Below are 144,179 nucleotides of genomic sequence, written 5' to 3' on the forward strand. Positions count from 1 at the left end.
AAACTTATGCCCAGAGGTGCAGTGTGCTTTCTGAGGCCTGGTTTGAGCCGAATGAGCTCACCTGAGACCTCCAAGTGCCCTTATTTTAAATCCGATACGCCGGGGTTAGCAGTCAAAGATCTTGCCCATCTAGACTACCGGTGGAATTTTCCATTACTCTCCAAATGCATTGCGCTATTTAAGGAGAGATCCCCTCTGGGTCTCCTTTTCCTTTCTCCCCCCTGTCTGTGCCGGTGGCTAATATGACATTGCCTCAACCACTAAATCATGCCGGGACTTGTCTCCTGGCACCAGAGGGGTATACGTGTGTGTGTGGAAGATAAGACCCTCCTCGAGAAAGAGGAGACGTTTTCCTCTGTGAGCCAGGCATCCCACACAGGCCAAAGTCTCCGCAGGAAAATACCTTTTCTCTTCCTCCATTTTCACAATTCCGACACTGGAGGGGCTTCTGTCTGACTGGGGCTTGCCAGGGACTCCGGGGAAGGCTTCCCCTCTTCCACTTCTCCAAACACAACCCCCTCCGGACAACCGCTTTTGGGGTGGCGTGTCTGAATCACGGCGAAGCTGTTTGCGGTATCTATTGCAAGGCTGAGCGCAGGCAGGTGCAAGCTAATCCGTGCGGTTTCCTCTCCTTGGGCACGTGGTTTTAATTCTGAGGTAAAGGGGAACAGCTCTGAGTCAGCTTTGGGCCTCTGCCCTCTTCCTCCTCCCAACACTTTTCTCTCTCTCTCTCTCCACAACAGCCAATGATCGTTTCATTTCTCTGGGCCTGCCATTTCTATGAGAGGCAATGTGACGCAGTGGTTAGAGTGTCAGACTAGGAACAGGTTAAGTGGGTTATGATACACTGGGCAAAGGACTTGGGACATAATAATATTAAGATGGCAGGCTGGGAAAGGTTATGGGAATCAGATTTGAAATTTACGGCATGTTGTACATTGAAAGAAAACTATATGAAAATGATGTACCAGCGGTATTTGACTCCTCCTAAGTTAGTCACCTCATGAGAAGAGAAGACTCCCTGGAAAAGACCCTGATGTTGGGAAAGATGGAGGGCACAAGGAGAAGGGGACGACAGAGGACGAGATGGTTCGACAGTGTTCTCGAAGCTACGAACATGAGTTTGACCAAACTGCGGGAGGCAGTGGAAGACAGGAGTGCCTGGCGTGCTCTGGTCCATGGGGTCACGAAGAGTCGGACACGACTAAACGACTAAACAACAACAACAACCCAGAGGTTGGCCTGGTCCCAGCAAACAAAGGGACTTAGGGGTTTTCCAGATTGGCTTACTTAGGAATGAAGTCATGGTCTCCATTTGGCGAATGCCAACTTTCCTAAACAACTAAACAACAACATTCAAACGGCCTCTGCTGCACATTACCAACAAGTTAGCAAAAATGTATAGGACAAGTTCAAATATCTGCTGGAAATGTAAAGAAAAGGTACCTTTTATCATATGTGGTAATTCTATGATTCTGTGATTCTAGGGTAAGGGACGCGAATCCCCGTGACGGGGTGAGCTCCTGTTGCTCGGTCCCAGCTCCTGCCAACCTAGCAGTTGGAAAGCACATCAAAGTGCAAGTACGATAGAGAGAAATACAGCGGGAAGATAAACGGCGTTTCTGTGTGCTGCTCTGGTTTGTCAGAAGCGGCTTAGTCATGCTGGCCACATGACCTGGAAGCTGTGTGCAAGATGAGCACTGCAACCCCAGAGTCGGTCACGACTGGACCTAATGGTCAGGGGTCCCTTTACCTTTACGGTTCTAGGGTGGGTGGGGGAATTAAATAAGGATGCACACCGCCAGTGGCATGCGGTCAGTGGGGTAGAGGGACCAGTCCCCTAAATGTTCCTGCCTGTCAGGTTTCGGGGAATCAGATCCCTCTCACAGTGGCAGCCCAGAATCAGAGAAACTGTCAGGGGCGGTCTGGATTGGAAGGTGGGGAATGCGATCACTGGGAGATCAGTTCCTAACAGAAGAAGAGGGGGAATTCCCCCCCCCCTTCCAGCTTTTCCAGAAGCAGAGAAACAGGCAGAGACAGAAGTTGTACAGTTAGGGAGGAGCTACCCAGCTATGAGATAGTAGCTAAGCAACCAGAAGGGAAGGAGCAGCTGGGCGATACATTAATCGAGAATTGGGGGGGGGGACCCCCTCCCTCCCCCGAACTCGGAGGTCTGAGCGTGTCAGAGAACAAAGGAAACACGGGGGGGGGCTTCCCTTTCGCGCGCTTCTTGCTGCGGAAGTGGGGAGGAGTCAGAGTAAGCAACTGATATCCTTGCGGAGGGTTGCCTGTATGTGCCTGTAACAGAATGTTGTAATAAAAGGACTATAAATCTACCAAATGCTCGTTCTTATTGGTGAGCCACCAGAAGGGAGAGGGGAACTCCCGTACTTGACAGAAATGATAAAAGTTCTTACCAAGCAATTTATTCAATAATTCACAGAGAGCGCCAAAGGAATGCAGCCTTCCCTAATAATGGTGTTGCTCCAAGTAAAGTCTCACCCCCCTACATTTTCCCCTATTAGACGTCACTCCTGCGTTGGTTAATCTTAGCTTTCTGCCTCTGGGCTCTCTGTTCTGATACCCTCAATGCCTGCCTGGTCCTGGGAGAAGGGGGGGGGGGTCAGGAATGCTCTCCAAGGACACTGAGTCTGTCGGCTGTCTCTCCCCTGGTGCTTCTTCTTCTTCCTGCTGTTCGTCCTCCAATATTCCCCAGCTTTCCCCTCTGCAGCCTCTGAACTATGCCCTTCTGCAAGCCACTGTTCTAAATCTATACTGTCCTCCTGTTATCAGGAAGGTTCAGGAGAGGGGAGGGCGCCTAGGGAGGGAGGCACAATGCTCACATGCATGACGTCGTGGAGATAGAAATGCAGCAAGCAAGCAAACAAACATGTAACATTTCCCCAAACTCTCCATCTCACTGGACTGTGCTCCTCAAGGCTGAGCATTGGTCCTGGTTTTCTTGCCCAACATTTACACAAAGGTCAGACTACAACTGCATGCACACCATCCCATAAAGCTCATCCTCAAAGAATCTTGGGAACTGTAGTTTACCACCCCACACAGAACTACAATTCCCAGAACCCTTGACAAACTGCAGTGCTGAGGTTTCTTTGGACAGGGGGAGATGGGATTTAAATTAAGCCATGCTGAGCATTTGTTCTGATTTTTTTGCTGGGTGGTGATACATCTTCTTGTTCATTCATTCATTCATTCATTCATTCATTCATTCATTCCTCCCACACTTCTCACCATGTTTCCCCATCACTTTCCCCATCACTGCAAAAAGTCTTATCTGTTTTGAAAAACTGGAGGGCTGACATTCTTCTTTAGCTAATTTGTATGGTTTAAGACCATTGTCTTTATTAAGAAGACAATGTTGGATGGACAATAGAGAGAAACTAGCCTACTGTATATAGAAACTAGTCTACTGTGTACAAAGGTTAAAAATAACCTTTGTTGCTCTGCCTACTTTTGCCTCTGGCCTCGCCCACCACTTCCATGTGGCCCTTGAAAAGTCACCTAAAAGGGAATGTGGCCCTCAGACTGAAAAAGATTTCCTACCCCTGTTTCAAGAAACAAACGAATAAATGAATTTCAAATGGAGCAAAGCGGAAAGCTCCCCCCCCCCAAGCAATTCTGCAATGCTGCCAGATTTGTGCAGAAACCATAACCCAGAAGCACTCTTTTCTTTTTCACCAGGTCCCCTATTCCTGCATTTAAAAGGGGGCCTAAGACCTCTCTGACATTAGGTACATTTTGATCTCTATTATTCACACGTGGAAAATAGCAGCTGCAAGGAAACAAATGTGTGGGATGCTCTGAAAGCCGCAGCTATGGATAGAGACCCTGGGCTCTAAGGCTGCTCCTTCTCCAGATGTTCACGGAACTGTTTGTTGCTTTGCCATCTCTTACAAATGCCAGGAAAAAAAGAGGGGAAGAGAGGGAGGGAGGATGTAAAGCAGCACTCGGAAAACAATGCAGGTTTATAACATTGGATTTGGATGCAGACGGAATCCAGGAAATTGGCGAGAGAATCCCTTTCCTGGCCTGGGACAGGCGTCATTTTAGGGAGCAAAATTAATTCGTTTTCCTCCCAATAAGAGAAATGAGCCAGGCAGAAGGAGGATGTTGCTGCAAAGTAACTGCATTTCTAGTATTCTAAAGACGGAACGGTGAATCTGTCAATTTCGATTTCCCTCTGCTTCTCATTTAACTAATCTTAAATTCAGTTTGCTGCACATCCCCATCCGTTTGTTACATTTTAAAGTCCTTGTGCAAAGCCATCAGCATTTCCATGCAATTCCCCCCTGTTATGTACTGAGCTGAATCCTAGAACAATAGGATCCAGAATCAGCAGCATGATTGGTCCGCAGGAGCCACCCAATCCAGCTCCAGGTGGAAGTGAATCCGCAACCTGATTGGCCTGCAGGAGCAGCCAATCAGGCGGCTGGCAGAAGTGAATCTGCAACCTGATTGGCCTGTAGGAGCAGCCAATCAGGCTGCAGGCAGAAGTCAATCCACAACCTGATTGGCCCACAGGTGTAGCCCTGAAGTAGCCAATCACGCAATGCCTTTGTGTAAATAATGTATATAAGCAGATGGTTTTGGGAACAGAGCCATTCTTCTCTTCTTCTCCTTGATGACTATGAGCTGAATAAAGAGCATGAAATTCACTCTCGACTCCAAGTATATTTCACCCCCCCCTAATAGACACATTTTTTGCATGCAAATATGCCCAATTTTTGTATGCTACATTCCTTAAGAGTTGCAATTTTTATGCACACCTTGAGGGCTGGAGAACAGCACCGCAAAATCCTGAAGATCCATTTCCAGGTTTAGACAGCCAAGGCATGACACATGTTCCAAGTGACTAGAACAGCTGGCTGCCCATTTGCCCCCATTGTCATCTACAAATGCCAGACTGTATGAAAGCCCACTGCGTATTTTGGTTGGCTCGCAGTTGTTAAAACCCCTGGTGCTGAAACGTGGGCTGGAATTCTTATTTTTTTTTCAGTGAAAACTGAAGGAGCACCATGTGTTCCGCATTGGTTGTCTGGACATTTTTAAAGCATAGGTCACCGTCAACCCGCATGACTCAAGCAAGTGAGCAAAGCCAACTGCCACAAGAGAATGAAGGGGCAGGAGGAAACGGCAGGAAAGTTGTGTTTAATGGAACATAGGAAGGTGCCTTATTGTCACGAATTGGCTGGATGTAGAAGAATGGTGGGAGGAGCCAGCTGGGGAACCCCTAAGGGAAGAAGGCTCAGACCCCAGGGAGTGGTGGTGGGACAGCGATGGGTGGTCACAGGGAGAAGACTGGAAAGAGGAGGAGTCGGAAGCTGAAGAGGTAACAGGGTTTAGTGAGCGGGGAGAATCTGTGGCAGACAGATGTCCAGCATCAGAGGCAGAAGCTGAAGCAGGAGGGGGGGGGCTAAGAGGCAGAGAAGTCTGGCTGGTGAAGAGTCAACAAGCTCCCCTCTTCTCTCGTCTCCCAGAACCAGGAAAGGCATGAAAAGGGCGGAGGGGAAGTTAGCTTCACATGGGCACACTCTCAGATTGCTTGGGAAGGGCTTAGGAGACGAGGAGACTTAGGCAGCTCTGGGAAGGTGGGGAAAGGAGATTCCAACTAAACATATGGAAAAACTTTCTGAAAGTAAGAGCTGTTCGACAGGGGAACGGTCTCCCTCGGGAGGCTGTGGACTCTCCTCCCTTGGAGGTATTCAAGCAGAGGTTGGATGGCCATCTGTGGTGGATGCTTTAGCTGAGATTCCTGCATTGCAGGGGGTTGGTCCAGATGACCCTTGGGGTCCCTTCCAGCTCAACAATTCTATGATTCTACGACCTTCAGTCTCCACAACCTTCAGACTTGCTGGAGATGAGCGGCTGTGGTCATTGGGCCTGGCACTCCTGAGCAGATTCTGTTTCTTCCAGTAAAGAGTTAACTTGATGTAATCCGTGTGCTTTATTGCTGGCTCGCTCACTACACTTATACAGGATCAGAGCACTGGTCCATCCACCTCAGTCCTGTCAACACTAGCGGGATTTCAAGCTGGTGATTGTTCCCAGACCTAGCTGGAGATGCGGAGATCTTCAACATGCGAGGCTGAAGCTCTATGACTGAGCTACGGCCTCTCTCTTCCTAAATTGTGTGTGTATAGTTCCTTTGTGGCCCGAAAGGTATATCAAGCGCCAAGCCAGAAGGTGTCCAGCTGCTAAGTGTGCTGACGGCTGCTTCAGTTTTGGTGTTATCAAGCATCGCGCACGCAAGACCCCTCTGTGAGCCAAGTGGAAGATCCCCCCCCCCCTGTGCACATGCAAAAGCCTTTTCGGTGGTCCTTGGGCAGCTGAAGGAGGCCTTCCCCAGCCGTCCCAAATACAGCATCAGCTTCCCCCCTAAGCTGCACAGCCCCATCTTTCCTGTTGAATTCCAGATGGATGACATTTTCCTGGCTGTTGGAATCTGCTCCTGGCAACAGCTGCTGCTGCAGCAGCAGTAGCAAACACTTCTTCCTCTGAATCACAGTAAATCAGAGTTTGAGGTTTCATCGACTGAAACCTACAACCGAAAAGACTCTCTGGGCAGGAGCTGCTTTCCAGTTTTTAAGGGGGGAAAAGTTGGCATTCGCCAAACGGAGACCATGACTTCATCCCTAAGTAAGCCAATCTGGAAAGCCCCTTTGTTTGCTGGGACCAGGCCAACCTCTGGGTTGTTGTTGTTGTTGTTTAGTCGTGTAGTCATGTCCAACTCTTCATGACCCCATGGACCAGAGCACGCCAGGCACTCCTGTCTTCCACTGCCTCCTGCAGTTTGGTCAAACTCATGTTCGTAGCTTCAAGAACACTGTCCAGCCATCTCGTCCTCTGTCGTCCCCTTCTCCTTGTGCCCTCCATCTTTCCCAACATCGGGGTCTTTTCCAGGGAGTCTTCTCTTCTCATGAGGTGGCCAAAGAATGGATAGGTTTGATCTTCTTGCAGTCCATGGGACTCTCAAGAGTCTCCTCCAGCACCATAATTCAAAAGCACCAATTCCATAGCTGCCAAGTACCCCATTTTCCCCGGGAAACCCCTGTTTTTACTTACCTTTTCCCGGTGGTCCCCCATATCACTTCGTCTCCCGTTTTTCTCCGTTATTTTCTCCTGCTGGCGGCCATTTTTTTCTTTCTGATTTGCCCTTCTATGGGCACCAAAAATGGCCGCCGCCAGCTTCAAAATTCGCATCTATGCATGTCCGGAAGTGCCTGCGGTGGCCATTTTTGGTGCCCATAGATGGGTGGAGCGACACCGGAAGTTGCGTCGACGCACTTCCTGACATGCATACAAGCTACTTTCGAAGCCGGCGGCGGCCATTTTTGGTGCCCATAGAAGGGCAAAGCGACACCGGAAGTTACATCAACGCAACTTCCGGTGTCACACGGCTGCCAGTCCCGGATTCTGCAGTCCGGGACTTGGAAGGTAAGCATCAATTCTTCAGCGATCAGCCTTCTTTATGGTCCAGGGACCATCCATGGTTGCTCTGCTGTCGCATGACATCATAGAGCCCTTGCCTTCTACATAAACCAAGGTTGAAGGGCAAAAGAAGGTTCTCCTGGATCAGGCCCATCTAATCCAGCATCCTGTTCCCACAGAGGCCGAACAGTTGGAGGAAACCAGGAAGCAGGATTCAAGCGCAAGAGCACCCTTCTTCCAGCGAGCGGTGTTCAGAAGCATTGCTCCCTCCAACTTGCATACACCCAGGGGCGGAGGAAGGGGTGTGTGGTGGGGACGGACCGCCGGGGTGTCTTTGCTGAGGGGGGTGACATTTGGCATGCCACCCGCCCGCGACTCCCAAGCCTACCCCGAGCCACTGGGGGAAGGGGGAAGCTGCACCACTTTGCCGGCAGCATCCCCCCTTCCCCCTTCGCTTTGACAGCTGGGGGAGGCTTGGGAGTCGCGGCCATGTGGTGCGCAAATGTCTGCCGTTGGTGGTGCGCTCTGCTCCTGTGGGTGGCTCGCTCTGCCCCCGGCGGCAGGGCGCCTGTGCCATTCCATGCACCTGAGCGGCTATCCCGCACCTGGGAGAGCACCCTCTGCGCCCCCCCCCCCGGAACACGCCAGCCCTGGGCAGTGCAGGCATAAGCTCCGCCACTGCATACGCCTCCTGATTTTCCAGGGACAGTCCTGGAATTACAAAAGCCACCCCGGCTTCTGATTTGAACCTGGATTGTCCCTATTTCCCCTGCCAGCTTCTCCAGCTCTGAGTTTGGGGAGGAGGATGAGCCGGTGTTTGTCCTGAGCGGCGGTGGCAGCAGTGGCGGCTGCAAGAGAGCATCCCATGGCCTCTTCATGGCCCCTGCTGCTGGCCTCCTTCCATCAGTCTTTGAGAATTGTGAGCTTCGTTAGCCTTGTTAAGCCTTCACACATGAACCTTTGAAAGAGTCTGCACCCGGAGGAAACCATTCCTGTGAAACGGGCAAGAAGCTGGCCACCCGTTGGATGAGATAAGAATGTATGGGAAGAGATAAGAACGCATGATACATCATAGCACTTTATTGTCGGACTTTATTGCACCTTATACTGGACTTTTAAGACTTCGAGTATGAGACTTTGCACACATTTTTGATTCTCCTTGCATATGTGAAGGTTGTTTATACATTTAAATATTTGCACCTCACGGTGGTTTACCTTTTCATTGTTTCACCAACATCACTGTGGTTGTCTCTTTGTTGCTGCGGCCTCCTTCCTTGAGCAGCTCGCAGCAGCCGCAGGAGAGTGGGCAAGGAGGAGAGGAAGCTGCCACTGCCGCTGCCTAGGCCCAGTCCCGCGTGACGTGCCAGGTCTGAAGGGTAGGCAGAGGGCAGGGGCAGCCCTGGGAATGAAGAAAGGGGGAGTCTTGATTTAAAAGAAAAAAATGCTATGCTTGTCTGCATACATACATGACATAAAGGTAAAAGGTAAAGGACCCCTGGACGGTTAAGTCCAGTCAAAGACGACTATGGGGTTGTGGCGCTCATCTCGCTTTCAGGCCGAGGTAGCTGCCGTTTGTCCACAGACAGCTTTATGGATCATGTGGCCAGCAGGACTAAACCGCTTCTGGTGCAACAGAACACTGTGACAGAAACCAGAGTGCACGGAAACACCATTTACCTTCCTGCCTCAGCAGTACCTATTATCTACTTGTATTGGCGTGCTTTCAAAGTGCTAGGTTGGCAGGAGCTGGGACAGAGCAACAGGAGCTTGAACCACTGGCCTTCCGATCGGCAAGCCCAGGAGGCTCAGTGGCCTAGACCATAGCGCCACCCGCGTCCACATACATACATAACATGGGGGGGGGATTTCTGCCCCTATAATCCCTATCAGAAACGCTCCGGGCTTTCTCATTTTAAACATCTTGTGTTTTTCGTTTTGTCCATCTACCAAAGAATAAAATAAAATAGGGTCAGTTGGGGAGGGGGAGTGAGAAATGTCCCTATTTTCATCTGAGGAATGTTGGAGGGTTTGCAGCTGCAGGGGCAGAAGCTTAACCATTGCGGCTAGTAGCCATCGGTGGCTGTCTCCTCCATGAATTGATCTAGCCTTCTTTTCAAACCATGTGGGTTTCACCTGTGGACACATAAGGCCATTTGATCCCTGTTCATCTTGTGAGCACATTCGGGTCATCATTTCAGGGCCCCGTGGTTTCCATCCCATGGCAGTTTTATTGCTGTAGGCTTTAAAAAAAAAATTGTTCCATTGAAGGCCACCCTCTCTTTTTGACACAGATCCGGCCCGTCCTGAGTTATTTTCAGAGCAACCTTAGCGATAGCAAGCTGGCGTAAATTAGGCTGGCATAGGGACCCAGGTGGCGCTGTGGCCTAAACCACTGAGCCTAGGGCTTGCTGATCAGAAGGTCGGCGGTTCAAATCCCTGTGACGGGGTGAGCTCCCGTTGCTTGGTCCCAGCTCCTGCCAACCTAGCAGTTCGAAAGCACATCAAAATGCAAGTAGATAAATAGGAACCGCTATAGCGGGAAGGTAAACGGCGTTTCCATGTGCTGCTCTGGTTTGCCAGAAGCGGCTTTGTCATGCTGGCCACATGACCTGGAAGCTATACGCCGGCTCCCTCGGCCAATAATGCGAGATGAGCGCGCAACCCCAGAGTCGGTCACAACTGGACCTAATGGTCAGGGGTCCCTTTACCTTTAGGTTACCCAAAACTCGGTACAGGAGCCTCTAGGAGGGATGAGCTGGCAGGTGAGTGTGGAACCGAGTTGTGAGGTTTGGGTCACAAGAACCCAGCTGAATAGAATTTGGCATAGCTATGAGTCTCTCGTTGCCCCTCTACTCCCCCAGAACACCCATTTTTTGGAGCCTTAACCCAGCATAAATTACACTGACAGCGGTGCCAACATGAATTAAAATATTGGGGAGGCCAGGTGAGCCCCTCGGCCCCTAGGAATTGGCTCCTATGCTGTCTGATATCCCAGCGTTATCTCTGGCTGAGCGGCTTTCACTGGTGTAGCCCTGGCTCAGCTGAGAAAGCCCAAGATCTACCGCATCCAAAACCTATCCCGTGGGTACTGGGTTCGAATTACACTGCTGGGCAATCAAAAAATTAGTAAAGCTGCAACAGTGAAAGGTTAGGCTTTTCCAGAGGTTTGGAAAAGGGACTCTTCCTTTCCTTTTAAAAAATAAACCCCAAGCTGCAGCCTGCGACCCCAGAGACCTTCCTTGCCTCCCAGACCTGCTGCTACTGAGTTCATTTGGTCTCTTTTCATAACTGTGTCCACCCGCTGCCCCAGCTCAGCAGGCAGCTTGGCCTGTTTATTCAGCTGCTATCAGTGTGGCGGAGCTCTGGGATCATCAATCATGTAGGTTTTGCTCTCAAGGGAAAAAGGGGGAGGAAAGGGTGGGCAGGGAAGGTTTAAACACAGCCCTGGTTTACACATCAGCCCAGCATCTAAGGAAACCACACACACACACCCAGCAAATTCAGGCTGCACAATTAAAGGCGATTTGGAGCTCTTGCACAACAAACCTGCTCCCCCTCCACCAAATTGGACTTTTTGCAGTAAGGAAAGTGATTGGGGGGGGGGGGGTGGACACGCTGGGAAAGTGAGGGATAACACTTGCTTGACCTAACGTTAGCCTCCCCCTGCCAACCAAATAAGAATGAACGCTCAATAAATAGCTGTCGTCATTTAACCTCCCTGCAAATCAAAAGTGCAAGCAAATGAGGAGGAACGCTCAATAAGCAGGTGGTTTGGAAACAACCGGGAATTCATTTGTCAATATCTTCTCTGGTTTCTATACTTAATTTGGTTGGTCCTCTTTTTGTACTTCTGAGGGTGTTTCTTTTTCCCCCGCTGCTGTTTTGAATTGCTTTACATTTTGTTAATTACTGTATAGGGATTATCTGATTAAATGGGTTCTGCTGTATTGTGTTTATCTTTGAATCTTGCTGGTGGTCTTGGATGGTTTGTGCTAGAAAGGGAGGGGGGAAATACTGGAAATAAATCAATATAAATCCTCACAGCCAAGGGCGCTGGCTCCTGGGGGGCCATTGCACTTTGGGCCCCCTCAATCTTTTTTTCTTTGTTTAATTTTCACCCCCAATGTTCAGTGGGCCCTGTGCACGACGTCAGACATTGTGCGTCATTTTGCACACGTCAGGACACCATAGCAATCCTTAATCCTCTGGAGAGGGAGGTCTGAAATTACCTCTGTTTTACAACTGGAGAACTGAGGCTGAGGCAGCAACTTATGAGGGACCACACAGTGTGATTGCAGAGCAGATGTGGGCCATAAACCCAGACTCTGGGTTGTCATGACCTTCCAAATCTAATACATCTGCATTTTTTAACAGTATCCAATCCCGAAGCCAGCATAGGCAGGACGCTTCATAATATAACTTCACATCTGGCAGGGAGACGCCACCTCTTTCTTTGGAATCTATCAGTAACTTATATTTCATTCTTGGCTTTCCCCCCTGCCAGATACATTTAGATATTGGGTTTTTTGTTTTTGTTTTGCCATTCTTTAAAGTGCCCTGCCTCACTGATCACCGTTACTGATTGAAACAAAAATAGCATTCTTGGTAGTGCATTCATTTTTATAGTCGATATGCTTTCCCAAAATGATAAATTCATTCTTCCCCACACCTCTAGGTTTTTCCTTTATTTCTTTCTTTATATTTTTTTGCAGTTAACCATACCCCTAGGTATTTGAGCACCACCTATCTCAGTCCTCTCCTGGGTTGGATGATCTGTTGGCAGGAATTTTGGGGTCTGAACAGCCCTTGAAGCACAGTAAGCCTGAAACTTATAGAGGCTACGTTCCGGATATGACACCTAAAGCCAAAATCGCGAGTTCAACAGCGGGTGGGATTGCCAGTCTTCCCAACCCTCCAACCCCCCGCCCGGACCTCTGCCCCTGTCTGTTTTGGTGTTTTTTTTCTTTAAAAAAAATTGCCCAAAAAAGCTGAATGTGCATAAGTTAAATGTGCTCTAATTTCTTACCTATCTGCCCCTGTCTGCTTCCTGTTACTTCCGATGCTGCCACCTAATGGTGACATAAACAATTACACCCTAATGTAATAGAACGCTTGGTGTGACATTTGTCTAAAAATGTTTAGACTCTAAAGCCTGGAGGGCTTAGGGCCAAACTAAACGAAATGTTAGGAGAACCATGATCAGATATGCATTTTTGAAAAGAAGAAGAAGTTAAAAGCAGCCACAAGAGGGAGGCTTAGTTTGGGACTGCGAGTCTGCGACACCAGAGACGGGAGAAATGTTTTAATTCTTTTTTATGTCTTGCTTTCCTGACCTAAATTTTAACTCCTGCTGCTATTTTGCCAAGTGGGAAACGCTTTCAATCTACGCTGTGGGTACCTGTATGTTTTCCTTGGTAGATGCTTGTGATATTTAATGTTTTATTGATTTTTGTTAAAAAGTGCAGACATGTGGTTGGTTTTTTTTGCTGTTTTGTGGTTTCTGTTTTAACTATTTATTTGTGCTTCTATACTCATGTTTTTATCTTGTGAATCGCCTTTAGATCTTTTGATCTTTATTAATCTAATAAAGAAATAGAGAAAACAGACCCTCCAAGTGCCCCCATTTTCCAGGGACAGTCCCAGATTTACAAAACCATCCTGGTTTCTGATTTGACCCCAGACATCCCTATTTTCATCGGAGAAATGTTGGGGAGTATGAGAAAACAAGGATGAAATAAAATGCAAACCCTGGGAGCAAGAAAGTATACAGTGGTGCCTCGCTTAATGAATGCCCTGCTTAACAAAATTTCCGCTTAACGAAAGGCTTTTTCGAGCGGAGGTTGCCTCAAGAGACTAATTCGTTTTATGAAAAATTCATCTAGCGAATCGCGGTTTCCCATAGGAATGCATTGAAATTCAATTAATGTGTTCCTATGGGCAAAAAAAATTCAATGCATTCCTATGGGATTCGCTAGACAAATTTTTCGTTATAAGAAAAGACCCGTGGGATGAATTAAATTCGTCTAGCGAGGCACCACTGTACAGGGATAATAAAGTATTGCTCGGCAGGGCAAATAGCAGCTCTGAGAGCTGGGGAGCCAGGGGCGGGTTTGATCAGAGAAGAGGTGTAGAGACAACAGATTAAAACCCCGCTAACCGCTGCTTTGTGCCTTGATCCAGCTTGCTCTACCCATTCTCTGCCCTGCCCCAGGCATGGTTGGAGAGTATGAGATATAGCCCCTGTGCCAAAACAAAAGTCTAGCCCACATAGGCCTCCTGGGTTTCATGATGGAAGAACGGTGGGTTAGCAACAAACTACACAACAAAATATGTTGAGCCTGGATAGCTCAGTTGGTTAGAGCACGGCGTTGATAACACCAAGGTTGCAGGTTTGATCCCTGTAGGGGACGGCTGTACATTCCTGCATTGCAGGGGCTTGGACTAGATAATAACATAGCTGCCAAGTCTCCCGTTTTCCCCGGGAAATCCCCGTTTTTCCAGCTGTTCCTAACTGAAAAAACGGATTTTTTTGTTTTCCCCCGGTTTATTCTGGTGCGGCGGCCATTTTGGAACTGGGCCTAGCATGATCAGAAGTGACTTTTGATGCTGCTCTGCCGAGTTCCAAAATGGCTGCAGTGCGACTTCTGGTGCGGCGGCCATTTTAGAACTGGGCAAAACAGCATCAAAAGTCACTTCTGAGCATGCTCCGCCCAGTTCCAAAATGGCGGCAGCGCTACTTCCGGTCTGCTATTTCCGGCCTGGTCCCTTATTTCTCTGACAGTAACTTGGCAGGTATGGATAATAATAGTAATAGTAATAATAGTAATTTATTTATACTCCGCCCATCTGGCTAGGCTTCCCCAGCCACTCTGGGCGGCTCCCAGCAGAATATTAAAAATACGATAAAACAGCCATCCCCAAACTTCGGCCCTCCAGATGTTTTGGACTACAATTCCCATAATCCCTGACCACCGGTCCTCTTAGCTAGGGATCATGGGAGTCGTAGGCCAAAACATCTGGAGGGCCGCAGTTTAGGGATGCTTGCGATAAAACATCAAACATTACAAACTTCCCTTCAGATGTCTTCTGAAAGTCAGATAGTTCTTTGTTTCCTTGACAACTGATGGGAGGGTGTTCCACAGGGCAGGCGCCACTACCGAGAAGGCCCTGCAACCTCGCTTCTCGCAGAGTCCCTCCCAACTCTGTGATTCTGTACAAATAAACAAAAGCAGGCGATCTGGTCCCAGCACTTCCACTATCCCGCCCTGTTTGGGCTTTGGATCCCGGAAATGTGGGTATTGGATCTCGCCCATGCCGTTTAGCAGCTTGATCAGGGCCGCAGCGTCAAACATCAGCCGTTTTCCTAGGCATGCCCTGCCTATTTCTTTCTTCTCTAGATCAGGGGTTAGCAAACTTTTTCAGCAGGGGGCCGGTCTACTGTCCCTCAGACCTTGTGGGGGGCCGGACTATATTTTTTAAAAAAATATGAACGAATTCCTATGCCCCACAAATAACCCAGAGATGCATTTTAAATAAAAGGACACATTCTACTCATGTAAAAATATGCTGATTCCCGGACCGTCTGCGGGCCGGATTTAGAAGGCGATTGGGCTGCATCCGGCCCCCGGGCCTTAGTTTGGAGACCCCTGCTCTAGATGCTGTTGGGTTCCCAGACATCATTCCCAGGCAGACACATGGCCAACCAGCCAGGGATGATGGGAGTTGTAGTCCCAGTGACATCTGGGCTGTGCTACAGGTTTCCCATCGCTGCTATATAACTGTGTGTGAAAGAGAGATGGAAGGAAAGAGGTCCTGGGGTCCTTATTTGTTGGCAAGCACAGCAAACAAATGTGGGGGTGAATATGACTAGCGGGCCAGCTGGGATCACCCAACGGCCATATCCGTGCTGTGCGTCCACCTCCAGTCTGAATTCTGCCCCCTTCTCCAAAAACCGAAAAGGAAAAAGGTGCATTGAGAAATGAGCGCCAGGGCTCTGGAGAAAACGGGTGGAACTTAGACATTTGGACAGCACACTCTTGTGGACGACCCTCGGAAATGCAACATTTTTGGGTCTTTCCCACAGACCAAGCCACATAGCACCTGCTTTTCCGATGCCCTCTCCAGGATGGGTGGCCCAGAACACTTGCTTTAGATTTCCTTCCTCCACTGAATGCAGTCTATTCTTTCCCTTTCATAAAATTTTGTTTTGACAAAGCAACAATTTCAACACCTCTTGCGGTAGTTTGACTCCTTTCCATTTTAACAGTATGAATGCCATCTAATGAGATGCCCTCGCCCCTGGATGCTCTAAGCCAGGCATAGGCAAACTTGGCCCTCCAGATGTTTTGAGACTACAACTCCCATCACTCCTGGCCATTGGTCCTGATACCTAGGGATGATGGGAGTTGTAGTCCCAAAACATCTGGAGGGCCGAGTTTGCCTATGTCTGCTCTAAGCATCTTCCTCTCTGTAGCCGTGCCAGCGGCTCCCAGATCTGGATTGCTCAGTTGGTTAGAGCATGGTGCTGATAATGACAAGGTTGGAGGTTCGATCTGGGACAGCTGCATTGTCCTAGATCAGGGGTCAGCAAGGCTTACCGGCCATGGGCTGGATCACTCCCACGGAGATTGTTTACCAGGCAGGCAGGCAGGCAGGCAGGCAGGCAGGCAGGCAGGCAGGCAGGCAGGCAGGAGGAATACCAATTCCATCCCATCACAGGACTAACCACAAACATGCAGTTGGACTCTCTTCAAACGCACTAGGACTGGGCATTTCTGCAGTTGCAAATCTCAAATTTCAAGCCAATTTTTTTTTATTTTTTAGGATCGTAGTGCACATCCTATGTCTGAATTACAGGTATACAGGTATCACCGTCCTAAACAGGAGCAGAGGGAGCTTCCAAGTTGTCACTCATTTCCAGTGGGATTCGACCACATAACAGTGGTACCTATGTTCCCAAATGCCGAAAACCTGGAAGTGTTCTGGTTTTCAAATGTTTTGCGGAAGCTGAACATCTGGTGTGGTTATCGGCTATTGCACCAATCAGAAGCTGTGCCTTGGTTTTCACACATTTCAGAAGTCAAACGAACTTCCGGAACGGATTAAGTTTGGCGCTCTTGTTTTTGCTATTTATTTTGCGTTTTTGTTTCTGAGGCTTTTTCGATCAATTGGTTTTTGTAACTGTGTGGACCATAAAGAAGACTGATCCCCGAAGAATTGATGCATGTGAATTATGGTGCTGGAAGAGACTCTTGAGAGTCCCATGGACTGCAAGAAGATCAAACCTATCCATTCTGAAGGAAATCAGCCCTGAGTGCTCACTGGAAGGACAGATCGTGAAGCTGAGGCTCCAATACTTTGGCCACCTCATGAGAAGAGAAGACTCCCTGGAAAAGACCCTGATGTTGGGAAAGATGGAGGGCACAAGGAGAAGGGGACGACAGAGGGCGAGATGGTTGGACAGTGTTCTCGAAGCTACCAACATGAGTTTGACCAAACTGCGGGAGGCAGTGGAAGACAGGAGTGCCTGGCGTGCTATGGTCCATGAGGTCACGAAGAGTGGGACACGACTAAACGACTAAACAACAAAAACTGTGTGGAACCCAGTTTGGCTACTGATTGATTGATTGTGTGACTGTGGAAATGGATAAAAGCCCCCCCCCCCAATCCAAACAATGACTATCATCAGTGCAGGTAAGAAAAATTAAAATAATTTTAATTTTTATCATCTACAATACTATCTTATTTATTTTATAGTACAGTACATTGATTATTGCTTTCATTTTATGGCTCAATGGTCTGGTTAGATAGTAAAATTCATGTTAAATTGCTGTTTTAGTCAGTAGCGTAGGAAGATAGGGGCGGTGGGGGCGCACCGCCCCGGGCAACACGATCCCAGGGGCGCCATCGCAGCTGCCCGCCCCGCCCCCAAAACACGTGCCCCACCCCGCCCCCAGAACGTGCGCCACATCCCTGGGGGCAGCGCGCCTGCTGTCCGCCCCCGGTGGTGGAGCAGGAAGCTCTGCCACTGGTTTTAGGGGTGGCGCTGTGGCTTAAATCACACAGTCTAGAGCTTACTGATCAGAAGGTCGGCGGTTCGAATCCCTGTGACGGGGTGAGCTCCCGTTGCTCGGTCCCAGCTCCTGCCCACCTAGCAGTTCGAAAGCACGTCAAAGTGCAAGTAGATAAATAGGGACCGTTCCGGCGGGAAGGTAAACGGCGTTTCCGTGCGCTACTCTGGTTCGCCAGAAGCAGCTTTGTCATGCTGGCCACATGACCCAGAAGCTGTCTGCGGACAAACGCCGGCTCCCTCGGCCTATAGAGTGAGATGAGCACCGCAACCCCAGAGTCGGACACGACTGGACCTGATGGTCAGGGGCCCCTTTTAATCTGGAACGGATTAATCCATTTTGCATTACTTTCTATGGCCAAGGGGCGCCTTGGTTGTAGAACACTTTGGTTTTGGAACGGACTTCCGGAATGGATTAAGTTTGAGAACCAAGGTACCACTGTACTGCCAAATTCAGGATGCGTGATTATAGTCGCTCAGGAGGCCTTGTGCAACACAAACCCAATTCCCCCCAAAGTTCTGACTTTTTGCAATCAGGGAAATCAGTGGGGAAACACACCAGACACTGTGAGACAACAGTTGGCTTGGATGCAACATCCCCACACCTCCCTGCCTACAAACCAGAATGAATGCTCACCCAATAGCCAGCATCGTCTAACCTCCCTGCAATCAAATCAGAACAAACACAATCGATGAAGAGAAGAACAGGGACTTTCCTACACCCAATGAACCTGTATCGGCAGCCTCTGGGGCTCTGAGAGTTAAAAGCCTGCATACACCGTTTGGTGGCTCCTTTCCAAAAGAGGTTGCTGTTAAACCAAAGGTCCGCTCATTGCTCACTCTCGTTAATAGATTTCTCCCATTGATTTCTCCCTTTATTGACTATCACTTCCTTTTTCTGCAGGGGAGCTATTAGCTGGGTCGCTGATCCATCGCAACTTAAAAGGCCGCCCATTGATTGGGTTTTATTGGCGGCTATGTGTGTGTGGTGTGGTGTGTGGTGCAGGAGTGTTGCTAAAGACCCAAACACCCTTGGCAAAGACTTTTGCTGCCTCCCCACCTGCACCCATGGCTGGCTTGTGGGACTCTCCTCACCCTGGGCAGGCTGCAGGGCTGAAGTTAGGTTTGATGAGGCCCTAAGCTACTGAAGGTAATGGGGCCCTTTATATGTCCAGCTGCCCTTTGTCAACAACACATTGTCACTGTTTTTTGTGTTGAATATATGCTATATGGTAATTTATGGACCTAATAGGCAACCAGTCCATGCAGAATGTAGGCACCCTATATACAGAAATGAGCAAACCAGTCATATTTTAGGGAGCAGGCTAGCAGGCGGGGCCCATGACTTATACCATAGGAGCCTACACAACACAAAACACTGTTGCTGTATGTTGGGTTTTTTTATATTATTATTATTATTATTATTATTATTATTATTATTTGTTCTTTATCTTATATTTTGGAAATGTATAACCAGTCCTTTTTTGCTTAATTTTTTTTTGGGGGGGATGCCCAAGAGATTGGGCCCCTAAGCTGTAGCTTATTTAGCTTATACGTAAATTCGGCACTAGGGACGCGGGTGGCGCTGTGGTCTAAACCACAGAGTCTAGGGAAGGCATCCCCAAACTGCGGCCCTCCAGATGTTTTGGCCTACAACTCCCATGATCCCTAGCTAACAGGACCAGTGGTCGGGGAAGATGGGAATTGTAGCCCAAAACATCTGGAGGGCCGAAGTTTGGGGGTGCCTGGTCTAGGGCTTGCCAATCAGAAGGTCAGCGGATCGAATCCCCCTGCTCCTGCCAACCTAGCAGTTCGAAAGCACATCAGCGAGTGCAAGTAGATAAATAGGTACCACTCCAATGGGAAGGTAAACGGCGTTTCCGTGCGCTGCTCTGGATCGCCAGAAGCGGCTTAGTCATGCTGGCCACATGACCCGGAAGCTGTACGTCGGTTCCCTCGGCCAATAAAGCAAGATGAGCGCCGCAACCCCAGAGTTGGTCACGTCTGGACCTAACGGTCAGGGGTCCCTTTACCTTTAAATTCAACACTGGCAAGCTGAGATGTTTTTAGCAGTCCAGGAAGCAATAACACATCCATCCTTTTCTCTCTCTCTCCACACACATGCCCATTTACACCTGCTTTACCCAGTGTTAGAAACTCTCATATAAATAGATGATAGATAGACACACACACACACACACACACACACACACACACTGCTTTAAAAAATGTTTAGGGGTACTCTCATTTTCCTACTCATTTTGAAATACTGCCCCTCAATGAGGCCGAGCTTAGATTCACAAAATGTTTAGGGGCATGTGTACCTCTGCATCCCCGCCCCACCCTGCCACGAAAAAAGCACTGTGTGTGTGTGTGTGTGTGTGTGTGTGTGCGCGCGCGCGCATGCAGTGATTTTTTTCTGGGGGGGATGCAGGAGGACGCATACCCCTAAACATTTTGTGAATCTTTGTACTTTTGTCCATTTACTGTATTTATTTTTCCCAATTTGAATTATAAAATGGTGATTTTCTTGAATAAAAATGAGAACACCCCTAAACATGGGTTGTTGTTTTTTAGAACAAAGCACTATGTGTGTGTGTGTGTGTATGAAATCATTTTTTTTTATTTTACAAATATGAATTTATAACATTCCAAATGCATATCCATATATAGAGATTACTCTGAATCTCGAGACTTCCCCCATCCCCTTCACAGGTCCTATTGTCATTTACAACTGTGTATTATTCCATATTCTATATTTTATATCAATCCACATTGTCCATAGTATTTGTATCCTGCTGTTTCCATCTGTTTGTAGTGGTCTCCTAGGTAAGTTATAATTTCCCCCCATTTTTATATTTATTTTATAAATAAATTTTTATTAAAGAAAATTCCTTTTTTGAATAAAACAAATTGCAAATACATATAACCAATTACATCCCCCCTTTTATTCCCTCCCCTCCCTCCCTCTCCCACCCTCCAGAGACTTCCCTCAGCTCCCCTCTCTGGTTTGTTTGTACATATTATCCTCTGCATGTTATAAAATAAATAAATAAATAATTTATTATTTATACCCCGCCCATCTGGCTGCGTCTCCCCAGCAACTCTGGGCGGCTTCCAACAGAAAAATAAAACACAATAATCTATTAAACATTAAAAGCCTCCCTGAACAGGGATGCCTTCAGATGTCTTCTAAAAGTCTGGTAGTTGTTTTCCTCTTAGACATCTGTTGGGAGGGTGTTCCACAGGGCAGGCGCCACCACCGAGAAGGCCCTCTGCCTAGTTCCCTGCAACTTGGCTTCTCGCAATGAGGGAACCGCCAGAAGGCCCTCGGTGCTGGACCTCAGTGTCCGGGCAGAATGATGGAGGTGGAGACGCTCCTTCAGGTATACTGGACCGAGGCCATTTAGGGCTTTAAAGGTCAGCACCAACACTTTGAATTGTGCTCGGAAACGTACTGGGAGCCAATGTAGATCTTTCAAGACCAGTGTTATGTGGTCTCATTGCATTATCTGTCATCATGTTCTACTAATAAATTTGTGAATGTTTATTCAAAACCTGCCAATGAGTCCAAGTCCTTTTGTTGCTTTTGTAAATAATTTGTAAAAAGTTCCCATTCTTCCTTAAAATCACGGTTCTCCTTCTCATGTAGTTTATATGCTAACTTTGCCAGTTCTGCATAGTTCATCAATCTTTCTTGCCATTGTTCTTTTTTTGGGATTTCCTCATTCTTCCATCCTTGTGCTAACAAAACTCTTGCCACTGTTGTAGCATACATTAAAAATTATTTGTTTTCTTTGGCAGATCTTGTCCCAAAATCCCTAACAAAAATGCTTCTGTTTTTTTTAACCAATTTCATTTTAAACATTTTTTTCAATTCATTATATATTATCTCCCAATTTTTTAAAACTTCTTTACATTCCCACCACATATGATAAAGTGTACCTTCTTTTTATTTACATTTCCAACATGCATTTGATCTGGTTTTATACATTTTAACCATTTTTACTGGTGTAATATACCATCTATACATCATTTTCAGGTAATTTTCCTTCAAGAGAGTACAGTCTGTAAACTTCAAATTTACTTTCCACAATTTCCCCCAATCCTCAAGTTGTATATTATGTCCTATATCTTGCACCCATTTAATCATAACCGATTTGACCTCCTCATCTTTAGTTTCCCATTCTAGCAGAATACTATATGCTTTTTTCAATAACTTCACATCTTCTTCTATAACCTCCTTTTGAAATCTAGAAATTGTGTAACTGAACCCTTTTTTGTTATCTTCCTTATAAATCTCATTTAATTGTCTATAATGCAACCAACTCTGGACATGTTCTTTAATTTCATCGTAGTCTTTTAATTTCCATTTTCCTTCTTGGTCTCTCAGTAGGTCTCTATTTGTTGGCCAAATTCCCTTTTTACCTAGAGGTTTGAGTAATGAAACTTCAATTGGTGATAGCCACTATGGACTTTTGTTCTATTAAATCTTTATACCTCTCCCACACTCTTATTAACGATCTCCTAATTATATGAATGTAAAATCCTTTATGTGCTTTCCCTTTCCCATACCATAAGTATGCATGCCATCCAAATCTGTTATCATGACCTTCCAAATCTAGTGCTTCTTCCTTACCAATTTTATCCAGTCCCTAATCCAGAGCAAACATGCAGCCTCATAATACAATTTAAGATATGGGAGAGAGAAACCTCCTCTTTCTTTTATATCTGTAAGTATCTTATGTTTAATCCTTTCCACCCCCACCCCCCCAGATAAACTTAGAAATATCCTTTTGCCATCGTCTGAGGCAGTCATCCTTAACCATTACTGGGACTGTCTAGAAAAGGAAGAGCATTTTTGGCAACACATTCATTTTTTACAGCAGGAATTCTTCCTAGTAGGGAAAGGTTCATTCTGCTCTAAATACTTTATACCCTGGCACCTAAAGGTGCATAATGAAGATGTCAGGCGAACTTCCCTGGGGATAACATTCCACAGATGGGGAGCCACTGCAGAGAAGGCCCTGTTCTCGTGTTGCCACCCTCCAGACCTCTCAAGGAGGCACACAAAGGAGGGCCCCAGAAGATGATCTCAGGGTCTGGGTAGGTTCATATGGAAAGAGGCGGTTCTTGAGGCATTGCGGTCCTGAGCCGTTTAAGCTTAGTTTCATGCAGGAGCTTCCCTTTGAAACACCCTTTTCAATTATGTCCGCCGTTAAGATCAGCCATCCTGGCAGATTGAAGTGTTCTACTGATTTATGAATCCCTGCTAGATTTGCATCTGTTAATTTGTTTGCATAGGGTCTAGTCGCTTTGTCCTACGTGGAATGCTATGGCTAGCAGATACTTCGGAAGGCATTGACTCAACAGTCTTTATTGTCAACAGGCTTCCAGATCCCAGGCTAAATCTGTTCGGCTGTAGAAGGCAGTGTTTCACCTGTCATTGACTATATATCTTGAAAGATATGGGTCTCCTTTGTCACCTCCTGCTCCCTCCCCTTTGCCCCACATCCAACAGCCAGGCAGAAATCCCAGAGGGGTGGGTTTTTTGTTTTTTGTTTGTAAAGTCACTGCTCTTAGTTCAATTTCCTCCTGTCTAATTAGGCTGCGAGGATCCCAGCAGTGCTTCCTTTGAGCCAAGGCTAATTTCCAGAGCGGACTTAATTCCAATAGAAGGGATCAGATCACAAGCTGCATTTTGATGCTATCTGGACCTCCCCTCGCCCAGTGGGCCAAATGGAGCGGGTCAGTGTAGGGGCTGTTTAAAAACAGCATTAATTTATTATGAACAGAGGGGCCCATCCCTTTTCAACCACCTGAGGCGAAATGGGAATGTGCTGCTCCCTGAGCCTCTCTCATCGCTGGGCCGCCCCACCCCTTCCACTGTGGTCGGGAATCCAGTGGTCAGGGATGATGGGAGTTGTAGTCAAGCGAAGATGGGGACCCATGCTGGCAGTAGCTCTCCATGTTTTCCTGTCCTTATCTGGAGAAGGTAAGGATTGAACCTGGGAACTTACACATGTAAGGCAGATGCTATTACAGTGAGCCACAACCCTAACATGGTTGAACTTGCTGCTATGAAAATAGTAATATTAATAGTAGTAGAAGTAATAATAATAATAATAATTTATTATTATTTATCCCCCGCCCATCTGGCTGCGTTTCCCCAGCCACTCTGGGCGGCTCCCAACAGAATATTAAAAACATGATAAAACATCAAACATTAAAAACTTCTCTAAGCAGGGCTGCCTTCAGGTGTCTTCTAAAAGTCAGGTAGTTGTTTATTTCCTTGACATCTGATGGGAGGGCATTCCACAGGGTGGGTGCCACCACTGAGAAGGCCCTCTGCCAGCTTCCCTGTAACTTTGCTTCTGGCAGTGAGGGTACCCCGCAAAAGAAGAGAAGAAGAGTTTGGATTTGATATCCCGCTTTATCACTACCCGAAGGAGTCTCAAAGCGGCTAACATTCTCCTTTCCCTTCCTCCCCCACAACAAACACTCTGTGAGGTGAGTGAGGCTGGGAGACTTCAGAGAAGTGTGATTAGCCCAAGGTCACCCAGCAGCTGCATGTGGAATAGTTGAGAGGCGAACCCGGTTCACCAGATTAAGAGTCTACTGCTCTTAACCACTACACCACACTGTCTCTCCTCAGTGTCCTGGCTGGACAATGGGGGTGGAGACGCTCCTTCAGGTATACTGGGCCAAGGTTGCTTAGGGCTTTAAAGGTCAGCACCAGCACTTTGAATTGTGCTCAGAAACGCACTGGGAGCCAATGTGGGTCTTTCAGAACCGGTGTTATATGGCCCCGGTGGCCACTCCCAGTCACCAGACTAGCAGCCACATTCTGGATTAATTGAAGTTTTCAGGTCACCTTCAAAGGCAGCCCCACATAGAGCGCATTGCAGTAGTCCACGAGGGAGATAACCAGAGCATGCACCACTCTGGCTAGACAGATAAACAGCTGCCCTGGACACAGAATTGACCTGCGCCTCCATGGACAGCTGTGAGTCCAAAATGACTCCCAAGCTGCGCACCTGGTCCTTCAGGGGCACAGTTACCCCATTCAGGATCAGGAATATGATATGGGAAGTGGCTGGCTGAGCCAGACTCACCTCACTCGCCACTAATGCCCCACCACCACCAAACCCTCCTGCACCAGGTGGTAGGTAGCATGTTCTTTTCTCTCTCCACCTTGCCATTCAAGGGGTGAGATCATGCCCTGGGACCTCTGCAGTCTCAGCCACCCCTTGTTCAGTCCCTTTTCTACCCCACCTAGCAGTTCGAAAGCACGTCAAAGTGCAAGTAGATAAATAGGTACCACTACGACGGGAAGGTAAACGGCGTTTCCGTGCACTGCTCTGGTTCGCCAGAAGTGGCTTAGTCATGCTGGCCACATGACCTGGAAGCTGTACGCCGGCTCCCTCGGCCAGTAAAGCGAGATGAGCGCGCAACCCCAGAGTCGGTCACGACTGGACCTAATGGTCAGGGGTCCCTTTACCTTACCTCAGTGCACTCCTCATGGGTTACATGCTGGTGAAGCAGACTCCTGTAGCTTGCAGGACTGCACCCTCCTCCACTCACCAGCTGGTGAGCAAAGGGTTCGAGCCTGCTGACTTTTGCTCTACGCATGTCTTTGCCTGCTGAGACCAGGCACATGCAGCCAAGGAAGAGCGTGGAGCTGCTTAAAAGCCCTTTTGCAAAGAACCCTGTACTGCTCTTTGCAGAGGCTGCCTGCTTACCACTCCTTATCCCAGATATCTGTCGGTCCCAGGTAGTTCCTTGCGCCGCAGCCCAAACCAGGGTGATCCACGGCTGACTCAACCAGACTCAGTCAAAGCCTGGATCCACTCTGATCCACCCAATTCAGCCTGGGATTGGGGCTTCAGCCAATCCAGTGCACAGGCCAATTAGTTCCCTGACAAATTTGGTTCAAAATCAGCGCTTGATTCAAAGCCTCATCTTAAGAGGTGTTGAAATGCGCGCAGTTTGGAACAGTTTAGCCCTCCATCTTGATACGAAATGGCCCCCAGTGGTTTACAAGGTGTGACCGGAAAGTTTGGTGAATGGTCACAGAAATCGGACAGCGAGAAATGTTCAAACATACAATCGGCATCGGAAACCCATGAAATGCTCACAGCTGTTTACAGAGATGAAGCTGTTACTCGAAAGACAGTGTAAGCGTTTCCGTGAAGGGCGGCAAACCATCGAAGATGACCCTTGGCCTGGCAGACCATCAACGAGCAGAACGGTGGCAAATGTCAACAGAATTCATGAGTTATTGATGCGGGATTGATGTTTGTCCGTCCGAATGATAGCGGAAGAATTGCATATTCCATGTGAAATCGTTACTGAGGTTACTGAGTTGTCCCACCCTCCATATTCTCCCGACCTGGCCCCACCGGATCTCTTTCTTTTCCCAAAACTGAAATCTGCACTGAAAGGGCACAGATTTCCCAACATTTCACACATCCAAGCTGCTGTGACGAGGGAACTGAAAGCAGTACGAAAAGAGGACCTATCCAGAAGTTTCCCACAGTTCTACGAACGTTGTCAATGGTGCATTGTATCAGAGGGGGTCTACCTTGAAGGCCTGTAAGTCATGTATGTTCCAATATTTCTTGCTGTCCTGTTTCTGTGGCCATTCACTGAACTTTCCGGTCACACTTTGTACAAACATAGACCCGAACTTGCTCCTCACAGTGCCATTTGGAACAGTTTGGTCTGTCACTTTGATAATTGCCTCTTGTGACGACTCCTCAGACTACAGTTCCCGGGACTCTGTGGGAAGCCATGACTCTTGAAAGTGGTGTAACACTATCTTAAACGTATGAGACCAGAGCTACAATTCCCAGGAACCCTTAATGAACTACAATTCCCGGGACTGTTTGGGCGAAATCATGTTCTTTAAATGTAGGGTGTGTACGCAGTCTCTCTCTGTGTGACAAAATGGTTCTTTTTACTCTTCTGTGTGTACATTACTGTACTTTATTAACACCCCCCCTCCCCTTCAGCCACGGTGATTTCCCCCCCCTTCCTCGCCTTAGCACTTCCTGAGCCGCGGCCATTTACTGCTCCGCTGCCCCTGCCCCCAGTCCAATCTTACAAGATGGCAATCAATTAACGGCGCACTCCATCACAATAAAACCATTGCCCACCCTGAGATAACTCTTTTTAATTGTTTTCTTACATTATAACATTTTGAGAGAAACTTCGGCGGCTGTAAGTTATGGCATTTAATCTCTCAAAGTGCTAAGAATTTAATGGCTTCCTTCCTGCATGCAAAGTGCCCCCAACACGACTCCCACCCGGAAAATTTTATATATATAAAAGGGGGGACTTGGGAGGAATAGTAAGAGGTGGCACCCTGCAGTCAAAGGGGCAGGGGAGTGGGGAAGAAGGGCGCTGGGCTCGGAAGCGCCAAGGGGGCACGTCACCCACTTGTGGGGACCCCAAACTCTGGATTCCCATGACGGCAAAGGTGCTGAGCTCTCGGCATTATTGCAGGGGTGGGGGTGGGAATATATTGCCTTGCAATATGTTATCGGCAGTGCCTGATGCTCGATGGTTGGTAGAGCAGAAAGCAAGGAGGCTCTAAGTTGGCAGAACCAAGGACAGGCTGTGGTCTAAACCACTGAGCCTCTTGGGCTTGCTGATCAGAAGGTCGGCGGTTCTAATCCTCGCAACGGGGTGAGCTCCCGTTGCTCTGTCCCAGCTCCTAAAATTCTATTTCACAAATCAACACGACCTCATAAATTAGGTAAGGAACCAAATGCTATAAAATGATATATGATACTATAAAACTTAAGCCATGCCAATTGAGAATTTTGATGTAATCTATGTATTATTTGATATTTTTGATATTACCAGCTGATGAATGAATACCTTATTTGACTAACTCGTGAGTAGGATTTATTCCAAACATTGAAATTTCTGGCCAGAGTTCTTGGTGTCTTTCTTTTCGCTGTCCCAGCTCCTGGCAACCTAGCAGTTCGAAAGCACGCCAGTGCAAGTAGATAAATAGGTACTGCCATGGTGGGAAGGTAAACGGCGTTTCCGTGTGCCCTGGTTTCCGTTGCGCCAGAAGCGGTGTAGTCCTGCTGGCCACATGACCCGGAAAGCTGTCTGCGGACAAACGCCGACTCCCTCGGCCTGAAAGCAGGATGAGTGCCGCAATCCCATAGTCACCTGTGACTGGACTTAACCGTCCAGGGGTCTTTTACCTTTTGTTTTTAACCTCTCTTGAGTTCTGCAAGCGGCAAAGCTAAGACTAGGGAGGATGAAGCAGAAAGCCAGGGATGCTCCCTTGCTGTATTGCTTGGCAGTGAGAAGGCAGGTGGGGATTGGGGGAAAGCAAGGTTGGTGAGGTGGTGCCCCATTTACCCTCATGGTAAATTACCCTTGATTATTAACAGTTCTTCAAAACCAGCCCAAGCCATGCGTGAAAAGATGGGGTGTACATTACACATACCCTCCAACATTTCTCTGCAGAAAATAGGGACGTCCTATTCAACAACAACAACAACAACTGTAATTTTACTATTTATACCCCATCCATTTGACTGGCTTCCAGCATATATAAAAAACATAATAAAACATTACAGTAAACATTTTTTAAAAATTCCCCTCTACAGGGCTGCCTTCAGATGTCTTCTAAAAGTTGTCTAGTTACTTATCTCCTTGGCTCGGCCGGGGGGGGGGGCGTATCGCATAACTCCATACCCTCCAACATTACTCCGATGAAAATAGGAACATCCTAAGCGAAAGCGGGAAATTCTGGGATCAAATCAGAAACCGGGGTGGCTTCTGTAAATCCGTAACTGTCCCTGGAAAACAGTGACACTTGGAGGGTCTGATTACATGGCATGGTGATGTTCAGGCAACTATATTTACGTTTACACAACCGGATTGCTGAAATGCACTCTATGTTGGGTGTCTGTCGCGCTTCGTGCGGAAGCTGCAGTTAGTGCAGAATGCTGTGGCACGATTGCAGACAGGAATGAGGCCTTCTCAGCATAGAACACTTGTGTGCAGAGATCTGCACCTGTTTCCGATTTACCACCGAACCAAGCTCAAGGTTATCATTAGTACCTTGGAGCCACTTCTACGGGTGCCAAATTCCTATTCCACCTTTGCAAGAACTCAGCCATTTCTTGTGGCAGCACCTGCACTTTGGAACTCCCTGCCAATTGATATCGAGCAGGCGCCTTCGCTGCACTTTTCCCGGTGCCTGCTAAAAACTTTACTGTTTAAACAAGCTTACCCAGATGCTTAGAAAGTTGAGGCAATTTTAAAGTTTTTGGGTTTTTAAAAAACTTTTGTGCGCTTTAAAGCACAGCAGTAATTTCCCCCCTCGATGTTCCTGCTTTAGCTTTTCGTAAACGGCTTGGAGGTTTTCTTACAATCAAGCGGTACATACAATTTTATGGAATAAAATAAAACAAATAAATCCAGGGTGGGGGACTTTAGGCCTAGGTCAGGCCTCCCTGCCTGACCCTTGGGACTCTTGTCCAAGCCCCACCCACTTCCTAGGCCCCACCCCTAAAGGCCCTTTTCTACACCCTTCTTGCCTGTTTTTTTGCTCAAATTGGAATGCGCTCTTGATCTGTGACACTATTTCTTGCTTGCCTGGAGGGAGAGATGAGCGCATTGGTGTTTGCAGAACATCTGACTGAACATCAGTTACTGTACAAAGGGAAATCTCATCTCTTTTGTTCCACCTGGCCTCACCCATCACCAGAATGCGGCCCCTGGAAATTTGCCAACAGGGGCACGCCGCCCTGGTTTGCATGGGGTCACATAGGAGACCAGACGTATCCCCACACCCCAAGCTTCAACTCCTAGAATAATAATGCCCTCTCTGAGTGTGGATCCTTGCGGAACCATAACAGGACTGCCCACCACACGAGAAGGAAATGTTTGCAGGACTCAGGGAACTCACACACAGCCTAGGTTGCAGAGATGCAAAAAGGGGCAGGAAATATCCTCTAAGGTTGTGCTCCCCCCCAAAAAAACCCAGAGAAGTGAGCATGCTGATCAGCCCCAAAATGCTGCCTGGGAACGGAATGGAGTATTTTCGAAAAGGGCATGATTGGGACCCGGAGAGGGAGAACGGCAAAATTTTGTTGCAGGTCTCACTTTTGCACATCCCCCCCCTTCATTTCTCCTGCAAGACCTGCCCATTTTAGAGTCCTTCAACAGCAGGACCTGCCCTCAGGCGGTGCACACATTCCTCGCCAATTGCAGTTGCCATAAGGAATGTGACTGTGCAGAAGCCTTTGGCACTAAACACAACCTCTCTCCCTGCATGCATGCCTGCACCATTCTGCAAGCCCCTTTTCACTTTCAGTCACGCATTGCCTTTCTTTTGAAGCTCTGTTCTCCCCTGGCGTGCAGCCATGGCTTTGCCATGGGGCCGTCAGCAATATTTTTAAAAATTGAAGTGTTAAACAGCAACACCCACCCCAACCCCCCCTCCTATATGCCATTTATTTGTACACTGCTTTTCTGTGCTTTACCATGTCTCAAACAGTTTGTAATACAGTGGTAGCTTGGTTCTCAAATTTAATCCATTCTGGGGGGTGGGTGGTGCTGTGGTCTAAACCACTGAGCCTCTTGGGCTTCCTGGTCGGAAGGTCGGCGGTTCGAATCCCTGCGACAGGGTGAGCTCCCGTTGCTCTGTCCCAGCTCCTGCCAACCTAGCAGTTTGAGGGAGCTGGGTATGTTTAGCCTGGAGAACAATGTTAAGGGGTGATATGATAGCCATGTTCAAATATATAAAATGATGTCATATAGAGGAGGGAGAAAGGTTGTTTTCTGCTGCTCCAGAGAAGCGGACACGGAGCAATGGATTCAAACTACAAGAAAGAAGATTCCACCTAAACATTAGGAAGAACTTCCTGACAGTAAGAGCTGTTCGGCAGTGGAATTTGCTACCAAGGAGTGTGGTGGAGTCTCCTTCTTTGGAGGTCTTTAAGCAGAAGCTTGACAGCCATATGTCAAGAATGCTTTGATGGTGTTTCCTGCTCGGCACGGGGTTGGACTGGATGGCCCTTGTGGTCTCTTCCAACTCTACGATTCTATGACCCCCGAAACGGTTCGAAAACCAAGGCGCAGCTTCCGATTGGCTGCAGGAGCTTCCTGCACTCAATCCAAAGCCACGTAAGCCACAACCGACATTCAGCTTCCGAATGACGTTCGCAAACCGGAACACTCACTTCTGGGTTTGCGGCGTTCAGGAGCCGATTTGTTCAGGAGCCAAGCTATTTAACTACCAAGGTACCACTGTAATAAGGGATGCAGGTGGCGATGTGGTCTAAACCAGTGCTCCCCAACCTTTTTATCACCGCGGACCAGTCTACGTTTGATAATTTTACTGTGGCCCGCTGAGGGGGGGCGGCGTTTATTGTTTATATTTTATTTAGATTGTTTTGATTTAATAATTTTAATTTAATTGTATTTAATGATCCTTAGGCAGCCCGGTACCAATTGATCCACGGACTGCTACCGGTCCGTGGCCCGGGGGTTGAAGACCACTGGTCTAAACCACAGAGCCTAGGGCTTGCCAATCAGGTTGGCGGTTCGAATCCCTGCGATGAGGTGAGCTCCCGTTGCTTGGTCCCAGCTCCTGCCAACCTAGCAGTTTGAAAACACGTCAAAGTGCAAGTAGATAATTAGGTACCGCTACAGCGGGAAGGTAAACAGCGTTTCCGTGCGCTGCTCTGGTTCGCCAGAAGCGGCTTTGTCATGCTGGCCACATGACCTGGAAGCTGTACGCCTGCTCCCTCGGCCAGTAAAGCAAGATGAGCGCCACAACCTGAGCTGGTCACGACTGGACCTAATGGTCAGGGGTCCCTTTACCTTTTACCACTGTAATGCCATATGTTGCTGTTGGTATCTGTCTGTCTTGAGAGACAAACGAGTGCACATCCAGGGATGAAGTTAGACTGGTGCAGAATCAGTGCTTCCTGTCAGTGTCGGATTTACGTATAAGCTAAACAAGCTATAGCTTAGGGCCCCACTCTCTTGGGCCCCCCAAAAACATCCAAAGGAAAAAAACCTGGATGTACATTTCCAAAATATAAGATAAAAAACAAATAAAATAAAACCTACATACAGCAACAGTGTTTTTGTGTTGTGTAGGCTCCTAATTGTTATGTGCAAATGGCTTTAGATACCTATTTCGTCCATAAATTACCATATATATATTGTATATTCAACACACGAAACAGCGAAAATTTGTTGTTGAAAAAGGCTAGGGGACATATAAAGGGCCCCATTACCTACAGCAGCTTAGGGCAGGGGTCAGCAAACTTTTTCAGCAGGGGGCTGGTCCACTGTCCCTCAGGCTTAAAAACCCAACATTGTTAACTATGATTATTTATTAATAATAATCAATTCAGCCTTTATATGGATTCCCCCTTTAAACTGCACCTCCCCTACTAGAAACTCCCCTCCCTACAAACCTGAAATCCCAAAATAAAATCCCTCCAACTCACTTTTTTTAAAAAGAAGCTTGTTTAGACAAAAATTTTCCCAAATACCTAAGCATAACCTATGATGTGGATTAGTTTTCTTTTATCTACTTTATTCCTGCCACCGTCACCACGCCTCGCCTGTTGACGGGAGTAAAGGGGGAGGTAAACCAATCTCAACGCCTTTACAAACGCAGCAACAGAACCAGTTTGAGGCCTAGAGGAAAGGCGGGAGCAGCCGGGTCTACGGCAGCAGCCCAACCAACGTGCCTACAACGTTTCCCTCCTTCCACAGCCTTTTATGAATGAACTTTGGGCGCTCTTGTGCTTCTTTTTTTATGAATGGGAGTTCCAGCCGTGAATGAATCTTAGAGCAGCTCGCGCGGATTGGCTCGGGGCGCTCAAGCCACGCCCCTCCCCGGCTGGATGAGGGCGACGCGGAGCCTTGATTGGCCGAGCGTGTCCCCCGCCCGAGGCGGGGGGATTCCGCCCCTCCCGCTCCTCCATTCACAAAGTCAATGAAACAAAGAGAAACAGAAAAGAGTCTGTTTCTGTGAAAGAGGAAACGACTCCCAGGCTGGAGGCGGGAGCAACCTTACTCGGCTCCGTCCCACGCGAAGTAGCGTAGCTCTGTTATCGAGGATCAGCTGCCCTGCGGTGGGGGCCGACTGCAAAGACCTGGACTGACCCCCCCCACTCTTTTTCCAATCTCAGGTGAGGGCAGTTCTTTTTTTTCTTAAAAAAACGTTGAGGGGTACTCTCATTTTGACTACAGAAAAATCACCATTTTATAGTTCAGATCGGGAAAAATAAATACAGATACAGTAAATGGACAAAAGTGCAAAGATTCACCAAACGTTTAGGGGTATGCTTCCCCCTGCGTCCCCCCAGAAAAGAGGCACTGTGTGAGGGGGCGGGGAAGATAACTTTTTAAGGCAAATGGGGTGGCGATTTCGCCTCACGTCGCAGAACTTTTCGTAAATTATACCGGGGAGGGGATAGGACGTGGGAACCATCTCTGGGGCCTAGTCCGGGAGAGAGCTGATTTTTGGATAGGGAGTCAGGATGTAGGAAAGACCCGGGGGGAGGGGGAGAGGGAGGCGGGTAGCCAAAGGAATGGGAGACAAATGGAAAAGAGGACTAGGGGCGGGAGACTTTCCTCACGCGACCCTGAGGCGTGTCTACTCGGAAGTAGGTCTCGCTGGGTCCCGTGGGGCTTACTCCCAGGTAAGTGGGCACACGCGTGCAGTCTTAGGCTAAGGAAAGCGAAGAGCAAACAAGGAAGCCGGTTTTGAGGAAAGGTGGGTTTTGAAGTGAGAGGTGTGTGTGTGTTGAAGTCAACATGGGGAGGAGGGCGCAGAGCAATCCCGCCCCCCCCGGGGGTGGGAATAAACGCGAGTAAAGTAAAGTAAGCAAAGAGAAGAGGCTGAGAAAAGGGGGGGGCAATAGGAGGCAAAATCCAGGAGGGGAGCTCCGTGGGAAGAGGGGGTGAAGGTTGGAGGGGTGAAGGGTTACGAGGTCCATATGAGGTTGGGATTGAAAGGGGATCTGGGGCACTAGGGAAGAGATTAGGAAATGCACTTACTCCTCTCTCTTGAGCACCCTCTTCCTCTGAAGGGGGTCTTTCCCCTTCAATTTGTGGAGTATGGGGAGAGGACTTCCCCCCGCTTGGGTATTTCTGCTTGTAGCAGCAAAGAGAGGGTCAGTGAAAGGGGCTGTAATTCCCCCCCCCCCGGCCCTTTGCCGTCACCACATACGGAGCAACCACACAATATCACCTGACTTGTATGCAATTCTGCGACCCTTGTGTTTTGCTCAGCGTGTCCCGACTGCTGTGGGGCACGATTTTGGTACCTGTTTGTTTGTCCTATATGCAATTCTCCTTGCAGGGTCTGCTGCTGGCCCTCCATGTTGGCGAGGCATTCGCACCCATGACTGATGGGAGGATGAAAGGATATTTGGACCAGCAGGTGCCTTACACTTCTGCACAGGTGAGCGATGAAGGAGAATCTAACCGCCCGACCTCTTTCCTGGTCGGCCTTGCCTTTTAGCTTTGCAGCCTGTAGATCAGACTAGAGTTGAGGCGAGCATTGTCTTATGTCACATGTGTTATTTTTCTTCTTCTTCAAATGCAGAAACCGTCCGGAAATGGCATCCTGGAAGGCAGAGCTATGATGGCTGCGCGGAAGAAATCCATGGATCCAGGGATACCCCATGTCCCAGACCCCGAAGGTGTGTATGTGGGAGATCCTGGAGGGAGATGAATGTGGGTTATCTATGGGGACCACTTGAATATACCACCTGCGTGAAGCCTGTTGGCACTGGAATAAAAAGATCCTGATGCAACACCGTGACCTGAAATACGATATTTTGGTACAGCTTTTGCTCCCATTTTACAGACTGAGGAACTGAGGCTGAGCAGGAATCCCTTCTCGTGTGACCCCCCTTGCTTGTCACGGGTTTCCGTGAGTTTTAATGCTCAATGTTTGGCTTCTCTCTTTTTTTGACACTTCTGAAGCAGGCCTGGTTATCTTCAGTTCATGTATCTTAGGCTTCCCAATGCTGTCATTGCACAGCCTCTGGAATTGTCTGCAGCCTTGCCTGATGCAGTTGCTACATTCCTCCAGCTAACAGATTTAGGCAGGAGAAGGGGACTTGTAACCTCAGTAACATCTGGAGAGCTACAACTCCTCCAAGTGCCTTCCCCATAAGAGGTCCGGAGGGTGGCAACAAAATAATGGGAATTTTCTGCTCCCTGTTTGTAGAATATCCCCCCCCCCCGGGAGGTTTGGCTGGTGCCTTCGTTATATACCTTTAGGTGCCAGGCAAAAATGTTGCTCTTTAACCAGGCCAGGCATCCCCAAACTCCGCCTTCCTGCTGTTTTGGGACTACAATTCCCATCATCCCTGACCACTGGTCCTGTTAGCTAGGGATGATGGGAGTTGTAGTCCCCAAACAGCTGGAGGGCCGAGTTTGGGGATGCCTGAACCAGGCCTTTGGCTGATGGACATCCGATGGCCTTTTAAATGTGTTGTGGGAGAGGGGATTATCGGTTTGTTTTCGTTTCTGTTTTCCTAATGTATCCTGCGCTTCTTAAATCGTAATTTTATGTTGTGAACTGCCCCTGAGAGCTACAGATGAAGAGTGGTGTACAGATCTAATTGTTGTTTTTGTTTTAACTGTGCTGCATCACCAGTTGGACCTTGAGATCAGAAACCTGGGCTGCTTGGAGAAGCAGGGCGCAAGCTTACCTGTAGCTAAGCTCTGCTGAGTTCCCCTGTGTTCTAGGCTCCTGTCACTTGTGTGCCTGGGAGCCTTGCTGCAAGATGGGTGATAGATAGCTCAGTCAGTAGAGCAGGAGACTTTGAATACCAGGGTTGTGGGTTCGAGCCCCACGTTGGGCAAAAGATTCCTTGGATCGGGGGGTTGGTCTAGCTGACCCTCCTGATCCTTTCCAACTCTATGATACTATGGTGCAAGGTATAAAACCACAAAATACCTAATAAAAATAAAAACAGCAACCCAACAGCCCCCCCCCCCAGCCACATTTTAAAAGGGCATAGGATGTAAATCGGATTAACCAAAGGCCTGGTTAAAAAGGAACGTTTTTGCCTGGCGCCTAAAGGTGTATAATGAAGGCGCCAGGCAAACTTCCTTGGGGAGAGCATTCCACAGACAGGGAGCCACTGCAGAGAAGGCCCTGTTCTCGTGTTGCCATCCTCCGGACCCCTCGAAGAGGAGGCACACGTAAAGAGGGCCACAGAAGATGATCTTAGGGTCCGGGAAAGAGGCAGTCCTTGAGGCATTGCGGTCCTGAGCTGTTTAAGGCTTTATAGGTGAAAACCAGGACTTTGAATTGGGCCCGGAAACTAAATGGTAGCCAGTGCAGTCGGACCAGGATCGGTGTGTAATATGCTCAAACTATCTTGCTCCGGTGAGCAACTTGGCCGCTGAATTCTGCACCAGCTGAAGTTTCCGAACCGCCCTACGCATAACGCATTGCTGTCTTTCTGCTGCCGAAGCTCCATGGCTATCATACCCCGTCCTGTTCTCTTGCAGATCTCTTCCACGACCTGAACCAGTTTCAGGAAACCTGGCTGACTGAAGGTAAGGCTGAGCTGTTGGATTCCTTTCACTGGCCAACCCCTTCCTTCCCCTTCCCCTTCATCTTCTTTGGCCACCTCCCCCCCCCCCCCTTCTGCTTCTAGAGACTTTTGCATATGTAGCTCAGGCTTGGGTAAACTTGGGAGTATGAATCACACCATTGTGTTCTTATTTGCTTATGAAAGGAACTTGGCATGCCCCCCCCCCCAAAAAAACTTCCTTTTCCAGAATGGGCCAGCCTGGGACGCAAGTTTGTTTGCTTTAAACTTGCAGGGAGTTTCATCTCCTTCGCAGATCTGAAGATCTGCCACCTGCTTTTAAACTTTTGAATGAGGCACACTGTGAAAAAAAGAAATTAAAGGCTTCGAGTTTCCTTTTCCCCTTGGCTTGTTAGGTTATAATATCTCACTCCACTGTTTCTCTGCTTCTCGACTGACGTCGGCCTGGGAAGGGGGAACCTGGTGATTCCCCGAGAGCCCAATTAATGCCGATAGTAGTTAATTGCAGCTTTGAAGTGAGTTTTTGGCTTCTGTTCTTGGAGACGGTGGATCTAGGGACCTGGCATTTTGAGAAAGGTTTAAACGGGTTAGAAATTGTATTGTTTACTTCACTTGCCATTGTTCTCGGGCAGTGAATCGCCCAGGAACGTAGCTAAGATTAAGTCATAAAGGCATCCCATCGGCACTGATGACCAATTTTTCAAAAGAAAGAAGAAAGTGTGTGTTGTAAGGGGGAATTCCACCAAGATGACTCACAGATGTGTTCATATTGCTGCAGGAGATTTATCAACTGAGTGCCACAATGTAGCTTGGTGCTTATTTCTCATATGGCCAATAATTGGAAGGAAAATAATTTATCAGTGGAATTGAGCATCTTGAAACACGGCTTCTGTTTATAAATACCTAAAAAGCAAGCTACTGGATCTCATGGTTTTAGAGAGAATCTTCTCCAAAACTTTTCCCCTTCCTGCATTCAAATGATTTAGGAAACTATTTTCAACAGGTTCCAAATTATTTGAGAGTCTGGATCCTAGAAACGGAATAGGTTTTGCAAAGTTGGCCCAGTACATGCAGGAACAATCTGCACGGTATATTCTGCTTCTGGAATTTCCCTTTCCACCCTCAATATTGCCTAAAGAATGTGACAGTCCTATTGGTAGTACTGTATGGTGCTTGGTGTATGTAATTGTGACTGTGTGTGGTCAGCTATATTGCAATAAACATAAGGACTAGAAGCTTGGGCGTTGCGTTTCCGCTTCTGCTTTTTTATTTTTCTTAAAATGCTTAGTATGTCAGAAATTCCTTTCCTGTACTAGAATTCTATGCTCTAAGATCTGCTGATTGTGTTGGCAGTGGTCTGAGGATATTTGAGAAGAAATGTAGTACCCTTGCTTTATATTTGTGAAGGGGAGATCTTCCAGCTTCGGGGAGGAGGGAAGCTTAGAGTCGAAATAAGTTTCATATGGTGCGTCTTCATCGAACATATATCTGACAAACAATGGGAGAGAGGGAATGGATTCTGGGTGCTTTCACTTCAACGTGTATTCCAAAAGTAGTGCCAAAGTTTCCCCATTCCTGGCCTAGAGTATTCTCACCCAGAGGATCACTTCCCTCCCTCCTGTTCAGTACTGCCGAAGTTCGCCAGACTCTTAATGTGGTTTCCTCTGCACAAGCCTATCCAAGGCTATTTTGGTTCCAGATTGACTAGACAGAAGCACATGGTTGTCCCATAACATTCTAGCAACAGAAGCAGAGCTTTTCGGCACCCAAAATGGCAGGCTGTGCCTTTGCTTGGTATCGTAAGGTCCATGTGTGTACATTTCACAAATATGTGAGATGAGCCCCATGCACTTGGAACTGAAACTTCCAGGGATTTAAAAGAGGAAACTCAAACTTTCAAAGGGTTGCAACTCTTTGCAGCTCAGTCACATCGAACTGACAAAAGAAAAGAAAAAAAGCATTTGCCGGAACAAAATAGTGAAGCAAAAAGATACGTTGATTCATTAGATTTGGGGAATTTGTGCCTTTCTCTGGGGAATAGGGACAATAGGAAAATACAGATTCTGGGTGGTAGGTGGCGGGTTAAGCATGACACCCTCAGAGAAGGGCTGCCCTCCCCATCTGGAAGTGGCAAGACGTGCAGACTGAGTAACCTTTAACCTGATCTTCCCCGATATGCTGTGCAAAGCGGGAATAACAGCCCTCTGCTAATTGTGCACCCTCTGCTAATTGTGGAGGGTAGCTCTTTGGAAACAGCTTGCGCAATGCATTTGCCATCGATATCAGAATCTGCAGGGGACTTAAAGAATCGTAGAGTTGGAAGGGACGCTGGCGTTGTTTAGTCCGACCAGTGTTCAGAATTATCCATGTGCATTTTGCACCTGCCTATTGTGCCACTTGCGATCAAGTGAAGATGCCTGGGCCACCAAGATGTCCCCTGACACCTCCACCATCTGGAGGTGCAATACTGTAGAATTCTATCCGTGATATTTTACCTGCGCTATCAGGATGAATTTCAGGAACCAAAATGCTTTTCGCGTGCAGCCGGAGCAGTGAACAATGTTATAGTGAATTGTTGCAGCTTGTCTTCACTTACCCCACCCTGCTGCTGTGTTCTGAGTTGTGAAAAACAGTCTTAATGTTATGAATGGTCCATGTCACCATTAAGAAAAAGAGGTTGGAATCGACCAATATATAGAGGGCCAGATTTAAGTTTGATGAGGCCCTAAGCTACTGAAGGTAATGGGGCCCTTTATATGTTCAGCTGTCCTTTGTCAACAGCAAATTGTCACTGTTTTTTGTGTTGAATATATGCCATATGGAAATGATCGATCCAGTGAAATCCTAGGGAGCAGGCTAGCAGGCAGGGCCCGTGCATAGCTGCCAAGTTATCCCTTTTTTAAAGGGATTTTCCATTATGCTGAATAGGCTTCCTCGCGAGAAAAGGGAAAACTTGGCAGCTATGGGCCCGTGGCTTCATCATAGGAGCCTACTCAACACAAAACACTGTTGCTGTATGTAGGTTTTTTAAATTAAAAAAATCTTATATTTTGGAAATGTACATCCAGTTTTTTCCCCTTTAATTTTTTTGCCCCCCCCCCCAAGAGAATGGGGCCCTAAGCTATAGCTTGTTTAGCTTATACGTAAATCCGGCACTGAATATATATTTTTTTGTGGACTGTCCCTAGATAAAAGTGACTTTTCTTCTTTAATTTCTTAGAGCTCTTAACCTAGTTCAAGGTTGTCATCTGAACTAGCCAGATATTGAACTGATAATCCATCCCAGTCAGTCCACCATTTGAAAAATAAGACTTAATAACAACAACAACAACAATAATAATACATTTATTATTTGTACCCCGGCCATCTGTCTGGGTTTCCCCAGCCACTCTGGGCGGCTTCCAACAAAAATTTAAAATACATTAAAATGTCACACGTTAAAAACTTCCCTGTGTTTTTAATGTGTGACATTCCCTGAGTTTAGAGCCGTCTTGCCCCAAAATGGCAGCTAGACATTCTGTTTTGGCGACTGCAACCTTGGTTTACAGAGCCATTTGGTCCCTAGCTTGTATATCTGAGTTTCGAACACGTGAGTCCAACCCGCTACGATGCAGGAATCTCAACACATCGTCCCTCATCCAAGTTGAACCCATACCAGACCTTGCTAAGCTTTGCAAATGTGCTAGCAGTTTTATTGCTGCACCGCTAGCCGAGCTCCTTTGCCGCTCCCCAGTGAGACTAAGATCCTGCCCAGCAATGTTGTGCCAGAGGACAGGCACTGAGCCAATGGCATGGGGAGGGCTGTGGGGCCAAGGCTTTGATCCCCAACGCAATGGTTAAACTCTGCGATCTCAGATTTCTTGGCGTACATTGGAACTTCGGAGACAGGTGATGACCGCACCTCTTTTTGACAGGCTTTGTTCTGGGATGGTGTCAAAATGAGAGGATGCTGGGAGCTGGTTTGGGGAATGCGGCCGATCGAATGTTAGCTGGCGTTCAGCTAGTCTTGAATGTGCCTTTTCCCCCTCCCGTCTCGGCACACATGCTGAGCTCAGCTGGGGTTTGTGTGGCCCAGCCTTCCCTTCCCTCCGGGGTGGGCGGGGGAACGTGTGGGAATTTTATCTGGGATCACAATGGCTTATAATCATAAAGGGCGTCATCGCACAGCAGATGTTGTGATTTTCATTTGAGCGATGTGAGCGTGTTAACAGACTCTGAGAGATCCCTGCATGCCAGCCTTGTAAATAACATGGAAACCACAGTCAACGGGACTCCTAAAGTGTACAGGAGCAATAGCATTGAAACAAATAACAGTGCTGCATTTCACAACTGTAGTGCATAAAACACTTGTGAAATAGAGATAATATGTCCAATTTAATTTAATTTTTTTTAAATAGCATTTTTTAAAAAATAGCCTGCATTTCCATGCTAGCAGCAATAACAGCCAGCACGGTAGTAATATCAGAATAATGGAAACACAAACAAACCGTGAAAATACTAAATGTATATGCAACCAGAAGACTTCTTCCCCATTTCACTGGTGTATTTTCCTCAGGGGACAGACTCTGTCCCCTGAGGAAACTACACCAGTGAAATGGGGAAGAAGCTAGCCACCCGTCGGAAAACAGATGAGGACGCATGATACATCGTAGCACTTTACAATTGGACTTTTGGCACTTTATATGGGACTTTTGATATTTTGAACATTGCACTTTCTGAATCTTACTTGCCTTTTCAGATACATTGTACATGTGAAGTCTTCTGGTTGCATATACATTTAGTATTTTCACAGTTTGTTTGTGTATCCATTATTCTGCATTTCCATGCTGGCTGTGGAAGAGGAGAAGCCCTTTCCAACACAGCCAACAGGTTAGTTTAAAAAAAAGAAAAGCCTTCTGCCAAGTGTACTGGCTGTGAGGTGTGTGACAAGGCGATCTGTTACGAGTGGCAAGGCTACATCCAAACCAGCCGTATTGATTTGTGACAGATATTTATTGGCTCCTATATCTGTAATCCCGACATTTGTTTCAGGAGCTGCGGGTGGGACAGCATACGGCACAGCACAGAGTTAACATACGGAACTCACTGCCACAAGGTGTGCAGACGGCCACCGGCTTTCAGAGAGACAAATTTACAGAAATATGCCAGTCTGCCCCTCGGCTGTATTTTGATGCTGGTTGTGGAGAAGGAAAGTTCGGCAGTGGAACGGTCTCCCTTGGGAGGTGTGTGTGGGGGGGACTCTCCTTCCTTGGAGGTTGTTAAGCAGAGGTCGGGTGGCCTTCTGTCATGGATGGTTTAACTGAGATTCCTGCATTGCAGGGGGTTGGACTAGATGACCCTCGGGGTCCCTCCCAACTCTATGATTTTCTGCTTGCCTTTGATTACCAGGCAAGTTTTTAAATAAAGCTGCTGCTGGAGAATGAGGTCTGTTGCCTCATAGTGGGTGGCGGGCAAGATGGAAATACATGACTATAATAACCTCTTTGTTGGATCAGAGCAAAGACTTGTCTAGTCCTGTGGCCGGTCATAAGCCTCTGGAAGCTTTTTTTGCAAGGCAGGATGAGAGAGAAAAATTCCTCATTGCTTGCCTCTAGTATTTGGTGTTCTACCTTGGATCATGAAGGTTCTATGTAGGTACTGTATTGGAGGCAACAACCCTTGATTTAGGCTCCATGGATATCTCTTTATTTTATTTTAATTTTATTTATTTATGATTTTTAGTTATATACCAGGTTGCAATTTAGCTGATTGCGTGGCCCCCAGTTCAAAGGGAGCCTCAGATTGAGACCCTGGTTCTTTTTTTGTCATTTCACAACTTGTTTTTTGTATGTGCCTTGGACCAAAATGCGTTGGCTGGTTTGAAAGCAGCTGCTTGCTTAAAAAACAAAAACCCTCTCCCTGCTTCTTAGGCAATGTAGTTTCTGCTTCTTGAGCATCCTGGTAATTTTTAGCCTATTGCAGATGTGAAGAGAAATGTGGATTCCCTCTCCCCCCTGCCCATCTTTCCCCGATTCATTATTTTGTATTTTGGAGGCTGCTGGTATCCAAAACACATCTGATGGAGTCCTTTGCAGGGAAGGAACCACAGCTTGGCGGTGGACTGTTTTCTTTGTGTGCAGAAGGTCCTTTTCGAGCATCTCTAGTTGAGAAAGGGATTCGGTAGCAGGAGAAGGAAGACGACTTCTGGATGGAGAACCATTAGCAGCCTTGAAGTGCTTGATGCTGGGCTAAGTAGAAAAAAAATCAGCCTGGCTCTGTATAAGGCAGCAGCTACCTGTGCTATTAAGGTAGATGCTCCAGCTACCTTGGATGAGCTTTCCGGGCTTCTTGGTTGCTTGCCAGTCAACCCCAACGTCTGCTAGAGAGGAATAAATTTGCCGTCTCTAGGAGGAAATGTTGAGCACTCCTACTGTCTGGCCTCGTTCAAATGCTTTGGCCGGGGCGAATTGAATCATGGCATGGTAGATGTCTTTCCAGCCTTGGCTTGCGGATACGCAGAGATGGTGAGTCCTTTTTTTCACAAAACCGATCAATTATCTGTTTTTATTTAAAAGGGGGGGCACTTTGATTTGAAGTTGGGACCCTAAGGCTGCAATCCTAGGGATGCTTGCTTGGTTAGTACACTTGGATCTAATGGTGTGTTGCTTCTAGGTAAGCAAGCTTGGTATTCCAACGAAACGCTGGTTTTTAAGGAGATCCATGCAGAATACGTATGGTTGGGATGTGATTCATCTCCATAGCTCTGCATTTGGAAGGATTCCTGTGGTAAATCAGGAATAACTTTTTGACAATAAGAGCTGTTTGACAGTGAAACGGTCTTCCTTGGGGATACAGGGCCGTCTATACCCAGGGGTGCAAGGGGTGTGGGGCACCTGGGCGCCGAATTCTGGGGGGGGGCGCCAGGCACCCACCGCTGAAACCGCCTAAGCTCTTAACTATCTACCTGTTATGAAATAATAAATAATTTTGATCAAGCTAGAAAAGCTCCCCCTTCTTAAGCATGTCGTTCCAGGAGTCATTCTCGAGATTCGTTAATTCACAATGGTTGGTGATGACAAGAATGGTTAGAAAGCAGACCTTTGAGCTGAATAGGGCTCCTTCCCAGAACGCATATCGCTTCTTTGCAACATTCAGGATCAGGAATGACATGCCAGGAGAAGAGGATGAAGGCATATGTGAATATTGTATTTTTTTGTGGCGGGGTGGGGTCTTCCTTCAACTCAACTGCACTGGGTGAGGCTGATTTCGCACCTGGGCCTCCTGTTTCTTTATTTTGTTTATTTAATTTTTTTTTTAAATAATCTGCATTTCATCCAAAGGACTTACTAGTTTTCTGTGCATTAGCCTGATTCGATTTTTCCGCCCCCATGGAATGGATACAGGACTATCTCTCCCCGTTTCTCTCCCCCCCCCCAAATCTTTCCTTTGAGTTTATTAGGCTGAGGGTGTGGCCCAAAAGTCAGCTAGTGAGCTTCCCTCTGTACGATGATTTGAACCTCCCAAAACCAAATCCAGTATTCTAACTCCTCTGCTACGGGAGGCTGTCAATTCCTACTTTAGATCCTTTCAGGCTTCCATCTCTCTCTCTCTCTCTCTCTCTCTCTCTCTCTCTCTCTCTCTCTCTCTCTCTCTCTCTCTCTCTGTGTGTGTGTGTGTGTGTCTGTGTTTACTAGAACCTTGAGATCCACCAATCAGAGCTTGATGCAAAATACTTAGCACTTAGAATCAAGCTATTCTGATCCCAAGATTCTGCTCAGACCGCCAGAATGGAACAGAGCTCACAATCCTTCAAATCTACTCCTAGTATCATTCCTTGCTTCCTTCACTTCAGCAGTATAATGCGGCATGGGTGGGAATTATTTTCTTGGCGTTGTTAAACATTTGGGAGTCAGAAATCGTTGCTTATCTACTTCAAATTAGCCAGAGATCTACAGCTAGATCAGGATCTGTCTTCTGCCTCTCCCTACTGTAAGGTATATTCAAAGCTGTGATCTCGTTTTGTTTATGTGTTTTACGTTCACACGTGCTTTTTCCTGGAATGGCAGTATATGCCTTGTATCTATTTATTTTTAAATCATACTTGATTGGCATGACACACCCAGTAGATGTCCATATCACCTTCCATTCAAATAATACTAATACTAATGAAATGGTGTCCATCGGTAAACGCGATGAGCGGGTGCTGCAGTTGCCCAAATGTAGCATTGAAAGTAAAAAAAGATAAAAGCTCTGATAATGGAAGAGGAGGGGCTGAATAAAGGAGCTTGTGGGAGCGGTTTTGCAATTGATTCCGCTTCCCAGGGAAGTCCGGGAATGGTAGTTGCGTGAGGAATGGAGGTCTACAGTATTCCTTGGGGAACCATGACCGTGTAAAGTGGTATGATGCCACTTTAAATGTATAGGGTACAGAAACCAGTTAGAAGGTTGCCATCACATTTTGCTGTATAACTTTCCTTCTACTGGGGCTACTGTAAACCGAACCTGTAATCCTCAGATGTAGGGTGGTATACATCAGCGTTTCTCAACCGCTGTTCCGCGGCACACTAGTGTGCCGCGAGACGCTGGCTGGTGTGCCGCGACGAGAAGGGCGATTTGCATTGTCACGTGCCTGGCGGCCGCCAATAGGCAGCACTAACCCGCCAGAAAGGAAGCCGGCCGGGTCACGACGCGGGGCGAGCGCAGCTCTCAACAGCCACCACCACGGGAGGGTGGTTTTAGACAAACTTAAAAAAGCTGGCTGGATGAGCTCAACCTGAAACTTGCTGAGCAAAGGATTGTTCTGGCAGAGAAATCAGCGGCTTGTGAAGCCTTATTACAGGAGATTGCAACCAACACAGCAATTGGCAAGTGTTTCTTACAGTCATAATTATATAGTCAATATAGGGCGGCACAGAGTTAAATTTTTTAACTTTTTAAATGGTGGTGTGCCCCGTGATTTTTTTCATGGAACAAGTGTGCCTTGGCCCAAAAAAGGTTGAGAAACACTGGTATACATAAATTGAATAACTTAAAATAATAATACCTACTACCAGACCCTCCAATTGTCCCTGCTTTCCAGGAACAGTCCTGGATTTACAGAAGCCGTCCCGGTTTCTGAGTTGATCACAGAATCACCACTTTTCCTTAGGACATCCCAATTTTCATCAGAGAAATGTTGGAGGGTATGGAGTTATGCGACCCCTGAGCCAAGTAACTATATAACCTTAAGAAGACATCTGAAGGCAGCCCTATATAGGGAAGGGGTTGTTTTAATGTTTATTTTTTTAAAAAAAATATGGTCCTTTTCCCTTGTTTTTGGAGAGGCACTGCTAGTGACTGTGGGCAGTAACTGTCTGACTTGGGAGAAGACAGCTTCTTATGTTTGGTATTCCATTTTCTTTTTTCTTTTTTTTTAATCAATGAATTTTTATTGTTTTTCTCAGATTTCTTTACATCAACAGATACAGTTTACGTTTGTACATTACGTAGCTCTATCAGGCTTTGACTTCCCTCCTCCCTTAAGTAGGTACCTCAATTCACTTTACTCGCGCATTTTACAATTTCCCAAAATTAAATGCTAACTCAATACCAAAGATTATACCCGTATTAAATCAACATTGTAGGATCTAATTTATGCCCGCCAGAGTCTTTAAATTCTTATAGCTCTCCTTTGCATAGTCCATAAATTTACTCCACTCTTCTCTGAATTTTGTGTCCTCCTGGTTTCGAATTCTGCATGTCAAATTTGCCAGCTCTAGATATTCCAACATCTTCACTCACTATTCCGCAATTGTAGGTAGTTCCTGCACTTTCCATCTCTGGGCTATTAATATTCTCGCTGCCACTGTAGCATACATGAACAGTCTTTTTAAATTTCATTTCCCATCAGCCCTAACAAGAAGGCCTCGGGTTTTTTGGGGGAACGTATTGGTATTCCATTTTCAGTCCCCCAGGTTTCCCCCCTTTCCTTTCATTAGTTCAAGCCAGGTCGAAGTAGGGTGGAATATCCCTTTAATTCAGTGCCATGTGGAAGGCATTAAAAAGCACCAGCCTCTCAGAGAAGTTCTATTTATACTACGCAAGCGGAAACAAGACATGCATTTGAAAGAAACATGAATGGTCTAGGGAAGGGATTGAGGCGGGGGTGGCTCAGGGAATTGAGACTGATGGATTTAAAGTGCCAGCGAAACTGGGCAGTGGATTGCTTATTCTTATGATTTCAGAGATAATACCTCATTTTATGTGACATGGTAGCATTTTTTTTAAAAAAAATTAAATATTTATTCATTTTACAAGCAAAAACAAACAAACAGAAAAACAAACACAAATATTACTTATAAATTCCTAATTTTCCTTAAACAATGGTATGTGACTCTCCACAATCCCCTCCATCTGAATTTCATATCAGATCATCTTTGGCAGTTCTAAAATTCAATACATCATCCAATTCTATCTACTTTAAACTTAACCTATTCTTCTATATTTACACCGACAGCCTCAAACACTTTCACTAAAGGATATTAAATATTACAATATTTTCCAAGATATAACTTAACACATTCACTCCATAAGACACACAGACATTTCCCCTTACTTTTTAGGAGGGGAAAAAAGTCTGTCTTATGGAGCTAAAAATACGGTGAATTTCTTCCAATATCCTTCCTTCACCTCCGTGGTCGTGGAGTCTCCCAGTCAGTTCGGTGAGTTCCATAAATTCCATCATCTTCATTTGCCAGTCATCTATAGTTGGTGGTATGTCTTGACTCTTCCGATTCTTCGCAAGTAGTAGCCTCGCGGCAGTTGTGGCATACAGAAAGAATGTAGTGTCCTTTTGGGGGATTTCTTCCCCTACTATTCCAAGTAAAAAAGCTTCTGGTTTCTTAATAAAAGTGTCTTTCGACAATTTTTTCAACTTGACATGGTAGCATTTTAGAGCTATCCCTGGTAAAATAATAATATAGTATGACTCGTTCTTGGCCTGCAACCCTAGATCTGCTTTGTCGGCGTCTTTCTGCCTTAAGAGACAACGGAGTGTGCCTCTGGGGGTGAAGTCAAACTGATGATGTCCTGCTCCTTCTGGGATAGTTTGTCCACCTTTGGTCCCCACCCTGCACTCAACTCTCACCTGTGGCTCCATATCTGTTTACCTGGGAGTCTTTTTCTTTGGCGATCGCTCGTAGTAGCCGAGTAAGAATGTCTTCCATGAACACAGTTTAAAAAGTGAGTCTGCAAGTGACTGTGGAAGCCATTTCTGGATCCACAGTGGGGACATAGATTTCCGGGCAGGAATTGATCACGGTGAGAGTTTGCCAAGCGTGCCTTCCTCTTTACACTTTTCTCCCATGAGTCCTGAGTTCGAGTGCCTTCAAAGCCCACGGCTGTTCTTCAATGGGAGCGCTTGCAGGCCAGTGTTTCCCAGTTGTCGGTGTTTATACTACATTTATAAAAGATTTGCCCAGAGAGAGTCTTTAAACCTCTTTCGTTGACCAGCAGCATTGCGCTTTCCATTTTTAAGTTCGGAATAGAGTAGTTGCTTTGGAAGACGATCATCGGGCATCCGCACAACATGACCAGTCGAACGAAGTTGATGTTGAAGAATCATTGCTTCGACACTGGTGATCATTGCTTCTTCCAGAACACTGGCATTATTAGTTCGCCTGTCTTCCCAAGTGATATGTAAAAATTTTCGGAGACACCATTGATGGAATCTTTTGATGAGTTGGAGATGGCGTTTATAAGTGGTCCACATTTCACAAGCATACAGTAAGGTTGGTAGTACAATAGCTTTGTAAACAAACATTTTGCTTTCCCTGCAAATGTCCTGGTCCTCAAACACTCTGCACTTCAGTTGGGAGAAAGCTGCACTCGCAGAGCTCAGGTTTACCTGGCAGTAAACCTCGTTGAACACAATATATAAGGACTGTGCTGTTTAATTCCCTAACCTAGACTATTGCTTGAGAAACCTAATGGAAGTGAGAGTGATCACAGAACAGATAAAGGCAGGAGATCCCTTTTCACAGAAGCCACTTACCGGTAGCTTTTAACATTGGATATGTGTGCATTTAGCTGCCTTTCTGCAGTGAATAGGCTGCCCAACCCTGGTGGGATATAATCTGTGTTCCTACCTGGGCACTGTAACATTTCTTACTCTCATATGGCAACCCTTTCCTGGCTTCCTCCCCATTCCTATATCCAGGAGAAACCTTGTCCTTGCATTTAAAAGTCTCCCTTCGCCATCTCTTAGCCCAGGGGTCAGTAAACTTTTTCAGCAGGGGGCCGGTCCACTGTCCCTCAGACCTTGTGGGGTGCCGGACTATATTTTGAAAAAAAAAATGAACGAATTCCTGTGCCCCACAAATAACCCAGAGATGCATTTTAAATAAAAGGACACATTCTACTCATGTAAAAACATGCTGATTCCTGGACTGTCCGCGGGCTAGATTTAGAAGGCGATTGGGCCGCATCTGGCCCCTGGGCCTTAGTTTGGGGACCCCTGTCTTAGCCATTCGGATATTGTTGTTGTTTAGTCGTTTAGTCGTGTACGACTCTTCGTGACCCCATGGACCATAGCACGCCAGGCACTCCTGTCTTGCACTGCCTCCCGCAGTTTGGTCAAACTCATGTTCGTAGCTTCGAGAACACTGTCCAACCATCTCGTCCTCTGTCGTCCCCTTCCCCTAGTGCCCTCCATCTTTCTCAAGGTCTTTTCCAAGGATTCTTCTCTTCTCATGAGGTGGCCAAAGTATTGGAGCCTCAGCTTCACGATCTGTCCTTCCAGTGAGCACTCAGGGCTGATTTCCTTAAGAATGGATAGGTTTGATCTTCTTGCAGTCCATGGGACTCTCAAGAGTCTCCTCCAGCACCATAATTCAAAAGCATCAATTCTTCGGCTATCGGCTATAGGGCAGTATATAAATTCAAGTAATAAATAAATAAAAATCATGCAACAGTGTATCTCCACCCTGTTCTTGTTCTTAGGAGACCCCATTCCCCTCCCCCAATCTGGAAATTGTAGCTCTGCGTGGGGATCTGGGGTCTCTTAACAACCAGGGTTCAAAATTAGCTGGGGGCCGGGCGTGTTTTGCGTCTAGTGCAGGTCCAATTGTGACCACGTGGAGACCTGAGTATATACGCTGCTAACAACCCTCAGCACCCTTAACAAACTACAGTTCCCAGGGTCCTCCTTTTCTCTCTGTGAGTAGGGATTTGAACCCCAGTCTCCCAGCTTTTAGTCCAGCACTCTAACCACTATGCCACACTGGCTCTCACCAGCAGCTCGGTCTGGCTTGCCTTATCTCTTGCTGCTTGTACCTTCCTGTGGTCTGGATCCCTTGGCTGTGCAGAGCTGGTGGCTTTGCCTTCCTGTCTCTTGAGCCGGACGAAGCTAGCCCGGGCTTCTATCATAGCATTGCCTGAAGCGCTAAGAGATCAGCGCTGCCCAGTGAGAAAGGAAGCAGAGCACCTGAGTTTTTGGTCCTCCGGAGGAAGGAAAACAGCCAGCCGTGCTAATGGGCGAACCTACTGGGGGGGAAAGATTACGTAGAAGTGACTGAAGTCCCAAGGGGGAAACCGGCTCTCGTCTCCTGGCAGTGATCCTTTTCCCATCATCTCATGTGCAAGCTAGTTCTCCACATCCCTCCCCACAATCCCCGCTGCCTTATTTCTTCTGGAGCCTGGTTTTAATAGAGTGCCGAGTTCGATGCCAAACGTCGCTCCCCCTTCTCTCTTGCTCTTTTGCAGCTCAAGTTCCAGACAGCGATGAGCAATTTGTGCCTGACTTTCATTCAGAAAACTGTAAGTACTATGGCTGGGGAGATGGCGAGGAGGAGGAGGGGAAGGTAGGGCTTTAGTGGGGAGAAGCCAGAAGGTGATGAAAATGTCTGAAACGCCAGCATGCCTGATCCCTTTCGCACAACCAAATGCGCTGAACTGGGAAGTGGGGAACCTCAGGCCCGCAAGCCAGGTGTGGCCCTCAAAGTCCCTCTGCCTGACTCTATCCCAGTCATGCTTTGCACCCTCCTTGAATGCTTTCGCCTCCAGGCCCTCCCTCCCCGTCTTGAACTCTGACAATGCTTTTGGCATTGTCCAGGGCAGCTGTCTTTCAGCTCCATCTGGTACGCAGGCTGAGACCCTACCTGCCCACAGACCGTCTCGCTAGAGTGGTGCATGCTCTTGTTATCTCTTGCTTGGACTACTGCGATGCGCTCTATGTGGGGCTACCTTTGGAGGTGACTTGGGCAATGGCTTTGATTGGCCAGCTAAACCAGGAGAGGGTAACTGATGGGTCTCAAACCTGAAGGAGCGTTTCCACCCTCATCATTCTGCCCGGACACTGAGGTCCAGCGCCGAGGGCCTTCTGGTGGTTCCCTCACTACGAGAAGCCAAGTTACAGGGAACCAAGGAGAGGGCCTTCTCAATAGTGGCACCCACCCTGTGGAATGCCCTCCCACCAGAGGTCAAAGAGGACAACCATTACCAGACCTTTAGAAGGCATCTCAAGGCAGCCCTGTTTAGGGAAGCTTTTAATGTTTGATGGATTTCTGTATTTTAATATTTTGTTGGAAGCCGCCCAGAGTGGCTGGGGGAACCTGGCCAGATGGGCGGGGTATAAATAATAAATTATTATTATTATTATTATTATTATTATTATTATTATTATTATTATTATCAAACCCTTGATGACTTCCCTGCATGCAAAGATAGGCTCCGGCGGATGGGTCCAACAGTCAAGAAGGCGGTTTCTGCATGAGCTGTATAGGGAAGTGAGGGGCAGATGGGGCTGGTCCACCTGGGAAGGTAGTCCATCCAGCAGAAGGAAAACTCTGATCCTAAACCTCCGCTGCCTTTTGGGATATCTCCGGGAGAAGAAAAGGCTAAGGAGTAAACCCTACACAAATCGAAAGTAGCATCCCTGAGATGTTTGGACCTGTATGTCGCCTTCTGGCAGCCAAACTGGTGCCAAACATCTTGCTCTGCTTTCCTTTGGAGTGAGGCCGAGAGGGTGGGTCTTTCTGTCTGTGCAGCCCAGGGCCTCCATACACACTGCCCAGGCTTGGCCTTCCAAATGCTGGGACTACAACTCCCATGGTGGCTGGCCATTGGCCACACTGGCCTGGGGCTGATGGGAGTTGGAGTCCAGTGGATTCTGGAGAACCACGGGCTCTTTCCTGTCAGAAGGCCTTGACACCTCGATTTCCTTTTCCCAGTAGCCCTTCACAGCCCCCCAGCTAAGATCAAGAAGGAGCCTCAGAGCCCATGTTCGGAAGCGGCGGGGTCCTGCCGGCGCAGACAGCCTTACCAGTACCGTAATGGGGAGCAATGCCTTTATGCCAGGTAATAAGTGGCTTACAACCCATCTCCCCTGATCTGACATTAACCAGAGGCACGCCTGTCATTGTGAGATGCGTTTCCAGTGTTCCTTGAAAGCGTTAAGAATTGGTGTGCTGGCAATCTGTTCTTCAAGCGTCCGGTCATCAAGACATGCCCTTTTTTTGGTCACTCCACCCCACCCCACCCCAGAAACAGCCAGCCAGCATTCCATGCCCACTAAACATTGGGTTGCTTTTGAGATTTCCATCCATCCCTCCCCAACTTTTAGGGCTCCTCCAGCCCAATACTTTTTTATACTGCTGCAAACTTCAAGGTTTCCCTGCTTCTGCTGATACTCTCCTTTTGTGCATGGTTTTGCCTACCAGGGTGGATAAAAAAATTTTTTTAAAAAAAATTAAATTGGATTTTTAAAAATTTAAATTGGATTTTTAAAATAAAATGCTTTTGTAGGAAAAATCTAAAGCTAGTTATTCTAGTTATATTATAGTCCAAAGGCTATTCATCAGGAAAAAAGTGTTTGTTTTAAGTTTTTCATGTGTGCTAAAACTCAGTCTAAGTCTTTTTTTAAAATTGTTTAACCACATCAGTTAACAAACATGGACACATATGCTATAATGTTATTGTTTTAGTTAAAAAAATGGTTCAAATTGTTATTAGGGAAGGGATTGTTTTTCTCCTTCCAATAAAGCACAGCAGAAAAGTTGTCCAAATATAAACTGTTAACTTTTTAAACCTCACAATAATTTCATAATTACCTGCCTATGTATTTCTAATAGTATAACCAAACCACTTATTTTTGATATAACTGTAAAAACTACTCTGAAAATTTATTATTCCATCTGGTTGCAAATATTAAGATTATACCAGCAAGAATGAGTCTTTCTTTTAAAAAAATGATTTAAATCAAGTCTTACTAGTGATTTAAATCAATTTGATTTAAATCAAACCCACCCTGTTGGCTACGTAATGATCTGTACCCGGAGAATGAGGTCGCTAAGAAAAACGAGCAAGTGTTTGAGAATCGCACCAGTTACCATGTGTCCGGGTTATGCTGGGTTAAGTGGAAGAGGTCACTGGGAGGAAGTAAGGTGTATATCTGTCTGCAACTGATGCCTGCGTATTTCTCTAGGCAAGAGTCAAACTTTGTGAGCTCCCACGGCCTACCCCAGGCTGCGCCCGGACGGGCATACCTTATGGAGCACAGGTGAGCCATGGCATTGAGTAGGTATCGTTTCGCAATGCATCCCAACCAATCCTGGAGGCTCAAGCTTGACCTCCAGCCACCGAATGGCAGGAGTCCTTGAAAGACTTTAGTGTTTCTGTAGGGATGGATTTAGACACCAGGAGAGGATGTATTGCCTAGTTGTCATCCTTCCTCGCTCACACTAGCGAGATCAGCAGAGTAGCATCCTTTGCGGGTTAAACTTGGAAGCTAAGACAAGGTGGATTTAACCTTCTAGAAACAATAATCCAGGATGCTATAAGGCAGGCTGGATTTTTCTGATATTACCCCTTCCTCTCAAAAAGCCAACTGTCACACACACATTGTTCTGTGAAGAAATAAAAGTAGTATTTACTTACATATTCTAGCGATTACAGCAGCAAATTGAAGGCAGGCTTATAACTACTAAGTTACAAAAGTAACTTCGAAAGCACGTCAAAATGCAAGTAGATAAATAGGAACCGCTACAGCAGGAAGGTAAACGGTGTTTCCATGTGCTGCTCTGGTTCGCCAGAAGTGGCTTTGTCATGCTGGCCACATGACCTGGAAGCTGTACGCCGGCTCCCTCGGCCAATAATGCGAGATGAGCGCGCAACCCCAGAGTCGGTCATGACTGGACCTAATGGTCAGGGGTCCCTTTACCTTTACAAAAGTACAAAATCCAAGTTAAAAAATGGTGAGCTCAGACATGCACATGTGGTCAGCTTGGAAGCCCGATGAAGATGGAGGAGGCAGGAAGGAAGTACAGTGTTAACTCTACTTACGTTCACCTCCGGTTACGTATCCTTCGGGATACGTACGCGGCAAACCCAGAAGTATTTTTCCAGTTTCACCACGCGCATGCGCACGAATGCTCTGCTGCGCTGCACGCACGCACAGAACAGGCACCTCTGGTTGCGGAAACCTTGGGATCCGACCAGAGCTCTGGAACGGATCCTGTCCGCAACCGGAGGTACCACTTTATGTAGTGTCACAGCTTCTTGCCAAGGCAGACAAAGGAAGCGATCTCATGGAGTTCTCTCTAGCATATTTGACAGGAGAGCTCGGTGAGCCTCAGCCCCTTCATACGCCTCTCTAGCAAAACATGAATTGTTGGTTTGACTGCAATAATATTTCCTCCGACATAGACTCGGACTAGGGCTCTGTGGGGGCCTCTGGGGAAGAGGGTGCCACATATGTGGCCCAGTTGCTTTAAACACTACCAGATCCTGAGCTAAGTAGTCAACTGGATCGCTAGTGGGTAGGGCAAGGAGGGGGAAGCTGTGGCCCTCCACCTATTGCTGGTCCACAAATGGCCACCAGTGGGCAGACACTATGGGAGTTCTAGTCCCAACAACATATGGAGAACTACAGGTTCCCCATCATTTGGGCAGGGTCCCTACCATAGCTGCCAAGTTCTCCCTTTTTTTAAAGGGAAATTCCCTTATGCTGAATAGGCTTTCTCGCGAGAAAAGGGAAAACTTGGCAGCTATGGTCCCTACATTTTAAATTTTATTTATTTTTAGTGGCTGGGGTGGGAAAAGAGCTCCCTGAATCTTGACTCTTCTTTTAGAAAGGCTTCATCCCACCTTTTGGTTGTATTTATTTATTTTTATTTATTATATTTCCATACCACCTTTTCTTCCAAGGAGCTCAAAGTGGAGCATGTGGTTCTCCTCCTCTCCAGATGCTGTTAAACCGCAGCTCCCATCAGGCCTAGGAAGCATAGCCAACGGCCAGGGATGGTGGGAATTGTAGTTCTGCAACATCTGGAGGGCCAAAGGGTACCCCACATGTGGCGCAGTGGTACTAAACCACTGAGCCTCTTGGGATTGCCAATCAGAAGGTCTGCGGTTCGAATCCCCGCGGTGAGGTGAGCTCCCGTTGCTCTGTCCCAGCTCCTGCCACCCTAGCAGCTTGAAAGCACACCAGTGCAAGTAGATAAATAGGTACTGCTGCAGCGGGAAGGTAAATAGCGTTTCCATGCGCTCCGGTTTCCATCACGGTGTCCCGTTGCACCAGAAATGGTTTAGTCCTGCTGGCCACAAGGACCCAGAAAGCTGTCTGTGGACAAACGCCGGCTCCCTTGGCCTGAAAGCAAGATGAGCATCGCGACCCCAGAGTCGCCTTTGACTGGACTTAACCGTCCAGGGGTCCTTTACCTTCACCTTACATATGTTAGTCTTAGAGGTTTCGCAACACTGTGTGTGTGTAATGGGTTAACACATTCCTCCCCAGAACGGGTTAGTTTTAGAATCCAAACAAACTTCCAGGAAGCTCCTCTACCCCATCCCAGAATCCAAACCCAGCAAAGAGATAGAGAGACAGACAGACAGAAAGACAGATGTAGAGATCTGCAGTCTGGGGCAGAGCTGAGCATCTTGCTCACTTTTCACTTCCAATGCAAAACATGCCTGCAGGCTATCTGTGAGTGCCCATTTTTCTGGGGTATGGCTAAGCAACAACTAGTCCCAGCCTGCTCCCGACCAGTTAGCCTGTTTGGCACCTTCCCAACCCGGCATTCTGAAGATCAGAAACTCGGGCTGCTTGGAGACGTTGAGCAGGATGGAAGCTTATCTGCAGCTAAGCCCTGCTGAATTCACCTGGCATTCTAGACTCCGGTTGTTTGCATGCCTGGGAGCCTTTGCCGCAAGATGGGCGATAGCTCCGTCAGTAGAGCAGGAGACTCTGAATCTCAGGGTTGTGGGTTTGAGCCCCATATTAGGCAAAAGATTCCTACATTGCAGGGGGTTGGACTGGATGACCCTTGGGGTCCCTTCCAACTCCACAGTTCTGCGATTCTACAAAAGAGTGGTGGCTGTACACTCGCATCGCTTTGTATGGGGGAGCTGGCCAGCTTGTACAGTCGATCCTGGTTTTTGAACAGCTTAGTTCTCAAACATTTTGGCTCTGGAACGCCGCAAACCCGGAAGTGACTGTTCCTGTTTGCTAACTATTTTTTGGAAGCCGAACGTCCGGCGTGGCTTCCGATTGGCTGCAGGAGCTTTCTGATTGCAGCCAATCAGAAGCTTCCTGCAGCCAATCAGAAGCTGTGCTTTGGTTTCCAAACGTTTCAGAAGTCGGATAGAACTTCCAGAATGGATTCCATTTGACTTCCAAGGTACGACTGTAGTGCGTTTCTTAAACGTTAGCTTTCACTGGAGGCGTTTGAGGTGTTTTAAACAGAATGCCTGCAGTTGCACCCAGCTCTGGGCAGGGGGGGTGAGACTAGATGATCACCGGGGTTCCCTTGAAGTCTGTAACCCTGTTACTCTATGCCCACTCTCTTTCTGTCCTCCTTCCAGCTCCTCATATCAGCTGCGTGGCGAGATGGGCCAATCCTTCCCCACCTCTCAAGCCTTGGGATCGGATGCCGCACCGCCTTATCAGCGCCCGCTGTCTGCCCCATGCCTCCCATACCCTGCCCAGGGCTTCAAGCAGGAGTACCATGACCCAATGTATGACCAGGCGAACCCGCTGGGGGCCAGTGGCAGCTCCCGGTACGCGACAGGAGTAGTCATCAAGCAGGAACAGATGGACTATGCTTTTGATGCAGGTAGGCAGTGAGAGAGTCAAGCTGAATTGTGGGGTGTGAGAGAGATGAGGTGTACTAGTATTTTTTCTTCAGCACAGCGTACCAAAGCCCATTAGCCCCGGAGAGTCATCTTGGTGGGGCCCCTCTTCTGAAGGGTGGGAGCACCCAAAACATGGAAGTGGTCCTTTTAAAAAATAAATTTTTTAAAATGCATTTCAGGTTTATACGTTTCACCAATTCTACAATCGTTTTAACATTCAAAACTTGACTTTCTACCCCCCCCTTTCTGCAGTTCCTTGAATTTATTTTTAATATCTTCCGCATATCCAATATGCGGAATAATTGGTTCATTTATTCATCTACTTTAAATATATACTCTTATCAAACTGCAGGTTCTTACAGTAATCCTGCCAGTGTTCTTATCTGTTTACCATTTATCTGTAAATATTCAGTAAAACATTTCCATTCTTTTATATATAAAAAAGTTTGTTATCTTGATTTCTTATTCTTCCAGTAAGTTTCGCCATTTCTGCATATTGCGTGAGTTTTTGTATCCAATCTTCCTTTGCTGGGACGAAGCCAGCGAACTTCCAACGAAACTTGGAAGTGGTCCTGACTTGCTTTGGTGTTGTTGTTTTTTACCAGGAATGGCTAAGCTGCAGCCCTTCTGATGTTGAGAATACAGTTCCCATCCATCCCGGTCCATTGGCCATGTTGGCTGGGGAATGATGGGAGCTGGAGTCAACATCTTGAAAAGCCAAAGTTGATTCCCCTTTTCCTGCGGGAATAGGAAAGCAGATTCCCAGAGGAAAAAGGGGGACTGCGGGCTCTCAGAAAAGAAAGGAGGAGAACGTTTTTAAAAAGAAAATAAAAAAGTTCTCTGCACGTGTTCAGGAACACAGAGCTTTGGGGGTGGGATGGGGGTGGGAAAAGGAGCTTAGTTAATTGTCTGTCAGGCTGCTAACTTTTCTCTACCTCTTTCTTCCCCATTCCCCTGCATTTTCATACTTTGCTATGTTTTCTCCTTGTAACGAGGGAGGCCCCTTCATGGATCAATGCCTTGTCGTGGCGAAGGGGCTTGAATAACTCAGAGAAGCTATGAGCTATGCCATGCAGGGCCACCCAAGATGGACAGGTCATAGTGGAGAGTTTTGACTAAACGTGATCCACCTGGAGAAGGAACTGGCAAGCCACTCCAGTATCCCTGCCAAGAAAACTCCATGGACAAAGACAACAGGCATATAAAAGTTATGACGCTGGAAGATGAGCCCCTCAGGTCGGAAGGCGTCCAACATGCTACTGAGGAAGAGCGGAGGACAAGTACAAGTAGATTCAGAGCTGATGAAGCGGCTGGGCCAAAGCCGAAAGGACGCTCACTTGCGGATATGCCTGGAAGCGAAAGGAAAGTCCGATGCTGTAAAGAAAAATATTGCATAGGAACCTGGAATGTAAGAACCATGAGTGGAGGTAAGCTGGATGTGGTCAAAAATGAGATGACAAGAATAAATATCGACATCCTGGGCATCAGTGAACTAAAATGGAAGGGAATGGGTGAATTCAGTTCGGGTGACTATCATATCTACTACTGTGGGCAAGAATCCTGTAGAAGAAATGGAGTGGCCCTCATAGTCAACAAAAGAGTGGCAAAAGCTGTAATGGGATGCAATCTCAAAAATGACAGAATGATCTCGATACGAATCCAAGGAAGACCTTTTAACATCACAGTAATCCAAGTTTATGCGCCAACTACCGGTGCTGAAGAAAGTGAAATTGACCAATTCTATGAAGACCTACAACACCTTCTAGAAATGACACCAAAGAAGGATGTTCTTCTCATTACAGGGGATTGGAATGCTAAAGTAGGGAATCAAGAGATAAAAGGAACAACTGGCAAGTTTGGCCTTGGAGTTCAAAATGAAGCAGGGCAATGGCTAATAGAGTTCTGTCAAGAGAACAAGCTGGTCATCACAAACACTCTCTTTCAACAACACAAGAGACGACTCTACACATGGATATCACCAAATGGGCAGCATCGAAATCAGATTGATTATATTCTCTGCAGCCAAAGATGGAGAAGCTCTATACAGTCAGCAAAAACAAGACCTGGAGCTGACTGTAACTCAGATCATCAGCTTCTTATAGCAAAATTCCAGCTTAAACTGAAGAAAGTAGGAAAAACCACTGGGCCAGTAAGATACAATCTGAATCAAATCCCTTATGAATACACAGTGGAAGTGAGGAACAGGTTTAAGGATTTAGATTTGGTGGACAGAGTGCCTGAAGAACTATGGATGGAGGCTCGTAACATTATACAGGAGGCAGCAACGAAAACCATCCCAAGGAAAAGGAAATGCAAGAAAGCAAAATGGCTATCCAACGAGGCCTTACAAATAGCGGAGGAGAGGAGGCAAGCAAAATGCAAGGGAGATAGGGAAAGATACAGGAAACTGAATGCAGATTTCCAAAAAACAGCAAGGAGAGACAAGAGGGTCTTCTTAAATGAGCAATGCAAAGAAATAGAGGAAAACAATAGAATGGGGAAAACCAGAGATCTGTTCAAGAAAATTGGAGATATGAAAGGAACATTTCGTACAAAGATTACCATAATCAAGGACAAAAGTGGTAAGGACCTAACAGAAGCAGAAGACATCAAGAAGAGGTGGCAAGAACACACAGAGGAATTATACCAGAAAGATATGGAGGTCTCGTACACCCCAGGTAGTGTGGTTGCTGACCTTGAGCCAGACATCTTGGAGAGTGAAGTCAAATGGGCCTTAGAAAGCACTGCTAATAACAAGGCCAGTGGAAGTGATGATATTCCAGCTGAACTTTTAGAATTTTAAAAGATGATGCTGTTAAGGTGCTACACCCAATATGCCAGCAAGTTTGGAAAACTCAGCAATGGCCAGAGGATTGGAGAAGATCAGTCTACATCCCAATTCCAAAGAAGGGCAGTGCCAAAGAATGCTCCAACTACCGCACAATTGCGCTCATTTCACACGCTAGCAAGGTTATGCTTAAAATTCTACAAGGCAGGCTTAGGCAGTATGTGGACCGAGAACTCCCAGAAGTGCAAGCTGGATTTCGAAGGGGCAGAGGAACCAGAGACCAAATAGCAAACATGCGCTGGATTATGGAGAAAGCTAGAGAGTTCCAGAAAAACGTCTACTTCTGCTTCATTGACTATGCAAAAGCCTTTGACTGTGTCGACCACAGCAAACTATGGCAAGTTCTTAAAGAAATGGGAGTGCCTGATCACCTCATCTGTCTCCTGAGAAATCTCTATGTGGGACAAGAAGCTACAGTTAGAACTGGATAGGGAACAACTGATTGGTTCAAAATTGGGAAAGGAGTACGACAAGGTTGTATATTGTCTCCCTGCTTATTTAACTTATATGCAGAATTCATCATGCGAAAGGCTGGACTAGATGAATCCCAAGCCGGAATTAAGATTGCCGGAAGAAATATCAACAACCTCAGATATGCAGATGACACAACCTTGATGGCAGAAAGCGAAGAGGAATTAAAGAACCTTTTAATGAGGGTGAAAGAGGAGAGCGCAAAATATGGTCTGAAGCTCAACATCAAAAAAACCAAGATCATGGCCACTGGTCCCATCACCTCCTGGCAAGTAGAAGGGGAAGAAATGGAGGCAGTGAGAGATTTTACTTTCTTGGGCTCCTTGATCACTGCAGATGGTGACAGCAGTCACGAAATTAAAAGACGCCTGCTTCTTGGGAGAAAAGCAATGACAAACCTAGACAGCATCTTAAAAAGCAGAGACATCACCTTGCCGACAAAGGTTCGTATAGTTAAAGCTATGGTTTTCCCAGTAGTGATGTATGGAAGTGAGAGCTGAACCATAAAGAAGGCTGATCGCCGAAGAATTGATGCTTTTGAATTATGGTGCTGGAGGAGACTCTTGAGAGTCCCATGGACTGCTAGAAGATCAAACCTATCCATTCTTAAGGAAATCAGCCCTGAGTGCTCCCTGGAAGGACAGATTGTGAAGCTGAGGCTCCAATACTTTGGCCACCTCATGAGAAGAGAAGAATTCTTGGAAAAGACCCTGATTTTGGGAAAGATTGAGGGCACTAGGAGAAGGGGACGACAGAGGACAAGATGGTTGGACAGTGTTCTCGAAGCTACGACCATAGCACGCCAGGCACTCCTGTCTTGCACTGCGGGAGGCAGTGCAAGACAGGAGTGCCTGGCGTGCTATGGTCCGTGGGGTCACGAAGAGTCAGACACGACTAAACGACTAAACAACAACAACAACGAGGGAGGAGGAATGTAAAAGGGGGCTAATGATAAATGCCGTAGCCGATTTTTTGCCCTCCGCATATTTACTGCACTACAACTCCCATCATCCCAGGCTAGGTCTGATGGGAGTTGGAGTCCCAACAACTTTTGGAGGGTGGTGAGCAAAGACGCTATGTCTTACAGAGGTAAATACCGTGTTTCTCATATTATAAGACACATCTTATATTTATTTTTTCCTCAAAAAAACACACTATGGCTTATTTTCAAGGGATGTCTTATTTTTTCCTCCTCCTCCTGCCGTGGCCGGCATTGCTGCTGCGCCTATCACTATGTCTTATTTTCGGGGTATGGCTTATATTCCTTGAATGCTTAAAAATCCTGCTATGGCTTATTTTATGGGTATGTCTTAAAATATGAGAAACAGGGTAGAAGTTTAGCCCTGAATGATCTACTTTATACCTTATAGCAGGCCCTCCAGATGTTTTGGACTACAATTCCCATCTTCCCCAACTACTGGTCCTGTTAGCTAGGGATCATGGGAGTTGTAGGCCAAAACATCTGGAGGGCCGCAGTTTGGGGATGCCTGCCTTATAGCATGAGCTGGGAAGACTGTGTCTGTCTTAAGCTGTAACCGTTGACCGTGTTTTTTTGGGTTTTTTGTTGACACGGTGTATGCGTTCAACTAAAAATTTAAAAATGTTTTGTACAGTAATGTACAATCACACAGCCCGTTTTGTGTGTTTTTCAAAAGCTGCTTTTTCTTAAGCTATTGATTATGTTATGGATATGTACAAGCTTTTCGGGTTCATAGAATTCTTCATCAGCCATTCTATCACTTTGATGAATCTTGAAAGCTTGCAGACTTCCACCCCACACTCAACTGCTTCCCCAAACTCAGTGTTCTTCTCCTTTTGGGGCAAAAATGACAAAATAAGTCTATAAGCTATCCATCTTTCTCTTTCTTTCTTTCTTTCTTTCTTTCTTTCTTTCTTTCTTTCTTTCTTTCTTTCTTTCTTTCTTTCTTTCTTTCTTTCTTCTCTCTCTCTCTCTCTCTCTCTCTCTCTCTCTCTCTCTCTCTCTCTCTCTCTCTCTCTTCTCTTTCTTTCTTTCTCTCTCTCTCTCTCTCTCTCTCTCTCTCTCTCTCTCTCTCTTTCTTTCTTTCTTTCTTTCTTTCTTTCTTTCTTTCTTTCTTCTCTTTCTTTCTTTCTTTCTTAAAAGAAAGCTACAGGTCACTTTCAAGCAGGCTGCACCTCTCCCCCCCCCCCCTCATTTCTCTGACTGAGAGGCAATCTTTTCTTGCTTTATTCATTTCCTTTTACTTCTCAGCCTGGGATGTTTCTGTGCTCAGTTTCATAGCTTGCAAGCTAATGAGCCTATGAGATGCGATCAAAAGGTGGCTGCTGTTCCTTAGGCAGGCCTACCCTCCTCTCGCACATCTCACTGTGGAGGGATAGCTTATTACACACTGCAAGATCTCTGAATAAGTTCTTCCAGGGCCAGCTCCAGCTCCAAACCTCCTACAAACCTTTCCCCTGCCCTGGATAAATGACATCCTCTCCAGTGAGATTGGTCCTCTCATTCAGTTTTTTCAATAGCCTTCTAAGACCAGGGTGGGGATCAAACTGGGCATTGGCTTTTATGTGTCTATTGAACCTGTAATCATACTTTTCTTTTTTTTAAAATATAATCTTTATTAAGTTTTCTGTTTTACAATTTAAAAATACTCATTTTACATCCTTACAATATAAATGACTTCCCTTCTTCTCTTCCCGTAGCTCATTTTGCATACCATACATCCCTGCATATTTCACATAAACTAAACAATTCAGTATGTTTTTATCACATCCATCAAAACTTATTTACACCGTTGAATTCATCTTAATGCTACCAGCGTTTTTAAATGAACACAATTTTCACCCATATATTCAGGAAACATTTTCCAAACTTCTTTAAACGTATGTTCTTCTTGTTCTCTTATTCTAGATGTTAAATCTGCAAGTTGTGTGTATTCCATCAGTTTTAAAGTTGCCATTCTTCTTTGGTTGGGACCTCGCTCGTTTTCCATTTTTGGGCTAACAAAACACAGGCCGCAGTGGTAGCATACATAAATAGTCTTTTTTTGACACCTGGGAATCTCCCTCTGAATTATCCCCAACAAAAAAGGACTCTGGGTTGTGGGTTATTTTTTTTTTAAAAGGTATTTTAAAACATTTTTTCCAATTCACTGTACATCATTTCCCAATACTCTTTTACCCTTTTACAAGTCCACCACATATGATGAAATGTACCCTCAACCTCGGTTACATCTCCAGCACTTATCTGATTCAGACTTATACATTTTAGCAAGTCTACTCGGAGTTAGATACCACCTGTAAATCATTTTCAGGTAGTTTATGTATCTATTCAATGGCTCCGCTTAATCAAACAGTGGTACCTTGGTTCTCAAATGCCTTGGCACTCAAAACAACTTGGAACCCAACACTGCAAACCCAGAAGTGTTCTGTTTTGCAAACTTTTTCTGGACGCCGAACGTGCTCCGTTTTGGGTGTTACGCTTCCAATTTGAGTGCCAAGCTGAGGTCTATCTGTTTTGGCTATTTATTTTGCATTTCTATTTCTGTCGCTTTTTTTGTTTTGTTTTCGTGTGGAACCCAGTTCAGCCACTGATTGATCGATTGTGTGACTGCAGTACATTGTATATTGCTTTCATTTTATGGATCCATGGTCTTGTTATATAGTAAAATTCACGTCAAATTGCTGTTTTAGGGGTTGCTTTTAAAAGCCTGGAACGGATTGATCCATTTTGCATTACTTTCTATGGGAAAGTGCACCTTGGTTTTCGAACGCTTTGGTTTTGGAACAGACGTCCGGAACGGCTTAAGTTTGGGAACCAAGGTGCCGCTGTATTTTTCTGTGTACAAAAAGAGACTGGCAACCCTTTCATCTGGCCGGAGACTTTTATCTGGCATGCGACGTTGTCGAGATTTCCTTTCCATCCACCCCCTTGCTTAAATCGCACCTTCCCTTTTCAGCTTATCGAACCCCGACGGCACGCCGTTATTCCTCTCTGGGGTGGCTTGACATTTTGTGACCTTCAAATACTAGAAGGGAGGGAGAGAAGCGGTGCTGCTGTGCTTCTTCCCAAGGCCTGGCGTTGCATTGCGTTGCATAACCTCGAGCTGCCTCCCCCTCTCCCCCCCCCGCGTCCTGGCAGGGAGCCCTCCTGTTGCTGAATGGAGCAGAAAGGAATTTCATTCACAAAATGGAGGCACAGGAACTGGGCTCTGGGCTGGCGGGGTGTCGGATTACAGCAAGGCTGCTCTCCTTATGGGCAGCTGACATCAGCGCACAGGCTGGTAACCGGAGCCAATTCTTGCTCTTGGCTGGAAGCCCAGAGGGAAGAAAGTCTGGGCATGCAACTTCCGAGCCCGGGGCGTCGAAATGCCTGGGTGGAACAGGGGTTTCTTTGGCTGCCAGAGAAGCAAAAAAACAAAAAAAACCCCAGCCCCCTCTTTCCGGCAGCCCTTAATTTTCTCCATGGGCAGCCTTTAAAGGCTTTTCCTGGGCTTGCCCCTTCCTCTCGGATGAACCTTGCAAAACCTCAGGCTGCTTTTGGGAGAGTGCGGGAGAGAAGCCACTCTTACCAATGTTATAAGAAAAAGCTGCTCCTTCCCCCCCTCCTTTTAAAAGGTTTTTAAAAAATCTTTATTTAAATTCATTAAACTACAACACCTTAAAATATACAGCATTTGTATAGGTCTTGATAGACAGCTGATTCCAATATCATTAAAAAAAAGTTAACTTCCCAATCACAACACATCGCTTATCTTACAAATTCATTTTTAACTTGCGTTACTTTCATTTACATTTGTATCTCTAATTTACAATTCTCAATTTTTCCTTTCTAATTTCTATTCTCCTCATGACAGCCTAATTTAAGCAGATCATCAACTCAGTTTTTATATCGATTTTTAAAAAATACTCTTCCACAAACCCCCATTCCAATTTATATTTTTGTTTAGAAGTATTTTTAATTAGAATCATAGAATCATAGAGTTGGAAGAGACCACAAGGGCCATCCAGTCCAACCCCCTGCCAAGCAGGAAACACCATCAAAGCATTCTTGACATATGGCTGTCAAGCCTCTGCTTAAAGACCTCCAAAGAAGGAGACTCCACCACACTCCTTGGTAGCAAATTCCACTGTCGAACAGCTCTTACTGAGAGGAAGTTCTTCCTAATGTTTAGGTGGAATCTTCTTTCTTGAAGTTTGAACCCATTGCTCTGTGTCCGCTTCTCTGGAATTGCTGCCGTCATTCTCTCCAAATTCATAAATTCAATTAATTTTAGTTGCCAATCTTGAATTGTGGGCAATTCCTTCTCCATTTCTGGGCAATCAGCAGCCTAGCTGCTGCACATGCATATAGAAATATATTTTTTTCTATTATCTGGCATTATGTTCGCTGCTCCTTTCCCCTTATGGGGTACCCAAGAGCCCATATATAGAGTCCTTATGTAGGTTCTCTATCGCCAGGAGAAAATAACAGAGGCCAACCAGAGAATGTTGAGAAGCAAATCAGCTAGTAAGCCTGATCTTTATTAAACTGTTGCAACAGGGTGCTCACCCCCCCCCCCCACATAAGACCTTAGAATTCCTATAACACCAACTTTTAAACGTTTAACCCATGCATTTGAAATGCACTGTTGTTCAGAGCCGTGTTTCAGTGTTGGGTTTTGATGCCGGGGGGGAGGGGGGCAGGCTTGTGGGGCAAAAAGAGCTTTTGCTTAACAGGGCATCGTCTTGCATATTATGCAATCGTATCTGAAGCATTTTTAGCCTACTCTTCCCTTGAGAGACGGGCTCCCAGAGAACTTGTAAATATCCGTAATAAGGCAATTGCAACACAAAAGGAAAAGGGATTGAGAATGAGGACGAAACCGCCCCCCGCCGCCCCCACAATCCAAGCACTAATTCTTAGGTGCAGTTCAAATGTGTTTGAATACACCATTGAAATCACACTTACTGATTCACAACACCCCTTCAAATATTTTCACAAGACTTACTATTGGCTACTGGACTTTTTTCTTAAGATATTTTTTTTCAACACATAAAATTACTGCAGCTCGCACGTTTAGTCAATGAAAAAAAATCTGAGTTAAAGAAATATGCTAGCTCGGATAGATCTGAATCCATTTAGATTATTATTACTATTTTGAAAACACATACCAAAGGGTGAGGTTCTCTCTGCTGCTATTTGTTTTATTTATTTATTTAAATTTTTTTTAATCTCCCCTTTTATTTGAAGGGGGGTGGGAATTTCAGGCAGGGCAGCAGAAAGAGCAATAATAAAAGTTGAGCGCAAATCATTAAAGCAATTTAGTGTAATAATCCAAAGACTCAAACCTCTCCACCCGCCATACAGTAAAACCAATTGTAAATATTATTGCAGTGTGTTAATGAAGTGTTAGTGGAGTCTGTCTAGTATGGGGGCGGGCTCCCTGGCTAGCTAACTTTCTCCGGAGAGAGAATTCCACAAATATGAAGCCGCCACTTTTAGGATTTGCACCTCTGGAGGGAGGAAACCAAATCTTGCCTACTCAACCCAGCACTTTGTGCCTGTCTGTCTTTTTTAAAAAATGATTTATTTGGTTTTTCAACTTAAACTTTTACAGAGATATATCAAATAGAAGTCATAAAAACAAGATTCCAAGGAATCTCCTGGACTTCCATCCTCCCCTTTGTGGGTCCTGTTATTAATCATTTCCTCCTGCATCTTTTACGATGATCCAAATTTTTTACATCTCTACAGTGGTACCTCTACTTACGAATAACTCTACTTACGAACGGAGCTCCGTCTGCCATCTTGGATGCGGTTTAGATAGGATTTTTTCTACTTACGAATTTTTAGATAGGGTTGCTTCGACTTACGAATTTTTTCTCCCAATGCATTCTTATGGGATTTGACTTACAATTTTTTTCGACTTATGAATGTGCGTTCGGAACACATTAAATTCGTAAGTAGAGGTACCACTGTATTTGTGTCCAGAATTCTGTCTTAATCTACAAGTGATATTCCAATCCTACCGTGTTTCTCATATTATAAGACACGTCTTATATTTATTTTTTCCTCAAAAAAACACACTATGGCTTATTTTCAAGGGATGTCTTATTTTTTTCCTCCTCCTCCTGCCGCGGCCGGCATTGCTGCTGCGCCTATCACTATGTTTTATTTTCGGGGTATGGCTTATATTCCTTGAATGCTTAAAAATCCTGCTATGGCTTATTTTATGGGTATGTCTTAAAATATGAGAAACAGGGTACTAACGATTTTAACTGTTTACAATGGTCTTTAAGATAAGTTTTTTTAAAATTCCCCATTCCTTATTAAAATTTTGGTCTTCATGATTTTTGATTCTTCCAGTCATTTTAGCCATTTCTTTGTCGTCCAACTTCTTTAGTTAATTTTAGCCATTTCGGCATAATCCGTCAACTTGATCTGCCATTCTTCTCTGGTCGGGATTTTATCTTCTTTGCATCTCTGGGCCAATAACATCCGTGCAGCCATGGTCGCATACATAAATAATATTTTCTGCTCCCTTGGGATTCCCGGCACTTAGAATTCCTAAAAGGAAGGCTTCAGGTTGTTGTTTTTTAGCAAAGGTTATTTTAAACATTTTTTTCAACTCATTATATATCATTTCCCAACATCCTTTTAATACCTTACAATTCTACCACATATGATAGAAGGTGCCTTCTTTTTCTTTACATTTCCAGCATACATTTGAGCATGTTTTATACATTTTTGCCAACATGATGTGAACTTTAAATTCCATTTCTCCTAAGCTGTAAGTTGTATATGATACCCAAAGTCTCTCGCCCAATGTATCATTACAAATACAAATACAATCTTTATTACGGCCCATAGACCCATCAGTTTGTTACAAAGCAATACCCAATAAGGACATCCTGCCTTCAGGGGGCTTCCGGTTCAGCGCCAGCGCCGTCCGGCGGGGTTCGTCTCGCGTTCCGAGGCGACCCGTCTCTGCAAGGGAGGGGGAAGCAGCAGGAGCGCCGCTGCACCCCAAAGAACCCCAGGTCGTGCGTTCTGGGGGCGGAAATCGCCAAGCAGCGCCCCAATCCCGACTCCCCAACTCTCCGGTAAGCTCTAATAAGAGCTCCGGAGCGAGAAGGGTTGTAGTCGCGGGGCCATTTTGGTGTGCCATCGCTACCCTTGCAGGGAGAAGCTCCGTGCCGGAGGCGGGGAGCGCTGGATTTTCCTAAAGAAGAAGTTAAGAAATTGAAAGACCGTGAGTAATAAGGACTTAAAGATTTAAAATTGGACTTGAGATTTGGAATGGGGGTGAGATTTAAAAAACGGAAGCCGATCTCCCCCCTACTGATTTAAAGAGGAAGCAGCTTAAGGAGGAATCCCAGTGCCGGGGACTAAAAACTTTATTCCTGGAATATCTCCGAGGACTGACTAAAGACTCTCCTCCTGAGGCAGGGTTAGGGGGGAGAATTGTTTTAGATATTAAGAATCCCTGCAAATTTATTTAATTGAAGAAGAGACCCCCTCTGTGCCCTGAAACTCGGCACCCTGAACAGAACAGCGAGTGGAATATAATGGGGGGAGCAAAAGGAAGGAATGGACACTCTAAAACTTTTGTTTTGATATTTGAGAATATACTGCATCCAGTTTGGGCTATGTGGAAGAACTGCAACTTGTAACCACTTCCTGTTTCCCAAGTTTTGCTCTGCCCTTGGAAAGCTAGAAAAATGTCAACAGAAGATTACACACCTGGCTTCCAGGAGAAAGTTTTGAGACTCTTGTGGGAAATGAGAATTAATATGTGTAAGACTCAACAACATTTGGAAGGAATGAATCAAGATTTACAGAAAAATGAAACACTTCAAGAAATGATGCATGAGGATAAACAGACGGACGAACTGATACACAACACAGTTGAAGTAAATGAGGATGAAATACAGGACTTGCCAATGAATAAAGACTTAGCTGAGAGTGGAATTAATCATCCTCAGGAGGGGAAAAAGCAAGAATTTTTGAAGAGACAGAAAACCCACAAGAAAAGCATCATGCAAAGAAGAAATGACTTATGGGGGGGGGGGGAGAATAGAGAAGACTGGATTGAAAAACTTGTCAGGAAGGGGGTGGGATGAAGGAGGTATATTTGTTGTTTAATATGATGGATAAAAAAGGACTGAAAACTGGATCATGGACTTTGGTACTTGCTGGACTGGAAGGGGAGGGCCGGGATCAGGGCATAGAGAGGGAAGAATTGAGGATAAAGATAAGATTTGGAATTGGGAATGTAAAAAGGTTTTAAAAATTTATGGGAGTTTTTTGGGGGGGAAATTGAGGCATGGGGGGGAAAGGAAAATTGATAAGTTAGAAATAAGATTTAGAATTCATTTAGAAGTATCAAAAAGTGAATTTGATAAGATGAATGATGGAAGGGACGGTTGGGGGTTCTGGACCTCTTGCCGGCCCTCTGCATGCGGGGAGCTCCTGGTGGCAGGGGGGGCTCCTGGGCGGGGAGGGCGGGGGGGGGAGGGAAGTCCCAATTGGAAAAAGAACCATTGCCTCTCTTTCTTTCCTCTGGGACTCTCGGTGGCAGAGGGAGTGCTGGGGGGGAGGGGAGGGAGGGAATGGGGAAAGTTGTTAGAAAATAAATCTATCAGAAATAAGGATACTATTGAAGTAAGATTGGAGAGTGTGGAAAATAGAAAGGGGAATATGAGAAGAAAACTGCTAAAGAGGAGTTAAAAATGAAAATCAGAAAAGGGGGGAGGTAGGGGAAGCCCATAATAATACAATGATTTTAAAGGAAAGAAAGGAACAACTATTAATTGTTCCTCTTTAATTTTTTTCTTTTTATTTTTCTTCTCTTTTTTATTTTTTATTTATTTTTGCAGTTGCTCTTTTTTCTTTTTCTCTTATTCCTGGGTTTTTGTTTTTGTTTTTTATTCTTTTTTGGGGTGAGCTTTGATAAAGTTAAGATAAATAGTTGGGGGGACACCCGCTCTCTTCTTGTTTCCCTAGGATTCCTCGGTGGCAGGGGGGGTTCTGGGGGGGGATGAGGGGGGGTGGGGACAAGCCCAGCTATGAAGATGCACCACCTTCGACTGCACACTGTCCATGGGGATACCTGGTGGCAGGAGGGATCTCAGGGGGGGTGGGTTGGAAGAAGGAGGAAAATATGTTATTTTATGTTTATGTGTCTAATTTTCTTTTTGTTCAGTTTATATGCAAAATCAATAAAAATTACTTTTTTTAAAAAAAAAAGGACATCCTGCCTTCAGGTTTCAGAAATGTTTTGTTCAGACTTAAGAGTTGGGATCATTGATTCTCACAACCACCGATAGAAATTTCGCCACTGCTAGTGTTCTAACATTTGACCGGTCTTCCAATAGGAACTTGTGTATCATTACTGATTTGACCCGTTTGTCTTTTGTATCTTTGTGTCTGCCTTATAGATGTCCCGAGCTGCCATTCGATGTATATGAATGTGGACCCTTTCCCAGTACATTCCAACCCTGACGGAACACTAGGTGAGGCATTTTCCTTGAAGGCCTTTTCTTGTCCGCAAGCCAATATCTCGTATTAGCTGGGCTGTTAGCCGTTTCTCAGTCTACACACGAGACCAGGCTGACTAGTAAAAGGCAGGTTTGTACACTCAGGAAAGGATCTGCCCTATGTTTTCTGTATTTGGAGTTCAGCTGCAGTACATACGGGCCAGTAAGAAAAGCAAGTGTACTTTCTGAGCATTGCAGAGTTTCCATGTCACACAACCCTGGTTGGGCAAAACCAAGGGAATGCATGTGGCGTTGGAAGCTTTTATAGGGGTGAGCGGTTGTCATGTGATCACTTCCAGCCAATCTGGAGCATTGCGAGGAGCACTGGGACACGTGACCAGTCCCAGCCAATCCGGAGCATAGCTGCCAAGTACCCCGTTTTCTCCGGGAAACCCCCGTTTTTACTTACCTTTTCCCGGTGGTCCCCCGTATCACTTCGTCTCCCGTTTTTCTCCGTTATTTTCTCCTGCCGGCGGCCATTTTTTTCCTTTCTGATTTGCCCTTCTATGGGCACCAAAAATGGCCGCCGCCGGCTTCAAAAGTCGCATTTACGCATGTCCAGAAGTGCATAGACGCGACTTCCGGTGTCGGCCATTTTTGGTGCCCGTAGATGGGCAGAGCGACACTGGAAGTTGCGTCGGCGCAACTTCCAGTGTCACACGGCTGCCGGTCCCGGATTCTGCAGTCCGGGACTTGGAAGGTAAGATCCGGAGCACTGGAAAGAAGGTTCTGGCAGCTAACCCTGGTTGATGAGTCAGTCATTCATCCCCCCAAACGGGAACGTTCAAGACTCCTGCTGCAAGTCAGATCTTTTTCTATGTGGTTGTTCACCAAGCAAAACTAAATTATGTTCATTTAGCCAAGCTATCTTTTCGAATCCATGTTAAAAGTTCTTAGTACCCCTCATTTTTGGAATGTGAAAGTTGAAAAAAAATCAGCACATGCCCTGCTGATGTGTTCTTCTTTTTACAGGGTACAGTTATGAGAAACAGGCGCGGCCATTCGCTGATGACGTCTGCGTCGTCCCTGAGAAGTTTGAAGGTCAGATACGCAATTGCCCTGGGTTATATGAGCTGCACCCCTGGGCCTCCCCCATCTTTTCAAAGGCTGCCTGATTGAGCTAAGGAAACGTTTTGCATGAATTCAGTATTCTCTAAAACAAACAATTTAAAGAAATCTGAACCAGAGTGCCCAACTATGAGCCACAGATCACAATCCCTCCCTGCGTATGAAGAAAAGCCCAAGTCTTTACAGCCTTGGAAATTTGCGGTATTTAAATGTAGGGCCTTTTTTCATGTGCATGGTTCTGGTAAGGAAAAGGAACCGGAGCAATGATCTTCACCGTCTTGCCCAAAGCTGAAATTTGCCTTCCTCTCTGAAAAGTCAGGTGGAGCTAGAATTGGAAAAATTAAATTTGAAATCCAGATCATAATAGAGGTGTGTGTGTGTGTGTGTGTGTGTGTGTGTGTGTGTGTGTGTTGGGGCAGGGGGCTAAGCCATTGTGTCTTACCTCATTGATGAGTAAAAGGGGTGGGCATCTGGGAAAAAAGACTTCGGCAATCCCACCCGCCAAGGAGCCCAATGTGTTTTGAAAATACGTAATTTTGGCTTTAGGAACCACCCCCAGAATGTAACTCCGTCATAAGTTGAGAGTTGCCTATAGACTTTGTGCTAAAATTCTTACTCTCTTCCAGGGCTTAATTTGTAGCAAGTCTTAGCTCGGGAATCGGCCTTTTTGTCAGACTCTTTATCTGCCCTGGAATATATGAAGTAACATGGAAAACCTGCAACAAAATGTTGCTGTGTATCTCCATCTTCTAATGGGAGCACTCCTATTCCGGGTACCAGCTAACCACACTGGTGTCCAAGATGCTCCCTCTGTTCACGATTTTATACTTTTCTTTTCCAATGGACATTCAGGGCACCATGCTACTGAGTCCTCCTAGGGCTGTTTTGGAGGTCTTTTGCAAATATTTATATATACCTCTGCAAAACCTGGGCTTCCACCAAGCATACTGACGCCTGCCTCTTTGTTTGCTACTGGTCTTATTTTGGCTACTTAGCCCTTGGCACTCATCACCCGAGTTTGATTATAGAGGGAGCGATGAACTTTGAGCCAATGTTCGAAATTCACCAGGCGCCTTTTGCACCTGGCTATCGGCCACTTGCAACCAAGCGAAGATTCCCGGGTGCCAGGATAGCACCTGATGTCTCCACCATCTGGAGGTGCCATGCTTGGGGAACCTTGGATCTGGACTGCTTTCATATACAGTGGTACCTCGAATTCCGAAGGTTTCGACTTCTGAAGTCGGCAAACCCAGAAGTATTTTCACCGTGCGTGCGATCTGCGCCTGAGCAGAAGCGGGGCACGCGGCATGCGCAAAGCGCAAAAACGCGCTTCGCGCATGCGCAAAATGGACGCTTCGACATCTGAAGATTTCGACTTACGAAGAGCGCCGCGGAACGGATCGCCTTCGTAAGTCGAGGTACTACTGTACCAGGGCTGGCTCTAGGTAAGGTCCCGGTGGTGCGGGGCGCTGCATGGCAAAGCCGCGCGGAAGCCAGACAGGACGCTGCGAGGGCAGGGGCACCGGAGCGATCTCAGCGCCAGGGCGCCCGACCTGCTCCAGACTGCCCTGTACTGTACTAGCAACACATCCTGTGGAATTCTATCCCTTAAATTTTATCTGTACAATCGGAATGGATTTCAGGAACCAAAAAGGTGCATTGAAAAAGACAACTTTCAAGCCACCTAGCCCCAAAATGTCAATTAGGCATTTCGTTTTGGCGACTGTAACCCTGCTTTAAGGAGCCATTTGGCGCCTGGCTTAGACAGTCGTACCTTGGTTAACGGACGACTTGCGAGTCGAACGTTTTGGCTCCCGAACGCTGCAAACCCAGAAGTGCGTTTGCTGACTTTTTTTGGAACCCAAATGTCTGCCGCAGCTTCCTGCAGCCCATCGGAAGTCGCGCCTTGGTTTCTGAACATTTTTGGAAGTCGAACGGACTTCAGGAACGCCTTCTGTTCAGCTTCCAAGGTACCACTGTGTATCTGAGTTTCTAACACTGCTTTGAATGTGTGTGTGTGTGTGTAGAGAAAGAGAGGGAGAGAGAGAGAGAGATGGATTGGAGAACCTTTGCCCCCCCCCAGTTGTAATTAATTGAATCACATGCGCCCCAGCAGGCATGGCCAATGGGAGTTGTAGTTCGGCAGTGCCTGGTGAGCTAAGGGTGCCCCACACCTAATGCCCAGAGCATGCCTTTCCCCTACTACTGAGAGGGAAATGAAAAATTGGAGTTCTAGGCAGAGCTTCATGTTGGCACCTCCTTTCCTATTGGTTAAAAGAAACAGAGTTAACATTCGGGGTGCTTCTTGTTTTCATTATGTTGGCTGTGCTTGGCAGGGGACATCAAGCAAGAAGGGGGTGGGTACCGTGAGGGCCCCCCTTATCAACGGCGGGGTTCTCTGCAGCTTTGGCAGTTCCTGGTAGCTTTGCTGGACGACCCAAGCAACTCCCATTTCATTGCCTGGACGGGCCGAGGGATGGAATTCAAACTCATTGAACCAGAGGAGGTGGGTCTTGTTTAAGGTTGAATTAATTTTTATACAGTCATACCTCAGTTTAAATACGCCTCGGTTTGAGTATTTTCAGTTTAAGTACTACACGGACCTGTCTGGAACGGATTACTCCACTTTCTATTAGTTTCAATGGGAAAGTTCGCTTCAGGTTAAGTACAGACTTCCGGAACCAATTGTGTTTGTAAACCGAGGTACTACTGTACTTCCCACCAAGTTTTGATTCCTGTGCAATTTAAAGCGTGTTGTTTTCTCCTTCCCCAAGTCAACTCCCATAAATGTGCCAGTGGCCATTGCTGGACAGGGAAGAGCACTCTGCGTGCACTCAGAGGCCACCTTCTCATCTGGCCAGCTAGCTAGTTTGTACCCCCAAATAAAAGCAGGCTTCAATGTTCGAACGTGGTGGGTTGTTGTTATTATTTTTTAGGTTCCTTGACAAGGTCTGTTTCGCATTAGAGTGGTACCCTGGTTCTCGAACTTAATCCGTTCCGGGAGTCTGTTCGACTCCTGAACCTGTTTGAGAACCAAGGCATGGCTTCCGATTGGCTGCAGGAGCTGCGTCGGATGTTCAGCTTCCGAAAAAAGTTTGCAAACCGGAACACTTACTTCCGGGTTTGCGGTGTTCAGGAACTGATTTGTTCGGAAGCCAAGCCGTTCGAGTACCAAGGTACCACTGTATTGTTATTTATTGAATTTATATACCTACTCTATATCCATAGGTTTCAGGGATAAAACAAGATAAAATCAGAATATAAAACCACAATGTAAATAATAATGATAATGATAATTTATTTATACCCCGCCCATCTGGCTGGGTTTCCCCAGCCACTCTGGGCAGCTCCAACAGAATATTAAAAACATGATAAAACATCAAACATTTAAAACTTCCCCAAACAGGGCTGCCCTCAGATGTTTTCTAAAAGTCAGGTAGTTGTTTATTTCCTTGACATCTGATGGGAGGGCGTTCCACAGGGCGGGCGCCACTACCGAGAAGGCCCTCTGCCTGGTTCCCTGTAACCTCGCTTCTCGCAGTGAGGGAATCGCCAGAAGGCCCTCGGAGCTGGACCTCAGAGTCCGGGATGAACGATGGGGGTGGAGACGCTCCTTCAGGTGTACTGAATAATCAAAATAAAAACACCCCCAGTACATTTTTAAGTACATTTTTAAACACCCCCAGTACATTTTAACAGTACATTTTTAAGGGCATAGAATTAAACCCAGCATTGTTTTTCTCTCTGCTCCCCACCTTCGATGGGCACGGCTGCAGGTGGCGCGGCTTTGGGGCATCCAGAAGAATCGCCCAGCCATGAACTACGACAAGCTAAGCCGCTCTCTTCGCTACTATTACGAAAAGGGCATTATGCAAAAGGTTGGTTTTGCGTCTGGAGTGGAGGGCGGTTGTCCGGAGTTGAAGCTGTGTTGCGCTTGGGTGCAGTTTTGTCCCCACCCCCGAATTCCGCAAAGTCAAACTTGTGACTAAGGATAGAGAGCATGAATGCCAGAGTCGCTTCAGAGACTGGTTATGAGAAGGCTGGCGGATTGGGGGCTGAATGAGGGCAGACTGAGGTTGGTGGGGCAGTGCCTCTCTCCCCCCCCCCAATAAATTAGCCTCCACTGCCTGTGCAGTTTGAGCTTAGGAAGGGACATGTGCGTTAATAGAAATTATTTTTTAAAAAAACAGCTACGAAAAAGGGGGGAAAGAGGAAGAAGTAGGAAGAAGAGAGGAATCGGAGAGAGGAAAAGGGACAGAAGCGAAAAAGAAAGGGGGAAAGAAGCAAGAAAGATGCTGCTCAGAATGTTGGGTTGCATAGTTACTTATCTCCTTGACATCTGGTGGGAGGGTGTTCCACAGGGCGGGCGCCACTACCGAGAAGGCCCTCTGCCTGGTTCCTTGCAACCTCACTTCTCGCATTGAGGGAACCACCAGAAGGCCCTCGGAGCTGGACCTCAGTGTCCGGGCTGAATGATGAGGGTGGAGATGCTCCTTCAGGTATACTGGGCCAAGGCTGTTTAGGGCTTAAAGGTCAGCACGAACACGTTGAATTGTGCTCGGAAATGTACTGGGAGTCAGTATAGATCCTTTATGGCTGGTGTTGTATGGTCCCGGTGGCCACTCTCAGTCAACATCCATATTTGGGATTAGTTTTAGTTTCCGAGTCACCTTCAAAAGCATCCCCACGTAGAGCGCATTGCAGTAGTCCAAGCAGGAGATAACCAGATCATGCACCACTCTGGCGAGACAGGGCACAAGCAGGTAGGGTCTCAGCCTGCGTACCAGATGGAGCTGGTAGACAGCTGCCCTGGCACAAAGAATGCACCCCACGTCTGTTCTGGGGTCATCCATGTGGGGTTATTTGCAAGAACCGCTTGCTGCAGTACTATCTTCCCCCTCCATTCTCCCCCCTGCCTTACAGGTGGCTGGTGAGCGTTATGTGTACAAGTTCGTGTGCGAACCAGAAGCCCTCTTCTCCCTGGCTTTCCCCGACAATCAGCGCCCGTCCCTGAAGGCCGAGTTCGAGTGGCACGTCAGCGAGGAGGACACCGTGCCTCTGTCCCACCTGGACGAGGGCGTAGCCTATATGCAAGATCTCGGGGGGCAGCCGCCGTATGGGAAAGGCTACACCTACTAACTGCCAGAAGAAGAGACGGGTCAGATAATGGCCGAGTTGTACATATACGAAGACGCTTGTCGGTAATCACCAATGTAGAGTATTGCCTCTGCTTTCCTGACGCTGAACCGGACTGTACAGTGGGCTGCCTTTTTGAGGAGAGGGCAGTACGGTTGCCCAGTACCCAGATCTGGATTCAAATCCTGCCTTAGCCGTGGACTCGCTGGGTGAACTTTGGGCGAGCTGCTTTCATTCCAGCCTCCGTTCCCGAGGACTTGCGTCCTACCTCGCAGGGATGTTGTGAGGGCGGGGTCAAATAAAGATTGTAAAGTGCTTTGTACCATTTTTTGAAAATGCTATCTTGATTGATTAACAGTAGTAAGTGTACTCAGTAGTAAGTGAAATGAGAAGCAACCAAGCTAGAGGCTTTGAATACGCAGACTCCAAATTCGAAGCAGCTTCTCGCTGGCTGTGTGTGGTTCGCAGACTCTTTGAAGCCGTGGCGACCAGGAGAAAAATTGTGTGGCCAGGTTTTCTCCCTGTCCTCCCTTGCAAATAAACATTAGGCACGTAAACGCTGCAATTTTATTAAGGGTCTTACCTTATTCCAGAAGGGGTCCTTGCTCTCACAGTTTCATGCCACAATAACTACATTACTCAGGAGTAAGCCCTACTAAATTCCATGGGGATTTCTCCCTAATCAGTAAGCAGATAATTGCAGCTTGAAGTGGCTGGTTTTAAAGGTTACACACAGGGCTGTTAAGAAGGGACCCCATAAATTTCTGGGCCTATGGGGAAAATATTATTCATCTCCCCCAGCTTATTCATGTCTACATCTTTTTATTTCCAGTGGAGGGATATTAAGTGAGCTTAGGACTTGGGAGGCCACGGCTGAAGTCAGCCATGGAACTCAATTGTGCATCCTTGGGCCACTTACGGTCTCCCAGCCTAAGCCTACCACACAGGGTTGTTGTGAGGAAAATATGAGGGGGAGGAGATCCAGAAATGCCGCCTTCAGCTCCTTGGAGGAATGGATAACATTATAGTACAGTACAGTTTATATTCAGAAACATTATAATAAATAAATATTATAATGAATAATAAAAGCCTTTCTCCAGCATGTCTGCCCCCAATTTTAAATGTGGGGAGAGGGGGTGGTTTTCAGATAATGAAAAAAGCTTGACCTAAAGCCACAGGGGGAGAAAAAGAATCTCGGATGCATCCAGGCCTAGAAACACTGGACTTATAAATAGGTTCTTGGCAAATTCAATGTGTGGGTGTCTGCTGGGGCAGGCTTGCTTGGGTTGGGTGTACAAGCAGGGCACAATCATAGAATCTTAAGAGTTGGAAGGGACCCCAAAGATCCTCTAGTCCAACCCTCTGCAATGCAGGAATCTCTGCTAAAGCATCCCTGACAGATGGCCAAGCAACCTCTGCTTAAAAACCTCCACGGAAGGAGAATCCGTGCACCGATATTGCACATGGGTTTTACACACAAAAGCTCTCCTCTGCAGCATCCTGCTTTTTTTTGTTACGGAAGTTTGCAAAATGTCCAATAGTTGTCTTCTCCTTACAAGGAGACCCTGGTGCCTTTTTAAGTAAAGCAACAGAAAGGACAGTACTAGCACCCTAAGGACTTAACAAATTACGGTGTAAGCGCAGTTTGCTTTACCAGATGCCCTGTTCTAGGTAATCCATGAAAAGGTAAAGGTAAAGGGGCCCCTGACCATCAGGTCCAGTCGTGTCCGACTCTGGGGTTGCGGCGCTCATCTCGCTCTATAGGCTGAGGGAGCCGGCGTTTGTCCGCAGACAGCTTCCGGGTCATGTGGCCAGCAAGACAAAGCTGCTTCTGGCGAACCAGAGCAGCACACGGAAACGCCGTTTACCTTCCCACCAGAGCGGTCCCTATTTATTTACTTGCACTTTGATGTGCTTTTGAACTGCTAGGTGGCATAGCTGCCAAGTTATCCCTTTTTTTAAGGGAAATTCCCTTATGCTGAATAGGCTTCCTCGTGAGAAAAGGGAAAACTTGGCAGCTAGGTGGGCAGGAGCTGGCACCGAGCAACAGAAACTCACCCCGTTGCAGGGATTCGAACCACCAACCTTCTGATCAGCAAGCCCTAGACTCTGTGGTTTAACCCACAGCGCCACCTGTGTCCCCTTAATCCATGAAAGCTTGTGCAATAATATATTTGCTAGCTTTTAAAGTGCTACTGGACTTAGGGCTGCAGGCAAGACTCCTCCGCTGCTCAACATTTCCCTGCTCACCTTGATGCATCCTAGGGGTCTCCTCCTCCATAGAGGGCAGGGGTGTCCTAAAAAGAAATTGTTGCTGAGGCTTTCATAGAATTGTAGAGTGGGAAAAGACCCTGAGGATAAACCCTTGCTGTTCTCAGCACCATGCTCCAACCAACTGAGGTACACAGCCCCCCGTTTCCTTTTCTTTTAGGGAGAATTTTGGTCGAACAAAACGTAAGTCCCCTTGCACGGAAATCATAGCAAAGGCCCATCTAGTCCAGTGGCCAACGAGATGTCTCCATAAAAGCCCACAGCCCCCTCCTGCTGCTTGTCTTCTTGCTGGAGGAATTCAGTGGTAGACTGCCTCTGAACCTGGAGGCTCTATACAGCTGTTGATAGTGGCCATAGATACCCTCCTCCTCCTCGTCTCCATGAATTTGCACTATCCCCTTTCTGCCCCTCTAAGCGACTCGTCCTCTTCACATCTTCTGTGTGTGAGATCCATAAATTAATTCCATGTCCCCACAGTCTCTCCTTAATCTTCCCCATCAATGATATTGGATGACCCAAAGTTCCCGTATTAGATGAAAGCAGAGAGCAGTTTATGCCTTCCAGTACCTGTGTTTGGGGGATCTCAGGGTATAATCTGAATGTATATGTAGGGTTGCCTAAATGGTTGAGTTTTTTTTGGAGGGGGAACCTCCCCACAAAATAGTGATTTTAAGCTTTTGGAGCTGTTTCTGTTGCTTTTTCCATTCCGTTGCCATACATCCAAGTTTTCCCTGACATTTTGCTGAATCGGCAAAGTACCCCCCTCCCCGGACGTCATTTTTACACCCAAAAAACCAGGACATGTCAGGAATTTTGCTGACGTACGGCAAGCCTGTGTATATGAGGCCACCACTTTGCTGAAGGTAAGCAAGTTTATTGGCCATTCAATCTGAATTGCTCACACTAAACTTACACAGAGTTAGACTATGTCTGGTCTTTATTGAGCATTCCTTTTTATTTGTGGATAAGTTACACAACGATGAGCATTCCTCCTGATCCGGGGTGTTTATTTGTCTTTTGGTTAGTCAGTTGTTCATCCCACACGTTTCAACGCATTTCCCCATCCGTTTTCAAACCACAAAAGTCTGATAATAATAATAATAATAATAATAATAAGTGGCTTTGTTGCTTTAGGGTGACAGAGCCCTTGAAACCATTTGAAATGCACCAACTTAAAATTTCTGGTATGTGCTAAAATTCCACCTGTCCCCCCAAAAACAAGCAAGCAAAACCCACAGAGTTTTTAGACCACCTGGGTCTGGTTAGTGCTTAGATGAATGACCCTGGAAACCACATCTATGGTGCTTTGGGTTCCATGATGGAAGAAAGATCAACATCCTATACCCTTTTAAAATGTGGCTCTTTTTGGGGGGGCGGGCGGGCGGGGCGGTGTATTATTGGTGTATTGTTTTCATTTTTATTTTATGTATTGTGATCTTGATCTTTTTTGTGAAGTGCACTGAGACCTCCGGGTATAGGCAGTATATAAATTCAACAAATAAATAAATAAAACAAACAAAGATGGGATTTAAATGTAAGGGAATGAAAGGGGTGTGTGGGGGGGGGGGATAAATGCACAAATAACTTTACAGCTGTACGACTGGTGCAAATTCAGCTGGTGTGCAATTGACCGGCTGCGTGTGGATGCTTCACCTGATGAATTTCTGCCAGTCCTGGGTTTTAGAATAAACAGGTGGCAACCTGAAACCCTTTTTTTGGGGGGGGGGGGAGGGAAGGCTTTTGTTGCTTCCAGCTGTGACAAGAAGCCTGGCTGGATTTACGTATAAGCTTGTTGTTTACCGTAGTCGTTAAGTTGTGTCCGACTCTTCATGACCCCGTGGACCAGAGCACGCAAGGCACTCCTGTCTTCCACTGCCTCCCGCAGTTTGGTAAGACTCATGTCGGTAGCTTCGAGAAAACTGCCTAACCATCACGTATAAGCTGAACAAGCTATAACTTAGGGCTCCACTCTCCAAAACATAAGGAAAACATAAGGAAAAAAACCAAATTATAAAAACCTACCTACAGCAACAGTGTTTTGTGTTGTGTAGGCTCCTATGATGTAAGTCATGGGCCCCACCTGCTAGCCTGCTCCCTAAAATATCACTGGTTTGCTCATTTCTATATATAGGATGCCTACATTCTGCATGTGCAAATGGCTAGAGCAGGCACCCCCAAACTTCGGCCCTCCAGATGTTTTGGACTACAATTCCCATCATCCCTGACAACTGGTCCTGTTAGCTAGGGATCATGGGAGTTGTAGGCCAAAAATCTGGAGGGATCCCTGGGCTAGAGATACCTATTAGGTCCATAAATTACCATATAGCATATATTCAAGACAAAAAACTGCGACAATTTGTTGTTGACAAAGGACAGCTGGACATATAAAGGGCCCCATCACCTTCAGTAGTTTAGGGCCTCATCAAACCTCAATCCGGCCCTGGCTGCAGCGCTGCTCTGGTGCGAGGAGGAAAAGGCAGGAACCTTCCGTCCCGAGTGTCTGTTCCAGGCCGGGGAGCGTTGGACAACGGGCCTCGGCGGGAGCGAAGCCTCGCCGGACCGCGGCGTCGGGCAAAGAAGCCCGCCCGCGTTGCCCTTACTTCCGCCCTGCAGCAAGATGGCGGCGGGCAGCGGGGGTTCCGGGCACCGTCGGCGGCGCGGGGCGCTGCGGCTGCTGATGCGGGTGGGCTCGGTGCTGCTCACGCGCTTCCCGTTCTGGCACTGCCTCAGCGGCCTCCTCCTCAACGCCGAGCGCGCCGACGCCCGCCGGTGAGCCCGCGTTGCCGGGGAAGCGGTGGGGTGGGGTGGGGGAGCGCGGTGGTGGCGTCGTCGTCGTCGAGGGCGCTTCTGAGCATGTGCAGAGGGCCTTCTGCGCCTTGACTCCCCGGCGGGTTGCGGGGTCGGGGAAGAAATCCAGTATTTGATTTGAGGAGGTCGTGAGCCATGGGATCTTATGGGATCGTGAGCCATGGGATCCCATGGGCTTATGGGATGGGGAAAGGAGAAGGGTGGGGAGCCCTCCAGGGTCTTCACAGAGAGGGGTGCGGTGGGGGAAGAACCATAGAATTGTAAAGTTGGAATTATTATTATTATTATTATTATTATTATTATTATTCTGTGAACCACCCTGAGACCTCCCAGTATAGGGCGGCATACAAATTCAATAAGTATTGTTATTATTATTTTATGAATCATCGTTATTCTGTGAACCGCCCTGAGACCCCCTGGTATAGAGCGCTATATAAATTCAATAAATAATTATGATTATTACGTGAGCCACCCTTATTCTGTGATCCGCCCTGAGACCTCCCGGTATAGGGCGGCATATAAATTCAATAAGTATTATTATTATTACGTGAACCACCCTTATTCTGTGAACCTTCCTGAGACCCCCCGGTATATTGTGGTATATAAATTCAATAAATATTAGCATTTTTGTGAACCACCCTTATTCTGTGAGACCCTGGTATAGGGAGGTATATAAATTCAGTAAATATTATTATTAGTAGTAATATTAGTACCCTGCCCATCTGAGCGGCTTCCAGCATAATGTTACAGAACTGTGTGTGTGTCCTCCTAAACACCAAAATTAACAAATGCCAGAGTTTGGGGCTATTTGTGATAGGAAAGGAGAATATAAGCTGCAAAGGAATTCCTGGGTAGCCTGACCAAGCCAGGGCCGTTAAGAGAGCCATTGTGGGTCGTTACGATAACGTAATAACATAATAAACCATTAAAGATTAAGAAGCTTCTGTATGCAGGGCTAAAGGTTATATGGTTACTCCCAAGGGTCCTCTCATCTAACTAACCCCTTTGCAATGCAGGGATCTCCATTGAAGCATCTATTCTGCCTTGGTCAGACCACACCTGGAATACTTGTGCCCAGTTTTGGGCGATTTAAGAAGGGTATTGACAAGATGATACAGGGTCTGGAAAGCAAGACTTATGAGGAACGGTTGAGGGTGCTGAGTATGTCCTGGCTGGAAAAAAAAGAGTCTGAGAGGAGATTTGATAGCCACCTTCAAATATCTAAAGGGCTGTCACATGGAGAACAGAGCAAGCTTGTTTTCTCCTGCTCTGGAAGCTAGGACCGGATGCTTCGGAGATTGCAGGTTGCCTGGAGATTAGTCATAGTTGCCACAGGTGACCATGCCAGTGGATGTTTAGAAGCCTGCAGGATGGATAACTGAACATAACTTCCCAAGTGTATTGGAAAATGCATGCGTCTCTTGTCACGCCTGCAGTTTGCCACTGAATTAAACCGGCATGCAGGAAAAGAGATGGGAAGAGAGATGGTGGGAAAATTCTGGGAAAAGGGAGTAAAAGAACATGGATGTTTATACGGCTCGCTATATTTGGGGTAGCAATATGGAGCTGCTGCTAGTATACTGACTTATTAAAAAACCACTCTCACACACACACAAACACAAAAAAACCCAAGTCCAGACTTTCAAAATATCATGGCAATGAGTTCCATAGCCCCTCTAACAGTCTGTGCTCTCTGTGGCTTGAAATTGAATTTCCTGTGGTTTCAAAATGTTGCATTTAGCAACGCTAATTAAATCTACATAACTTTGCAGCAGTTCGTACATCACGAAAAAAAAACTTTCCAAAACTGGGTCTGTTTCAGGGTGGAATGATTCCTCCTTGGGGATTTATTTCTTTAAAAAAAAAATACCATAGCCCTATTTTTCTCTTTCCTTTCTCTTTGTGCTGTATTTGTTTCTTCTGGGTGCCTTTGATGACTAATGTTCTACATTTTATTTCCTTGCCCAGAAAACCAGACATCCCTGTTCCATTTCTCTACTTCGACATGGGCATGGCAGTGCTGTGTGCCAGCTTCATGTCCTTTGGGGTGAAACGCAGGTGGTTTGCCTTGGGGGCTGCCCTTCAGTTGGCTATCAGCACATATGCGGCGTACATTGGAGGCTATGCACACTATGGAGACTGGCTGAAGGTGAGAGAGAGTCTTTGGCTCACTGGCTTCTCAAAAGCTGCAGTTGGACTGTACCAGATTGCAGCTGAGTAGAAGAGCGCTTGCTCTGCGTACAAAACGTCCCCAGATTCAGTCCCCAGCCTGGGAACCACCAAGGGAAGAAGGCTCAGAGCCTGGGGTATAGTGGTGGGACAATGAAGAGGGGGAAGACTGGGAGGAGGAGGTGTCAGAAGCTGAAGAGGTAACAGGGCTTAGTGAGTGGGGAGAATCTGTGGCAGAGAGAAGTCCAGAATCAGAGGCAGAAGCTGAAACAGAAGAGTGGGATGAGGGAGGCCAAGAGGCAGAGATGAGTCAGGCTAGTGAAGAGTCACAAGCATCTCCCCATCTTGCTGTGACAAGCTCCCCTCCTTTCTGGTCTCCTAGAACCAGAAGAGGCATGAAGGGGGAGGAGCAAAGGCAGGCATGCAGGCGCAGTCTCCGATTTCTTAGAGCACCGTCTCCAATAGCTTATGATGCAGGGAAGCGAACCCTGTTGTTTGCCCTGAGGGTCAAGTGGTCAGAGGCATACAGCCAAACCTCGGTTGTCGAACGTAATCCGTTTTGGAAGATCATTCGACTTCCGAAACGTTCGACAACTAAGGCCCCTGCTTCTGATTGGTTGCAAGAGCTTCATGCACTCAAGCGGAAGCCGCGTTGGATGTTCGGGTTCCGAAAAACGTTTGAAAACCGGAGCATTTACTTCTGGGTTTTCGGCGTTCGGGAGCCGAAATGTTTGAAAATGGAGCTGTTTGAGAACCAAGGTTTGACTGTACTTTGTCTGTATATGGACCTGCCCTGCATGAGTGTATAACCCTTCATATGCTATTGAAGCTATCCTGCATGAATCCCAGATATTATTTATGCATTTATATCAACTGCCCACTTTTAAAAATCCACAACTCTTAAATGATTGGAGCAAAAGTGATCCCCGCTGCTTGCTTTCTACACTCATGTTGCTCTTTGGTCACCTCCCTTTCCAGCCTCGACACCCCCCCCCAAAAAAAAACACCCCTAAAGCTTTCTTTGCAGTAAAGGACAGTGGTGAGATTGGATGTGTCCAGAGGGCTCTTCTTTGTTTCCTGAAGGACATCAGAGCAATAGGTGAATAGATAGTTTCTCTGTTGACTGGATTTAGCATGCAGGCTGATAGTTGCCTCTTGATGTAAGGCTTGGCACTGAGCTTTCCTCTGAACAGATCTTGAGGTTTGCCTGAGCCTGAGGACCTGCCAGAGGTGAGCAATGTGAGATGCTTTAGTTTGTGCCCATAAGTGCTGAGGGATAAAGAATGGTTGTCTTCTAAAGTGCTTTTAGAGTAAGTACAAAATTAATTTTTTATGCTGGCATTACTCTACAAGTCTACAGGGTATCTGCTCTGAGCCGGTGTGGCTTAGGTGTGGTTGTGAATCTAAGTAAGGTAGCAAATTGGACAATGACACCTTTAATTTTCGCCCTGTTTCTGCTTTCTATCTAGCCCTTCTGGTATCAGACCATTACCCACTTCAGAAGTACAGATCTTGGCTTAATACACCAACATATTCACAAACCTTGTGCCTGCCTGCTTTGTCCTCACACCAGACTTTTCCCTTCAAGATCAACTCAGGACGTCTTCCATTAACCCACATTTCCCGTTAAAACCATTGTTTAAGATCATGGCTCATTCTGAACCCGGCAACCACAGTTTTGTGGTTTGTGGATGTATCAAAAAACTATATGTAATGGAAGACTTCCTGGATTAGTCTCAGCGGTGCTGGGGGCAGCGTAAGGCTGGAATCCTGCATGTTTATTAAGCTGGGATTTGTAGGTCTGAACAAGGCATTTAACTGTAATCTTCCAAAAATGGTCTGTGCTAGACCAGAGTAGAAGAATGCTCTCTCCTTGCAAAAATAGCAGTGTGCCTGCTTGGGAATTTGGGTGCACAGGAGGCAAATGTTTGCAGCTCATATGATACAGTAAACCAGCGTATCTCTGGTTATTGTGGATGATTCAAGGTGTTTGGTTTGCCTTCCATTAACTTGCCTGCCTTGTCTTTTGGCATAGGTGAGGATGTATTCACGAACGATAGCCATCATCGGTGGTCTCTTGGTCTTGGCTAGTGGGGCCGGTGAGATCTACCGGCAGAAACCGCGAAACAGGTCCCTGCAGTCCACGGGGCAGGTTTTCATCGGCATCTACCTCATCTGTGTGGTATGTATGCTGTCAAATCCCAAAACGGTCAAATCCCAAATGTTTGGAACGCCACATGTTGCTGGACTACAACTCCCATCACCCTCACTTTATTTGCTTGTCTCCCTTTCCTCTTCCAGGCCTACTCTCTCCAGCACAGCAAGGAAGACCGCCTGGCCTATCTCAGTGGCGTCCCAGGTGGAGAAATTGCCTTACAGCTCCTCTTTGTCCTCTACGGGGTGCTGGCCCTGTCCTTCCTGTCTGGCTACTACATCACCGCAGCCGCTCAGATCCTGTCGGTCATCCTCCCTCTGGTCATTCTCTTCATCGACGGCAACTTGGGTTACTGGCACGATTCCCGCCGAGTCGAATTCTGGAATCAAATGAAGCTGGTTGGGCAGAACGTTGGGATCTTCGGGGCCGCCATAATTTTGGCCACGGATGGCTGACAGTAGACTCTGTGAGACACTGAAGCGTGGTGCTGTGATCTGGGAGTGGGGTGCATTTTTGCAAAGGATGGAGACATTCCCTCTTTTTATTATTATTTATTTATCATTTTACTGCATCTTTTTTAAAAAAAAAACCCGTTCCTTGCTATTGGCAGCTAAACGAACAAGCGGGTGGTTGTTTTCAAAATCCAGAGCCATTCCTACATTATTACTTTCATTTCAAAGGACACTTTAGCAGTTCCCCCCCCCAACATGTTGTAGTAATTGCGAGAGTCTCTCAAGTGGACACAGGGCTGCATCCGTGAAGCTTTTGGGTTGTCATCTCATTTCAGCGGGGAAGGGGTGAATCTTTGCTTCCATGCTGGTCAATAGGTTAAATATAACTTTGCAAAGGTCACTGTGACCTTGGGTGTGCTGGTTCTTGGATCCCAACCCTAGGGTTTGGATAGCCAAAGATACACAGATCATTCGGCTCATCTTTGCTCTGTATGCAGATGGCGGAGGCTGTTGTAGAACATGCATTTCTTTCTATCAAGCAGATCAGGGCTTTTGAAAGGTTCTCAGAAGTTTGTGCGAACCACAGGCTCCTGCTTCGATGGGCTGGCTTCCTCTTTGCCTGTGCCGAAGCTTTTGCAAAGCTCCCTGGGCAGGTGCAAAGTGCCACCTACAACCAGTTGGGCAAAAAACTGTTCTATTTGGAACGTAGCAACTCGGGGAAAATGTCTCCCTGCCGCCATTCTTGCGTGGTACAGAGTGGATACAGCTTTCGTGCACACAGGACGTAGCTGATTACATGGGATGGTGTCATCCTTGCATGATGGGAAAAGAAAAGCTAACCCAGCACTTAACTCGGGAGTCTTGGAGGCTGCTTTCAAAATTCTTGGTGGATGGGATTGGGTTGGTGGGGAAGAGCAGCCTGAAGCTCATTGCCCCTCACCCCTAGAAGGGGCAAGCTCAGACTTGACAATATTGGACTGGGTGGGCTGCCTAATGACCCAAGGCAGCTTTCAAGAGCTCAGAAACTCCTGCTACTTCCACACACACACACACACACAGCATTGAGCAGGTTTTGTTTTGGAATAATTTATGCCAGGGACCCTCCAGATTTTGCTGGACTACAACACCCATCATCCTTGACCGTTGGACACGCTTGCCAGGGCCAATGACAACTGGGTTTCATCTGGAGGGCCACTCCAGCATAACTTGGGAAAGGCAGAGAACGGTTCTCTCATGATGGAGGAGTGAGGTACCTTAATTCCCCAGCTGGTTATGTACAAACACAAGCTCTTTCTATATCTGCAAGATCATGCTTGGCACATTTTATTTATTACTTCCGAGCTCAAAGGCGACACTCAGAACTGAATCTTTGCTCCGTAGTATTGGCGTCTCTCCAGATTCCCTAGTTTGTTTTCTCTTTCGAAAAGAATGAGGGGGTGGGGAAGGGGATTCTCAGCATGTTCGTAGATCTTAAAAATCTAGCATGTCCAGCTAAAACGACACATGCACTGAAACACGTTGAATTGCGCTGCTAGAGGGGCAGGAAGCTGCTTTTGGGGCGTGGAGGCGACCTACCACCAAGAACACACATTTAATCTTCCCTGTACCTGACCAGGTTTCTCCTTGTTGACCCCAGTGCGCGAGCTTTCTGCTGTTTAAACTGCATACATGCCGCCTTCCGTTTGTACAATGGGGATTGCACTTTAGGGAAGAGTGCATGAAGGGGAAACGAGAAAACCCTTGTCAGGGTTGAACATCCCCTTGGAATTTGGTGTGTATGTTGAGGAGGATGTTTGTGTTTGGCTGAGGCTAGCCAGGGGCTTAAAATGCTGGCCAGGAATCACTCCTGGAGAACACCAGCCACACCATCTTCTTTGGATGCAATGGTGTGTGCTTTTTAAAAAGTGTACTTCCATTTGGGTCATATCCAAAGCACTCCGGTGGAGGCACTTTGGAGCTGATTGAGCTCTGTGTTCTAGGCCAGGCACCCCCAAACTTCGGCCCTCCAGATGTTTCGGACTACAGTTCCCATCATCCCTGACCACTGGTCCTGTTAGCTAGGGATCGTGGGAGTTGTAGCCCAAAACATCTGGAGGGCCGCAGTTTGGGGATGCCTGTTCTAGGCTTAAAGGCCATTGAAACACGGTTGACCATACACTGCATCCCCCCTTTCCCTTATCGTCAGATATCGCTGATGGCTGCGTCTTCCTTTTGGCTTTTTCTAAACCTCGCTGTGTTTTTGGAGGATCAAGAAGAAAATAAAACACTTTTTCCAGTCTCCCATTTTTTTAAATCTTTCTGCGCCTGTCCTTTCTGCTGCTTCCAAACACTCGTTGGTCTTTGAACTTCCAAACAACCCAGGTTTTAGCAGGGCTGTGTGGTTATGTGATGCTTGATGCCCAAGGCAGTAACTGGCAGATGTACGAAGCTCAGCATTTGTGCGTCGTCGTGTCATGCCAGCATCTTAGGCATTTAGGAAGCTGCCTTATATCAAGTCCGATCATTGGTTGCTCTAGCTCGGCATCACCTGCACTGACTGGCAGCAGCTTGCCAGGTTTCTGGCAGGGCATCTTCTCCCAACAGCCTAAAGGTGTATAATGAAGGCGCCAGGCGAACTTCCCTGGGGAAAGCGATAAAGCGATAAACAAACATTAAAAACTTCCCTAAACAGTTCCCTAAGGAATGGACAGAAAGAATTCCATGATATTTATTATCTGTATATAATCGAAAGATCCCAGGGCATATCACGGAATAAAACACAAGTTAAAATGCAAGTAAATAATTAAACCAAAATTAATAACCCCTCTTCCCGCAGCCTGATGGTATCTCTTTAGGTGTTTCAACTAAAAATGCATTTCTGGCTGCTTGGTCCATCTTGAAATGCAAGTGCGGTGATCAGGAATGGGCACTAGGTGGTCCCCTCTACTAATCTGCCGCAGATTTTCATTTTTTCATTTTTACAGCTCTGGGTGTGTGCAAAGGGGAAGATTGCATTGAATGCACGCCCAGTTCAGTTCAATAAAGCGTTCCCACTGCTAAATGCAGTATTTCCACTGCTTATCCTTTCTAAGCAATATTTTAAAATGTGCAAGTTCGAATTAGGGCAGACAATATATAAGCATCCTCTTATTTAAAATGAAATAAGAGGATGCAAATATTCCTGGAAGTCTGATACTACTATGACTCCAGAATAATTTCCTAGCCTGCGCTTCTTGGGCTTGTCTAGTATTCTGCATCTCTTCAGAGGCAATGCAGCTTCACATCTTCGAGCAAACCAAATATTGGGAAGAGAAGACTTGTGCTGGGTCTAAGCCAAGGAAGCATAGCTGCCAAGTTATCCCTTTTTTACAGGGATTTTCCCTTATGCTGAATAGGCTTCCTCGCGAGAAAAGCGAAAACTTGGCAGCTATGCAAGGAAGGCTGGGAAAGAGCCCTGCTTTTTGCCACCATGGCTGCTCTTTGCTCAGTTTCCCCAGGGAGCAACAAGCAATCATGAAGAAAATACTGAGCTAGATAATGGCCTGACTGCGTAAAGGACCTTCCTATGGCACCTATTGAAGACTCCTGCATCAGGCTGTTTCTTAGGGTCTGAAGAATGTGTATCTATATCCTAAGTGCATTTCTCCACATTGTCACATCAGTTTGTAGAGTTTTTGTTATAGAGTCCTCATGAAAATCCATGGGCATTTCAGCACAATTTTCTTCTAATTTTTGCATGCAATTTTCATTTTTTTTTTTTTTGCAAAACAATGTTCCCTAACGTAATGCATTTTCATTGGTTGTTTTTAATTAATACATGTTTTGATTAATATATACACGTTACCCCGCCCAGAGTGGCTGGGGAAACCCGGCCAGATGGGCGGGGTATAAATAATTTATTATTATTATTATTATTATTATTATTATTATTATTATTATTATGTTTTTTTCTTAGTATACATCACTGGGCTGGAAAGCTGCATTGCAAAATTCAGAGAAGTGTGGTTTTTCAAAGGGTGGCTGGTGTTTCAATTCACTTATTTTGTTTTTGAAAGTGTGAATTAGGTTTGCCTCGAAATGTGAATGGAAACTAAGGTCTTCCCCACCCCTATTTGCTGCATTCCCACCCCAGTCAAATACGTCCAAATGAACGTCGTGAAATTGAGACATAAACCAAATCTATCTATGGTATAGCATTGTGCTCTGGCTCCTTAATGTCTATTATGGCACACAGAAAAGAAGGGATTTTTTTACACCAAGAACTCTGGCCAGACATTTCAATGTTAGGAATAAATCCTACTCGCGAGTTATGAGCTTCAAGTTTCAATAACAAATTATATAATAATAAAAATATCAAATAATAACAAATGGTACACAGATTACATCAAAATTCTCTATGCATTGTTATTTGATATTTTTTATATTACCAGCTGACGAAGACGTCCACATCGAAACAGGGCAGTGTCCCGGGTTCTTTTACTGAATCGACTCGGCATTCCGGCTCTATATAAAACGACCCTTTTGAACACTTTTGGAATTGGACTGATATTTATGGATATTATTAGTTGATACCTTTTGTGTCTTTACACTGTAATGTACTATCATTCTCTAAGTTGTAACATATACTCTAGTGAACTTGAAGCTCATTTCATGTTTGTATTCATCTGTTCTGTTCAAGACTGTTAGTCTTACCAGACTGCATCCCTTATTTGACTGTAACTCGCAAGTAGGATTTATTCCTAACATTGAAATTTCTGGCCAGAGTTCTTGGTGTAAAAAAAACTTCTTTTCGGTGTATTATGGCACACAGGCTTTTATGATATCCACATCTTTGCATTGCCCTAAACCAAATGGTTTTTCCCTTAGTTTTCCAGAGCTTTGTCAAGATGTAATAACTGAGCTGCCTGGGGCAGCCTGGGCTGGGAAAATAGGGGAGTGGGGACCGGCTTTTCGTTGCTATGAGTTACAGGATAAATTGATGGGGTTAACCAGCATGGAAACAATGACTAATCCAGGATAAAAACCAAAGGCAGTGTGTCCTCTTTGTCCAGAACAAAGCAGCCTGTTTCAAACATGCGCCGTGAGATAACCATTGAACAATGGCTTCTGCGGCATTCTGGGTAACAGCCTTGTCCCGTCGTTCATTTCTGACAGGTCCCTTTCAACGTTTTGCGTGGTGGGGTTTTGTTTGTTTTCGTCACGGTTTTCCTTGCATCAATATGCTGGGCAGGAAAAGGACAGATCCAAGAACTGGGTTGTGTGTTGTTTTTTTAAAGGGGTGTGAAAAGGGGTATGGCTGGGTGGCGACTATATAGAGCAGGGGTGGCCAACTCCCAAGAGACTGAGATCTACTCACAGAGTTAAAAACTGGCGGTGATCTACCCCCTTATTAGGGGTTCAGGTCACAGTTGTTGAGCTTCTTTTAGGGAGGAAGAAAGCCATATTTTTAGAGGGTGCAGGGCAAAAATGTTGAGCTTTTTTTAGGGGAGCCAAAGTTGTTGAACTTCTTTGGGGGGAACCAGTGATCTGCCAGTGATCTACCACGGACGTCCAGTGATCTACCGGTAGATCACGATCTACCTGTTGGACATGCCTGATATAGAGTAAGCATAGTCGAAGCAATTGAGTGCTTCGTTTTCAAGACCACCGAAAGAATTTGGAAAAGTGCTACGAACATGGTTTCTAGAACTGAAGAAGTGTGCATGCACACGAAAGCTCATACCAAAATAAAAACTTAGTTGGTCTTTAAGGTGCTACTGAAGGAATTTTTTTATTTTACTTCGACCCAGACCAACATGGCTACCTACCTGTATCTAGAACTTCCTTCAGTCTGAGGAGCGAGCAAGAGAGAAATAACTGGGCCCAATTTGCAGGTAGGATCTCAGCCTGGGGCAGGTAGGATCTCAGCCTGCGTACCAGGTGGAGCTGGTAGACAGCTGCCCTGGACACAGAATTGACCCGCGCCTCCATGGACACCTGTGAGTCCAAAATGACTCCCAGGCTGCACACCTGATCCTTCAGGGGCACAGTTGCTCCATTCAGGACCAGGGAGTCCCCCACACCTGCCCGCCTCCTGTCCCCCACAAACAGTACTTCTGTCTTGTCAGGATTCAACCTCAATTTGTCAGCCGCCATCCATCCTCTGCCCCCAGACACTCACACAGGACCTTCACCGCCTTCACTGGTTCTGATTTGAGAGAGAGTTAGAGCTGGGTATCATCCACATACTGATGAACACCCAGCCCAACCCCCTAGATCATGTAGATGTTAAAAAGCATGGGGAAGAGGATGGAACCCTGGGGCACCCCACAATTTCCACATTTGCAGACTCCTCCGAATATCTGGACGTCTCCCCTCCCCTTCATGGCTCCTATTTTTAAACCTTTTCTACTGCATCTTTTCCAATACTGTATATATTTCATATCATCCCATTGCCACCATAGTACTTGCTACATTACAAGTGTTATTATAATCTTGCTAGTGTTTTCATCTGCTTACAGTGGTCTCCAAGATAAGTTATAACCCTAAATTCTTTGTTAAAGTTCTGATCTTCTTGATTCCTGAGCTTTCCGGTCAGCTTTGCCATTTCAGCATAGTCCAACAATTTGATTTTGCCATTCTTCTTTCCATCCTTCCATTGCGAACACTTTCATATCTAGAAACAGCTATGAATCTAATGCTGATATAAAAAGGTAAAGGTAAAGGGTAAAGGGACCCCTGACCATTAGGTCCAGTCATGACTGACTCTGGGGTTGCGCGCTCATCTCGCATTATTGGCCGAGGGAGCCGGCATATAGCTTCCAGGTCATGTGGCCGGCATGACAAAGCCGCTTCTGGCGAACCAGAGCAGCACACGGAAACGCCGTTTACCTTCCCGCCGGAGTGGTACCTATTTATCTACTTGCACTTTGACATGTTTTTGAACTGCTAGGTTGGCAGGAGATATATAATACAGATATAGGCTGCTACAAAGATATCTACTTGACAAGGCTTCTGGAAAAAGGAAAGTCTTCAGAAAGCACCAAAAGTACAAAAAAGAACCCTGATATGTAATAGGACGTTCCAAAGTTTAGATACCGCCATGCTAAAGTCCTGGTTCCTATATTGTTTGGAAATAAACTTCTGATAGGATGATATCTGCAGGAAGCCCTCTCCATCAGGGTGCAGTGACTGACTGGGAATTTAAGGGGTGATATCTTTTAGGTATCCTGATGCCATACAATATAGGACCAGCGGTGGAGCTTCATGCTCCGCCACCAGGGGGCGGAGAGCAGGTGTGCGCTTCCAGTGACGTGGCGCATGTTCTGGGAGCGGGGCGCACCGTGCGTTTTGGGGGGGCATGGTGCGCTGTGCGCAATGATGTACATGTTTTGGGGCGGGGTGCGCCGCAGGCAGGGGCAGGGCGCACCTTTGGGGGCGGGGCGGGCAGAGGCAATGGCGCCCCTGGGATCGTGTCGCTCGGGGTGATCTGCCCCCACCGCCCCTATCTTCCTATGCCCCTGTATAGGACCTTGTAGACCAGTACTAGGAACCTGAACTTTGCTAGGTTTCCTGTTGTGGGAGGAAGGAAATGTTGAATTCTGCTCCATAGTGGGGAGAATCACAGGCTGTTCTGCTTCGATTTTTAAGGGCGACGAGAATCAGTGTGTCCGTATTGGGTCAAAGCGAAGGTACAATGTTATTTTTGACCCAACGTGGCCTCTTTTATTTCTCTTTCTCACCGAAATAATCCAGGCAGATGTTCCTAGGAGACTGCTTGCCTCTGCTTTGTGTTCCAGACGCAGGTAGAGATTCGAAACAGACGATACAGTTTCCAAAGCCATCATGGCAAGCGCCTTCCACTCAATGATTTGCTTTTAAGGACATCATCAATCCCAGCTTTGGTGATAATGGGACAGCTGGGACTCTGCTAATCAATCTTTCAAGCGCTGTAATTTTATTTATATGCTCTCCGAAGCATCTGCTGCTTCCCTTTTCTGATCTGGAAATGGAAGGTGACTTTGCTATCTTCCGGACGCTCTTCCCTCTTTCTCTCTTAAAAGAAAAATAAACCCACAAAAACCCCCTAACTACACATGCAACATACCCTCCAACACGTCGAGGCGGAAACCAGGACACCATTTCCTGGGGCCACGCTTTCTGCATGAGTCACACGTTGGTCGTGTTACTATACATTTTTGCTAGTCTTGTAGAAATCAAATACCATTGGTACATCAGGAAAATGCAAAATCATTCCTACCCAATATCTGCTGCTTTTGGCTTGGGGGAAAAACTTTTCCTTTTGCTACAGGTGGACTCAGGGCCAGATTTAGGTTTGATGAGGCCCTAAGCTACTGAAGGTAGCAAGGCCCTTTATATGTCCAGCTGTCCTTTGTCAACAACAAATTGTTACTGTTTTTTCGTGTTGAATATATTTGTTGTTGTTTAGTCGTTTAGTCGTGTCCGACTCTTCGTGACCCCATGGACCAGAGAGCACGCCAGGCACTCCTGTCTTCCACTGCCTCCCGCAGCTTGGTCAAACTCATGTTGGTAGCTTCAAGAACACTGTCCAGCCATCTTGTCCTCTGGCGTCCCCTTCTCCTTGTGCCCTCAATCTTTCCCAACATCAGGGTATTTTCCAGGGAGTCTTCTCTTCTCATGAGGTGGCCAAAGTATTGGAGCCTCAGCTTCAGGATCTGTCCTTCCAGTGAGCACTCAGGGCTGATTTCCTTCAGAATGGATAGGTTTGATCTTCTTGCAGCCCACGGGACTCTTAAGAGTCTCCTCCAGCACCATAATTCAAAAGCATCAATTCTTCTATGGTAATTTCTGGACCTAATGCTCTATGGTAAATTCTGGACCTAATAGGTATCTAAAGCCATTTGCACATGTGGCCAGTCCATGCAGAATGGAGGCACCCTATATATAGAAAGGAGCAAGCAGTGATATTTTAGGGAGCAGGCTGCCAGGCGGAGCCCATGACTTACATCAGGGTCAGCAAACTTTTTCAGCAGGGGGCCAGTCCACTGTTCCTCAGACCTTGGGGGATGGATGGACTATATTTTGAAGAGAGAGAAAATGAACGAGTTCCTATGCCCCACAAATAACCCAGAGATGCATTTTAAATAAAAAGCACACATTCAACTCTTGTAAAAACACGCTGATTCCTGGACCGTCCACTGGCCGGATTTAGATGGCGATTGGGCAGCATCCAGCCCCCGGGCCTTAGTTAGCCTACCCGTGACTTACATCATAAAGGTAAAGGTAAAGGGACACCTGACCATTAGGTCCAGTCGTGACCGACTCTGGGGTTGCGCGCTCATCTCACATTATTGGCCGAGGGAGCCGGCGTATAGCTTCCAGGTCATGTGGCCAGCATGACAAAGCCGCTTCTGGCAAACCAGAGCAGCACACGGAAACGCCGTTTACCTTCCCGCTGTAGCGGTTCCTATTTATCTACTTGCACTTTGACGTGCTTTCGAACTGCTAGGTTGGCAGGAGCTGGGACCGAGCAACGGGAGCTCACCCCGTCACAGGGATTCGAACCACTGACCTTCTGATCAGCAAACCCTAGGCTCAGTGGTTTAACCCACAGCGCCACCTGGGTCCCAATATAGGAGCCTATAAAACACAAAACACTGTTGCTGTATGTAGGTTTTATTTTATTTGTTTTTATCTTATATTTTGGAAATGTACATCCAGTTTTTTCCCCCTCTTTAATTTTTTTTGGGGCCCCCAAGCGAGTGTGGCCCTAAGCTATAGCTTGTTTAGCTTATAGGTAAATCGGGCGCTGGCTTCCTAAGCACTTCCCAGAGTAGCCCATGCTCCAAATGTTTCCCCGCTAGCTGTCCTCTCCGTCATTGGCACTATGTGCCAGGAGAATTATAGTTACAAACTGAATCCAAGGAGCACTGAATGCCGGAACCTGATGGTGCCAGGCTCCCTCCCCTCCCAACAGCAGCTGGTTGCTGGTCATAGATGGGAACTTGAGATCTCCCTGTGGCATTTGGGAGCTAATCACTGTTGGCTGGGAAGTGAGGGAGCCACCTGCAGCAGGCAGAGCTTCGCTTATGCTTCCGTCCCCAGGAGCATCTCACCTTTGCCACTCTGCGCAGCAGCACCTGTCGGGCCATTACAGGAGATTCAATAAAAATGAGAAGAAGAGGTGTCTGTTTCAGGCTTGATCCGTTTCCCAGGGCAAGGGATGCAAGTGTCTCTTGCAAATTATATGCCTGGGAGGCTGAAAGAGATCCAGAAAGCACAGTGCATGATGGGAAGTGGGATTCCCAGCACAGCTGCGGGTTCAAGGCAGCGCTGGGTGTGTTTAGGAAGGGAATCTATCTATCTATCTATCTATCTATCTATCTATCTATCTAATCAATCACACACACACACACACACACACACACACACACACACACAATGCTTTCCCCCCTAAAAATGTTTTTTTACAATTAAAAAAATCTTTATTTCAAATCTTTAAAACATCACAAAATTATAACAAAAAACAAAGATAAAGAAAAATTACAAAACATAGTAAAGATTCTAAGAATATCAAAAAACAAAACAGAACGTATAAATGAATATTCCAGAACATAACATCATTTCCTCCCTCTCTTTCCCCCTTCCCCCCTCTGCTTCCCCCCCCCACTTTCCCGACGTCCGTTTCCACTCTAATATTCACTCGTGCATTTATTTTCTATAAGACTCTACAATAATACTAATAAAGCTAACTCAAACTCTGTTTATTTTATATTTCTCTTCATATCTCCTATTCAACGCATGTTAGCATGTCCTCTTTCGAACAATGCTTTGTCATGTAATCATCATAACTTTTCCACTCACTTCTTAATTTTTGTTTGGACTGGTTTCTTACTGATGCTGTCAATCTTGCCATCAAAAGGTTTTGATGGCAAGATTGACAGCAGCATCAAAAATGTTTAGGGGTACTCTCATTTAGACTCAAGAAAATCACCATTTCATAGTTCAATTCTGGAAAAATAAATACAGTAAATGGACAAAAGTACAGAGTCACAAAATGTTTAGGGGTATGCGCCCCCCCTGCGCCCCCCCTGAAAAAGCACTTCATTTGTGTGTGTGTGTGTGTTTGATATTCCAATATCGTTCCAATGACAGCCTCATTATAACAATACCAATTTTATCTAATTAATACAATCATTACTGCCAATTATTCAGTTGTCAAATTATACCATTTAATTAAACTGGCCCCCTCGCATGCTAGAGATGATTCTTCTACATTTTTTTCCTGCGTTCCAAAATTTTAATAATCTCCATTGCATTCCATTCAGATATAATAATCCCTTATATAACAGCATAATTTTGTGATTTCTATTTGTGTTGGTCTATTAGGTAATTTAATGTCAACGTTTAGCGGGAAGGGCAGGAGGCTCAGGGGAAGAGCATCAGCTTTGCTGTGTTAGTTTGCGTATTGGCTCAGGAAGCACAAATCAGCTTTTTAAAAATAAATAAATTGGCAAACCAAAATGAACTTCTCCTCCAGCTCTGCTCCAAGAGACTAAATGTCAAGCAATTACAACACACCTTCCATACTCCCTAGAAATGGCAGAAAGACTGGGTGTAGGTGTGAGGTTGACCTATGATGTGCTGGAGGTGAAATAGTTAAACGGGTTACCCAATAAGAACCCAAGGGGGTGGGGTCAGCAGGACTATAAAACCAGCCCTGAGGGGGGAGTTCAGGTAGTCAGAGTTGAGAGGGTTCAGAGTTCAGTTGGCATTGGAGTGGGAGTTGAATTGCGGGGGAGTCTGTGGCATAGCTGCCAAGTCTCCCGTATTCCCCGGGAAACCCCCGTTTTTCTAGCTGTTCTCAGCTGAAAAAATGGATATTTTTGTTTTTCCCCGGTTTATTCTGGCGCGACAGCCATTTTGGAACTGGGCGGAGCATGCTCAGAAGCGACTTTTGATGCAGCTCTGCCCAGTTCCAAAATGGCTGCAGCGCGACTTCTGGCGCGGCGGCCATTTTGGAACTGGGCAAAGCAGCATCAAAAGTCACTTCTGAGCATGCTCCGCCCAGTTCCAAAATGGCGGCAGCGCTACTTCCGGTCTGCTACTTCCGGTCCAGTCCCTTATTTCTCCCACAGGAACTTGGTAGGTATGGTCTGTGGGTAGGTTGAGTTAGTGTAGTAGAATATAAACTGAGTCAGTAACAGTTAGTTGCTAGGAAGTTCAGGGTGGAACTGGATGCAGGAAGGAGGTTGGTTTAGGGCAGGCTTCCCCAAACTTCGGCCCTCCAGATGTTTTGGACTACAATTCCCATCATCCCTGACCACTGCTCCTGTTAGCTAGGGATCATGGGAGTTGTAGGCCAAAACATCTGGAGGGCCGCAGTTTGGGGATGCCTGGTTTTAGGGAGTGTGAGCAGGTATAGGAAGGTATAGGCCGGTATAGGCACCAGGTGTTTATAATTGATTGAAGACCGTTTATGAAACCACACACTTGTTAAACAGCAATAAATAAACAGAAGTTTTATGTTCCAATTTAACCCTGACTGGACTCAGTATTTTATCAGGTAGAGCCTGGTTGGTGGCAGCGGGAAATAAAGTGGTGGCACAGGGATCAATAGACGGTGAAACATCCGGGGACCCTGTGTGTTCGCCACAGTACGCAGCCCTGGTGAAAGCCTTTTCTCTCCTTCTGGTGGGGGCAGGCTCGCTTCTCATGGGTGCCAAACCAACGGTATGCGAGAGATGGAAGGGGAGGCTTGCCTGTTCTTTCACCTTCCCCGAAACCGTTCCCAGTGACACCTGAAAGGAACATGGAACAAACGGTGGCCTTGTCCTGGAAGAAAGTGTCCCTTACGTGCCAACTTCTGAATTACCCCTGGAAATGAAATGTTGAAAAAGTAAGAAACAAAAAACAAAACAAAACCCCAGCAAACAACATTTTATGAAAAGGAATTCTCTAGACTGTGTGCTGTAGTTTGGGAGCTGAAGAATAAATGGTTCATTATTCATACTCGGTAGGAGTTAGGAGGGATATCATACAATATATGGTTGCAGGTGACAATGGAACAACACCTGTTGCTAATGAGCGAGACAGATTAATCATATTTGTTCTACTTGTTCTTTTGTGTGTTGGGGCAGAACTGAATGTTAGCTTGGCAAATGCTTAACCCCTTTCCCTTTTCTCCTGCAAAGGTCTCACAGCACCCCACCCCACCCCCAGCTTCCTCTGTTTCTCAATGAAATTATAAACTGACTGGGGAGAGTGGAGTTGGGCACATTTGTCCATTTCAGTTTCTCATTTTTCCAGTCCAGTTCTCCACGTTTCCCTATCGGTTTGCATCTATATAAATAAAAATGTAAATGTCTGTTTCTACAAAATAAAAAATCTCTGAAAGTTCTTGACCGATTGCTTTGAAATCTTGACACAACGTTGCATTCGAATATGGGAGTGTTTGCATATAATTAGATTATAAAGACGTCACACCTGTGCCAGGTAAAAACATGCTTTTTGGGGGAAAACAGCGCCATCTGTTGGACGTCAAAGCAACACACACTATAGTAATTTTTTTTACTCCCAGGACGCCTTGGGGTGCGCGGTGGTGACCTTCCGGCGTGAGCATGCAGAGGGTACTGGAAGCGGGTGACCGGCGGGTCCTTCTGGGAGAGCAGGGGCCGGATCTTGTCCCTTCGTCGCCACCGCCTCACCTCTCTCTCCCGCCCTCAGCATGTCCGCCTTCAATAAGGAACTGCAGCTGGACCGTCTGCCCCCTCACCTGCTGGGATCAGCCGGGGGAAGTGGCCAGGCCCTCCCCAAAATGTGCATATGGTAGGTGGGTCCTTCTGGAAGACCGGGGGCCAGATCCTGTCCCTTTCCACTGCTGCCTCGCCTCCCCCCCCCCGCCCTCGGCATGTCCGCCTTCGATAAGGAACTGCAGCTGGGCAGCCTGCCCCCTCGCCTGCTGGGATCCGCCGGGGGAAGCAGCCAGCCCCTCCCCAAAATGTGCAAATGGTATGCGAGGGGGAGAGAGAGGGGGGTCGGGGTGGAGGGTGATGTCACATGGGGGGGGAAGATGATGTCACATGCCGGGGGCAACAGAAAGAGGGGCGTCGTTATGCCATGCACCTGTCCTGGGAATCGGGGGCCCTGACTGAGCCACAGCAACGCGTGGTCAGGTACAACTTTTTTTTTTTAAAATAAAAGTCATCATGACAACAACAACAACAACAGATTATTTATATGCCACCCAACTGACTGGGTTGCCCCAGCCACTCTGGGTGGCTTCCAACAAATTAAAATGCAGCGAGACTTCAAACATTGAAAACTTCCCTATGCAGGGCTGCCTTCAGATGTCTTTGAAAAGTCAGATAGTTGTTTATTTCCTTGACATCTGATGGGAGGGTATTCCACAGGGTGGGCGCCACTACCGAGAAGGCCCTCTGCCAAGGTTCCTTGTAACCTCACTTCTCGCAGTGAAGGAACTGCCAGAAGGCCCTCTGAACTGGATCTCAATGCCTGGGTTGAACAATGCAAGTGGAGACACTTCTTCGGGCCTGCAGGTCAGAGGCTGTTTAGAGCTTCAAAGGTCATCACCAACACTTTGAATTGTGCTTGGAAACGTACTGGGAGCCAGTGGAGGTCTTTCAGGACTGGTGTGATATGGTCACGGTGGCCGCTCCCAGTCCGCTCCCAGTCATCAGTCTAGCTGCCGCATTCTGGATTAGTTGTAGTTTTTGAGTTACCTTCAAAGGTAGCACCACATAGAGTTCATTGCAGAAGCCCAAGATGCCTTACAAAAAGCTCTCAAATGCATGACAAAACTGAGGTCCAACTCTGAGGGACTTCTGACAGTTCCCTCGCTGCCAGAAGTGAAGCTACTGGGAACCAGGCAGAGGGCCTTCTCAGTAGTGGCACCCACCTTGTGGAACACCGTCCCATCAGATGTCAAGGAGATGAGTAACTATATAACCCTTAGAAGAAATGTGAAGGCAGCCCTACATAGAGTGGCTGGGGCAACCTAGCGAGATGGGCAGCATATAAATAAACTATAATTGCTTTTGCTATTGTGATTATTATTAGGGTGGTGTGCTCTGAAAAGCAGGTTTATAACCCCACCCCCCAAACCCTGTAAGAAGTAGTGATGTGGCCAACGTGGATGCAGTGTCATAGCATGGGTTGCCAGTGCCCGGGGCCATGCAGAAGAGTGGGAGGGAAGGAAATGGACTGATTAAGCATGCACATTTAAGCATCTGTGACACCCAGGAGATCGCAGCCAGAAGCATAAGAAGAGTCGTTCCGTTGCCTGGAGAGACCACTTCCTGGTTCACATGGAGAAGCCATTTTCAACAGAGCCCAGCAACGTAAGCGCGCAGCTGTATTGAGGCAGCACTGGGCATTGAAATTTTGTGCCCCGAACAATTTTGCACACCTGTCGCCTCCCCCTTCCATGCAATGCCATTGCGTGGGTGACTTTAAAAGTGGATAAGACAAATGCATGCAGGGAAAGGTTGTCAGTGGCTACTGGCCACAGTGGCTATATTCTGCCCTCACCGCAGAGTGTCGTGAGTCCTGACTTTTAAATACAGTGGTACCTCTGGTTAAGAACTTAATTCGTTCTGGAGGTCCGTTCTTAACCTGAAACTGTTCTTAACCTGAGGCACCACTTTAGCTAATAGGGCTTCCCACCGCCGCCACGCCGCCGTCGTGCAATTTCTGTTCTCATCCTGAGGTAAAGTTCTTAACCTGAGGTACTATTTCTGGGTTAGCGGAGTCTGTAGCCTGAAGCGTCTGTAAACTGAAGCGTCTGTAACCTGAGGTACCACTGTACCCATGTTCCTTGCTAGCAGGTTAAGCAAAAGGATGTCTACCTTAACCTGCAGCAGGAATAGGATATTACCTACCATCATTTGCCGTCTCAATTATTTGCAGACTGCTTGATCATTCCCCCCCCTCCTGCAATCGGGTTTTCCAATGAAATCAAAGAAAAAACGTGGCTGAAATCGACTGCCCACTAATAGCTCTGTCCACTATTCAGCTACCAGAACACCTGGTAATGTGACGAAGCAGCCGATTCTGGCAGCATCGTGGAGCTTCAGAAGACGTCCCTCCAGTCCTCCCCGTCTTTGGGCCTCGGCCAAGAAGTGTTTCCTTTGCATCAGAGATCTGTCTTGTGGCGCTTTGGGGAGGGAAATGGCTCTTGATTGCTTTCCTAGCAAATGGGATGGAAAACTGGCCTTTTTGCTCATCTGGGGGAGGGCAGATCAAGAAAGCTAGGTGGACACCCCCGGGCTGTTCCGCAAGCTGTTCCAACAGCATTTTGACCTTTGCAGGTTGTTCTGAATGATGGGGCCAGGCTGTGTGCATTAAGAGGAACAGTAACTAAATGGCCCCTTTTAGCCTCTTCTGTTTGCACACTCTATTCCTTCAGATTGCTCCGCATTTCGCTGTGTAAACAGCTCCCCCTCCTCCTCCTCCCCCCTCCTAAATGGAAGAACAGAAGGCAGGGAACATGTCACAGGCAAAGCAGGGTGAGACCGAGGCCACATTTGCACCATTCATTTACTATGAGACCACTTTAAACCAGGGTTCCCAGCTGTTTTTTGGACTACAACTCCCACCATCCCTAGCTAGCAGGGCCAGTGGTTAGGGATGATGGGAACTGTAGTCCAAAAACAGCTGGAGACCCAAGTTTGGGAAACGAAAGAGGAGCAGACTAAAGCAGTAATGATTAAGTGGGCCCAGGACTTTGGTTACAACCTTCAGATGGAGCAGTGGGGAAAGTTATGGGCAGAAGATATGAGATTTACTGCATGCTATAGTCTGCGGGAAAACAACATGAAAATCATAGAATCATAGAGTTAGAAGAGACCACAAGGGCCATCCAGTCCAACCCCCTGCCAAGCAGGAAACACCATCAAAGCATTCTTGACATATGCCTGTCAAGCCTCTGCTTAAAGACCTCCAAAGAAGGAGACTCCACCACACTCCTTGGTAGCAAATTCCACTGCCGAACAGCTCTTACTGTCAGGAAGTTCTTCCTAATGTTTAGGTGGAATCTTCTTTCTTGAAGTTTGAATCCATTGCCCCATGTCCACTTCTCAGGAGCAGCAGAAAACAATCTCTCTCCCTCCTCCATATGACATCCCTTCATATATTTGAACATGGCTATCATATCACCCCTTAACCTATCGATGGCATCTCACTCCCCATAAACTGGCCAAGATGTATGGAGGGGTAAGCCCCCAATGCTGGCGATGTAAAAATGACATTGGGTCATACTATCACATGTGGTGGACCTGCCAGGATATCAGAAAATATTGGAACAGCATTTACGAGGAAATTAAAAAAAAACTACTTAAAGAACCCATTAAGAAAAGGCCGGAAATGTTTTTATTAAATATATTGCCCCCAGAGGTGAGCTTACCCACAATATTGGAGTGGCAAATGCTCATGCTTGAATATTTACAGCTGGCAAAATTAACCGACTGAATAAGGGGATCATCAACACAAAAGGTGTCAAAAGAATGGAGTGTTTACAAAAAAATCTAAAAATGTATTACCCAAATAACTCTTTATTAGCAGAAATAGAATGATGTTTGAGAAAGACAAAGATGAGGAGAACAGGAAAATAACTACCGGTAGGAAAAGAAAGCAGAAAAATTATTACGTCAACCCGTGGCTCAGAAAGAATCTGATATTGTATAAGGAGGACGGGAAGTATCTAAGATGAAACAGGTAGAAATATTTTAGTTATATACTGTTCACATTGCGAACAATAAATTTTGTGTTTGATTATATATTTTTTACCTTCCCGCCGTAGTGGTACCTATTTATCTACTTGCACTTTGACGTGCTTTCGAACTGCTAGGTTGGCAGGAGCTGGGACTGAGCAATGGGAGCTCACCCCGTCGCGGGGATTCGAACCGCCGACCTTCTGATCGGCAAGCCCTAGGCTCTGCGGTTTAACCCACAGCGCCACCCGCGTCCCGCGTATGTTGGACATGTGACTGTAAAACCTTCATCTGAAAAAACCAAATGAATAAATAATAATAATAAAAGGAAGCTGCGCATCCCAGGTTTGCAATGGGACGTGTTGGAGAGGGAATGCAATACAGTGGAACCTCGGTTTATGAACACCTCGGTTTATGAATTTTCGGTTTATGAACGCCGCGGACCCATCTGGAACGGATTAATTCACTTTCCATTACTTTTAATGGGAAAGTTCGCTTCAGTTTATGAACGCTTCAGTTTATGAACAGACTTCCGGAACCAATTACACCCATGTTTCAGTTTATGAACGCTTCAGTTTAAGTACTCCGCGTACCCGTCTGGAACGGATTAATCCACTTTCCATTACTTTCAATGGGAAAGTTTGCTTCAGTTTATGAACGGTTACTCCGTGGACCATCTGGAACGGATTAATCCACTTTCCATTACTTTCAATGGGAAAGTTCGCTTCAGTTTATGAACGCTTCAGTTTATGAACAGACTTCCGGAACCAATTGTGTTCATAAACCAAGGTACCACTGTATGCCTTGTTCTGGCCTAGCCTGGCTGTGACAATGCTTCTATTAACAGAAGAAGAAGAAAACTACACTGCAGCCTCTTCTCCTTTCCTGAGCAAGGCTTGCTCTTAAAGCAGAGCCGAGAACTCGGTCTCCAACTGTTTCTCCCACCCTGGAGGGGGCGAAGCCCAGGCAAAGGTTGTCAGGCAAAGGTTGCCCTTCCTTCTCAGCCAGGAGCACTGTAAGCGAAGCCCACCCTGGGAGATCTTCCTGAGTCACCGGGAGGAAGAGGAGGGCAGAGCCAGCAGGGAGCGCTTGGCGGAGGGAGGTTGAATACAGGCCATCACTTCCAATTAAAGCAGAGGCACTCAGAGCCATCTGCAAAGAGCTCTGTCCTCTCCTTTTCACTGGCATGTTAAAAGTGCAGTGGTGCCTTGGTTCTCAAACTTGATCCGTTCCGGAGGTCCGTTCCAAAACCGAAGTGTCCCAAAACCAAGGCAATGCGCTTTCCCATAGAAAGTCATGCCAATAGAAATCAAAACATCAAAGAGGACGTTGCTTATGTATGGATTAGTGGCAGCAAGGATCCTAGTAGCTCGGAATTGGAAATCTGGAAAAGTACCGAGCATAGTAGAGTGGCAAACTCTGATTGTAGAATATCTACAACTGGCAACAAGAATAAGAGGGCATACCAGACAGAAAGTAAAGAAAGAATGGGAGATGTTTAAAGAATATTTGCTGAAAAATGGAGTATCGGAAACCCTAATAGCAGACTTAGGCTGAACCTTGTTTAAAATATAAGAAAAACTCAAGCAAATATTATATTCATCAATGTGCAACAACTTAAGAGTAATATAAATTACAAACGGAACAATTGGAAGACATTTTTTAAATATTTTTGTTCTCTCTCTCTCTGTTTTCTTTTTCTTCTTTTTTTGTGTAGGTTTTCTTCTTCTTTTTTGTCTTTTACATTTTTGTATCTCTGATAGTTATGGATGGTCTGTATTCGAATTTATAACTTTTAAAACAATAAAGAATTTATTTTTTAAAAAAGAAAGTAATGCCAATCGGATTAGTCTGTTCCAGACTTTTCAAAACAACCCCTAAAACAGCAATTTAACATGAATTTTACTATCTAACGAGACCATCGATCCATAAAATGAAAGCAATAATCCACGTAATGTACTGTAAAATAAATAAGACAATATTGTAGACGATAAAAATTAAAAGTAATTTTTTTCTTACCTGCACTGATGATAGTCATTGTTTGGATGGGGGCGCGCACGTTTTTATCCATTTCCGCAGGCACACAATCAATCAATCAATCAATCATTAGCTGAACTGGGCTCCACACAGCCACAAGAACAAATTAACTGAAAAAGCCTCAAAAACAAAAACGCAAAATAAATAGCCGAAACAAAAGCGCCAAACTTATCTTTTCCGGAAGTCAGTTTGACTTCCAAAATGTTTGAAAACAAAGGCGCAGCTTCTGATTGGTGCAGGCGCCCTGGAAACAGTAGTTGACAGCCGCATTGGATGTTCGGCTTCTAAAAAATATTCAGAAACCGGAACACTTACTTCCGGGTTTTCGGTGTGTGGGAATCAAGGCCTTTGAGAACCAAGGTGGGAACCGACAGGAAGAGCCGTTCGGCATTGGAACAGACTCCTTTGGGAGGTGGGGTACTCTCCTTCCTTGGAGGTTTCAAAGCAGAGGTTGGATGGCCACCTGTCATGGGTGCTGTCAGAGGGTCGTCGTGGCTACTCTAGAGTAACTCCGCTTGAGTCCAGTTTGTCTTTAAAGACTTATATTGTGCATAGTATTTACTGTGCAGAGATAGCTTAGAACAGGCATCCCCAAACTTCGGCCCTCCAGATCTTTTGGACTACAATTCCCATCATCCCTGACCACTGGTCCTGTTAGCTAGGGATCATGGGAGTTGTAGGCCAAAACATCTGGAGGGCCGCAGTTTGGGGATGCCTAGCTTAGAACATGACCTCTCAGTCCGAATCAGAATCCGGCAATGTTGTATGTCTGTTCCTACGCCAGCAAAGTAATCGGGGCACCCCAAAACGCCTCTCCCTTGACCTGCGTTGTGGTGCTCTTGCGCCGGAAGGAGCGATGCCCTCTCAGCCTCCTCCCGATCAAGGCAGTGGCATGGCTCTCCAGCACCCCAGAGCCCTTGCCTACATCTCTTCTGAGCTTTCCCATCGTTCCGCACGCTGGCTTCTCTCTCCTTCCGAGTCTCTCCCCTCCCCCCCCAGCTGCTTCAGACCCACTGCTGCTCCCTGTGCTTGGCGAGGTGGACATTAGGATGATGGGGGCTGGCTCCCTGTAGGGATTCCTAGTACAGCTGAGATTCCTACGTTGCAGGGGGTTGCACTAGGTGATGTTTGGGAGTCCCTTCCACCTCTGTGATTCTATGAGGCTCTTGATGCACCTCATTAACGCCATTTTCAGATTTCTCACTTCATTAAAAAAAATAAAAATAAATCAATTGTGTTTTTAAAGTTGTTCCCCCTTCATGGATCAATGCCTTGTCATGGCGAAGGGGCTTGAATAACTCAGAGAAGCTATGTGCTATGCCATGCAGGGCCACCCAAGATGGACAGGTCATAGTGGAGAGTTTTGACTAAACGTGATCCACCTGGAGAAGGAACTGGCAAGCCACTCCAGTATCCCTGCCAAGAAAACTCCATGGACAAAAAAAAAAACCTGCCAAGAAAACTCCACGACAACGGAAAACTCCATGACAACGGGCAAGAAAACTCCCTGCCAAGAAAACTCCATGACAACGGGCATATAAAAGTTAAGACAAGACTTCCTGGAAAAGACTCTGATGTTGGGAAAGATTGAGGGCACTAGGAGAAGGGGACGACAGAGGACGAGATGGTTGGACAGTGTTCTCGAAGCTACGAACATGAGTTTGACCAAACTGCGGGAGGCAGTGGAAGACAGGAGTGCCTGGCGTGCTATGGTCCATGGGGTCACGAAGAGTCGGACACGACTAAACGACTAAACAACAACAACAAAGTTGTTCACCTCCCTGGGAACTTCGGATAAAGAGGAGTATATCCATTGAACAAATTATTATCGTTTCAATTAGTAATGCATTGTTGTAGTAACATTGTTGTGCAAAGTGGGGTTTTTTTTTGGGGGGGGACATGCGATTTTGGGCGCCGTGCCTGAAAAAAGTGCTTTATGGGTAGGAAACTCTGGCGCGAGATCATGGCAAGCAAAATGGCCACTGTGCTCTCGCAATAAAAAACAGGAAGATGGTGTCCGGGAAGATGGCATCCCAGATTTTGGTATGGACCAATGGGAAGCCAGTTTAACCTAGAAGGGCACCTCTGCTAATTCCACACACCCCCCCCAGCCTGGCGTATCGAGAGTTCAGATTGCTTTGCCCTTTATTTACTTTACATTGACGCAAAGTCCCCAATTTACATTGACATGGGAAAAACAAACAAACAAACAAACAAACAAATACGTGTATACAAAGGGAAACTTTAGCACACAGGTAAACACATAAAAATAACATTAATATTTTACAAGGTTCCTAATAGTATATGCTGATAACTATTTCATTGAGGCCTCTCCGCTACAACATGCTCCACTTTCCAATAAATAAGATGTCTACCTTCCCTTCCCTTTTGTTTATAAGCTTATTCATTCTCATACTCTTAAATTTTTCTCCTTTAGAGTTCATGGTTTCACCCACCTGGAACGAATTGACATACGACGTGGCTGTTTAGAGATGAACTATCATTTCCACATAATCTGATAAGACATGGTGTTCTATGTACCCAGAGTTACTAATGGATCTGCTGGCAACTCCTAACCTGTTATAGTTTTAATTTTGTTTGTAATAGTCATCTGAGAGGGCTTTATTTTTTCGGAGCAGGAGTAGACAATATGGAATTATATCAGCGTTTAATGCTCCACGTCTTCAACGCTTGTTATTGTCTCCAGTATATATTTGATTGAGCAGTGAGGGTGTCAAATACAAATAAAAGAGAACTTTATTTTTATTTATTTTTTAAAGTTTGAAACTAGAGCTTAAAGTATGCCGTGACTCTTCCCCAGCCAGACTCCTTTCTGCTTCTTGGCCTCCCTCCTCTGCTGTTTCAGCTTCTGCCTCCAAGTCTGGACTTTTCTCTGCCACCGACTCTCCCAGCTCACTGAACTCTGTTACCTCTTCAACTTTTCAAGACCTCCTCTTCCGAGTCTGCTTCTCTTCTCCAAAACAACAACAACAACAACAACAAAACCACACAAAAAACCAGAGTCCTTTCCGTTGGGGATAATTCAGACTGAAATTCTCAGGTGTCAAGAAAGGTTATTTATGTATGCTACTACTGCGGCCTGTGTTTTGTGAGCCCAAAAATGGAAAAGGAGCAAGGTCCCAACCAAAGAAGAATGGCAATAAGACAGGCTTCTTCAACCTTGGCCCACCAGATGTTTTGAGACTACAATTCCCAGCATCCCTGACCACTGGTCCTACTAGCGAGGGATCATGGGAGTTGTAGGCCAAAAACACCTGGAGGGCCGAGGTTGAGGAAGTCTGGAATAAGAGAACAAGAAGAACATACGTTTAGATAAGATTGGAAAATGTTTATTGAATATATGGCATATAATTGTGTGCAACTGAAAACGCTGGCAGCATTAAGATAAATTCAACAATGTTGATGGATGTAATACTGGAATACTGAATGGTTTTGTGGTTTAGTCGTTTAGTTGTGACCAACTCTTTGTGACCCTATGGAACAGAGCACGCCAGGCACTCCTGTCTTCTACTGCCTTCTGCAGTTTGGTCAGACTCATGTTGTTAGCTTCGAGAACACTGTCCAACCATCTCGTCCTCTGTCGTCCCCTTCTCCTTGTGCCCTCCATCTTTCCCAACACCAGGGTCTTTTCCAGGGAGTCTTCTCTTCTCATGAGGTGGCCAAAGTATTGGAGCCTCAGCTTCACGATCTGTCCTTCCAGTGAGCATGATCTTGAATGGTATAGTTTTTTGTAAAATATGCAGGGATTTATGATATGTAAAATGAACCATGGAAAGAGAAGAAGGGAGGTCACTGATGTCTTAAGGATGTAACTTTAATTTTAAAGCAAAAATCTATTAAAAATTATATTAAAAAGGAAAGGAAAGAAAGAAAAGGGATCTCACGGCTCAGGCTACTTTCCCCTATGCTTGCATATGTGTCGCAAATACTCAAAATAATGTTGTACAATTTACTCAGTAACGTGTTGCCCTTTGGATGACAATATTTCAAAGCCTGTTCTCTCTTGTCAGAGGGCCATATTTTGTCACTAGAGAGTTAGCACTATGTCCTATTTGTAGGCTTTGAAAAAGTCGCAGGCAGTGCCCTCTGACCATACCTGCCAAGTTCCGGCCTGAGAAATAAGGGACTGGACCGGAAGTAGCAGACCGGAAGTGGCGCTGCCGCCATTTTGGAACTGGGCGGAGCATGCTCAGAAGCGACTTTTGATGCTGCTCTGCCCTGTTCCAAAATGGCCGCCGCACCAGAAGTCGCGCTGCAGCCATTTTGGAACTGGGCAAAGCAGCACCAAAAGTCGCTTCTGAGCATGCTCCGCCCAGTTCCAAAATGGCCGCCGCGCCAGAATAAACCGGGAAAAAACAAAAAAATCCGTTTTTTTGGCTGGGGGCAGCTGGAAAAATGGGGGTTTCCTGGGGAATACGGGAGACTTGGCAGCTATGCCTCCGACTGCTGCTAAAGCAGCCCTTCCCCAACCTAACATCTTTTAGACATTGTTGGACTCCAACTCCCAGAGTCATTTGAGTCAAGCAACAGTGGGAAAGCACCAGTTTGGTCAAGGCTGGTCTAAAAAAACACCCCATAACCATTTCAGACCAAGCCTCGGAAATGCTTCGTCGCTCATCGTCTTTCGACTGGAAGCACATAAAAAAGAGTCGAGGCTGCAATTTGCCGGCAATTGCCAGCAATTTAAGCAACAAGATGGGCATTACTCAGGGGAGGCCAGGTGTCCAACTTCTTGCAGCTTTGCTCCCCCCCCCCAATCCCTGGTTTCTTGTGCCTTATGCATGACATTATATGAGCTAATGTGTCCATTGGCGAGGCTACAAAGGATGAACTGGCACCATTGTGTACACAGAAGAGACAAGGGGGGCCCTGTTTAATTGACTCATTCCACTCAGCCTTATCTTGTTCAAACACACATTCGTCCTCCAATCGATTAGTGGAGGAGGTTCCGGGGCAAACAGCCCTGCGTGTTTTTCTTACAACGATTACATTGATTGCTAATTGACCTCCTGATGTCAAAAGAAAGCAATTGCTCTTTTCTGCATGACCTAGCTTTCTTTCTTTTTTCTTTAACCCATAACACCTGATCACTTTCTCTCTGCATGTTTGGCACACTATGCCCGCTGGGGTTTTTAAGGGAGATTTTTTTTTTTCCTCCTCACAAGCTCCGTGGGCTGCTGTAGAATTGGCACCTCCCTGGGAACGATGCGAGAGTTCAGCCCAAAACATGGAGTCGCTTTGGAGTTTGCCAGCTGACAAAGAAACAGGGAACCATCATCCCATGCAACTCCCTCTCACCTGCCAAACCTTTATTATAACTTTTGAAATTACAATAATACAAGAACGGAAGAAAAAGTTTAACAACAAAGAGAGGAAACGAAAGCTGAAGGCTGTTGTTACGTATCTCGTTCCTGCACTGAATAACTATAAAATGCAATTTGGAAATAAAGTGATATATCAGGAGTTGGAGCTAATGACTTATCAGAAAGTTGCAATAAAAGTGCAGGGAATCAACACTGCCTTCTCCCCATTCGTTTCTGGGGCACCAAATTAATAGTGCATTGATACAGAAATGTTGGAACTAGATTCTTTCCGAGGGACTTTTGATCCAAGCTGGAACTAAACAAAATGGTTAACAATTTTTTATTGATGGGTTGGTTTGAAATATTTGTATCCCACCTTTCTGCCTGACAACAAGATGACTGTCAAGAATCAAAAATTATGAATATGTAATTTAAACATGGGACGCGGGTGGCGCTGTGGGTTAAACCACAGAGCCTAGGGCTTGCCGATCAGAAGGTCGGTGGTTCGAATCCTCGTGACGGGGTGAGTTCCTGTTACTCGGTCCCCGCTCCTGCTAACCTAGCACGAAGTGCAGATAGATAAATAGGTACCACTCCAGCGGGAAGGTAAACGGCATTTCTGTGCGCTGCTCTGGTTCGCCAGAAGCGGTTTAGTCATGCTGGCCACATGACCTGGAAGCTGTACGTTGGCTCCCTCGGCCAGTAAAGCGAGATAAGTGCCGCAACCCCAGAGTTGTCCGTGACTGGATCTAATGGTCAGGGGTCCCTTTAGCTTTAATGTAAACATAATATCCCCCTCCCCAAGGCTAAGAGATCAGTAGCCCAAACTATTCTGTCCTCCAGATCTGTTTATTTTTTATTTTTTAGAATATATCTTTATTATTTAAAAGTTTTAAAACAAACACATTACATACAAACACATATTATACATACAAGCACATATTATACATAACAATAACAAATAACAAATAACATCATTCTATAACTTTCAAACTTAAAATCTGTTAACAGAATCTTAAAAATGACTTCCAATTAAATTTGCTGTATTTTGTCGATTGTTTAGATATTTCCGCACAGTTTTTTATATATACAGTATATTTTACATATTTTCATCGCTTTTTCTTGTAATTAAATATTTACACTATACCAGGTTCAGTCTAGCTCTGCCAAAGGGGTTTTCTCCAGATCTGTTTAAGTAGGATGGGGTGGAGAGACACATTTGCCCCTGAGGTTACACAAACTCCTGTAGAAAGCACAGAGGAGATAGATGTACCTTCGGCAATGTTTCCTTTGGTGGAAAACCACAAAATGAGGGGTTTTGGATGCAATGAATCCAGAGCCCCTTTCCTTCCCAGAGACCCCAGGTTTGGACCATTCAACTATGCCAGCCTGGATCTGGCATATCCAATTTCCCAGGGTGGTTTAACAATCAATCCCTCTTCTGGGAATTGTAGTCCTGCGAGAGGAAATGAGGCCTCCTAACTTCTCAGAACAGCCTTAACAAACTACGGTACAGCTCCCAGAATTCTTTGGTGGAAGTCATGATGGTTTAAAGCATGATCATGTTCGTGTGAATGCTGTCCCAGCGTTCAGCTGCACTATGGGAAACGTAATATTAACGGGGAGCCCAGACCAGGCCTCGGTAGACATTTACCCAAGAAAGCCAAGGGCTGGTTGCTGGGCCCAGACATCTGCGATGGTCGGCACATCGTTGCTTTCCCCTTCTTGTAGCTTTCACCACTTTGTTGTCATCAACCCAGAAGGCATTAGTGGCAATTAATTACTGAAAAAGCTGTTTTCCCTCTATCTTTATCGATTGGGAAATTTTCTCTTGAGTTAGTGCTTAATGACTTCTTGGAAGAAATTAGAAAACAGCATCGATTTGGGTTGCAGCAAATAAACTTTTATTTCCCCTTCCACCACCAAATCCTGTTCTTTTTTTGGTCCTCCTTGATTTAGGTCAGGGGATCTGATTAAATGCACTACTACTATCTTCTACTACGATCCAGCAGTTATTAGACTTCATTGAGGTTGAGTAAGTGTGGGAGGCAGGGCTGTCTTAAGATCCGCCTGCCCCCCCGCCCCAGGTTGCCCAGTCCCATAATAATAATAATTTATTATTTATACCCCGCCCATCTGGCTGGGTTTCCCCAGCCACTCTGGGCGGCTTCCAACAGAAATATAAAAATACACTAATTTCTTAAAGATTAAAAGCTTCCCTAAACAGGGCTGCCTTCAGATGTCCTCTAAAATTCTGGTAGTTGGTTTTCTTTTTGACATCTGGTGGGAGGGCGTTCCACAGGGCGGGTGCCACTACCGAGAAGGCCCTCTGCCTGGTTCCCTGTAACTTGGCTTTTCGCAGCGAGGGAACCGCCAGAAGGCCCTCGGCACTGCACCTCAGTGTCCGGGCAGAGCGATGGAGGTGGAGACGCTCCTTCAGGTATACTGGACCGAGGCTGTTTAGGGCTTTAAAGGTCAGCACCAACACTTTGAATTGTGCTCGGAAACATACTGGGAGCCAATGCAGGTCTTTCAAGATGCAGTCCCAGGCGCGCAGGGGGGCGGAGCCGCCCGGCCGCCTCAGTGTCTTGCTGGCTTGGTTGCCCACAAACTTGCAACACAGAGCCGCCCGCAGCAGAAGAGCCCGCCATGGTGCTCCAACCAACGGGTGGGCTCTTCCCCAGACTCAACTCTCAGGCCCCAGACTCTTGGCCTGGCGCCCCTGAGAGCCCGGAGCCTGAGCGCCTATGGGTAAGACGGCAGTTTTCAACATTATCTTCTGGCCAAACTGTATGTGGTGTGTGAGGCCATGACCAGATCTCTGATTTTTTTTAAAAAAAATTAATTTTTTATAAAATTTTCATTTTAAACAAAACAAACAAACAAACAAACAAACAAAATAAATTCCACCAGTTATCCACACATCTCTTTTCACATTGCTCTGCCGAGCTTTGACTTCCCTTCATTAGGCTTTCCTTCTTCCAATCTACATCTCACGGTCTCTTCTTATAATACAATCTACGTCGTAGGATTTATTTCAATCCCGCTAGTGTCTTCAAGCCTCTACAGTTTGTATTCATATAATCCATAAATTTACTCCAGTCTCTTTGGAATTTTGCTTCATCCTGGTTTCGAATCCTGCAGGTCAGTTTTGCCAATTCCACATAGTCCATCATCTTCGTCTGCCACTCCTCTGTCGTTGGTACTTATTGTAATTTCCACTTTGGGGCTATTTAAAAATTTTTTTTTTAAAGTAACCAAAGGTCAGGAGTGGAACACATTGAGATCCTCGGAAGAAAAAGATGATATATAAATATAAGAAACAAACAAACAAATAATATCAGCAGGCTTGTGTGTGTGTTTGTGTGTGTGTGTGTGGGGGGGTAATCCTGAGGTTTCTAGTTCTACATTTATTTATTTTTTAAGGCAAATCAGTCCAGTAGGTCACAGGCCACAGAATGCCGAGTGGCTGCCAGGAAGGAAATTTGGGAGGGGAGGGCACATCCTGGAGGTGGGCAAGGCCGAATGGCTGGAAGAGTGAGCAGGAGGAGCACCGGCGGACGAAGGTGGGGGCAGGGGAAGCGGCCCACCCTGAGTGCCATCCTGGGGAGGGGGTGTTACATCACGGCCACCCCCACCCCCGGGACACTTGGTGCTTGCCGTGCACCTCTGGGACACTTACTGCCTGCCACACACGCCCCAGGACATGTACCACTTGCTGCGCATCCTTCCGACATGCACCACACCCCCCGCGGGCGGTGCGCCACGCTCCCTGGGATGCACGCCAGCCATGCCCCCCCCCTTATGCAGGAGGAGCAGTCCTGCATGGATTCCTTAAGCTTATTCTTCTAGAAGCTTATTCCCTAGATCAAGGGAAGTAATAGTACCACTGTATTCTGCTCTGGTCAGTCCTCACCTGGAATACTGTGTCCAGTTCTGGGCACCACAGTTCAAGAAGGATACTGACAAGCTGGAACGTGTCCAGAGGAGGGCAACCAAAATGGTCAAAGGCCTGGAAATGATGCCTTATGAGGAACGGCTTAGGGAGCTGGGTATGTTTAGCCTGGAGAAGAGAAGGTTAAGGGGTGATATGATAGCCATGATCAAATATATAAAAGGATGTCATATAGAGGAGGGAGAAAGGTTGTTTTCTGCTGCTCCAGAGGAGTGGACACGGAGCAATGGATTCAAGCTACAAGAAAGAAGATTCCACATAAACCCAAACTAAGGCCCGGGGCCCAGATGCGGCCCAATCACCTTCTCAATCCGGCCCACGGATGGTCCAGGAATCAGCATGTTTTTACATTCGTAGAATGTGTCCTTTTCCTAAAAACGGATCTCTGGGTTATTTGTGGGTCCTGCCTGGTGTTTCTACATGAGTAGAATGTGTGCTTTTATTTAAAATGCATCTCTAGGTTATTTGTGGGGCATAGGAATTCGTTCAATTCCACCCCCAAATATATATATATATATATAGTGCGGCCCCACACAAGGTCTAAGGGACAGTGGACTGGCCGCCTGCTGAAAAAGTTTGCTGACCCCTGACCTAAACATTAGGAAGAACTTCCTGACAGTAAGAGCTGTTCGGCAGTGGATTTGCTGCCAAGGAGTGTGGTGGAGTCTCCTTCTTTGGAGGTCTTTAAGCGGAGGCTTGACAGCCATATATCAAGAATGCTTTGATGGTGTTTCCTGCTTGGCAGGGGGTTGGACTGGGTGGCCCTTGTGGTCTCTTCCAACTCTTATGATTCTCGTCACGTTGCGTATCCACAAGAGTGACGAGAGGAGGGATGACTGCTGGGAGGAGTGCAGAAAGAAGAATGGTGCATTTGCTGCAGCCCAGTGCCGGATTTACATATAACCTAAACAAGCTATAGCTTAGGGCCACACTCTCTAGCCCCCCCCCCCAAAAAAAAAATTAAAGGGAAAGAAACAACTGAATGTACATTTCCAAAATATAAGATAAAAAACAAATAAAATAAAACCTACATACAGCAACAGTGTTTTGTGTTGTGTAGGCTCCTATGATTCCTGCCAACCTAGCAGTTAGAAAGCACGTCAAAATGCAAGTAGATAAATAGGAACCGCTACAGCGGGAAGGTAAACGGCGTTTCCATGTGCTGCTCTGGTTTGCCAGAAGCGGCTTTGTCATGCTGGCCACATGACCTGGAAGCTATACGCCGGCTCCCTCGGCCAATAATGCGAGATGAGCGCGCAACCCCAGAGTCGGTTACGACTGGACCTTATGGTCAGGGGTCCCTTTACCTTTACCTTTTAGGCTCCTATGATGTAAGTCATGGGCCCCGCCTGCTCGCCTGCTCCCTAAAATATCACTGGTTTGCTCATTTCTATATGTAGGGTGCCTACATTCTGCATGGACTGGTTGCATGTCAACATGTGCAAATGGCTTGAGATACCTATTTGTGGGGCATAGGAACTTGTTCATTTTCTCTCTCTTCAAAATATAGTCCGCCCCCCCCTCCCCGCCAAGGTCTGAGGAACAGTGGACTGGCCCCCTGCTGAAAAAGTTTGCTGACCCTGATGTAAGTCATGGGCCCCGCCTGGCAGCCTGCTCCCTAAAATATCACTGCTTTGCTCCTTTCTATATATAGGGTGCCTACATTCTGCATGGACTGGTTGCATGTCAACATGTGCAAATGGCTTGAGATACCTATTAGGTCCATAAATTACCACATAGCCTATATTCAACACAAAAAACAGTGACGATTTGTTGTTGGCAAAGGACAGCTGGACATATAAAGAGCCCCATTACCTTCAGTAGCTTAGGGCCTCGTCAAAGCTAAATCCGGCCCTGCTGCAGCCCAACCAGGCGCCTTCATCTTCCCCAGCTGCAACGAAACATCTCTCTCCCACATCAGTCTCTGCAGCCACAGCAGGCGCTGCAATGTCCCAACAGTTTGACTTCATGCACAAAGGTGCCCTCCTCCATGGACTCCCGAGTCAGATGGATGCCAACCATTCTTCCTATGTGTGGGCTGCTGTTTCTTTTTATTGTGATTGTTTTGGACTGGGATAGCCAGATTTGGACTGGGGTAGCCACATCCCAACATCTCTGGATACTGGCTGTGGTGGCTGAGCTGACGGGAGCGCAGGAATTTCTGGAGGGCCGCTCCAGTTTTAGGCTGTTGACGTTGATCTGAACAGCGAATTGTGCTGCACAATATCAAATTTAGAGGGGGCAGAACCCCCCAAATGAATGCTTTCTTCTTCTCAAGGTGATCCTGCCGGGGCAAATGACAGGGAGCTCTTATTTTCCCAGTGGTCCATTTATTCCCGGACTGCACCCAGGCAGAACCAATTCTTTTCTTAATAGTTCGGGCAACCGTGCCAGCCCACCTAGCTGAGCCAGCCATCTGGAGCTGCTTAGAGCCCAACAAAGGAGATATTGAATATGGGACTTGGAACATTTCCTTACTTCATCAAGGACACAGCTAGAGATACGGCGGATGCATTGTAATGGCTGGCACACTGTCGCTGTGAAAAGGAATATTGTCTCACCCGCGTACATAGCTGGTTGTCCACCGCTCAGTCGGTGGAGCATGAGACTCTTAATCTCAGGGTCGTGGGTTTGAGCCCCACTTTGGGCAAAAGATTCCTGCTTTGCAGGGGGTGGGACTTGATGACCCTCGGGGTCACTTCCAACACTACAAATCTCTGATTCCTGCAGATGCCACCTCTGCCGTACGACATAGGAATTGGGCCTTTACTATGGTGGCACCTTTCCATTGGAACTTCCTCCCAGTAGTACATACCAGACACATCTCTATTGTCTTTTTGGTAGTCCTTCCTTTGTTGACAAGCCTTTCGTAAACAAGTCCAGTTAGTTCTAAATATCACTTTTTGTTGTTCTATGAGGTTTCATTTGCGGTCCAGAGACACCCTTGTTATAGAACATGGGTCAGCAAACCTTTTTAGCAGGGGCCCGGTCCACTGTGCCTCGGACCTTGGTGGGGGGCCGGATTATATTTTGGGGAAAAAAGAAAAAAGAAACTAGCTTCAATCAGAATTAAGAACAACCTGGAAAAAGGCAACCCAAATGATCAATTGGATGCAGCAACTCTCCTATGAAGGTTGCAGTGTTTGGGCCTTTTTAGGTGAGCAAAAAGTGACAGAATAGGAGTTAATAGGATTATTCATGGAACGGAGAAAGAGGATAGAGAAAAGTTTTGTTCATGGACATCCAAGGAATAGTAGTAACAACAACAACAACAACAACAACAACAACAACAACAACATCATTCTATTTATACCCCGCCCATCTGGCTGGGTTTCCCCAGCCACACTGGGCAGCTTCCAACACATATAAAAACATCAAGCATTAATAGTAACAATCTGATCCAATGTAAAAAGTCACAATAGCTTTAAAATAAACAATTTTAATGATCATAATAATAATAATTTATTATTTATACCCTGCCCATCTGGGTCAACAGAAAAATGAAATAAAATAATCTATTAAACATTCCTTCAGTAGCACCTTAAAAATGAAATAAAATAATCTATTAAACATTCCTTCAGTAGCACTGAAGGAATTTTTTTTATTTTACTTCGATCCAGACCAACACGGCTACCTACCTGTAACCAGAACTATTAAGCATTAAAAGCCTCCCTGAACAGGGCTGCCTTCAGATGTCTTCTAAAAATCTGGTAGCTGTTTTTTTCTTTGACATCTGATGGGAGGGCGCTCCACAGGGCAGGCGCCACCACCGAGAAGGCCCTCTGCCTGGTTCCCTGCAACTTGGCTCCTCGCAACGAGGGAACCGCCAGAAGGCCCTCGGTACTGGACCTCAGTGTCCGGGCAGAACGATGGGGGTGGAGACATTCAACAATCCATCAGAATCTAATAGGTAAAGGTAAAGGGACCCCTGACCATTAGGTCCAGTCGTGACCGACTCTGGGGTTGCGCGCTCATCTCGCATTATTGGCCGAGGGAGCCGGCGTAGAGCTTCCAGGTCATGTGGCCAGCATGACAAAGCCGCTTCTGGCAAACCGGAGCAGCACATGGAAACTCCGTTTACCTTCCCGCTGTAGCGGTACCTATTTATCTACTTGCATTTTGACATGCTTTCAAACTGCTAGGTTGGCAGGAGCTGGGACCAAGCAACGAGAGCTCACCCCGTCACAGCAAAATTAAATATCAGCAAATGATAATTAGGAAGCTTACACCTATCAGCCACAACAAAGAATTACCAATCTCTACAATCAATTAAAAAAACCCAGCAAATCACAATGCATAAAATACCGCGAAGCATATAGAACCATGTAAACGGATCAAACTGAGGAACAAGGACACACCTAAAACTATTAAAAATAGTCTCCAAACTGCTTTCTTTCCAGCTGCTGCTGCTGCTGTTCTCGAAGTCATGGTCCAGGAAAGGCTGGGTCGGGGAAGGCAGATGGGAACGCCATTGCCTGATGAGGAATAGAAGGTCTCTCTCCCCTCTCTCCTCTGCAGCAGAGCAGCTGTCTTAGGAAGCCTCCCGGGGCTGGAAGCTGAAGGTTGGAAAATTCAGGACAGGTAAAAGAAAGCACGCAGCACGTAGCTGAAATATGGAACTCCCTCCACCAGGAAGCAGTGATGGTCACCAACTTGGATGGCTTAAAAAGAATCATAGAGTTGGAAGGGATGCAGGAATGTGCAGTCATCCCATACGGGGATCAAACCTGCAACCTTGGCATTATCAGCACCATGCTCTAACTGACTGAGCTATCCAGGGTTAGACAATTTGTGGAGGGCAAGACTATTGAGTGCTACTCTAGCCACAATGGCTCTGCTCTGCTCCCACAGCTGAAGACAGCAATGCTTCTTTTCTATTACAGTGGTACCTCGACTTACGAACGCCTCGACAACCAAATTTTTCGACTTACGAATGGGGCAAATGGCCGCACGCTTACGGATTTCTCGACATCCGAACGGAAACAGTGGCGGTTTTAGATAGGTTTTTTTCGACTTACAAATTTTTAGATGGGGTTGCTTCGACTTACGAATTTTTCCGTTTCCAATGCATTCCTATGGGAAATCACGTTTCCAATGGCGCTTTTCGACTTACGAATTTTTTGACCTACGAAGGTGCCTTCGGAATGGATTAAATTCGTAAGTCCAGGCACCACTGTATTATTAAATTTAAATTTTATTTTTCTTTACTTTTTTGGGACAAAGTTATAATCATAAATAAATAGGAATAAAGATGTGCACTCCACCACTGGGACCATTCCATTGTAACTATCCAACCTCCCAAAATTGCAACACCTCTTCTGATGGTTTCACCCTTTTCCATTTTAACAGTACAAATCCTACAAACACCCTCCATATCTTCCCCATATCATTTTTCCTGCATATTCCCCACCTTACCTTAATGGCACATGTTAATTGATCATGAATAGCTATAGCCCGCCCCTCTTTCTACCATTCTTCCGTTTTATATTCTGCTTGCCCCTTCCACTTCCTAGCTATCATAATTCGTGCAGCTGTCAATAAATTTGTGAGCAAGTCCTTCCTAGCCTGTAAACCTTCCACCCCATCGTAAATTGATAATAATGCTCCCTCTGGACTTTCGGCCAGCTTTAACCCAGTGATTTCTGTTATCTCCTTAAAAACCCTTTGCCCCCCCAAAAAATAATTGTACATATTTACACCCCCACCACATTAATTTATAAAAAATTTCTTTTATTCTTATAGACAACATTTTCAACATACGTTGAACATGCTTCTGAATACCAATTGCTGGAAACCACAAGTCCTGCTTGCACGCATTGGGAAACCTAGCCAGATGAGTGGGGTATAAATAATAAAATTATTATTATTATTATTATTATTATTATTATTATTATTATTAGCCACTGTGAGAACAAGATGCTGGACTAGATGGGCCCTTGGCCTGATCCAGCAGGTTCTACTTATGTTCTTAATATCCTTACATTGTTAGCTGTGATTCACGCTGATAATGTGTGCACAGCCTCGGTTTTTGGCAGACCTCTTCGCACCCTCTCAAACGGCAGCTTCCCTATTAAAACGGAACATCACCAAAACACTGCTCACAGGAGAGCTCTGTTCTTCCAAGAGAACCAGCCAGTTGGCTGGAGAGAAACTGCGATCAAATTCCACTGAGAGCAAAACATCTCCCAATGGCAGTAAGGTGATTGTAGACTCTGGACGTAATTGGCCTTATGCCACCCCCTTCCATGCACAAATACACTTTAGCAGGTACTGTGTACTTCAAGATATGGTAAACAAACCCTGATGTGTTGGGGGGGGGGGCATCCTCATGCTGCTGAACGGGGGCCCCAGGCTTCTGCCCCACTCCTAAGTCCTGCCCTGATGGTGCCACTACTCAGTAGATGTTGAAGTCATGTTCTGCAAACTTTCCATTGGCATATCAGAAGGCAACAGGGCCTTCTCGGCAGTGGTGCCTTCCCTGTGGAGCGCCCTCCCACCTGATGTCAAGGAGATAAAAAACTACACCACTTTTAGTAAAGGTAAAGGTACCCCTGACCATTAGGTCCAGTCGCAGACGACTCTGGGGTTGTGGCGCTCATCTCGCTCTATAGGCCGAGGGAGCCGGTGTTTGTCCGCAGACAGCTTCTGGGTCATGTGGCCAGCATGACTAAGCTGCTTCTGGCGAACCAGAGCAGCGTGCGGAAACTTTTAGAAGAAATCTAAAGGCAGCCCTGTATCGGGAAGTTTTCAATGTTTGACGTCTTATTATGCTTTCATGTGTTCTGGAAGCTGCCTAGAGTGGCTGGGGTATAAATAATAAAATTATTCCTCTACCTGGGACGCGGGTGCCGCTGTGGTCTAAACCACTGGGCTTGCTGATTGGAAGGTCGGCGGTTAGAATCCCTGCGATGGGGTGAGCTCCCGTTGCTCTGCCCCAGCTCCTGCCAACCTAACAGTTCAAAAGCACGCCAGTGCAAGTAGATAAATAGGTACCACTGCGGCAGGGAGGTAAACGGCGTTTCCGTCATGCTGGCCACATGACCCAGAAAGCTGTCTGTGGACAAATGCTGACTCCCTCGGTCTGAAAGCGTGATGAGCGCTGCAACCCCATAGTCACCTTTGACTGGACTTAACCGTCCAGGGGTCCTTTACCTTTACCTTTTACCTATAACTCAGGTATGCCTCAGAACATGGGAAAGGTGCCCATTGTTCACTCGCTAGCCTAACTTAGGGTGACCAGATGCCCAGAATCAGGGTGGGGGGGGCAACTGGAATAAAACATTGTAGGGCCCATGTATGCCCCACCCCACATAACTGATCACATGACATGGTGCACACACACCATTTGAATGGCAATGCCCATCAATTTTGGGGGGTGGGGCTGACCACCTCAAATATTTTATTGGGGGATCCTATGCCCAGAATGGTTGCAAGCAAGACAGATGGTGTTGTGTGCCTTTAATAATTAGGTAGAAAGGAGAATTTAACAGCAGACAAGCTGCATTCCTGCCACTTTGCCCCCCCCCCCTCCTCCTCCACAGCCATTAGAGGCACGAGCCCCCATCCATTCCCAGAACACAATCCTGAGCATCTGGTCACCCTAACCTTCCTGGAACAAACTAAATCCTAACCGTTTGTTGTAGCCCTGTTTCGTTTGGCTGTTCCCCCTGCCACCCACCGCCTGCTTTTGCAAATGAGTTTGGGAAATGCAATACTAGGAAAAACGAGAGCCCCAGCGGGAGCTGTGGGGGGAGGTTAGATTGAGAGCCAAGCCATGCTCTGATTGCCTACCTTTATTCCTCAGTACCTGGCCTGCGCTCCTGCCATGCCTTGGAGAATAAGCCTGATTGTGTTAGCAAGCTTTCATTTAGCCAACCGCCTGCTACTACTGACACACCCGAGCGGCTAAATGGGCTCCCTGCTTTCTGTACTTATTACTCAGAATGTTTTGTAACTGAGCCGCCACGCTCGGCTTCGAGAGAGAGCGCTCCAGAGGTGGATGTACCTTGCACACGGATGAGCAGACACTGGTCTTGTTTGCGCAGCCTGTTCTCCTGGGTACAATATGGGGTGGGTGGGGGGCAGAAGGACACAGCAGGAAGTGCAGAGTTCTTGGCTCAGGACTTATGCGCAGACCAAGGCGAGGGGGTTAGACGGTACCCATCCTTTGTTCTCTTCCTTCCTGGCCTTGGGTTGCAGGCAGCCAGAGAAGCAGGGAAGAGAAGAGAAGCCTTTCGATTTCAAGCTCACTTGCAGCTCCCTGAGCCATGCCTCTTTCCTCTCTGGGCCTTGCTTCTCTGTTCACCTGCCCTTAGATCACAGAGTCAGAAGAAACCCTAAGAATCCTCTAGTCCAGGCATGTCAAACATGCGGCCCTCCAGATGTTTTGGACTACAATTCCCATCTTCCCCAACCACTGGTCCTGCTAGCTAGGGATCATGGGAGTTGTAGGCCAAAACATCTGGAGGGCCGCATGTTTGACATTCCTGCGTCTAGTCCCTGCAATGCAGGAATCTCAGCTAATGTCTGAGCGTCTCACCAGCCACAGGTGAGCAATGAAAGCAGGGGTTGGCAACCTGTGGCCCATGGGCCACAAGCGGCCCACGGGGGTCGTTTAAATGGCCCACGAGCCGCCCCTGAACTGAGCCACCCGCTCAGCGAGTCCCCATGTGCTGTACTAAACCGGTGCGGCACGGAGCGGGGCTTCAAAAATCATGCCTGCGCATGCGCAGGTGCCAAAACCCGTGTCTGCGCAGATGCAGACACCAGAAATCGCATCTGTGCAGACGCGATCTGGCCCACGGAGCGATCTCCGCGGGAGTGAACCATCCCAGGCGAGGGAAACCTTGCCGACCCCTGAATTAAAGGCGCAACGAATAGAGACACTGTTATGTACTGAGCTGAATCCTAGAACAATAGGATTCAGAATCAGCGGGAGCTACCCAATCCAACGCCAGGTGGAAGTGAATCCGCAACCTGATTGGCCTGCTGGAGCAGCCAATCAGGCGGCTGGCAGAAGTGAATCTGCTACCTGATTGGCCTGGAGGAGCAGCCAATCAGGCTGCAGGCAAAAGTCAATCCACAATATAATTGGCCCACAGGTGTAGCCCTGAAGTAGCCAATCACGCAAGGCCCATTGTGTAAATAATGTATATAAGCAGATGGTTTTGGGAAAAGAGCCATTCGTCTTCTCTTCTCCTCCTTGATGACTATGAGCTGAATAAAGAGCATGAAATTCACTCTTGACTCCGAGTATATTTCAGACACCTTCACAAGAAATGCGAACCTCTTTCTTTAACCCATGTTAATAACCAGAATCAAGACCTTTTTATACCAACCGCTCGATATTCTCAGTGGAGGGGTTGTGGGTAAATGCCAGGATCTGTCCAGGTCTTCTTAGGCCCCTATGCCTGGGCAGGACGTCTGGAACACCTTCAGCATACACCCGGGAATCATGGACTCATAACTGGGCTTTATGAGCACCAAATCAGCAGTGAACAGCAGAAGCATTTGTAGAGGTTTCAAAACATTCCTCATTTATTTCTATTAACTACTGCATATTTACAGATCTGGCTTTGTGAGTGTTACAGCCTCTCACTTAGCCATCTTGTCTACAGAAGAATATTAAACTGCACACAGCACACAGCAGAGAGCAGAGTCAGGAATGAAAAACAACAAAGTAACAATTCCTAACTGTTCCCTCCCAACAGCAGATATCACCAGATTTTCAGAATGGGAGGGGTGAAAATGCTCACAACCTCCCCCTTTTCATTCTGACCATTATGAAAATCTAGCACAAAAGCAATTTCTTTACATATATACCAAGTTGTTCCTTATTAACAGCTTTAGTCAAAGCATCAGCAGGTATTTCTTTCCCTGGCATATATGAGACTTTTACAACTCCTTTCTGAATGCATTCTCTGGCACGGTGCAATTTGATTAGCAAATGTTTTGTTCTTTGCTTGCACCCTTCTGAATGGATTAGTTCTATGCAGGCTTTGTTGTCCTGATAAACTTGAACTGGACAACAAATTTTAACTCTCATATCCTCACATAGTTGCAATAACCACTCTACATTCATGAGGGAAAAATTTAAAGCGTTGAGTTCTGCTTCACATGAACTCATGCTTATTGTTGCCTGTTTCTTACAAGACCAATCAAATAGGCACTGATTGTACAAATAACACACACCTGAGGTGCTCTTGCCATCAGTTGTATCACTACCAAAACTGGCATCGGCATAGATCTCAAGACCTCCAGATTTTTGGCTAGTAAGCTTCAACCTGTAATGCATAGTGCCTTTTAAATACCTAACTATGCGTTTCAGTGCCTTCCAGTCTTGCACTGTAGGTTGATTTACATATCTGCTGAGCAAATTTACGCTAACAGCAATGTCTGGTCTTGTGCACCTTGCTATAAAACTAAGTTTACCCAACACACTTCTGAACAATGTAGTGTCAGGAAAAACATTAGCATTAGTATCATGTTGGTACCCTGTGACCATGGGGGTGTCTACAGAATTGGCATCTGTCAGATTTAATTTTTCAATCACATCATTGATCTTACGTGATTGATGCAGCAAAACATCACCTTGCTTATTTCTCTCTACTTCCAGTGAGAGATAATTGCTGACTTCCCCTAGGTCTTTCATATCAAAATGCTTTTGCAGTTTTGCAAGAGTGGTTTTGTAAATATTTGCATCCTTCCAGAAAAACAAAATATCATCCACAAAACAAATGCAGTACAATTTGTGCTGGTTAGATTCTTTAACAAAAACACAAGAATCAGCCTTTCCTTGCTGGAAACCTAAGGAAAACAGCACTTCTGTCAGCTTAGTGTGCCAGCATCGAGCGCTTTGTTTTAGACCATACAGGGATTTTTTTAATTTACACACCATTCCCTTTTTTATCTGCACTCCGTCTGGCGGTGACATGTAAATACTCTCATTGAGAATTCCGTACAAAAACGCAGTATTTACGTCGTGATGAGATATGGTCATGCCCTCTTCTGCAGCAATTTTCATCAACAGCCTAACTGTCTCAAATTTGACTGTCGGTGAATATGTCTCATGATAGTCCTGATCAGGAACTTGAGAAAAACCACGTGCAACTAATCTGGCTTTATATCTGACCACTTTACCAGTCTGATCAGTCTTGGTTTTGTAAATCCACCTGCTGTCTACAAGTTTCATGCCTGGTTCTACTGGAACCAATTCCCACGTGTCATTTTGCTTTAGGGAATTCAATTCAGCTTTCATGGCATTAAGCCAAGGTTCGGCATCTTTTTCAGGTAAATTTTGAACCTCTTTGTAGTTAGTTGGTTCAAAAACTGAGTTTGGGTTCCTAGTGGTAGCCATATCTGAAATAGCAGCTTTAGCAAATTCTTTAGAAAATCGTTTAGGTGCTTGTCCCTTGGTAGTTCTCTCAGATCTACGCAATACTCTGGGATCCTCTGGGTCTGGTTCCTCCTCCTTGGGAGAATGGTGACCTGTATCTGGCAAAGATTCTACCTCTAGATCAGTGTCAGACCCATCTGATATCTTAAGAGAGGTCTTTTCATTCTGATCATCTGTATCAGTGTCAGAATCTGTGCTACCATCAGCATCAGTTACAGGGTTTGCCTCTTTGTTAATTGGTTTCACCACCTCATCATCTGAAATGGGATGACATTGAAAAATGCCAACTTTGTCCCATTTTGGATTACAATCCATGCTTCTGGTCAGCCTAATTGTGTTTGTGTCTGTCATCAGCACACGATAGGAACCTTTTTCATAACCTAGAAAAATGCCATGTTGACCAGATTTGCTCAGTTTGTCACCTTGCAGAGTGTGCACCCAAACTTCAGAACCGAAAATTTTTAAATGTTTTACAAACGGTTTCCTTTTGAACAGCATTTCGTATGGGGTGCAATCAATGGCTGATTGATATCTGCGGTTGTAAATATAGGTGAAACACGATAGAGCTTCAGCCCAAAAGGGGTTGGGTAGGCCTGAATCATGCAACAGAGTTTTAATTCCTTGTTGCAAGGTCTGGTTTACTCTTTCACATAAACCATTCTGCCATGGAGATCTGGGCGTGGCAGTCATGTGCTCTATGCCCTGTTCTGCAGTAAAGTTTTCAAACTGTTCTGAACAAAATTCTCCACCCCTGTCAGTGAAAAGACAACGTACATGCTCATCGTGAACATTCCTGAGCCATGCACAAAATTTTTGAAACTTAGAGAAGGCTTCAGACTTCTTTTGTAACATATAGACCCAAACATATCTAGAATAGGCATCTATCAGAACCAAAAAATAACATGAGTTTCCTCTAGAGAGCGCTAGAGGTCCAACCAAGTCTGCATGCACAATCTCATAAGGTTTCTTAACCTCCCTCCCAGATTTTGTACCTTTGGGAGCTTGCTTAATTTTGTTCTCTGCACATGAGACACATTTCATATGATAAGGACACTTTTGAACTTTCATGCCCTCAACCATATTTTGCATTTTACCTACTGCCTGGAAATGCAAATGACCAAACAAACGATGATAATCATGAATACAATGGTTATGCAATTTCTCATTCTTATCTACTGATATATTACAGCACGCCTTTTCAGTTTCTTTAGTTGCTCCAGCAGCTGTACCTGTAACAAAAGGCAATACATATAAACCATCAACACACTTAGCATAAAGAATGAGTTTGTTATCTCGAAGAATTTCACACCGAGAGTTTGCAAACACCACTTTAAATCCTTGAGCGTCTAGCTGAGAAACACTCAAGAGATTATCCTGCAAATGAGGAGCATACATAACATTTTTAACTGTTGCATTAAGGCTCTGCAAAGAAACCGTTCCCTGAGCCAAACTTTTAATAGTCGTTCCATCCGCTTGATGAATTGCTCCTCCCTGTTTCTCAAGATGAAGAAAGATATTTTTATCATTGGCCACGTGCCTTGTCGCTCCTGAGTCGACAACAAAAACAGAACGTGTGAGTTGATTAGAACTGCGTGAGATCAAAGCCTTTGATGCAGCTGGCCCTTGGGGTTTTCGGCCTCCTCCCCCTTTGCCTTTGAAGTTGCCCTTCTTCTTTGAAGAGTTTTTACACTGATTTTTAAAATGGCCGACCTCTCCGCAAGAAAAACAGCGGCGCATTTTAAGAGCTTTTGCAACACTTTCACTTTCCCCTGTTGAAGGCTTGTAGGCATTTCCAACAGCCTTGTCCCTGCTTTCTCTAGCAGTCTGTCTGCGATCCCACTCATTCAAGAGCACGCTAGACACATAATCTTCTGTTAGACGGTCATTGGGCAAAGACGACAATTGAGCAGCTACAGCATCATAAGATTCATCCAAACTGTTTATGATAAGCATTGCAAAAACAGCTTCTGAAATATTTAAGTCTCGCTGGACAAGATCCTGTCTGAGACGTTTTAATTGGGCTAGATGGCTGGGCAAATCACCATCTTTCTGCAATTCCAGCCTACACAGCTTTTTAAAGAAAAGCACACTGGATCCTGCATTTTGTCTTAGATGCATATCTCGAAGTTTATTCCAAACAGCCCGTGCAGTCTGCTGGTTCTCCAAGTTGACCAACAACTGGTCCTGGACACTCAGAATAATTGTCCCCCTGGCTCTCATGTCTGCCTCATGCCACGCTGGCCATCCATCATCATCCTCATTAGGGGGGTCATCTTCTATAATATGGTAAAGCTTTTCCCTTTGTAAAAGTGCTTTCATTTTGACCTGCCATGTAGGATAGGTCTCTGGTGTAAGGAGAGGAAAAGATAGAGACATCTGGCCAGAATGTGCAGAAGCCATGCCTGTGTTTAGTTAACAGCAAGACACTTCCCTTCATGCACCCCAAATACTCTTGACTCTCTCAGCAACTTCTCTCCCCACTCAGCACAATTAACAGGCAAACTGGAAAAGCGTCTCTGCTGTCTTCCTGGCAGCCAGCAACATACCTTTCTGTAAATCAAATAGCAGCTTGAAAAACAGCTTCAGCTCACAGCTCAACTCCGATGTGCAGCATCAGATGGAAATGGATCAGAAACATCCAATTATCCAACCATCAATAGCCATCTGCAACCACCAGTCTGCTACCAGCAACCATCCGCCTGCTACCATATGTGGGTAAATGCCAGGATCTGTCCAGGTCTTCTTAGGCCCCTATGCCTGGGCAGGTCGTCTGGAACACCTTCAGCATACACCCGGGAATCATGGACTCATAACTGGGCTTTATGAGCACCAAATCAGCAGTGAACAGCAGAAGCATTTGTAGAGGTTTCAAAACATTCCTCATTTATTTCTATTAACTACTGCATATTTACAGATCTGGCTTTGTGAGTGTTACAGCCTCTCACTTAGCCATCTTGTCTACAGAAGAATATTAAACTGCACACAGCACACAGCAGAGAGCAGAGTCAGGAATGAAAAACAACAAAGTAACAATTCCTAACTGTTCCCTCCCAACAGCAGATATCACCAGATTTTCAGAATGGGAGGGGTGAAAATGCTCACAGGGGTTACGTTAAGTAATATGCTGAATGTGTAAGTCTATGTCGAGAGACAACGGATAAAACAAACACCATTAGCTGTACTGCTGGATAAGTGTTTAAGGACTATTGTATTTGCATTTGTTCAAAAACCAATAATAGATGTGGTTTTGTTTTTTTAAAGGAACATGCAGCTGTCCTATGCAGGGATCAAACCTGAAACCTTAGTGTTATCGGCACCATGTTCTGACCCAGGCATAGGCAAACTCCAACCCTCCAGATGTTTGGGACTACAATTCCCAACATCCCTAGTTAACAGGACCAGTGGTCCGGGATGATGGGAATTGTAGTCCCAAACATCTGGAGGGCTGGAGTTTGCCTATGGCTGTTCTAACCTGTTTCACTGCAGCCAGGCCATGTGTGTGTGTGTGTGTGAGGGAGATCTTCCACCCCCAACAGCTGGCTGAATTTACTCTTCATGTATTGGGGAAAGGGTGCTGTCATATACATGCAGAGGAATGGCAGGAATAACCACCTGGGGAACCCCCAAGAGAAGGAACCTCAGAGCCCGGGGATTGGTGTTGGGCAGGGCCGGTGCTAGGGTTTTTTGCACCCTAGGCAAGATCACCTTCTGGTGCCCCCCCCATTAATAAAAAAATAAAAAATAAAAATAAAATAAAAAACAGCTCAGAGGCTCCACTGCACCTGTCAACTGTGCCTGTTGAGCAGCTTCAGGCCGCTCTCCGGAGGCACGCACGGCCTCAGGATAGCGGCCTTAAGCCACTCAACAGGCACAGCTGACAGGCGCGGAGGAGGCGGCCCCAGGCTCGCACTCCCCGCGCGCCTCCGGAGCTTCGCGCGGGGAGCACGAGCTGGGACCGCCTCCACTGCGCCTGTCAGCTGTTGAGCGGCTTCAGGCCGCTCTCCGGAGGCAAGCGCGCACTTCAAGATAGCAGCCTGAAGCCGCTCAACAGGTGACAGGCGCAGTGGAGGTGGCAGCGGGGGGCGGCAGCGGGTGGTGGGCAGGCTGGCCAGTGCCCCCTCCATTTTGGCGCCCTAGGCAGCTGCCTAGTTCACCAAAATGGATGCACCGGCCCTGGTGTTGGGATAATGATGGGTGGACATTGGGAGAAGAGGGAGAAGACTGGGACGAGGAGGTGTTGGAAGCAAATGGGGTAACAAGGCTTAGTGAGTGGGGGGGGGAGCCTATTGCAGGGAGAAGCCCAGAATCAGATGCTGAAGCTGAAACAAGTGAGTAGGATGGGCGAGGCCAAGAGCCAGAGATTTGTCAGACTGGTGAAGAGTCATGGGTGTCTCTCCCTCCTGCCGTGACAATCCCTCCTACCAACTGGTCTCCCAGAACCAGAAGAGGCATAAAAAGGGGTGGAGGAGAGGTTGGCTTCATGCAGGTGCAGTCTCAGATTGCTCGGGGAAAACCCTGAAGAGAATAAGGACTTAGGCAGCTGTGGGGAGGCTGAATTGGGGCAAGACCTGCCAGAGATGCATTGCTGGGCTCATTTGGCCTGACCGCCCTGTGCAGATTGTGTTTTTGTTAATAAAGAGTTCGCTCCAGCTTGCACGGTGTGATTTACTGCTGGCTCGCTCCTGACAGCTGCCTTCCTAGCACACAAAGAGAAAACGAAGATCTCCTGGGGAGCCAAGAAAGGGCACTATGCGCCCTCATGTGCCTATGTGTATCTGTGTGAATGGTCATCTTTGTGTGAGAGAATGTGGTGTGCATTGTGTGGGGTGTGTGTGTGTTTTCGCCCCAATCTTTGTGGGCATCTGGTCCCTGACCACTTGCTCGGAGGCGACGTGTTTTACTGGAGGGCTGGGCAATGTCTGGTCTTTCCAACACTGAAAGTTTCAAACTTCACTTTCCATCAAGCCCCGTTGGCAGGGCCAATGATCAGAGATGATGGGAGATGCAGTGCAACAGCATCTAGAGCAGGCATCCCCAAACTGCGGCCTTCCAGATGTTTTGGCCTACAACTCCCATGATCTCTAGCTAAGAGGACCAGTGATCAGGGATGATGGGAATTGTAGTCCAAAACATCTGGAGGGGCCGAGTTTTGGGGATGCCTGATCTAGAGAGCCACATTTCCCCTAGCTGTGGTAGGGAGAGGTTTGGTTTTTTTGGGGGGGGGATTTCTGTTTCAGGTGCCAAAATAACTTGACTGGCTTTGGGTATGACACACTACGACAGACAGGGTGTTGGTGGCTGACTCTATTTACGGCTCTGTTGCACACAACAAAGTGGCTTGGAGTGGCCTTGTGACTGCACTGCACTGATTCTTTGTAGCTGTTGTAGAGCAAGCCTACCTCTTGCTTTTGCAACAGGGATGCCCCTCCCTGCCACAGCATTAAAAAAACAAACAAACCTGTACCAAAGAAGGACACCATCATTATCTAAGGAACTTGGAGGGGGACGTGTGGGATACTCACAATGTGACGCCTTGCTGAAGGGAGGGGTTTGCCAATTGTGTTATTGAGCTAGATCTGATCCTATAGTTTGCATTGCCCCCCCCCCAATATTCCTCCTAAAATGCTTCTTAAAATGCTTTCCTCTTTGCCTCTATGCCTCTGTGTGTCAAAGTGCAATGTAACAGTGAGACTTGCTATCAAGGCTAAGAGCTGACCTTGTCTGGATCACAGAGAAAGGCTTATCAGTGGACGCACGTCCAGCCTGACGCTGGAAGCTGCTAGCTTGAGGCATAGTCGTATTGAAGGCTTTGCTGAGTCATCATGTGTTTCTGAAAAGGACAGGATACGGATCTTCCTTATATGTACTTGTGACCCCCTTGCGTGCGCACATTTACAGAGGAGGGGGAAAGGAGCCCAAGAAGTGTATAAGAAGCTTTGCAAATTTGTGTTTCTTTACGCTTGTCGTGAAACATGGATCACCGAGAGTCCCTTAAATTTAAGGATTAAATTCTTTCTCTGAATTCAACCCCCGGTGTCATTATTGACTGTCTCTGTCCTGCCTGGGCGCAACTTAAAGGACCCTTAGTAGCTGATAAGGCTACGTTGCCTATAGGAATGGGTGGATATATCCGGTTCAGCTTCTCTCACTGCCTCATTGCTCCCATTTTAAGTTCAGTTCTCCACATTTCTGCATTTGCAAAATTCAGAGAAGTGTGAAGTTTGAAGAATGGCTTTGTATTGGTTCCTATGTTGTTTTGGAAATTGCTCCTCCATCCCTGCTTGCCTCTCACGCAACACACAACGGGAGCTTACAGACACTACTGTGAGAAACGATTGTGTGGAAGATATATGGATATGTGAACATGGATTGAACTAGGGAGAAATGGCACATTTTGTGCACGTGCAAGGGCTTCTCCTGCTGGGTCGCTTCTAAAGAGCTGCTGAGAATGTGTGGCCAATTACCTACGCTGGTGAGAAGGCTAAGACCTTATCAATGCCTGCAATGAAGGGATGCGGAATGACTATATCTATTTACGACAGGGTGCCATGGAAAGAAGGGCAATCTTTCTGGGGAGCATGGTTGTTAACTGCTGGCGTATGTGCATGTGAGCAGGCAGCTGAGTGTGCGTTGCAGCCAGTTCTGTGGTTCCCAATGACCTTGAAGCTCATGAACTGCACACCTCCATTGCCTGGGGATACCCTCTCCCCGCTGCGCACATGAGTTTTCTCTCGGGTGAGAGGAGGGTCACTTGGCAACGGTGACGGTGGCATTGGAGGAAGATGTCTGTAAACTGGCTTCTCTTCCGAGGCAAGGAAGGGACATGGCTGAAGAAGCTTTCAGTATTAAGAGCTTGCAGATCTTGCTGTACCACAAGGTCTCGGCCCAGTATACCCGAAGGAGCGTTTCCACCCCTATCATTCAGCCCAGACACTGAGGTCCAGCTCCGAGGGCCTTCTGGCTGTTCCCTCACTGTGAGATGTGAGGATACAGGGAACCAGGCAGAGGGCCTTCTCGGTAGTGGCACCCACCCTGTGGAACGCCCTCCCATCAGATGTCAAGGAAATAAACAACTACTGTATCTGACTTTCCGAAGACATCTAAAGGCAGCCCTGTTTAGGGAAGTTTTTAATATCTGATGTTTTATTGTATTTTTAATATTCTGTTGGGAGCCGCCCAGAGTGGCTGGGGAAACCCAGCCAGATGGGCGGGGTATAAATAAATTGTTGTTGTGGTTGTTGTTGTTGGCATAATTCCTACCCACCAACAGGCATCTTACAGCTGCAATCTAAGTCCCCATGAAGTTCTCAGCCCCAGTTCAGCCAAAGATAAAGGTAAAGGTACCCCTGACCGTTAGGTCCAGTCGCGGACAACTCTGGGGTTGCGGCGCTCATCTCACTCTATAGGCCAAGGGAGCTGGTGTTTGTCCGCAGACAGCTTCCGGGTCATGTGGCCAGCATGACTAAGCCGCTTCTGGCGAACCAGAGCAGCGCACAGAAACGCTGTTTACCTTCCCGCTGGAGTGGTACCTATTTATCTACTTGCACTTGATGTGCTTTCGAACTGCTAGGTGGGCAGGAGCTGGGACCGAGCAACGGGAGCTCACCCCGTCATGGGGATTCGAACCGCCAACCTTCTGATCAGCAAGCTCAGTGGTTTAGACCACAGCGCCACCCGTGTCCAAAGATACAAAGGCATTATTTGCTCAACCCAGCTCAGCTGGGATTCAGTCTGCACAGCCAAAGTTGGCTGGCCTGAGGCCACTGGAAGTACCAAAAATGAGCATTTTTTAAAGTCTGCACAGAATTTCGTATGCCTTTCTCCCAACAGATGTGCTTCCGCATGCAATCTTGCCTAATATAAAGATTTTACTTTCCCTGTAACACACTGCCGTTTTGTACATGATTTTTCAACATTGTATACATTTCTATGCATACTTTTGGGTTGGAGACCTGCATCGCAAAAATCCAGAGAAATTGATTTTGGAAGATGGTGGCGTTTTGATGCGCTTCTTGGTTCCCGAAATGCAAATTCAGGAAACCCAGAGCAAAATGCCACCTGAACAGATTTCCCCCGCATCTCAAGTTCTGTGTGGGATTCCCTGAAGCAACACCCCCTCAGATAGGAGCACTCAAAACTACGTTGTACAGAGTCAGACCTGTGGTAAATCTATAACTAATTGTAGATTGTATATTCCTTTACAGTGATTTCTATTTGTAATTATATCACTTTAAAAGAGGCATACAGTTGTACCTTGGTTGCTGAATGCCTTGGAACTCGTATGTTTAGGCTCCCAGACTATCAAAAACCGGAAGTGGGTGAATCATAGAATCATAGAGTTGGAAAAGACCACAAGGGCCATCCAGTCCAACCCCCTGCCAAGCAGGAAACACCATCAAAGCATTCTTGACATATGCCTGTCAAGCCTCTGCTTACAGACCTCCAAAGAGGGAGACTCCACCACACTCCTTGGTAGCAAATTCCACTGTCAAACAGCTCTTACTGTCAGGAAGTTCTTCCTAATGTTTAAGTGGAATCTTCTTTCTTGTAGTTTGAATCCACTGCTCCGTGTCCGCTTCTCTGGAGCAGCAGAAAACAATCTTTCTCCCTCCTCTATATGACATCCTTTAATATATTTGAACATGGCTATCATATCACCCCTTGACCTTCTCTTCTCCAGGCTAAACATACCCAGCTCCCTAAGCCATTCCTCATAAGGCATCGTTTCCAGGCCTTTGACCTCCTCTGGATACGTTCCAGCTTGTCAGTATTCTTCTTGAACTGTGGTGCCCAGAACCGGACACAGTACTCCAGGTGAGATCTGACCAGAGCAGAATACTGTGGTACTATTATATCCATTGATCTAGATGCAGTCCAGAATTGCATTGGCTTTTTTAGCTGCTGCATCACACTGTTGACTCATGTCAAGTTTGTGGTCTACCAAGACTCCTAGATCCTTTTTACATGTACTGCTCTCAAGCCAGGTGTCTCCCATCCTGTATTTGTGCCTTTCATTTTTTTGCCCAAGTGTAGTACTTTACATTTCTCCTTGTTAAAATTCATCTTGTTTGCTTTGACCCAGTTGTCTAATCTGTTAAGGTCATTTTGAAGTGTGATCCTGTCCTCTGGGGTATTAGCCACCCCTCCCGATTTTGTGTCATCTGCAAACTTGCTCCGGATGCCCTCAAGCCCGTCATCCAAGTCATTGATAAAGATGTTGAATAAGACTGGGCCCAAGACAGAACCCTGTGGCACCCCACTAGTGCTTCGGTTTTTGAACGATTTTCTGAAGCCGAACGTCTCGTGTGGCACCCGTGGCTTCCGATTGGCTGGTCTCCTGCAGCCAATCAGAAGCCGCGCTTTGGTTTTTGAACAGTTCCGGGAGTCGAGTGGACTCCAGGAACACATTCTGTTCGAGAACCAAGGCACTCAATCATTCAACCATTCTAGAGAGAACAGGGCTAATTTTCATGAAACATGTTCCTCTTTTCTTTTTCTTTTTGGAAATAATTTTTATTTGACTTTACAAGTGTAAGGACTTTTAGACCAGTGGTCAATCTAGCTCAATCTAGCTTACACTGACTGACAGTATCCCTCCAGGGTTTCAGATGGGTCTACAACTAAGCTATGGCGCTTCCCAAGAAAGCTAGCTCAGATCTTACCTTCCAAGTCTCGGACTGCAGAATCCGGGACCGGCAGCCGTGTGACACCGGAAGTTGCGCTGACGTAACTTCCGGTGTCGCTTTGCCCTTCTATGGGCACCAAAATGGCCGGCGGCGGCTTCAAAAGTCGCTTCTACGCATGTCAGGAAGTGCGTTGACGCAACTTCCGGTGTCGCTCCGCCCATCTATGGGCACAAAAAATGGCCGACACCGGAAGTCGCGTCTATGCACTTCCAGACATGCGTAGATGCGACTTTTGAAGCCGCCGACGGCCATTTTTGGTGCCCATAGAAGGGCAAATCGGAAAGAAAAAAAATGGCCGCCAGCAGGCAAAAATAACAGAGAAAAATGGGAGACAAAGTGATACGGGGGACCACCGGGAAAAGGTAAGTAAAAACGGGGGTTTCCTGGGAAAAACGGGGTACTTGGCAGCTATGGCTCAGATGCAGTGGGAGAGCCTGTCCCATCACCAGGGTCATCCAGCTTCCGAGCATGATTCAGCTTCTATGTGTGTCCTCCCACAAGTTTTCTCCAGCCTGATTCACTTGTAGACCCACCTTGTCCCAATCCGTCACTTCAGCTTTTGAGGGACTGTTGACGTCTGAGATTAGAACAGCATCCAATTTTCCTTCTTCAGCTGGAGCCACCAGACCACACGCTGGCGAGGTCCGCGGTGGTTTATATGACTACGACTAAGCGAGCCTTTTATTTATTTTGGCACAGTCTTCAGAGAATGGATTTGTCAGGGCTGTTCTGAGCAGTAAGTGATATCTGTGATAGGATTTGTCAGACGGGCCTCGTCATCTCTCCGAACGGTGCGTCTCACCCACAAGGCTGGTTTTCCATCCATCATGGAGGCTTGGGCTATCTCTGCCTTCTGAAAAGACCCCTGGGGACTTTGTAAGGAGGAGATCAATATTGCATGATGTCCACTAAAAATGACAGCCAGGGAAATGAAAGGAGGACATGGTACGCACGATAGCCTTCCAGCCGATCCTGCCCTCGAGGGACCTCTGCACACATGCGCTACTTTGAATCCTGGTCCAGGACTAACTACAAAAGTGAAACCAGGCCTGCTCTTACAAAAAAATTAGGACAGGCTGAAGGAACTGAACAGGTGTTGCCTGCAGAAAACAAAACTTTGTGTGTGTGTTTCTTGGAAGCATGTGGAGAGGTGTGCCCTCTAAGATCTCCATAGATGTAAAGAAGGAAGTCAAGTTTTGAAATATAATAATAATAATAATAATAATAATAATAATAATAATAATAATATATTTATACCCCGCCCATCTGGCTGGGTTTCCCCAGCCACTCTGGGCGGCTTCCAACAGACATTAAAATACAATAATCTATTAAACATTAAAAGCTTCCCTAAACAGGGCTGCCTTCAGATGTCTCTTAAAAGTCTGGTAGTTGTTTTTCTCTTTGACATCTGGTGGGAGGGTGATCCCACAGGGTGGGTGCCACTACCAAGAAGGCCCTCTGCCTGGTTCCCTGTAGCTTGGCTTCTCGTAGCAAGGGAACCGCCAGAAGGCCCTCGGCGCTGGACCTCAGGGTTCGGGCAGAACAATGGGGGTGGAGACACTCCTTCAGGTATACTGGACCGAGGCCGTTTAGGGCTTTAAAATGACTGCAAAACTATTGAAATGTATATAACTGAAAATCATAAAATAATAATAATAATAATAATAATAATAATAATAATAATAATAATAACCTGGTTTATCCAGGCTCAGACCATGTGCATGGCTTACAATCCACTTTGCGGTTCTAGACCAATAATTTAGAAACATTTTATCAATTTTTGTAACCTAAGATTTTCTGCCTGTGTTTTCTTGCTGCTGTGTGGGAAAGCACATGAATCTGACCTTTGAAGAATTTGTAAGTAACCATTTTTAACTTACCGAACATGTGGTCTCTTTCAGGGCTAAGGGAAGAAAGGGAAACTTTTGAAAGAAACTTAAAAGGGGTTATTTTAAAGGTCTAACAGCCTATAATTTCACGCTTTACTTTGCTGCATGTTTTGTGATTTTCAATCTCTGCTGGGGCGCTCTCACCAAAGAGTACTTGCCCCAAACCTGGATCTAGACATCCAATGAATTCTCCTTTTATTCTTTTAAAGTAAAAAAAATACCAACAGGCAATAAGTTATTGACTTCTTAGCACCACACCTCTATTCGGGTAAAAATCGCACAGAGCTCCACCATATCGCGTAATCCAGGGTGATATGATAATGGCGCTTGGCCCTGCAGCCTTCAACACCGAGACCCTGAAATATTAACCACTAAAGCCACAACGTTAATGAAACGAAACCACAAAAGGGTAACTAATCAGTCCATAAAGCGAGGATTTGGATGACTATTGATTTGGTGGGGAGAAATTTCTCTGATGCAATCAGAGTTTTAATGGGACATTGGACAGCAAGGCAATGATTAATGAACAAATCATCCGTCCTTCTAATTAAGAAGAGTGGGAGGAGGCCGGTTGGCTGACTGGTGACGTACAGAGTTGTGGGCCTCACTGTGAGAAGGTGCACAAGGGCAAAGTTGTGTGTGTGTGTGTGTGTGTGTGTGTGTGTGTGTGTGTGTGTGTGTGTAGTTTTTTATGGATGTCTGAAAACCTGGAGGCCGCAAGCACATTTATTAATTGTTTTACCAACACATTTTTAAAATGGGTAATTTAAATATGCATTTCAATGCAAATGGTTGTGCAGATTGGGGGTGGGGGGAAGGTTCGTAGATTAATTTGGAAATGGGGCTCAGTGGATTTACGTGTGAAAGAAACAAGAACTGGAAGTCAAAAATGTCTCCGGCAGTGGAAAAACTTGAAACTGCTACTGCGTGCTATATTAATGAATGAAATTTCGCTTTCCTTTAGACACCTGTGATGGAGAAAAGCAGATGACATGCTTTTTGGAGCAAGGCTACACCTCCAGGAAATGAAAGTAGGCCTGTGTCAAAATGTCTATTCTCACCTGGGCCTTTTCCAGCTACCCTCCCCATGACAGTTCTAAAACATCTTCTCTGCGTAGGGCCATAGCCGGCCCTGTCATTTGATGCAGGCAATTGGTTCATACATTGACCAAAGCAGCCGCCCTTTCCCTCAGCTTAAAGAATGAGAGATGCTCTTGAATCTCTTGTGAACTAAAATCTGCAAGGGAGGCCACCTCTGATTTCATACATGCTGTCCATTTAGATCAGGCTTCCTCAACCTCGGCCCTCCAGATGTTTTGAGACTACAATTCCCATCATCCCTGACCACTGGCCCTGCTAGCTAGGGATCATGGGAGTTGTAGGCCCAAAACATCTGGAGGGCCGAGGTTGAAGAAGCCTGACTTAGATAGAAAGATCAGTAAACCAGTCTATCCAACTATCTATTCATTTACAGTGGTACCTCTACTTACGAATAACTCTACTTACGAATGTTTCTACTTACAAATGGAGCTCCGTCCGCCATCTTGGATGCGGTTTAGATAGGATTTTTTCTACTTACGAATTTTTAGATAGGGTTGCTTCTACTTACGAATTTTTTTCTCCCAATGCATTCCTATGGGATTCGACTTACAATTTTTTTCGACTTACAAATGTGTGTTCGGAACGCATTAAATTCGTAAGTAGAGGTACCACTGTATCTATCTGTCTATTCGTCCATCCATCCTCTTTCTAGTTTTCTAGTTTGTGTGTCTATATCTACCGTATTTTTCCGTGTATAAAACTAGGCTTTCCCGCTAAAAAAATAATGTCAAAAATAGGGGGGGGGCGTCTTATACATGGGTATATCTTTCCCCATTTTCTCAAATCTGAGTCCAATATGCTATCTATCCGTCTGTCATCTCTCCTCTATCTATTGTCTACCTATGTGTATGTATCTATCTTGTCATAGGTGTGTTTGGTGCTTATGGAATATAAGGTCTCTGCCCTGGGAATCTTACAATCTAAAAGTCAACACAGGAGTAACAACAGAGGGAGGGCGGGGAAGTGGTGGCAGATGTAAACAGGGAAGCTATATGCCATTGTTTCAGTTGCATCTATTGTACGTAGGCTTAGTTGCATGCTGAGCTGCAGCAGTGTTGTTGTTGTTGTTGTTTAGTCGTTTAGTCGTGTCCGACGCTTCGTGACCCCATGGACCAGAGAACGCCAGGCACTCCTGTCTTCCACCGCCTCCCGCAGTCTGGTCAAACTCATGTTCGTAGCCTCAAGAACACTGTCCAACCATCTTGTCCTCTGTTGTCCCCTTCTCCTTGTGCCCTCAATCTTTCCCAACATCAGGGTCTTTTCCAGGGAGTCTTCTCTTCTCATGAGGTGGCCAAAGTATTGGAGCCTCAGCTTCAGGATCTGTCCTTCCAGTGAGTACTCAGGGCTGATTTCCTTCAGAATGGATAGGTTTGATCTTCTTGCAGTCCATGGGACTCTCAAAAGTCTCCTCCAGCACCATAATTCAAAAGCATCAATTCTTCGGCGATCAGCCTTCTTCATGGTCCAGCTCTCACTTCCATACATCACTACTTGGAAAACCATAGCTTTAACTATATGGACCTTTGTTGGCAAGGTGATGTCTCTGCTTTTTAAGATGCTGTCTAGGTTTGTCATTGCTTTTCTCCCAAGAAGCAGGCTTCTTTTAATTTTGTGACTGCTGTCACCATCTGCAGTGATCAAGGAGCCCAAGAAAGTAAAATCTCTCTTCTATTTGCCAGGAGGTGATGGGACCGGTGGCCATGATCTTGGTTTTTTTGATGTTGAGCTTCAGACCATATTTTGCGCTCTCCTCTTTCACCCTCATTAAAAGGTTCTTTAATTCCTCCTCACTTTCTGCCATCAAGGTTGTATCATCTGCATATCTGAGGTTGTTGATATTTCTTCCGGCAATCTTAATTCCGTTTTGGGATTCATCTAGTCCAGCCTTTCGCATGATGAATTCTGCATATAAGTTAAATAAGCAGGGAGACAATATACAACCTTGTCGTACTCCTTTCCCAATTTTGAACCAATCAGTTGTTCCATATCCAGTTCTAACTGTACCTTCTTGTCCCACATAGAGATTTCTCAGGAGACAGATGAGGTGATCAGGCACTCCCATTTCTTTAAGAACTTGCCATAGTTTGCTGTGGTCGACACAGGCTTTTGCATAGTCAATGAAGCAGAAGTAGATGTTTTTCTGGAACTCTCTAGCTTTCTCCATAATCCAGCGCATGTTTGCTATTTGGTCTCTGGTTCCTCTGCCCCTTAGAAATCCAGCTTGCACTTCTGGGAGTTCTCGGCCCACATACTGCCTAAGCCTACCTTGTAGAATTTTAAGCATAACCTTAAAATCTAGTCGCGGACAACTTTGGGGTTTTGGCGCTCATCTCGCTCTATAGGCCAAGGGAACCGGCGTTTCTCCACAGACAGCTTCCGGGTCATGTGGCCAGCAAGGTACCACTGTATAATAAAGTGTCAGGGACTAGCTGGATGAGAAGAGTGGTGGGTGCCAAGTGCCCAGGAACCCCCGCACCCTGGGAGGGCATGGAAGAAGAAGACCCTGGATTGCAGTGGTGGGATATTGGGGAGCAGTCTGGGGAAGGAAGAAGCTGGGAGGTGCTAGAAGCAGGGTGCTTGCATGATCAGGTGGGGTTGGGAGAAGGAGGCCTTTCTAGGACAGGGTAAGAAGAGGCTGAGAGTCACCGTTTGAGTGCAGACTCATAGAGGAGTCAGAGGCTGCCCTTGCTATTCAGCTGCAGTCCCAGTCCTGCTGGCTCTCCTCCTCCTCTGACACCCTGCTCAATAGAGGTAGCATTGGGAGGAAACTGCAGGCTTTCCCTGCCCCTGTGGACCTTGCCATCTGAGGCAGTTGCCTCATCTTGCCTCATGGGTGGGCTGGCACCAAAATAGCTTTGAATGTGGCTATGCGGGAGGCAGTGCAAGACAGGAGTGCCTGGCGTGCTATGGTCCATGGGGTCACGAAGAGTCGGACATGACTAAATGACTAAACGACAACAAATTCAACTGGGGGCAGGGTGGAAGTGAGGGAACTCACCCAAAATAGGGAAAATGTGACCAGAGACGAATGGTTGGTAAAGATTATGGACTATGCCGAAATGGCGAAAATGACTGGGAAGATCAGAAACCAGGAAGAAGGAAAATTTAACAAGGAATGGGAATTTTTTTTACAAGTTACTTAAGAGAACACTGTAATCAACTAAAAACTTTGGCACGGTTTTAGTAACACTTGTAATGTACTAAAAACTAAGGTAGAAATTGATTGTTTTAAGAAAAATGGAGAAATTATATGATGCAGCAGACAAAGTTTGATAATGGAAACCATGGAGGGCTGGAGGGAAGTCTAGCCATTCAGGGAATCCTAAATGTTGATGATTAATGATTTTTGTTTGAATTTAATTGTAAAATGTAAAACTGAATAATATATATATTTAAAAAAGAGGAAAAATATGTTGTCTACCTTCCAATGAAAGCAAATAAATTGGTTGTTGTTGTTGTTGTTTTAAAGAATCAAAAAGTAAACTTGGCAGAATTTCTTAGAACGAGGTGAGATTTTTCTTGGACACCCAAACACTGAGTACATATAGAACCTCAGAATATTCGCCTAGTATCCTACTGAAATTTTCCTACTGGGTTTTCCTACTGGTACCCTCGAGTAAAGGCAGTCAAAATCTGTGCCAACCACCTGGTGGATATCACTGATCCCACCCTTCGGAGAGCTTTCACCATGGCCTGGTTTCAAACATTGCCAACTGCATACCTGACCTTTTATGCCCCTGCTTCATGAAAATTAAAGAGGATCTTATACATTACCTCCTCTATTGCCCCATTTACTCGGGCTTTAGAGACACAATGCTGCAAACTATACCCAACTCTATAATCAATCCTGAAGATAGAGTAAAATTTTGGTTAGTTGATGCTAACCCACAAATTACCCATGTGGTAGCGGTCTTTGTGATGAAGGCCATGAAAGCCAGGGAAAGATGTATAGATGATAAAGTAAAGACCCCTTCATCGTCTTTTTAACTCGTTGCTTATTTTCCTTCTCTTTCTGTTTTGTGGGATGAAGGTTTTGTTGGGATAGTATGTAATGAATTTTAACATTTTTAATGATTGCTGTTGTTATGTACTGAGCTGAATCCTAGAACAATAGGATTCAGAATCAGCGGGAGCTACCCAATCCAACTCCAGGTGGAAGTGAATCCGCAACCTGATTGGCCTGCTGGAGCAGCCAATCAGGCGGCTGGCAGAAGTGAATCTGCTACCTGATTGGCCTGTAGGAGCAGCCAATCAGGCTGCAGGCAGAAGTCAATCCACAATATAATTGGCCCACAGGTGTAGCCCTGAAGTAGCCAATCACGCAAGGCCCATTGTGTAAATAATGTATATAAGCAGATGGTTTGGGGAAAAGAGCCATTCTTCTTCTCCTCTTCTCCTTGATGACTATGAGCTGAATAAAGAGCATGAAATTCACTCTCGACTCCGAGTACATTTCACTGGCGACGAAGGTGGGATCCTGCTGAGCTGACCGCCACCACGCACTGCACCGCAGCACCGCCACCTGCTGCACCGCTGCATCGCACCGTGCATCCAGGCTTCAGCTCCAGGACCCAAGGAACCCAGAATGGCAACCGACAGCAACTTCTCGCCATTCAAACCAGCATCAGGAGACTGGGAAGGGTACGCCGCCCGTTTCAACTTCCTCCTGCAAGCGAAAGAAGTCACCAACGATGCCATGAAGAGGGCGACATTCTTCAGCGTCTGTGGAGAGGAGACGTTTGAAATCGCCCGGGCTCTCCTTGCACCTAGAGATGTCGCTACCGTCTCTTACAAAACAATTATGGAACGGCTGAAGGAGCACTTCTCACCACAGTCCTCGGTGGTAGCTTGCCGAAATGCCTTCTACGCAAAGCGGCAAGCCCCGGGGGAAACCATAACTGGGTTTGTGACCTCCCTCCGCCAAGCTGCCCAGTTATGCAACTTCTCAGAGTTGGAGAACATGCTTCGTGACCGCCTCGTCGGTGGCCTGAGGGACGAGATGTTGCAACGACGCCTCGACGCCAAAAAAGACCTCACGTTCCAGATTGCTCTGGAGGAAGCCCTGGC

At 46.3% G+C, this 144,179-nt stretch overlaps 2 protein-coding genes across 4 annotated transcripts; both read left to right on the forward strand.

Annotated features, from left to right (window-relative positions):
* The first annotated feature begins 32,463 nt into the window (after positions 1–32,463).
* Positions 32,464–76,523, forward strand: ETV4 (ETS variant transcription factor 4). Of its 3 annotated transcripts, none has more exons than XM_035136399.3 (13): positions 32,464–32,706; positions 33,882–33,983; positions 34,128–34,224; positions 36,053–36,100; positions 49,816–49,869; positions 51,282–51,408; positions 52,535–52,609; positions 55,912–56,162; positions 69,899–69,973; positions 70,970–71,038; positions 73,402–73,571; positions 74,842–74,943; positions 75,989–76,523. In XM_035136399.3, exons 2-13 carry the CDS (start codon positions 33,924–33,926, stop codon positions 76,202–76,204), a joined length of 1,344 nt encoding a protein of 447 aa, XP_034992290.3. In that variant the 5' UTR covers positions 32,464–32,706; positions 33,882–33,923; the 3' UTR covers positions 76,205–76,523. The 3 variants fall into 3 exon arrangements, with proteins under 3 accessions (XP_034992290.3, XP_088510726.1, XP_060137401.2); XM_088654600.1 differs by having other exon boundaries at positions 32,495–32,706; positions 51,285–51,408; XM_060281418.2 differs by lacking the exon at positions 33,882–33,983 and having other exon boundaries at positions 32,498–32,706.
* Positions 76,524–81,066: 4,543 nt separating this feature from the next.
* On the forward strand, positions 81,067–88,334 carry TMEM101 (transmembrane protein 101). Its single transcript, XM_035103180.3, has 4 exons — positions 81,067–81,241; positions 83,249–83,429; positions 85,485–85,631; positions 85,751–88,334. The coding sequence occupies exons 1-4, from the start codon at positions 81,090–81,092 to the stop codon at positions 86,057–86,059; spliced, it is 789 nt and encodes a 262-aa protein (XP_034959071.1). The 5' UTR covers positions 81,067–81,089; the 3' UTR covers positions 86,060–88,334.
* The last annotated feature ends 55,845 nt before the right edge of the window (positions 88,335–144,179 follow it).

This window comes from Zootoca vivipara, chromosome 12 (assembly GCF_965207765.1).
Source record: "Zootoca vivipara chromosome 12, rZooViv2.hap1.1, whole genome shotgun sequence".
Classification (NCBI taxonomy): Eukaryota; Metazoa; Chordata; class Lepidosauria; order Squamata; family Lacertidae; genus Zootoca; species Zootoca vivipara.

Excerpts from the sequence above, each read along its gene's own strand:
- ETV4 (XM_035136399.3), top strand. The coding sequence starts at position 33,924 with ATGACTGATGGGAGGATGAAAGGATATTTGGACCAGCAGGTGCCTTAC. Across the intron at positions 56,163-69,898 it reads GGACTATGCTTTTGATGCAG|ATGTCCCGAGCTGCCATTCG; the intron begins GTAGGCAGTGAG and ends TCTGCCTTATAG. Across the intron at positions 69,974-70,969 it reads CAACCCTGACGGAACACTAG|GGTACAGTTATGAGAAACAG; the intron begins GTGAGGCATTTT and ends TTCTTTTTACAG.
- TMEM101 (XM_035103180.3), top strand. The coding sequence starts at position 81,090 with ATGGCGGCGGGCAGCGGGGGTTCCGGGCACCGTCGGCGGCGCGGGGCG. Across the intron at positions 81,242-83,248 it reads GAGCGCGCCGACGCCCGCCG|AAAACCAGACATCCCTGTTC; the intron begins GTGAGCCCGCGT and ends TTCCTTGCCCAG. Across the intron at positions 83,430-85,484 it reads ACTATGGAGACTGGCTGAAG|GTGAGGATGTATTCACGAAC; the intron begins GTGAGAGAGAGT and ends CTTTTGGCATAG.